The sequence below is a fragment of the Salmo trutta genome, chromosome 34, assembly GCF_901001165.1.
Source record: "Salmo trutta chromosome 34, fSalTru1.1, whole genome shotgun sequence".
Lineage (NCBI taxonomy): Eukaryota > Metazoa > Chordata > Actinopteri > Salmoniformes > Salmonidae > Salmo > Salmo trutta.
The window spans coordinates 24,102,064-24,221,818 of record NC_042990.1 but is presented as its reverse complement, the minus strand read 5'-3'; the positions used below and the strand labels follow the sequence as shown (position 1 = coordinate 24,221,818).

The 119,755-nt window shown below is 45.0% G+C and overlaps 5 protein-coding genes across 12 annotated transcripts in view; 4 read left to right on the top strand and 1 right to left on the bottom strand.

Moving 5' to 3' along the window:
- Nucleotides 1-389: 389 nt before the first annotated feature.
- On the top strand, nt 390-16,374 carry ubp1 (upstream binding protein 1). Of its 3 annotated transcripts, none has more exons than XM_029732326.1 (17): nt 390-648; nt 1,286-1,501; nt 3,645-3,802; nt 3,957-4,033; nt 6,194-6,299; nt 6,402-6,508; nt 6,601-6,753; nt 7,161-7,271; nt 7,442-7,549; nt 10,579-10,682; nt 10,758-10,812; nt 10,965-11,058; nt 12,741-12,831; nt 13,986-14,104; nt 14,678-14,820; nt 15,228-15,279; nt 15,399-16,374. In XM_029732326.1, the coding sequence occupies exons 2-17, from the start codon at nt 1,386-1,388 to the stop codon at nt 15,434-15,436; spliced, it is 1,632 nt and encodes a 543-aa protein (XP_029588186.1). In that variant the 5' UTR covers nt 390-648; nt 1,286-1,385; the 3' UTR covers nt 15,437-16,374. The 3 variants fall into 3 exon arrangements, with proteins under 3 accessions (XP_029588186.1, XP_029588185.1, XP_029588184.1); XM_029732325.1 differs by lacking the exon at nt 390-648 and adding an exon at nt 722-856 and having other exon boundaries at nt 10,968-11,058; XM_029732324.1 differs by lacking the exon at nt 390-648 and adding an exon at nt 723-856.
- Nucleotides 16,375-22,789: 6,415 nt separating this feature from the next.
- pdcd6ip (programmed cell death 6 interacting protein) lies at nt 22,790-51,871 on the top strand. 3 transcript variants are annotated; one of them, XM_029732322.1, is made up of 19 exons: nt 22,790-23,113; nt 31,881-31,935; nt 32,104-32,173; nt 41,633-41,760; nt 42,056-42,209; nt 42,309-42,409; nt 43,156-43,272; nt 45,150-45,372; nt 46,401-46,524; nt 46,914-47,013; nt 48,013-48,090; nt 48,183-48,294; nt 48,432-48,601; nt 48,684-48,932; nt 49,071-49,205; nt 49,424-49,518; nt 49,729-49,846; nt 51,125-51,312; nt 51,455-51,871. In XM_029732322.1, the coding sequence occupies exons 1-19, from the start codon at nt 22,908-22,910 to the stop codon at nt 51,678-51,680; spliced, it is 2,649 nt and encodes an 882-aa protein (XP_029588182.1). In that variant the 5' UTR covers nt 22,790-22,907; the 3' UTR covers nt 51,681-51,871. The 3 variants fall into 3 exon arrangements, with proteins under 3 accessions (XP_029588182.1, XP_029588181.1, XP_029588183.1); XM_029732321.1 differs by having other exon boundaries at nt 43,141-43,272; XM_029732323.1 differs by lacking the exon at nt 46,914-47,013 and having other exon boundaries at nt 47,913-48,090.
- Nucleotides 51,872-68,748: 16,877 nt separating this feature from the next.
- Nucleotides 68,749-79,718, top strand: arpp21 (cAMP-regulated phosphoprotein, 21). Its single transcript, XM_029732320.1, has 19 exons — nt 68,749-69,208; nt 73,619-73,765; nt 73,887-73,931; nt 74,079-74,162; nt 74,419-74,591; nt 74,798-74,857; nt 74,988-75,125; nt 75,316-75,412; nt 75,593-75,691; nt 75,856-75,878; nt 75,996-76,049; nt 76,184-76,386; nt 76,670-76,762; nt 76,994-77,127; nt 77,340-77,393; nt 77,511-77,678; nt 77,759-77,846; nt 78,246-78,379; nt 79,209-79,718. Exons 2-19 carry the CDS (start codon nt 73,631-73,633, stop codon nt 79,386-79,388), a joined length of 1,962 nt encoding a protein of 653 aa, XP_029588180.1. The 5' UTR covers nt 68,749-69,208; nt 73,619-73,630; the 3' UTR covers nt 79,389-79,718.
- A 7,189-nt stretch (nt 79,719-86,907) lies between these two features.
- zftraf1 (zinc finger TRAF-type containing 1) lies at nt 86,908-90,625 on the bottom strand. 2 transcript variants are annotated; one of them, XM_029732318.1, is made up of 6 exons: nt 89,517-90,625; nt 88,705-88,799; nt 88,414-88,557; nt 87,574-87,794; nt 87,258-87,436; nt 86,908-87,175 (listed from the first exon to the last, which is right to left on the bottom strand). In XM_029732318.1, the coding sequence occupies exons 1-6, from the start codon at nt 89,817-89,819 to the stop codon at nt 86,963-86,965; spliced, it is 1,155 nt and encodes a 384-aa protein (XP_029588178.1). In that variant the 5' UTR covers nt 89,820-90,625; the 3' UTR covers nt 86,908-86,962. The 2 variants fall into 2 exon arrangements, with proteins under 2 accessions (XP_029588178.1, XP_029588179.1); XM_029732319.1 differs by having other exon boundaries at nt 87,583-87,794; nt 89,517-90,624.
- Nucleotides 90,626-94,346: 3,721 nt separating this feature from the next.
- Nucleotides 94,347-119,755, top strand: part of arhgap4b (Rho GTPase activating protein 4b) — a 31,283-nt gene continuing 5,874 nt past the window's right edge. The window contains exons 1-14 of one of the 3 annotated variants that reach the window (XM_029732316.1): nt 94,347-94,749; nt 95,990-96,119; nt 113,698-113,869; nt 114,167-114,329; nt 114,434-114,496; nt 114,689-114,862; nt 115,335-115,463; nt 116,006-116,227; nt 116,440-116,541; nt 116,642-116,827; nt 117,043-117,127; nt 118,113-118,140; nt 118,388-118,484; nt 119,490-119,628. In XM_029732316.1, the coding sequence (XP_029588176.1) occupies nt 96,050-96,119; nt 113,698-113,869; nt 114,167-114,329; nt 114,434-114,496; nt 114,689-114,862; nt 115,335-115,463; nt 116,006-116,227; nt 116,440-116,541; nt 116,642-116,827; nt 117,043-117,127; nt 118,113-118,140; nt 118,388-118,484; nt 119,490-119,628 (1,630 nt within the window). In that variant the 5' untranslated portion in view covers nt 94,347-94,749; nt 95,990-96,049. Of the gene's footprint in view, nt 94,750-95,985; nt 96,120-113,697; nt 113,870-114,166; nt 114,330-114,433; nt 114,497-114,688; nt 114,863-115,334; nt 115,464-116,005; nt 116,228-116,439; nt 116,542-116,641; nt 116,828-117,042; nt 117,128-118,112; nt 118,141-118,387; nt 118,485-119,327; nt 119,356-119,489; nt 119,629-119,755 lie in introns of all 3 variants that reach the window. The other 2 variants (XM_029732317.1, XM_029732315.1) reach the window with 2 other exon arrangements.

Here is a 119,755-nt window from a genome sequence, read left to right as displayed (position 1 = left end):
CCTAAAGAGCCTCTCTGTCCCCATCCCAAATATCTCTCACTACAATCATTCCCACTAAATACATCTGAATTCACTTCTGTTGGCCTTGGTCCAACACCACATCTATCGATTCCTGTCTTTTCTATAATAGGAACACACTGTTCTCTGGGAGCAGGGTGTGAACATGCTAGCCTGTAGTAGCTGACTATTTTCACTGATTTATGATGTCTCGGTTGAATTATGCATTTGTGTATTATGATTATGTCAATGTATGTGATGGGTTGCCTGTGCCTGCTATGAACTGGTCACATCCGTGTTATAACGTCGATGGGTTGACGAAAGCTCCGAGGGAGCCCATTGGCTGAGCTGGGTGCGCTTGGCACCAGAGCGGCTCTCTGATTGGCCCAGAGACTCTGTGGCATCTACTGCGGCTGGAAGTTTTTTGGGGGTTTTGTGAGGGCATAGTCTGTTGAGAAGCCATGTTTATGCTGGCTGCTTTTGTGACAACTGCCACTCTTCTGATGTTTAAAGACTCTTATTTAACCGACCGGGAACTGTAGCCCTGGTCACACAAGTCCGCGATGAAAAAAGGAGAGAGGTTTCGGAGGGCACAGGAAGCGCTGGCTGCGACCTTCGCATAGGAGGATTCCAAACATCCGTGAATCAAAAGCAAGTGAAGTTTGCTAATGCTACTAGCCTGTTAATGCTAGCTAGTTAATTCAGACGGACATTGCGTGTGAATGCGGTGTGTGGACTGTCAACAACATCCCCCTGCAATTACGTAATGGTGCTAGCTAGCTAGGTGGCTAGCTATGGCTGGGCTTGGGATGTTACGGTGTGCCATGTCGCCGGCGAAATTGACTTTCGAGGACCGCAAGTGAGCTAACTAGTGGTAGCTAGGTAGCTAGCGTTAGTGGTGCAGGGTTTCGCTAGCAAACGGTTATTTAGCATGCTGCTGGTAATCAACGCAACGTAATGGTTGTGGATTCTGTTAACTAGCTAGCTAACGATTGTCTGTTAACTTTACCTAGCTAGTTAGTGTGTTTGTTGTCTTCACATCAGTCCAGATTTCTACTTTCACTTGCCAGCCATATTGTAACCAATTATGGCGATATATCACCCGGCTAGTGGAGCGCTATCAATACACTGTTATTCGATCTTCAGTTAGCTAGCTACAGTAGTTATCTAACAGCAGCTAACGAGCCATCTTCTTAGCCAACCACCAGTAGCTAGCAGTTAGTCAGTAGTAGCAAACACAACTATCTAACTAGCTACCTTGGTTAACTTTCTCTTAAATCTTCTCTAGTCCACCAGCAGCGGTTTATTCTCCCGCTAGCTGCGGTCCCTTCCCCGGAGGCAATCTGGCGGCCCTTCGGCTAGAGGCGGAGGAGAAGGAGCTGGGGGCCATGGCCTGGGTGCTGAAGATGGACGATGCCACCATCGAGTCAGGGCTGGTACACGACTTCGATGCCAGTCTGTCGGGCATCGGGCAGGAGCTGGGGGCTGGCGCATACAGTATGAGGTTAGAGAGACCTTTTGGTATACAATATAGATATATCAGTGTGTCTGGACATGGGATGGAAGCTTCAAACTGTTCCCACTCAGTCCCTAAACCCTGGGATTCACCCAATATGGAGGAATGACATTTTGTCTGTGTTGTATCCCATCCCCTCTGTGTGGTATGTGCGTGTTGGTCTTTGTTTTGGAGTGTGTTGGGATGGGAGGGGGCTGTCACAGCAGGTTGCCATGGAGGACAGAGGGCTTAAATACCCTACTAGACACAAAGAGGGAGGGGGGGTGTAGAGTGGACAGCGGCAGAATGTGGGGAACATAAACCCTAAGCACAGGGAGGGAGTGGGGATAAGCTCTCCCCCACCACCTCTCTCTGGGTGGCTGTGGCACCTCTTGGAGTGATGACAACATGGTGTAACTGGGGTTGCTATTGCAGCAATGAGCTGAGATGCTCAGGGGAGTTTAACTGTACCAGTCAAATCATCCACTATGGAACAGTCAGGAAAAGACACACACACAGTTATGAAACACCACCCTCACAGTCACCGCAACAGCCCTATGTGTGCATGTGTGTTTTCCCCACAGATGTTTTTGTGAAGTAGGTTGTTTCTGTGGGAAAGAGTTGTCTTTATCAGGATCCTCCCTGTGTGTGTGTCTCACATGTTTAGAGAGTAGCTGTGGTGCTCAGTAGGAACAGAATGTCTGTTTGTCAGTGGAGCCTGCTCCTCGTGTCAGGAAGCAGATGCAGTTTCCTTGGCAGCAATGCTGAGTGGGGAAGCGGCTCTGCAACTGGCATGCCATGCAGGAGGCATCAGGGTTGGGTTAGGGTGGGACAGGGAGAATACAGTACACTGTCTGCAGTAGTTGTTTATGAGAGGGGTCTGTTCCAGAGTGAATTATACCATGACATTCAGGGGGTCTCTATTTTTAATGTGGGACCTTGTTTGTGTGGACGTGCTTGCCTATGCAATAAACAGTAAAGACATGTCGTTTACCGGTTAAAAAAAATCCTACCCTTTTTTTAATTTGGCATGAACACAGCCATTCATGATGTTTTCATCTTATTGTCAAACAAATCTCTTCAAAAAATGGCCTACCTGCGCATGTTCATCCACTCCAAAATAATTCCAGCATCCAAACTGTGCACATGCGCCATTTGATTAATGGAACAAATCATCTGTTACAAATCACAACTGTAATGACATTTGCCGATTGTCATTGGGTCTACACCCTTGTAACCTTAATTAATTGGTGCCTTACTGACAATAGGACCTTTTTTTGTAGAAAGAAAAGTTGGGACACATGAAATTCCTACTTGTAGCTCTGTTGGTTGCGTATGGTACTTGTAACCCCAGAGTTGTGGGTTTGATTCCCGTAGGGAACCAGTATGGAATATATATGAACTCACTACTGTAAGTTGCACTGGATAAGAGTGTCTGCTAAATGACTAAATGTAACATTAAATACGGGACCTTGGCGGGAGGACAAGTGCACCCACATGGATTGTTTTGTTTAAACCATGACAGGGCGGTGGACTTGTTTCATTTGGAATCATCTTTTTATTTTAAGATTTACCAGTCTAGCAGACTCTTTCACACTATGGGCCGTTCCAGTAGTTCAAGGAGTCCTTCCTCTCCCTTCATTGCCTATTTTCTTTCACTGATCTGACATCACTGGATTGATGGAAGCTATTTAGTGAAAAATGTTCATCTATCCAATCTTGTCAGATGATTACCTTGAAGTAAAAACTAAAGGTCTTCTACAGCTTGACTTGTCCTTAGAGCATTATGTGGACTTTAAATTCAGACTGCCAACTCCCCCCACATTTTCAAAGTGAACTTAATTAACCTGAGCTGTTCCAGGGAGCATGAACACATTTCTTGGCATATAGGAGAGACTTTGGTTACCCGGGCACACACACACACACTTCTGCCTAGCGCTAGGATCCGTTAGGGTGAGCTGGGGACAGGCTGTCTGTCTGTCTGGAGCTGGTGCCAAGTGTCTGTGTGCAGATTGTCAGACTGGCTCGTGTGTTGTAAAACAGAAAAGTATTTTCCAGTGGGACACTTCCAACTGTTACTGTTTCAACAGGGCTACTTAGTCTTACTTACCCTAACTGTTCTCTCTCCCACCATCTCTCTTTGTCTCTCCAGTGATGTGCTGGCCCTGCCAATCTTTAAACAGGAGGACTCCAGTCTTCCTTCAGACTGTGAGAGCAGCAGTCTCAACCCTCCCTTCCAGTACGTTCTCTGTGCTGCCACCTCCCCTGCTGTCAAACTACACGATGAGACGCTCACCTACCTGAACCAAGGTGACTTACTCACACACTCCTGTCATGGGAAACTACTTTAACTATGCTGTACACAAACCCACACTCACACGGTAATGCTTAATAGCTCTCCACCAATAGCAAAAATGGATGTTGTCTGTTTTCAAACCTCATCTTAACCCCCTCTGTGTCTCAGGCCAGTCTTATGAGATCCGTATGCTGGACAACCGAAAGCTGGCAGAGTTACCAGAGATTAACAACAAGAGTGTCAAGGTCAGAAATGTTAAGAATGCAGCTTTCTGTGTGCGTGGTTTCTTTGTAGTTGTGTTATGATTGTTGCGGTCGTTGTGCGGGTGGTGTTTCATAACTGTGTGTGTAGAGCATCGTTAGGGTGGTGTTTCATAACTGTGTGTGTGTAGAGCATCGTTAGGGTGGTGTTTCATAACTGTGTGTGTTGAGCATCGTTAGGGTGGTGTTTCATAACTGTGTGTGTAGAGCATCGTTAGGGTGGTGTTTCATAACTGTGTGTGTAGAGCATCGTTAGGGTGGTGTTTCATAACTGTGTGTGTGTAGAGCATCGTTAGGGTGGTGTTTCATAACTGTGTGTGTGTAGAGCATCCTTAGGGTGGTGTTTCATAACTGTGTGTGTGTGTGTGTGTGTAGAGCATTCTTAGGGTGGTGTTTCATAACTGTGTGTGTGTAGAGCATCGTTAGGGTGGTGTTTCATAACTGTGTGTGTGTAGAGCATCCTTAGGGTGGTGTTTCATAACTGTGTGTGTAGAGCATCCTTAGGGTGGTGTTTCATAACTGTGTGTGTGTAGGGGATCGTTAGGGTGGTGTTTTATAACTGTGTGTGTGTAGAGCATCCTTAGGGTGGTGTTTCATAACTGTGTGTGTGTAGAGCCTCCTTAGGGTGGTGTTTCATAACTGTGTGTGTGTAGAGCATCGTTAGGGTGGTGTTTCATAACTGTGTGTGTGTAGAGCATCGTTAGGGTGGTGTTTCATAACTGTGTGTGTGTAGAGCATCCTTAGGGTGGTGTTTCATAACTGTGTGTGTAGAGCATCGTTAGGGTGGTGTTTCATAGCTGTGTGTGTGTAGAGCATCGTTAGGGTGGTGTTTCATAACTGTGTGTGTAGAGCATCATTAGGGTGGTGTTTCATAACTGTGTGTGTAGAGCATCCTTAGGGTGGTGTTTCATAACTGTGTGTGTAGAGCATCGTTAGGGTGGTGTTTCATAACTGTGTGTGTAGAGCATCATTAGGGTGGTGTTTCATAACTATGTTTGTGTAGAGCATCGTTAGGGTGGTGTTTCATAACTATGTTTGTGTAGAGCATCGTTAGGGTGGTGTTTCATAACTGTGTGTGTGTAGAGCATCGTTAGGGTGGTGTTTCATAACTGTGTGTGTGTGTGTGTAGAGCATCCTTAGGGTGGTGTTTCATAACTGTGTGTGTAGAGCATCGTTAGGGTGGTGTTTCATAACTCTGTGTGTAGAGCATCGTTAGGGTGGTGTTTCATAACTGTGTTTGTGTAGAGCATCCTTAGGGTGGTGTTTCATAACTGTGTGTGTGTAGAGCATCCTTAGGGTGGTGTTTCATAACTCTGTGTGTGTAGAGCATCGTTAGGGTGGTGTTTCATAACTGTGTGTAGAGCATTGTTAGGGTGGTGTTTCATAACTGTGTGTAGAGCATCGTTAGGGTGGTGTTTCATAACTGTGTGTGTAGAGCATCGTTAGGGTGGTGTTTCATAACTGTTTGTGTAGAGCATCGTTAGGGTGGTGTTTCATAACTGTTTGTGTAGAGCATCGTTAGGGTGGTGTTTCATAACTGTGTGTAGAGCATCCTTAGGGTGGTGTTTCATAACTGTGTGTGTGTGTAGAGCATCGTTAGGGTGGTGTTTCATAACTGTGTGTGTGTAGAGCATCCTTAGGGTGGTGTTTCATAACTGTGTGTGTGTAGAGCATCCTTAGGGTGGTGTTTCATAACTGTGTGTGTGTAGAGCATCGTTAGGGTGGTGTTTCATAACTGTGTGTGTAGAGCATCGTTAGGGTGGTGTTTCATAACTGTGTGTGTGTAGAGCATCGTTAGGGTGGTGTTTCATAACTGTGTGTGTGTAGAGCATCGTTAGGGTGGTGTTTCATAACTGTGTTTGTGTAGAGCATCGTTAGGGTGGTCTTTCATAACTGTGTGTGTGTAGAGCATCGTTAGGGTGGTGTTTCATAACTGTGTGTGTGTAGAGCATCGTTAGGGTGGTGTTTCATAACTGTGTGTGTGTAGAGCATCGTTAGGGTGGTGTTTCATAACTGTGTGTGTAGAGCATCGTTAGGGTGGTGTTTCATAACTGTGTGTGTAGAGCATCGTTAGGGTGGTGTTTCATAACTGTGTGTGTAGAGCATCGTTAGGGTGGTGTTTCATAACTGTGTGTGTGTGTGTAGAGCATCGTTAGGGTGGTGTTTCATGACAGAAGACTCCAGTACACAGAGCACCAGCAACTGGAGGGGTGGAAATGGAATCGCCCTGGAGACCGTCTCCTAGATATCGGTAAGAACACTTAAGTGTGTGTGTAGCAGTCAATATATGTGCTGCCTTAAGGGTGTTTGTTTTTCCTTCTATATGTAATACTAATTTGTAGTGTGTGTGTAGACATCCCCCTGTCAGTGGGTATTGTGGAGGCGAAGGCCAACCCCGCTCAGCTCAACGCTGCCGAATTCCTCTGGGACCTCAACAAGAGAGCCTCCGTGTTTGTGCAGGTAACACACCAATCCACACACACACACTTCCCTGTAGTCACATTGACTCAGACTCTCCTCTGTCTCTATTCTCTCCATCTTTGTGTGTGTAGGTTCACTGCATCAGTACAGAGTTCACCCCTAGGAAGCATGGAGGAGAGAAGGGAGTTCCCTTCAGGATCCAGATCGACACTTTCAGACAGGGAGACAACGGAGAGTACACTGAACACCTCCACTCTGCCTCCTGCCAAATCAAAGTCTTCAAGGTACACACACACAGGGCGGCAGGTAGCCTAGTGGTTAGAGCGTTGGGCCAGTAACCGAAAGGTTGCTAGATCGAATCCCTGAGCTGACAAGGTAAAAATCTGTCTTTCTACCCCTGAACAAGGCAATTAACCCACTTGTTTGTAGGCCGTTTGTTCTTAATTGACTTGCCAAGTTTATTAAAACACACGCACACATTCTCTGAACAGTCAATCACACTTACACACTTTTACATACTAAGTCAAATGACAAGCCTGCACCTGATTTAACATTCTGCATTTTCTCTCTCTCTCTCTCTCTCTCTCTCTCTCTCTCTCTCTCTCTCTCTCTCTCTCTCTCTCTCTCTCTCTCTCTCTCTCTCTCTCTCTCTCTCTCTCTCTCTCTCTCTCTCTCTCTCGCTCTCTCTCAGCCAAAGGGGGCAGACAGGAAACAGAAGACTGACAGAGAGAAGATGGAGAAACGAACGTCTCAGGAAAAGGAGAAGTACCAGCCTTCCTACGACACAACCATACTATCAGAGGTTTGTTTGAAGGGCATTTAATTAGGACTGGAAAACTAGAAGGCACTTAAACACAGTTTGCATGTATTTGAAGTGTCACTTACAGGTATTGGGAGGTAAGTTTTATATATATTTTGTTTGCAGTCAGATTGTGAGTGTTTGTGTGAAACTTAGTGTGTGTGTTTGTGTAGATGAGGCTGGAGCCCATCATAGAGGAGGCAGGAGACTACGAGCTGAAGAAGTCCAGCAAGCGGACACTGCCGGCTGACTGTGGGGACTCGCTGGCCAAGAGAGGCACTGTAAGTGTCCTATATATTATACAGTCAATTCGGAAAGTATTCAGACTCCCTCCATTTTCCCACATTTTGTTACGTTACAGCCTTAGTCTAAAATTGATTCAATTGTTTTTTCCCCCCCACCTTAATCTACACTCAATACCCCATAATGACAAAGCAAAAACAGTTTTTTAGAAATGTTTGCAAATGTATTTAAAAAAAATTGTAACTGCTTGTCAGAGCAAAAACCAAGCCATGAGGTCGAAGGAATTGTCCATAGACCACTGAGACAGGATTATTTCGAGGCACAGATCTGGGGAAGGGTACCAAAACATTTCTGCAGCATTGAAGATTCCTAAGAGCTCAGTGGCCTCCATCATTCTTAAATGACAGAAGTTTGGAACCACCAAGACTCTTCCTTGAGCTGGCTGCCCGGCCAAACTGTGCAATCGGGGGAGAAGGGCCTTGGTCAGGGAGGTGTCCAAGAACCCGATGGTCACTCTGACAGAGTTCCTCTGTGGAGATGGGAGAACCTTCCAGAAGGATAACCATCTCTGCAGAACTCCACCATTTTCAGGCCTTTATGGTAGTGGCTAGATGGAAGCCACTCCTCAGTAAAAGTCACACTTGGAGTTTGCCTAAAGGCACCTAAAAGACTCTGACCACGAGAAACAAGATTCTCTGGTCTGATGAAACCAAGATTGAACTCTTCGACCTGAATGCCAAGAGTTACGTCTGAAGGAAACTTGGTACCCTCCCTACGGTGAAGCATGGTGGTGGCAGCATCATGCTGTGGGGCTGTTTTTCAGCGGCAGGGACTGGGAGACTAGTCAGGATCGAGGGAAAGATGAACGGAGCAAAGTACAGAGAGATCCTTGATGAAAACCTGCTCCAGAGCCCTCAGGACCTCAGACTGGGGCGAAGGTTCACCTTTCAACTGGACAACGACACTAAGCACACAGCCAAGACAACGCAGGAGTGGCTTCGGTACAAGTCTCTGAATGTCCTTGAGTGGCCCAGCCGGAGTCCGGACTTGAGCCCGATCGAACATCTCTGGAGAGACCTGAAATGATCAGTCCCCATCCAACCTGACAGAGCTTGAGAGGATCTGCAGAAAAGAATGGGAGAAACTTCCCAAATACAGGTGTGACAAGCTTGTAGCGTCATACGCAAGAAGACTCGAGGCTGTAATTGCTGACAAAGGTGTTTTAACAAAGTACTGAGTAAAGGGTCTGATCTTATGTATATGTCATATTTCCTTCATTTTTTAACATTTTTATATTTAAACGTGCAAACATTTCTATAAACCTGTTTTTGCTTTGTCATAATGGGGTATTGTGTGTAGATTGAGGGGGAAAACTATTGAATACATTTTAGAATAAGGCTGTAACGTAACAAAATTTCAAAAGTCAAGGGGTCTGAAAACTTTCCAAATGCACTGTATATCCTATCCTGTCCTTGACTTATTCCACATTTTGTTGGTACAGCCAGAATTCAAAATCTACACACAATATCGCATAATGACAAAACAAAAACATGTTTTTTATAAAAATATATATAATTAAATTAAAAAATATCTAATTTACCAAAGTATTCACACCCCTGAGTCAATACATGTTATAATCACATTTGGCAGCGTTTACAACTGTGAGTCTCTAGGTAAGTCTCAGAGCTTTGCACACCTGGACTGTCCAATATTTTCACATTTATTCTTTAAAACATTCTTCAAGCTCTGTCAAATGTGTTGTTGATCATTACTAGACAGCCATTTTAAGTCTTGCGATGGATTTTCAAGCTGATTTAAGGTAACTGTAACTAGGGCACTCGGGAACATTCAATGTTGTCTTGGTAAGCAACTCCAGTGTATATATGGCTTTGTTTTAGGTTATTGTCCTACTGAAAGATGAATTTGTCTCCCAGTGTCTGTTGGAAAGCAGGCTGAACCAGGTTTTTCTCTAGGATTTTGCCTGCGTTTAGCTCTATTCCATTTCTTTTTATCAACAAAAAAAACTCCCTAGTCCTTGCCAAGCATACCCATAACCTGATGCAGCCACCTCCATGCTTGAAAATATGACGATTGGTACTCAGTGACGTGTTGTGATGGATTTGCCCCAAACATAACACTTTGTATTCATGACATTAAGTTAATTTCTCTGCCACATTTTTAAAAGTTTTACTTAATGCCTTATTGCAAACAGGATGCATGCTAATATTTTATTCTGTACAGACTTCCTTCTTTTCACTTTGTAGTTACTCCACAATACTATCCTAAATGTCAATGTTGTTGATCCATCCTCAGTTTTCTCCTATCACAGCCATTACACTCTGTTTTAAAGTCACCATTGGCCACATGGTGAAATCCCCAAGTGGTTTCCTTCTTCTCCGTCAACTGAGTTAGGAAGGAAGCCTGTATCTTTGTAGTGACTGGGTGTATTGATACATCATCCAAAGTGTAATTAATAACTTCACCATACTCAAAGGGATATTCAATGTCTTTATTTTTTCCCATCTACCATTAGGTGGCCTTTGCGAGGCATTGGAAAACCTCCCTGGTCTTTGTGGTTGAATCTGTGTTTGAAATTCATTGCTCGGCTGGGGGACCTTACAGATAATTGTATGTGTGGGGTACAGAGATGAGGTAGACATGTTAAACACTATTCTACACATTGACTTGTTAAACGAATGTTTACTCCTGAACTTATGTAGGCTTGCAATAACAAAGGAGTTGAATACTTATTGACTCAAGACATTTCAGCTTTAAAAAAAAATTTATTTAAAAAAAAACATCATTCCACTTTGACATTATGGGGTATTGTGTGTAGGCCAGTGATACAAAATCTGTGTGATCCATTTTAAATTGACTGTAATATAACAAAATGTGGGAAAAGTCAAGGGGTGTAAATACTTTCTGAAGGCACTATATATATTATATAAACATCCTCCTGTCAAGGAAGTGAATATAATATGTGGAGTGGTTTGATGCTTGGTAATTGGTGACGGTAATGCTCAGTAGTATTATCGCAGTGTGTTGTCTCTCTCTCCTCTCTGGTCAGTGTTCTCCGTGGCCTGATGCCTACATCAGCTCTCCCCAGACAGCTGGCCCCTCTTTCTCCTCCACACCGCTCTCCACATACACTGCCTCCTCTGTACCTGACAGGTAGGCCTGTGTGTGACTGAGAAAATTCTGTGTGGACATAGTGAGATAATGCTGACTGTGACTGTTGTATTCCAGTGGCCCCTCGTCGCCCAATCACCAGACAGACCCTGTCAGCCAAGTCGTCACAGAGGTTAGTATACACCACACACACACACGGACGTGTCTCAAATCCTGTAAAAACCTCCCATTTAACAAACGCCTTCAGTTTAGGTTGTATTTATGTTGAGATTCATTGTTATCCCCCCCCAACACACCCTCTTCTCTTTATATCCCTCTCTCCAGCAGCTCAGTCCTACGGCTACCATCAAGGAGGCTCAGAAGTGGCTTGTCAAGAACCGCTTCAACACATATGCACGACTCTTCTCCCACTTCTCAGGTACACACACACACTTCGCATTGTGTAGGTTATATTGTATGAGTTATTCAAGGGAACCTGTTGTAATGTCATCCAGAGGCGGCGCTCCTAGTGGCCGGGGACTTTAATGCAGGGAAACTTAAATCAGTTTTACCTCATTTCTATCAGCATGTTAAATGTGCAACCAGAGGGGGAAAAATTCTCGACCACCTTTACTCCACACACAGAGACACGTACAAAGCTCTCCCTCACCCTCCATTCGGCAAATCTGATCATAACTCTATCCTCCTGATTCCTGCTTACCAGCAAAAATTAAAGCAGGAAGCACCAGTGACTCGGTCTATAAAAAAGTGGTCAGATGAAGCAGGTGCTAAACTACGGGACTGTTTTGCCAGCAGAGGTGGGAATATGTTCTGGGATTCTTCCGATGGCATTGAGGAGTACACCACATCAGTCACTGGCTTTATCAATAAGTACATCGATGACGTCGTCCCCACAGTGACAGTATGTACACACCCCAACCAGGATCCATTGATTACAGGCAACATCTGTACTGAGCTAAAGGGTAGAGCTGCCGCTTTCAAGGAGCGGGACTCTAACCCGGCAGCTTATAAGAAATCCCGCTATGCCCTCCGACGAAACATCAAACAAGCAAAGCGTCAATACAGGACTAAGATCGACTCGTATTACACCGGCTCCGACGCTCGTCGGATGTGGCAGGGCTTGCAAACCATTACAGACTACAAAGGAAGGCACAGCCACGAGCTGTCCAGTGACACAAGCCTACCAGACGAGCTAAATCACTTCTATGCTCGCTTCGAGGCAAGTAACACTGAAACATGCAATGAGAACATCAGCTGTTCCGGGCGACTGTGTGATCACGCTCTCCGCAGCCGATGTGAGTAAGACTTTTAAACAGGTCAACATTCACAAGGCCACAGGGCCAGACGGATTACCAGGACGTGTACTGCGAGCATGCGCTGACCAACTGGCAAGTGTCTTCACTGACATTTACAACCTCTCCCTGTCTGTAATACCAACATGTTTCAAGCAGACCACCATAGTCCCTGTGACCAAGAACACTAAGGTAACCTGCCTAAATGACTACCGACCCGTAGCACTCACATCTGTAGCCATGAAATGCTTTGAAAGGCTGGTCATGGGTCACATCAACACCATTATCCCAGAAACCCTAGACCCACTCCAATTTGCATACCGCACCAACAGATCCACAGATGATGCAGTCTCTATTGCACTCCACACTGCCCTTTCACACCTGGACTAAAGGAACACCTATATGAGAATGCTATTCATTGACTACAGCTCAGCGTTCAACACCATAGTACCCTCAAAGCTCATCACTAAGCTAAGGACCCTGGGACTAAACACCTCCCTCCAACTGGATCCTGGACTTCCTGACGGGCCGCCCCCAGGTAGTAAGGGTAGGTAACAACCCATCCGCCATGTGGATCCTCAACACGGGGGCCCCTCAGGGGTGTGTGCTCAGTCCCCTCCTGTACTCCCTGTTCACCCATGACTGCACGACTCCAACACCATCATTATTCGTTGTTCTTATCTCTTACTTTGGGGGGGTATTTTCTTAAAACTGCACTGTCAAGGGCTTGTAAGTAAGCATTTCACAGTGAGGTCTACAAATGTTGTATTTGGCGCATGTGACAAATAAAATGTGATTTGATGTGTAGGTTGTGACTTAATGAAGTTGACCCGGGATGACCTGGTTCAGATCTGTGGAGCTGCTGATGGAATCAGGCTCTTCTACACACTCAGATCCAGGTGGGTGGGTGTGTGTGGGTGGGTGTGTGTGTGTGAGGGGGTGTGTGTGTGTGTGAGTGAGGGGGTATGTGGGTGGGAGGGGGTGTGGGTGTGTGAGGGGGGTGGGTGTGTGAGGGGGTGGGGGGGGTGGGTGTGAGTGAGGGGGTGGGTGGGTGTGTGTGAGGGGGTATGTGGGTGGGAGGGGGTGTGGGTGAGTGTGTGAGGGGGGTGGGTGTGTGAGGGGGTGGGTGGGGGTGTGTGTGTGAGGGGGTGGGTGGGGGTGAGTGTGAGTGAGGGGGTGGGTGAGTGAGGGGGTGGGTGGGTGGGTATGAGGGGGGTGGGTGGGTGTGTGTGAGGGGGTGGGTGTGTGAGAGTGAGGGGGTGGGTGGGTGTGTGTGAGTGAGGGGCTGGGTGGGTGTGTGTGTGAGTGAGGGGCTGAGGGGGTAGGTGGGGGTGAGTGTGAGTGAGGGGGTATATGGGTGGGAGGGGGTGTAGGGGGGTGGGTGGGTGGGGGTGAGTGTGAGTGAGGGGGTGGGTGGGTGGGTGTGTGTGAGGGGGGTGGGTGTGTGAGGGGGTGAGTGTGAGTGAGGGGGTGGGGGGGTGAGTGTGAGTGAGGGGGTGTGTGGGTGGGTGGGTGGGTATGAGGGGGGTGTGTGTGAGAGTGAGGGGGTGGGTGGGTGTGTGTGAGAGTGAGGGGGTGGGTATGTGTGAGAGTGAGGGAGGGGGTGGGTGGGTGTGAGGGGTGGGTGGGTGTGAGTGAGTGAGGGGCTGGGTGGGTGTGTGTGTGTGAGTGAGGGAGGGGGTGGGTGGGTGTGAGGGGTGGGTGGGTGTGAGTGAGTGAGGGGCTGGGTGGGTGTGTGTGTGTGAGTGAGGGGCTGAGGGGGTAGGTGTGAGTGAGGGGCTGAGTGGGTGGGTGGTAAGGGGGGTGTGGAGAGCGAGGGGTGGGTGAAATGTAATTTGGAACATGAATAATCATATTTGCCTTGGGAAAATGTACTTTAGAACATAAATAAGTGAAATTATCACCAAGTGCATTTTCACCCACTCTGGGCAGTGTTTGATACCTGGCAGAGTGGGTGAACACCCTACAGTGGGTTGAGACAGGTTATGTGAATGTGTGCATCTCTGATTTCTATTCCTGTTTATCTGTGTATAACGTGTAAGTATCCTTGCAGGTCAGTGCGTCCCAGGTTGACCATCTATGTGTGTCAGGAGTGTGACGTGGAGAGCCCCCTGCTGGAGAGACGCTGCGACAGCGAGAACGGAGAGCACAGTGACTCACCTAACTTATATGGTAGGTGTGTCTCAGGCAGGCGGAGGACGGGCTCATAGTAATGGCTGGAACGGAATCAATGGGATGGTATCCAACGCATCAAGCACATGGCTTCCATGTTTGATACCATTCCATTCACTCTGTTGTAGACATTGTTAGAAGCTGTCCACCCCTCAGCAGACTCCTGTGATCTCTTTGTACTTTTGATCTCGTGGATGGTCAGTCAGCTATTTACAAACTCTGGCGAGTTGACTGCTTTCTTACTGTTTGAACTACAGAGTGCCCCTTTTAAAGATACGGTATATAGTCCCTCAAAAAGGGAAATGACCAGAAATGTTGCTGGGAAAAAGAAAATAACTTAAGCTGAAAGAAATATTCTTGTTCATGTGTGCTTTCCGTTTTTCATAAAGAATTACGATAGGAGTTTGGCATTATACCACCACAATTGTTTACCAACTTTTTCTGTGAGGACTCATTTGGAATATACTGTACACACCCGTGTCCATTTGTAGAAGCATCAGTGTGCGTGTGTGTTTTAATGGGGTGTGTGTGTTTTAATGGGTTGTGTGTGTGTTTTAATGGGGGTCTGTGCAGTGTACCATGCTCTATACCTGGAGGAGCTGACGGCTGCTGAGTTGATCAGGAAGATGGCGTGTGTGTGTAGTGTTCCACTGGGACAGATCAACCAGGTCTACCGACAAGGACCCACAGGAATACACATACTGCTGAGTGACCAGGTACACACCCACACACTGCTGAGAAAACAGGTGCACACATACCTACACATCATGTGTGAATTGTATCTTTGACTAAGAAGAGCTGATGTTCTTTGTCCATCAGGCATTTGCATTATATTTACATACTGCCTCTGTTACACAATGCTGTGTCCCACCCTAACCCGTCCCCCTTCAACTCACTCAGGAAGTGTGCCATTCAAATCACTCCCAAACACACTGCCCATCACAGCTAGTGGAGTTATCTACCCGTTTTAATTCTTTATCAGTATAACCCTGTCCCCCGTCAACTCACACACGCACATGATTACATAGTCTTGTAGTTATAAGATATTTATTTTATGTTTAACAGTAACATCCCTTGTTTTTCTGAGTATTTAATGTTGAAGTTAATTCATGTTGTTCCCCAGGTGGTTTATAACTTACCTGATGAGAGCTGCTTTCTCATTGGCACACTCAAAGGTATGTTGGTAGTCTGTGTCTGGCCCGAGACATTTCTTTTCTTGTTTCTGTTTCCCATGTTTGGCCTCCATGCTAACACTACGTCTTGTCTTTCCCTCTCATGCTCTCAATCCCTCTAGATGAAACGGGGGAGGGGCTCCACCTGGTTTTGAAGTAGCGATGTGAGCGTGATGACATCACTGAAAACTCCTCCCTCCGTGACGAGCAGAGCCGTCTCCCACCTCCCTCCCTCTCTCTCCTATCGTTCAGATTGCTATGTGTAAGGCAGCAGGACAGAGGGACTGAACTGAAGCCATGTTAACGTTAGAATCTGACGTGGGTGTGACCACTGTTTCATATTGAAAACACTATTACTGAGAGGGAGAGGGGGGATGGAGGCTTGTGACGTGTTTTATTCTCTCCATTTCTTTCTAGTTTTATAAGTGGGGAGGGGTAGGCTGCCCCCCACAGAGAGGCTCATAGAGGCAGTGCTATAGGCTTCAGCCAGGGCTAGGCCACTGTAATGCATTGTGACTTGAACATACAGATTGATGGACAGACAGACGGACCCCAGCTGCTTGATCTCATTTGCTTTGACTGAGACTCGACCACTTCCACGGAAGCAGAGCTGGCAACTAATAAACTCAAACAGAACACTGTCTAGAACGTGTGTCAAACTCATTCCTCTGAGGGCCGAATGTCTGCAGGTTTTTGCTCCACCCTTGTACTTTATTGATGAATTAGGTCAGTAATTGGTAAGTAACTTCCCTCACTTGGTTGTCTAGGTCTTAATTGAAAGGAAAAACCTGACGACACTCGGCCCTCCCAGGAATGAGTTTGACCCTGATCTAGAACAACAGTCTCTGTGTGGTTGTGTATATTGTGTAGAACACAGTAGTCTAGATATGAACATTCTAGATCTGTTCCCAGACATTCTAGAACTAGTGAGGATGGGAGTCCTCTTAGCCAATCAAGTCAAGATGTTGTGGACTGTTGGGGGTGTTAGACACTGGCCAACAGAATGCAAACAGGGCCTGTTCTTCTGGTTCATTTATCATATGAACCACGTCTGATACCATAATATACAGCCTGCTTTCATAGACTAGACATAACACAGTAAATGTAAATCCGGGACACTCAAATTAGTATGATGCACTATATGACCAAAAGTATGTGGACACCTGCTCGTCAAACATCTCATTCCAAAATCATGGGCATTTAATATCGGGTTGCCCCCACCCTCCTTGCTGCTATAACAGTCTCCACTCTTCTGGCAAGGCTTTCCACTAGATGTTGGAATATTCTGCAGGGACTTGTTTCCATTCAGCCAAGAGCATTCGTGAGGTCGGGCACTGATGTTGGGTGATTAGGCCTGGCTCTGTCTGCCTTTCAATTCATCCCAAAGGTGTTTGATGTGGTTGAGGTCAGGGCTCTGTGCAGACCAGTGAAGTTCTTCCACGCCGATCTTGACAAACCATTTCTGTATGGATCTCTTTGTGCACGGGGGCATTTTCATGCTGAAACAGGAAAGGGTCTTACCCAAACTGTTGCCACAAAGTTGGAAGCACAGAATCGTCTAGAATGTCATTGTATGCTGTAGCGTTAAGATTTCTCTTCACTGGAACTAAGGGGCCTAGACCATTATACCTCCTCCACCAAACGTTACAGTTGGTACTATTCATTGGGGCAGGTAGCGTTCTCCTAGCATCCGCCAACCTCAGATTCGTCCGTCGGACTGCTAGATGGTGAAGCGTGATTCATCTCTCCAAAGAACGCGTTTCCATTGCTCCAGAGTCCAATGGCGGCGAGCTTTACACCACTCCAGCCATTGTGCATAGTGATCTTAGGCTTGTGTGCGGCAGCTCGGCCATGGAAACCCATTTCATGAAGTTCCCAATGAACATTTCTTGTGCTGACGTTGCTTCCAGAAGCAGTTTGGAACTCGGTAGTGAGTGTTGCAGCCAAGGACAGACTATTTTTATGCGCTTCAGCACTCGGTGATCCCGTTCTGTAAGTTTGTGGCCTACCACTTCGCGGCTGGGCCGTTGTTGCTCTTAGACGTTTCCATTTCACAATAACAACACTTATAGTTGACCGGGGCAGCTCTAGCAGGGCATAAATTTGACGAACAGACTTGTTGGAGAGGTGGTATCATATGACAGTGTCACGTTGAGTCACTGAGTTCTTAAGTAAGGCCATTCTACTGCCAATGTTAACCTCTGGAGATTGCATGGCTGTGTGCTCGATTTTATACACCTTTCAGCAACGGGTGTGTCTGAAATAGCCGAATCGACTAATTTGAAGGGGTGTCCATATACTTTTGTGTATATATAATGTATGTTATGTTTGGTTTGGTTACATAAGACCAAAGGTTACTTTAAGCAAAAACGAAAGAAGCTTGTTCAAATCTCATCACGGACAACTTTAGCATTTTAGGTAATTAGCAACTTGTTAGCTAACTCTTCCCTTAATAACTCTTTAACCCAACTCCTAACCTTAACCCCTAAACCTAACCCCTAGCCTAGATATCGTTAGCAAACTAGCTAATGTTAACCACCCTTAGCTAACGTCAGTGGTGGAAAAAGTACCCAATATCCATACTTGAGTAAAAGTATAGATACCTCAATAGAAAGTTACTCAATTAAAAGTGAGTCGGACTGTATAATACTACTTGACTAAAAGTCTAAAACTATTTGGTTTTAAATATACGTAAGTATCAAAAGTATAAATCATTTATAATTCCTTATATTAAGCAAAGCAGACAGCACCATTTTCTTGTTATTTAAATTTACAGATAGCCAGGGGCACACTCCAACACTCAGACATTATTTACAAAAGATGCATTTGTGTTTAGTGAGTCCGCCAGGCCAGAGGCAGTAGGGATGACCACGTGTTTTCTTGATAAGTGCTTGAATTTGACGATTTTCCTGTCCTGCTTAGCAATCAAAATGTAACGAGTACTTTTGGTTGTCAGGGAAAATATATAGTGAAAAGTACAATATTTTCTTTAGGAATGTAGTGAAGTATAAGTTGTCAAAAATATAAATAGTAAAGTACAAATACCCCAAAATACTACTTAAGTAGTACTTCAAAGTATTTTTACTTAAGTACTTTACACCATTGGCTAACGTTAACTACAACAAATTGGAATTCTTAACATATTCTACATTTTGAAAATTGTAACATATATAAGAAATGGATGATGGACATCCACAATTTAGTGCACATCATATGAAACATAACATTCTTTTTTTTATTTAACTAGGCAAGTCGGTTAAGAACAAATTCTCATTTACAATGACAGCCTACCCGGCCAAACCCGGACGATGCTGGGCCAATTGTGCACCGCCCTATGGGAATCCCAATCACGGCCGGTTGTGATACTAAATGAAGTGTCTCGGATTTACGTACAGATTAATACTGAGAACACGTTGCAATATACCCCAGCCTATTTCATAGCAGGACAGGGATTTCCACTGGAGACCCAGCCTGCATAGACATGTCTCAGCATCATGGATACTTGTTTCACCCCACTCAAGTCTTTTAAATGACATATTTCATATTTTTACTGTCTCTTTTATCGTTTTTAGTTTGTCTTTTGATGGTAGTTTCTTTGTTTGGCTGTTGTGTAAGATAATGTGTCTCTGATTCCATACTTCTCACTGTTCGCTAGGCTCAGTTTTTTCTTTTTCTCACACACATACATGTTTTTTTGGACAGTGACGCTAAAACTTTTGATTTGGCTCTCTACACCTGGATTTGAGTTCAAATGTTTTGTTGAGGCGACAGTACAGAATGTCGCCTTTTATTTGAGGGTAATTTCATACACGTTTTACCGTTTAGAAATGAATGCACTTTATGTATCTAGTCGCTCCATTTGAAGGTGTCAGAAGTATTGTAGACTTTAAAAACAAATAGTAAATAAGGATGGAAAATGTTTCTGAACACATCTATATTAATGTGGATATTACCATGGTTACAGGTAATCATGAATAAATTCTGAATTAGTGAGAAAGTTAGATTCACAAAGATCATACCCCCAAATCATGCATACCTCTCTCACCATTACCCTCACAGGAGGGTATCATTTTTTGGGGGGGGGGATATTTAAGCCTCTAACTTTCTCACTCATCATTATTCATGATTTATCCATGATTATCTTTAATAATGGTAGCATCCACATTAATATAGATGTGTTCAGAAACATTATTTACCATTAATTTCTTCCTGGGCACAAAATAATCCGAAACACAACCAAAACAAACTACAAGTGCTTCCAACAAGTTTGTAGAGTCACAAGCTTGATGTAGTCATTGTGTGATAGGAATATGGGGCCAAATACTAAACTTTTGATTAAATTGAATACACTGTCTTTCTATTTGTCCAAATACTTCTGACACCTTCAACTGGGGGGGACTAGATACATAAAGTGCTTTAATTTCTATACGGTAAAACGGATATTTATGAAAATACCCTCAAAAGGTGAAATTCTATACTGTCACCTCAAACATTTGATCTCAAGTTCAAAATGCTGGAATATAGAGCCAAATTAAAAGGTTTAGCTTCACTATCCCAATAAATATGTAGGGGAGTGGACACACTGACTATACTCAGACTATTGACATGGAGAGGGGCAAGGAGGAAGCATCTCCTAGACTATCTGGCTTAAATAAACTCACTATGAAATGGACCAAACTGATTTGGGAAGAAGTAGATGTTAGAACAGGTTGTGTTTCTGGTAGTGAAACCAGGGGCGTATCCAAGGTGTAGCCTTCCTTCACCCCTGACAGGATGGGCTGGAAACCCTGTTTGTTTTCTTAGCTCTGTCACTGGCTGTATAGTTAGTCGTTGACTGCAGGCAGTGGAAACTGGCTGTGTGAGTATGTGTGCATGTGTTTATCTCCCCCCACCCCCCAGCAATTATTGCAAAGGCTAACTTAGTTTAATTTCAGTAGTTATCACTGCTTTCCCACTTGGCATGAACCCTGCTTAGTTTGCCTTTTAGTAAAGAGCATGAGTTGGGCGGAGGAGAGTAGAAAGGCTGGAAAAAGTGTAGCCCAGTCGTCCCTATTTTCTCCCCCAGAAATAAAAGACCAGGTCTGCACTGAAAACCACAGAAGTCCAACTTGATGTAGTGTGTTGTTTGTGAACCACGCCCTTCACGGAACCTGGGAGAAATAAAGTGAATATTATTAATAATGTTGAAGTGAAACTGAACATCACCTCCATTGTGTGTCACCTACTTCAACAACACCAGAGACTGAGGAGCACAGGGCCCTGTTCAGGATGGTGCATCATTACAGAACGTTACGATAGAAATGTATGGTGTTGAACAGATATGATCGTCTGTCAGATAAAATAGGGATTCATGTAAGCTCTATTCATTCTATTTTTTTTATCTGCAACGTTCAGAACATATACACCCCAGCTCTACAGACCTGGGTTAAACACAGAATGCTGGGAGCCTTTCACACAGAAATGTGATGTGTAAAAAATGTGTAATACAGTGATACCTGTCCTAGTTCTAGCAACCTGTGTTCCCTGTCTCTGTGTGTCAGTGAGGAGGTGATCACTGTGTTTCTGTACAGCCTACAGTCAAACTGGAGACGCGCACACACACACACTTCTGTTCTGGAAATAAAACTATTTCATAAAGATGGTGTGTTTATTTATATGATTGTGATAAGGGCCACATACCATAACATGCTATGAACGATAACACAAGTATAGAAAACATGGATAAATGTAAATTCAGCAAAAAAAGAAACATCCCTTTTTCAGGACCCTGTCTTTCAAAGATATATTGTAAAAATCCAAATAACTTCCCAGAACTTCATTGTAAAGGGTTTAAACACTGTTTCCCATGCTTGTTCAATGAACCATAAACAATGAATGAACATCCACCTGTGGAACGGTCGTTAAGACACTAACAGCTTACAGACGGTAGGCAATTAAGGTCACAGTTATGAAAACTTAGGACACTAGAGGCCTTTCTACTGACTGAAAACCACCAAAAGAAAGATGCCCAGGGTCCCTGCTCATCTGTGTGAACGTGCCTTAGGCAAGAGGACTGCAGATGTGGCCAGGGCAATAAATTGCAATGTCCGTACTGTGACAGCTCTACAGGGAGACATGAGTGAAAGCTGATCGTCCTCACAGTGGCAGACCATGTGTAACAACACCTGCAACAACATCGCCTATGGGCACAAACTCACCGTCGCTGGACCAGACAGGACTGGCAAAAAGTGCTCTTCACTGACGAGTCGCGGTTTTGTCTCACCAGGGGTGATGGTCGGATTCGCGTTTATCGTCGAAGGAATGAGCATAACACAGAGGCCTGTACTCTGGAGCGGGATCGATTTGGAGGTGGAGGGTCCGTCATGGTCTGGGGCGGTGTGTCACAGCATCATCGGACTGAGCTTGTCATTGCAGGCAATCTCAACGCTGTGTGTTACAGGGAAGACATCCTCCTCCCTCATGTGGTACCCTTCCTGCAAGCTCATCCTGACATGACCTTCCAGCATGACAATGCCACCAGCCATACTGCTCATTCTGTGCGTGATTTCCTGCAATACAGGAATGTCAGTGTTCTGCCATGGCCAGCGAAGAGCCCGGATTTCAATCCCATTGAGCACGTCTGGGACCTGTTGGATCGGAGGGTGAGGGCTAGGGCCATTCCCCCCAGAAATGTCCGGGAACTTGCAGGTGCCTTGGTGGAAGAGTGGGGTAACATCTCACAGCAAGAACTGGCAAATCTGGTGCAGTCCATGAGGAGGTGATGCACTGCAGTACTTAATGCAGCTGGTGGCCACACCAGATACTGACTGTTACTTTAGATTTTGACCCCCCCCCCTTTGTTCAGGGACACATTATTCAATTTCTGTTAGTCACATGTCTGTGGAACTTGTTCAGTTAATGTCTCAGTTGTTGAATCTTATGTTCATACAAATATTTACACATATTAAGTTTGCTGAAAATAAATGCAGTTAACAGTGAGAGGACAGTTTATTAAGCTGTAATATGTATTTTTTGGGCAACCTGATCAAATTCACATAGATATGTGAGTTATAGGTCTGTCATTCTCATTGAAAGCAAGTCTCAGAAGAAGTAGATATGTCTCAGAAGCAGTAGATATGTCTCAGAAGCAGTAGATATGTTCAATGGGCGCTATTTGTATGCGTCCCTTAAGTATATTTTTGCTTCTTGTACTTTTGGTGTTGTACACCAGCTTCAAACAGCTGAAAAAACTATATTTTTGGCTATTGAAAATATATTTCACAGCAGTTAAGATCGTACAATGATTCTCTACACTACATAACTGAAATTAGACAAACTTTTAGAATTTTAGCAACCAGGAAATGGCGGAGCGATTTCTGCATATTGCACCTTTAAAATCTAAATAATCATAGACATGTCCTGTCTAAATATAGCCCTTAATGTTAGCATCCAATAAGATGAAGAAAAAAATACATCGAGATATCAGAAACCTGTCTTGCCCCGTCCAGCCCTCACTGCGTCTGCGCAGCTCGCACTATCTGTCAACGTCTTCTGACGTCTGCAGCAGAATCCAGGAAGTGAGGAGTCGCTTGTTGTTTTTGTCCGATTGATAGTCCTTTCACATTTTATTTGTTACTTTTCGCGGGCCAAAAATGGCGACTTTTATTTCTGTCCCGTTAAAGAAGTCGTCTGAAGTCGAACTAGTTAAACCGCTCTCGAAATTCGTTACGGCAACATACCCAACGGGCGAGGATCAAGCTGAGTATATCCGATCCGTGGAGGAGTTGAACAAGCTGCGCAAGAGTGCTCTGGGGAGGCCGCTCGACAAACACGAAAGCTCGCTGGAAATCCTCCTGAGGTTTGAATACTGCCGCACTGACGTAACTAGCTAACTCCAGCTAGCCACCTAACAGTTAACTAGCTATTTCACTTGTTTGGAAATGCTAGGCTGCTAGTTAACTCCATTGCCGCACCCTGAAATTCTCGGAAGCACTTTTTCCTTTTGAGTCATGTTTAACAATTTATGACATGTTAAACGCATTGACAATCAATGTCCATGTGATGCCTACTGTAATTGCTCAATAACGATTTCTACATGTGAAATGAACCTGCTGTCAATTAGTAAAGTAACTAGCTAGCTTGTTTAGCTAGCTAGTTAACTAACTTTCATGTTAGCCAATTCCAATAAATATTAGCATAAACCAGTGACAATTAATTAATGGCTATTTCCTTGTCAGAAGTTACCGACCCTACAGTTACGCTTGTTTACAGTGCACTGCACTGTGGTCAGAACGCAATCATGGTTCTATTAAGACACCATAAAGCCTGCACAGATATGGGGATGGGATATACCACTGTACTCCAAAATATACCTTTATCCAAACTGCTCCATTGAGAAGATTGAAAAATGCCCTTTAGTCCTCATGCTAACTAGCAGTAGCCATCGCAGTCATTTTGCTAACTAGCCTGGGGACAGAAAGGGCAGTTTTATGGGAAAAAAAGCAGTATTTCAATCTTGTCGATTGAGCAGTGTGGATAAAGGTAAAATGTGGATTACAGTGGCATATCCTATCCCTGCATTGATGTACTTTTTCTGACCCATATCTTGCGCCCGCTCCACAGTGTCTTAATGTAACCATAGTTGCATTCAGACTACAGTGCAGATGTGTAAACAAGTGTAATGGTAGGGTATCTATCTTCTGACAGGGGTATTTCCCAGCTGGCATCCTCATGAGTCAGTTTGACCAGCCCCAATATCAAATTTGAATGTGTCATTGTCAAATTTTCTAAGTTCATCAAAATCTCCATGTTTCTAGTGAGTGTTTATTGATATGTTATTATAACATTATACAAGTAATCTTAGTTTCAGGAGGGTTATGTGGGGGTGGTTTCAGGATGGCTAACATTACCTCCTGTGCCATAAAGACTTAGACCTCTTGGAAGGTCCCTCGCTATCGCTTCTTGATAGATACTCAACTGATCCAAGATCTAGGTGGGAGGATGCAACACTACATAACTTTCAGAGTAGAAATAGGCTATGCTATATCATGTACATATAATATAGTCTGCCTGCCTCAGAGGCATTATTCAGCTAAATCCGAGCCATCTCATCTAAAAAGAATACCCACACTGGGAGATGGTAGGAATGTTTTGCATAGAGTTCCATGGAGGAAACTGGACTGTTATTTGGTTAACAAACCTCCTCTACCCTACCAAAGAAGATGTGTCTCCAGTCCTGTGTGATATCACCACACACATCTTGGAGTGGTGACCTATTGATTTTCTATCCTCTGATTTTCTTGGAGTGGTGACCTATTGGAGTGGTGACCTATTGATTTTCTATCCTCAGTTTCTCCAGCCAGTCATCTATTCTATACACTAGGCTACTAATGATATGAGCAGGATTTAGACTTTGCTCCCCTGAATAGAATCAATTGACTAATAGTTTAGCATTGTATTGTCCACAGAGCATTATTTAATACTAGTGCATTACAATAGAGCCTTGGCATCTCTGTTTGCTCTAAGGAGTGTTTGCTGGAGGAACTTATTCATTGTTAGCATAGGCTTCCTAACTACAAGGTGGGATAGGGACATGCTATTGCTGGCCTACAGTATGTTAACATTCTGGCTATGCTTTGCAATACAGAGTGGGTAGATGCCTAGGAGGTGAATCTTAGCAATGTAGCCTCTTAGCTCTCAGCTCATGTACAGAGTGAGCCATGTGCCAGGTAGCTATGGCAACGGGCCTTGTATTCCATATCCCTTTCACAGCCCTGCAGACAGACCGCCATTGTGTCAGCAGCAGTAGTCTAGTCACCAGCAGACCTGGCTAGGACAGAACTCTAAACTGTAAATAATTTTGTTTTCCATCAAATACTTGAGGTGCGCATGTTCCACTAACTACCCCGGTGTAATGGATCCAATGGAAATGTACCCAAAAATGCAAACTCTGTATGTACTTTGGTCCCATAGCATAACCAGGTAGTCACAACCTTGCTAATCTTAGTGTAACCATGGTAATCATTGTTTGTACCTAAAACACTTCAGTGCACCCACCTAGCGACCGCTCTTCTCCTCCCTCTCCTGTCCTCCCTACTCTTCTACCCTCCCTCTCTCTCCTTCCTCCCTACTCTTCTACCCTCCCTCTCTCTCTTTCCTCCCTACTCTTCTACCCTCCCTCCCTCTCTCTCCTTCCTCCCTACTCTTCTACCCTCCCTCTCTCTCCTTCCTCCCTACTCTTCTACCCTCCCTCTCTCTCTTTCCTCCCTACTCTTCTACCCTCCCTCCCTCTCCTTCCTCCCTACTCTTCTACCCTCCCTCCCTCTCTCTCCTTCCTCCCTACTCTTCTACCCTCCCTCCCTCTCTCTCCTTCCTCCCTACTCTTCTACCCTCCCTCTCTCTCTTTCCTCCCTACTCTTCTACCCTCCCTCCCTCTCCTTCCTCCCTACTCTTCTACCCTCCCTCCCTCTCTCTCCTTCCTCCCTACTCTTCTACCCTCCCTCCCTCTCTCTCCTTCCTCCCTACTCTTCTACCCTCCCTCCCTCTCTCTCCTTCCTCCCTACTCTTCTACCCTCCCTCCCTCTCTCTCCTTCCTCCCTACTCTTCTACCCTCCCTCTCTCTCTTTCCTCCCTACTCTTCTACCTCCCTCTCTCTCTTTCCTCCCTACTCTTCTACCCTCCCTCCCTCTCCTTCCTCCCTACTCTTCTACCCTACCTCCCTCTCTCTCCTTCCTCCCTACTCTTCTACCCTCCCTCCCTCTCTCTCCTTCCTCCCTACTCTTCTACCCTCCCTCCCTCTCTCTCCTTCCTCCCTACTCTTCTACCCTCCCTCCCTCTCTCTCCTTCCTCCCTACTCTTCTACCCTCCCTCTCTCTCCTTCCTCCCTACTCTTCTACCCTCCCTCTCCCTTCCTCCCTACTCTTCTACCCTCCCTCTCTCTCCTTCCTCCCTACTCTTCTACCCTCCCTCTCTCTCCTTCCTCCCTACTCTTCTACCCTCCCTCTCTCTCCTTCCTCCCTACTTCTACCCTCCCTCTCTCTCCTTCCTCCCTACTCTTCTACCCCCTCTCTCTCCTTCCTCCCTACTCTTCTACCCTCTCTCTCCCTTCCTCCCTACTCTTCTACCCTCCCTCTCCCTTCCTCCCTACTCTTCTACCCTCCCTCTCCCTTCCTCCCTACTCTTCTACCCTCCCTCTCTCTCCTTCCTCCCTACTCTTCTACCCTCCCTCTCTCCTTCCTCCCTACTCTTCTACCCTCCCTCTCTCCTTCCTCCCTACTCTTCTACCCTCTCTCTCTCCTTCCTCCCTACTCTTCTACCCTCTCTCTCTCCTTCCTCCCTACTCTTCTACCTTCTACCCTCCCTCTCCCTTCCTCCCTACTCTTCTACCCTCCCTCTCTCTCCTTCCTCCCTACTCTTCTACCCTCCCTCTCCCTTCCTCCCTACTCTTCTATCCTCCCTCTCTCCTTCTTTTCCCATTCTCACACTGCACTTCTGCAAGTACCCCTCTCTGACCTGAGAGTCAACTATAGTACAAGGGTTGTTCCGCCAATTAGGTGCCTTTTGTCCGGGACGATACCAGTATCGCAATTAGGGATGTATGATATATTGGTGAACACATCGGAATCGGACGATATTAGCTAAAAATGCCACCATCGGTATCGGTCGATGTGCAAAACCATGTCACAGCTGACGTGCATACCTATATAACGAAGGTACATGACGTAAAATTTTGCGCTATACGTGCAACACAACATTCCTAAACTAGCCAACAATGTCTGCTGTGTGGCTCGAGCAGTCAATAAGTCAACATTTCAGCGAAACAACTCAAAGGCGAAATCCATTAAAGCCAAGATAATGGAATTCATTACCCTTGACAATCAACCGTTCTCTGTCGTGGGTGATGTTGGCTTTCGCCAACTGGTCGAGCACCGGTTAACACTACCAAGTGCGCTATTTTTCCGATGTTGCCCTACCGGAGTTACACAGTAATAGCTTCACTGCTATTAGCTTCACGACCTACATACTATGGAACACCGTTTGAGTCTTTGCGTGTCAAAAAAGATACAGTAGCACTGTCAAAGCTGTACAAAAAGTCTGCAAACAAGCAAACACCGGCCACAAACAATGTGTTTACAATACCACTTTGGTAATAAAGCATAATTTGTTCGACCGCAACTTCTGGGGTAGCTAGCTTTAGCTTTGTACCTAGCTAGCACTAATACAACCAGCCTGAAAACAATGACCAGTAGAAACTGCAGTCATTTTCATTATTCTTAGCAATGATTTAGGAATCCTTGTAAGTAAGTATTAGCTAGGTTGCCACTTGTTGTTCGCCTATTGAAATTGAACTTCGGTTCATGAAAATAAATAACTAGCCAGCTACTTAACCCTGTTGCCCAAAGCTAACGTTATAAGCAGCCAGCTAGCTTCATCTGGCTAGTGAGGCTCGACCGGACTGGGTTGTGTGTTGTGAAGCTAGCCACAATAAGGATTAGGCACAATAGTGGAATTTGCGGTTTGCCTTCAAAATAAAAGTATGTCATTGACAGTGATGCAAATAAATACACTAGTAGAATTATGCCATACTTTTATTTTGAAGGCTAACCGCAAAGTCCACTATTGTGGCTAATCCTTATTGTGGCTAGCTTCACATAGATGGGTCCAACCACCATTAATAAAAAAAGAACTGTCTTATAAATTAGGGTTATTTTAGATGATGACACCTAGCTATATAGTTAGCTAGCATAATTATACTAGCTAGCTAACTATACCTACTGAAACAGATTATGTAGTGTTATTTGACTTATATTTTTTGATACGCAAAGACTCAAACGGCGTTCCATAGAAATCCTGGTTGAAAATGAAACGACTGAACAAATTAACAACGAAACAGCACAGCAAGTAAGAGAAAGAAATTAGGTTTTGATTATGTTTTACTGGTAATGGGGACACATAAATGCCAACAAAATAACTTTTTGCTGTGTGTGTGTAACCTTTATTTAACTAGGCAAGTGCAAATTCTTATTTACAATGACGGCCCGGACGACGCTGGACCAATTGTGCACCGCCCTATGGGACTCCCAATCACGGCCGGATGTGATCCAGCCTGGATTCAAACCAGGGACTGTAGTGACGCCTCTTGCATTGAGATGCAGTGCCTTAGACCGTTGCGTCCATGTGTGTGTTAACTATTTAACTGTACTAGAATGTTCAAAAGGCCGCTCACATTTTAAATATCGGTTATCGGTATCGTTTTTTGAGGGCAAGGAAAATATTGTATATCGGCCAAAAATGTCATCGGTGCATCACTAATTGCAATACTCATTAGTGTCGCGACAAGGAAACAATACACAAAGTGGATTTATCTTCTTTAGGAAAACCGCCCTAACAACATTATGTTGTCATCCAGAGTCACATTTATTTATTTTCCATGTATATGCAATATTTTACATACAGACGTTTTTTTAAAGGACCAAAGAGTTTGGACTGGTTCGTATTTACATTTTTGCCATAGAAAAAATATTGTGACACTGGTATCGTCACAGCCCTATAATACAATTGTAAAAATATATATTTTTTAATATATATATATATATTTTTTTAAATCTAGCCTCCTATCTATGGGTAACGGGTTGACGTGTTATGCTCGACCTGCTCAGTTTTTCACCACAAAACACCAGAAAATGGCCAAAAGGAGTAGAACGAGCTCATCTGCTTTAACACTTTGATTTCGCTATTAGATGGTCAATGTTTGTTTAGAATTATTACTTTTTTTTAAGGAATAGTTTCACCATATTTAAACGAGAGTTACGTTCATGTAACAGGGTTGACCTTAAAATGAGGAACATGTTTATTTGACCTTAGAATGAATCACATTAAATAAATAATAATCTTCAGAATAACTAGGGCTTTACAATGATGGTGTAAACTTGGAGACATTTTGGGGTTAACTGGTTAAAATCTTCCTAGAAGTCACAGAGGATGCTTTATTCATATAAAAAAAATCAGATTTATTGAATTTTCCCTGTTGACTATATTGAAGGAAACTTAATTTAATATAAAAGGCTTTTCAAATATTTGTGCAAAATTTCTACTTAAAATATCAAAGGCACTAATATCGTGGCACGACCCACTGGAATACCAACAGTAGCAAAAAGGGGATTCTCTCAGTCACAAGATTCTCTCTCTGTCTTGTCATTCCAGGAGAATGGAATATTCCGTATCACAGCATATAACTGAAGCATATTACCACAAGTGATAGTCACTCCACTCTCTGACTCACTGTCATGTCTCTGAGCCAGTGCAGCGTTCCCAACACACTGTTGTTGGTAGGCTGGGGCGGTATACTGTATAGCAGGGTATTTGGAACTAGCCACGGGATGGGTTTTTAATAGTCAATACTGTTGAAACTATTTCATCTGGGTTTAAAAAAAAAATAAAAAATTTACACATTGAATATTTGTAGCTACTTTTTAAGTAAATTCCTGCAGTCAACTTGTGCAATACATTAGGAGATAAAGAAGATTACGTTCTCACAATTTTTCATTATGAAGCTTACCAGTAGTCCCCAGTCACGTGGTGTTTGTTTACAAGTACACAACGAAGAGAAACCGGAGCCTTGTGAGTCACTCACGGCATGTGCCAGGTGGTCTAGTTACAGTATAGAGTACACAACTAAATGTTTGCCAGCTAAATATCTTATCTATTAAGTTAACTGTCTAAAATGTACTAAATGCTCTGCAGTTCTGTATTTGGTTTGTTCATTTAGTAGCTATCTAGCTAAGTGGTTAGCTTCTTCCAAAATCAAGCTTCACTTGGAAACCATAGTGAATCCCCTCCTGAATCAAGAGCCTTGCTGTCTAATACAGTGCTTTCGGAAAGTATTCAGACCCCTTCACTTTTTCCACGTTTTATTACGTTACACACTTATTATAAAGTGTAATAAAAAATGTTCCTTATCAATCTACACACACTACCCCATAATGACAAAGCGAAAACAGTTTTTTAGACATTTTTGCAAATGTATAAAAATAAATCAAGTATTCAGTAATCAGACTGCCAGGTCGCAGTTGTAAATGAGAACTTGTTCTCAACTAGCCTACCTGGTTAAATAAAGGTGAAATAAAATAAATAAAAATATGACTCGAAATCGAGTTCAGGTGCATCCTGTTTCCATTGATCATCCTTCAGATGTTTCTACAACTTGATTGGAGTCCACCTGTGGTAAATTCAATTGATTGGACGTGATTTGGAAATGCACACACCTGTCTATATAAGGTCCCACAGTTCACAGTGCATGTCGGAGCAAAAACCAAGCCATGAGGTCGAAGGAATTGTCCGTAGAGCTCTGAGACAAGATGGTGTCAAGGCACAGATCTGGGGAAGGGTACCAAAACAATTCTAAAGCATTGAAGGTCCCCAAGAACACATTTGCCTCCATCATTCTTAAATGTAAGAAGTTTGGAACCACCAAGACACTTCCAAGAGCTGGCTGCCCAGCCAAACTGAGCAATCTGTTGAAAAAGGGCCTTGGTCATAGAGGTGACCAAGAACCAGATGATCACTCTGACAGAGCTCCAGAGTTCCTCTGTGGAGATGGGAGAACCTTCCAGAAGGACAACCATCTCTGCAGCGCTCCACCAATCAGGCCTTTATGGAAGAGTGCCCAGACGGAAGCCACTCCTCAGTAAAAGGCACATGACAGCCCGCTTGGAGTTTGTCAAAAGGCACCTAAAGGACTCAGACCATGAGAAACAAGATTCTCTGGTATGATGAAACCAAGATTGAACTCTTTGGCCTGAATGCCAAGTGTCACATCTGGAAGAAACCTGGCACCATCCCTACGGTGAAGCATGGTGGTGGCAGCATCATGCTGTGGGGATGTTTTTCAGCGGCAGGGACTAGGAGACTATTCAGTATCGAGGGAAAGATGAACGGCGCAAAGTACAGAGAGATCCTTGATAACCTGCTTAGGACCTTAGACTGGGGTGAAGGTTCACCTTCCAACAGGACAACGACCCTAAGCACACAGCCAAAACAACTCAGGAGTGGCTTCAGGACAAGTCTCTGAATGCCTTGAATGGCCCAGCCAGAGCCCGGACTTGAACCCGATCAAACCTCTCTGGAGAGACCTGAAAAAAGCTGTACAACGACGCTCCCCATCCAACCTGACAGAGCTTGAGACGATCTGCAGAGAAGAATGGGAGAAACTTCCCAAATACAGGTGTGCCAAGCTTGTAGCGTAATACCCAAGAAGACTCCAGGCTGCCAAAGGTGCTTACTGAGTATAAATAAAAACAACCCTGAAATATCACATTTACATAAGCATTCAGCAGGTAGCCTAGTGGTTAGAGCGTTGGGCCAGTAACCGAAAGGTTGCTAGATCGAATCCCCAAGCTGACAAGGTAAAAATCTGTCGTTCTGCCCCTGAACAAGGCAGTTAACACACTGTTCCTAGGCCATCCATTGTAAATAATAATTTGTTCTTAACTGACTTGCCTAGAGGTTCAATAAAAATACAAAATTCCAGAGTATCCTGGTATGGCACAAGGCAGATATGAGAATCTGGATTCAGCCCAAGCCTAGTTGTTATTGACTGTGTTATTGACCATCTCTCTTTTCTGTAGGTATTATGATCAGCTGTGTGCCGTGGAGCCCAAGTTTCCCTTCTCTGAAAACCAGGTACATATAATCTCTCATCCACTCAATACAAAATACACACTGTTGCTGAAAACAATAGAATACAGTATGTGTCTGCGTGGTACAGAGAATCACGTCACACATGAAATGCTAATAAAAAATGAGGTTTGTTTGATGATGTTGCTAATCTCTCTTTCTGTGTTCCTGCAGCTGTGTCTAACCTTCACATGGAAAGATGCCTTTGATAAGGGCTCACTGTTCGGGGGCTCAGTCAAACTAGGTACGCTACACACACACATACGAGGCCTGCGGGCGTGGTTGTTCCAGTAGGTGTAGGAGGCAGTTATATTATATGATGGGTGTTCGCTCCTTGTCTTTTTCAACATATCAGGGTTTCCGTTACCCGGCTTTTGGCCGATCAAATAAATTAAGTGACAATAAATTAAATCGTAGACGGCCAAACTGCCCAGGGCTGCCTATCATAAACCCAGATTTTGCGCTTCAGCACCATTCTCTCACTCATTACACTCTGCCTTATGTGCATGCACCTGCTGCTAAGGAGAGAGGAGCTTTGGCCTAGGCTACTGTTGATTGCGAAGATGGAGACCTTTTACATTTAAATCAAATGAAAGTTAGAGAGTATGCCTACAAGGGGAATGTCCTCCGTATGGACAAGTTTTAATATTGTAGGTGACAAAGATGCGAGAAACGTTGTTGTGGCTACTGTGCAACTCGCTCATTGTTATTATTTTAGGCCTATTTATTCATCTAAACCAGTTCTTTAAATATGCAAAACATGTTTTGTTTCATTCTGATGAGTCATTTTTGTTGGCTAAATTCAGTTTGATTTGTCTTTTTAATTGTATGCTCTGTGTTTAGTTATGTTATAAGTAGGCCTGTTGTAAAATTAATATCGTTCGCATATTGCTGTCATAGCCTGTTCAAAGCTTTTGTTTAAAACAGTTTTTAAAAGTGTTTTGTTTAATTCTGTTGAGCCATTTTCTTTAGCTAAATTAAGTTCCAACTGTAATGTTGTATTAGCCGCAATATAATATCCTACTCGTATTTACCCTATAAACAATGGCTGGACTTAATTACTTTTGGTCTGGCTATTATACTGCCAGCCTATGATATGAAGGCAGTGCGTACCGGCAGTCCAACTGACTTACACTCCTTGAACTTGAGGCGAGGAAGAATGTTTTAGGCCTACCAGAGTTACTCCTGTAATCTAACAATATAATGCTTATCTTTATAAAAAATATTCTGATAGAAAATGTACGAATTAGCTGTATATATCTGTATAGCAGACGCAGTAGCATATCTGACAAGGATAAAGAAATGCATGTCCTGTCATATCATGCCGCCAGCATATCTCCATCTCTCTCTCTCTGGGGCCTAAGCTTTTCTTTCTTTTATATTTATGGCACCGGATGAGATGGCAGCCGTTTTACGGGCTCCTAACCAATAGTGCTATTGTGTGTGTGTTTTTCACGTTATTTGAAACTTATTTTGTACATAATGTTTCGGCCACCGTCTCTTATGACCGAAAAGAGCTTCTGGAAATCAGGACAGCGATTATTCACCTCATACTAGACGGAGATTCTTTTCTTTAACGTGTGTACATGCGAAGGATTTACTTCAGACACCGGACAAGGCCCAAATTCCCGTCATTCGCATGAAGAAGAGACGGAGATAGCGAGGACGTAGGTCGGGGTGCCTTGTAAGGATCCGACGGCGAGTGGGTAGTCCGCCTCTACCATCAGTCCTATTAGCCAACGTGCAGTCATTGGATAATAAACTGGGTGAGCTCCGATCAAGACTATCCTACCAACGGGACATTAACTGTAATATCTTATGTTTCACTGAGTCGTGGCTGAATAAGGACATGGATAACATACAGCTGGCTGAGTTTTCCGTTTATTGGCAAGACAGAACATCTGCCTCCGGTAAGACAGGGGGTGGTGGTCGGTGTCTATTTGTAAATAACTGCTGGTATTCGGAATCTAATATTAAGGAAGTCTCAAGGTTTTGCTCGCCTGAGGTAGAGTTTCTCATGGTAAGCTGTAGATCACACTATTTACCAAGAGAGTTTTCATCTGTATTTGTCGTAGCTGTCAATTTACCACCACAAACCAATGCTGGCACTAAAACGGCATTCAACGAGCTATATAAGGCCATAAGCAAACAAGAAAATGCTCATCCAGAGGTGGTGCTTCTAGTGGCCGGGGACTTTAATGCAGGGAAACTTACATCCATTTTTACCTAATTTCTGCCAGCATGTTACATATGTAACCAGAGGAGGGAAAAAAACTCTACACCACCTTTAATCCACACACAGAGACGCGTACAAAAATCTCCCTCGCCCTCCATTTTGCAAATCTGACCATAACTCTATCCTCCTGATTCCTGCTTACCAGCAAAAACTAAAACAGGAAGTACCAGTGACTCTCTCAATACAGAAGTGGTCAGATGACACATATGCTAAGCTACAGAACTGTTTTGCTAACACAGACTGGAATATGTTCCTGGATTCTTCCGATGGTATTGAGGAGTACACAACATCAGTCACTGGCTTCATCAATAAGTGAATCGATTACATCGTCCACACAGTGACCGTACGTACAGTCCCAGTCAAAGGTTTTAGAACACCTACTCATTCAAAGGTTTTTTCCTTTTATTTTACTATTTTCTACATTGTAGAATAAAAGTGAAGACATCGAAACTATGAAATAACATACGGAATCATGTAGTAACAAAAAAACTTAAACCCAGTAGCCTGCCTTAACCTTGATGACAGCTTTGCACACGCTTGGCATTCTCTCAACCAGCTTCACCTGGAATGCTTTTCCAACAGTCTTGAAGGAGTTCCCACATGCTGAGCACTTGTTGGCTGCTTTTCCTTCACTCTGTGGTCCAACTCATCCCAAACCATCTCAATTGGGTTGAGGTCCGGTGAATTGTGGAGGCCAGGTCATCTGAGAAGAAATTTATGAAATGTATGCACTCACTACTGTAAGTCGCTCTGGATAAGAGCGTCTGCTAAAATGACCAACATGATGCAACACTCCATCACTCTCCTTCTTGGTCAAATAGCCCTTAGCCTGGAGGTGTGTTGGGTCATTGTCCTGTTGAGAAACAAATGATAATCCCACTAAGTGCAAACCAGATGGGATGGCATATCACTGCAGAATGCTGTGGTAGCCATGCTGGTTAAGTGTGCCTTGAATTATAAATAAATCACAGACCGTGTCACCAGCAAAGCACCATCACACCACCACCTCCATACTTCACAGTGGGAACCACACATGCGGAGATCATCCGTTCACCTGCTCTGCGTCTCACAAAGACACAGCAGTTGGAATCTCAAATTTGGGCTCATCAGACCAAAGGACATGTTTCCACTGGTCTAATGTCCATTGCTCGTGTTTTTTGATCCAAGCAAGTCTCTTCTTATTGGTGTCCTTTAGAAGTGGTTTCTTTGCATCAATTCGATCATGAAGGTCTGATTCACGCAGTCTCCTCTGAACAGTTGATGTTGAGATGTCTGTAACTTGAACTCTGTGAAGCATTTATTTGTGCTGCAATTTCTGAGGTGCAGTTAACTCTAATGAACTTAGTTTTGTTGTCTCCACTATTATTCTACAATATTGAAAATAAAGGAAAACCCTTGAATGAGTAGGTGTGTCCAACCTTTTGACTGGTACTGTACATACCCCCACCAGAAGCCATGGATTACAGCCAACATCCGCACTATCTAAAGGGTAGAGCTGCCACTTTCAAGGAGCGGGACTCTAACCCGGACATTTCTAAGAAAGCCCGCTATGCCCCACCATCAAACAGGCAAAGCGCCAATACAGGACTAAGATTGAATTGTACTACACTGGCTCCGACGCTTGTCCGATGTGGCAATGCATGCAAACTATTACGGACTACAAAGGGAAGCACAGCCGCGAGCTGACCAGTGACACGAGCCTACCAGACGAGCTAAATCACTTCTATGCTTGCTTCAAGGCAAGCAACACTGAAGCATGCATTAGAGCACCAGCTGTTCTGGACGACTGTGTGGTCATGCGTTCCGTAGCTGATGTGAGTAACCCCTTTAAACAGGTCAACATTCACAAGGCCGCAGTGCCAGACTGATTACCAGGATGTGTACTCCTAGCATGCGCTGACCAACTGGCAAGTGTCTTCACTATCATTTTTAACCTCTCCCTGTTCGAGTCTGTAATACCAACATGTTTCAAGCAGACCACCATAGTCCCTGTGCCCAAGAACACCCAGCTATCTTCCCTAAATGACTACCAACCCATAGCACTCACATCTGTAGCCATGAAGTGCTTTGAAAGGCTGGTCATGGCTCACATCATTATCCCAGAAACGCTAGACCCACTCCAATTTCCATGCCACCCCAACAGATCCACAGATGACGCAATCTCTATTGCACTCCACACTGCCCTTTCCCACTTGGACAAAAGGAACACCTATATGAGAATGCTATTCATTGACTACAGCTCAGTGTTCAACACCATAGTGCCCTCAAAGCTCATCACTAAGCTAAGGACCCTGGGACTAAACACCTCCCTCCAACTGGATCCTGGACTTCCTGACAGGCCGCTCCCAGGTAGTTAGGGTAGGTAACACATCTGCCATGCTGATCCTCAACACAGGGGCCCCTCAGGGGTGCATGCTCAGTCCCCTCCTGTACTCCCTGTTCACCCATGACTGCATGGCCAAGTACGACTCCAATACCATCATTAAGTTTGCCGACGACACAACAATGGTAGGCCTGATCACCGACAACGATGAGACGGCCTATAGGAAGGATGTCAGAGACCTGGCAGTGTGGTGCCAGCATAACAACCTCTCCCTCAATGTGATCAAGAAAAGGAGATGATCATGGTCTACAGGAAAAGGTCTGAGCACACCCATTCTCATCAACGGGACTATAGTGGAGCAGGTTGAGAGCTTCATGTTCCTTGATATCCACATCACCAATGAACTATCATGGTCCAAACACACCAAGACAGTTGTGAAGAGAGCATGACGATGCCTATTCTCCCTCAGGAGACTGAAAAGATTTGGCATGGGTCCTCAGATCCTCAAAAAGTTCTACAGCTACATCATTGAGAGCGTCCTGACTGGTTGCATCACCACCTGGTATGGCAACTGCTCGGTCTCCATCCGCAAGGCACTACAGAGGGTAGTGCGTACGGCCCAGTACATCACTGGGGCCAAGCTTCCTGCCATCCAGGACCTCTATACCAGGTGGTGTCAGAGGAAGGCCCTAAAAATTGTCAGACTCCAGCCACCCTAGTCATAAACTGTTCTCTCTGCTACCGCATGTCAAGCGGTGCAGGAGCGCCAAATCTAGGTCCAAAAGGCTTCTTAACAGCTTTTACCCCCAAGCCATAAAACTCCTGAACAGCTAATCAAATGGCTACCCGGACTATTTGCATTGACCCCACCCCCATTTTCTACGCTGCTGCTATTCTCTGTTTATTATCTATGTTTAGTCACTTTACCTCTACCTACATGTACATATTACCCCGACTAACCTATCACTATTCACTAACCTATCGCTATTCTACCACCTATCACTATTCTCTGTTTATTATCTATGTTTAGTCACTTTACCTCTACCTACATGTACATATTACCCCGACTAACCTATCACTATTCTCTGTTTATTATCTATGTTTAGTCACTTTACCTCTACCTACATGTACATATTACCCCGACTAACCTATCACTATTCTCTGTTTATTATCTATGTTTAGTCACTTTACCTCTACCTACATGTACATATTACCCCGACTAACCTATCACTATTCTCTGTTTTATTATCTATGTTTAGTCACTTTACCTCTACCTACATGTACATATTACCCCGACTAACCTATCACTATTCTCTGTTTTATTATCTATGTTTAGTCACTTTACCTCTACCTACATGTACATATTACCCCGACTAACCTATCACTATTCTCTGTTTATTATCTATGTTTAGTCACTTTACCTCTACCTACATGTACATATTACCCCGACTAACCTATCACTATTCTCTGTTTATTATCTATGTTTAGTCACTTTACCTCTACCTACATGTACATATTACCCCGACTAACCTATCACTATTCTCTGTTTATTATCTATGTTTAGTCACTTTACCTCTACCTACATGTACATATTACCCCGACTAACCTATCACTATTCTCTGTTTATTATCTATGTTTAGTCACTTTACCTCTACCTACATGTACATATTACCCCGACTAACCTATCACTATTCTCTGTTTATTATCTATGTTTAGTCACTTTACCTCTACCTACATGTACATATTACCCCGACTAACCTATCACTATTCTCTGTTTATTATCTATGTTTAGTCACTTTACCTCTACCTACATGTACATATTACCCCGAATAACCTATCACTATTCACTAACCTATCGCTATTCTACCACCTATCACTATTCTCTGTTTATTATCTATGTTTAGTCACTTTACCTCTACCTACATGTACATATTACCCCGACTAACCTATCACTATTCACTAACCTATCGCTATTCTACCACCTATCACTATTCTCAGTTTATTATCTATGTTTAGTCACTTTACCTCTACCTACATGTACATATTACCCCGACTAACCTATCACTATTCACTAACCTATCGCTATTCTACCACCTATCACTATTCTCTGTTTATTATCTATGTTTAGTCACTTTACCTCTACCTACATGTACATATTACCCCGACTAACCTATCACTATTCTCTGTTTATTATCTATGTTTAGTCACTTTACCTCTACCTACATGTACATATTACCCCGACTAACCTATCACTATTCTCTGTTTATTATCTATGTTTAGTCACTTTACCTCTACCTACATGTACATATTACCCCGACTAACCTATCACTATTCTCTGTTTATTATCTATGTTTAGTCACTTTACCTCTACCTACATGTACATATTACCCCGACTAACCTATCACTATTCTCTGTTTATTATCTATGTTTAGTCACTTTACCTCTACCTACATGTACATATTACCCCGACTAACCTATCACTATTCTCTGTTTATTATCTATGTTTAGTCACTTTACCTCTACCTACATGTACATATTACCCCGACTAACCTATCACTATTCTCTGTTTATTATCTATGTTTAGTCACTTTACCTCTACCTACATGTACATATTACCCCGACTAACCTATCACTATTCTCTGTTTATTATCTATGTTTAGTCACTTTACCTCTACCTACATGTACATATTACCCCGACTAACCTATCACTATTCTCTGTTTATTATCTATGTTTAGTCACTTTACCTCTACCTACATGTACATATTACCCCCGACTAACCTATCACTATTCTCTGTTTATTATCTATGTTTAGTCACTTTACCTCTACCTACATGTACATATTACCCCGACTAACCTATCACTATTCTCTGTTTATTATCTATGTTTAGTCACTTTACCTCTACCTACATGTACATATTACCCCCGACTAACCTATCACTATTCTCTGTTTATTATCTATGTTTAGTCACTTTACCTCTACCTACATGTACATATTACCCCGACTAACCTATCACTATTCTCTGTTTATTATCTATGTTTAGTCACTTTACCTCTACCTACATGTACATATTACCCCGACTAACCTATCACTATTCTCTGTTTATTATCTATGTTTAGTCACTTTACCTCTACCTACATGTACATATTACCCCGACTAACCTATCACTATTCTCTGTTTATTATCTATGTTTAGTCACTTTACCTCTACCTACATGTACATATTACCCCGACTAACCTATCACTATTCTCTGTTTATTATCTATGTTTAGTCACTTTACCTCTACCTACATGTACATATTACCCCGACTAACCTATCACTATTCTCTGTTTATTATCTATGTTTAGTCACTTTACCTCTACCTACATGTACATATTACCCCGACTAACCTATCACTATTCTCTGTTTATTATCTATGTTTAGTCACTTTACCTCTACCTACATGTACATATTACCCCCGACTAACCTATCACTATTCTCTGTTTATTATCTATGTTTAGTCACTTTACCTCTACCTACATGTACATATTACCCCGACTAACCTATCACTATTCTCTGTTTATTATCTATGTTTAGTCACTTTACCTCTACCTACATGTACATATTACCCCGACTAACCTATCACTATTCTCTGTTTATTATCTATGTTTAGTCACTTTACCTCTACCTACATGTACATATTACCCCGACTAACCTATCACTATTCTCTGTTTATTATCTATGTTTAGTCACTTTACCTCTACCTACATGTACATATTACCCCGACTAACCTATCACTATTCTCTGTTTATTATCTATGTTTAGTCACTTTACCTCTACCTACATGTACATATTACCCCGACTAACCTATCACTATTCTCTGTTTATTATCTATGTTTAGTCACTTTACCTCTACCTACATGTACATATTACCCCGACTAACCTATCACTATTCTCTGTTTATTATCTATGTTTAGTCACTTTACCTCTACCTACATGTACATATTACCCCGACTAACCTATCACTATTCTCTGTTTATTATCTATGTTTAGTCACTTTACCTCTACCTACATGTACATATTACCCCGACTAACCTATCACTATTCTCTGTTTATTATCTATGTTTAGTCACTTTACCTCTACCTACATGTACATATTACCCCGACTAACCTATCACTATTCTCTGTTTATTATCTATGTTTAGTCACTTTACCTCTACCTACATGTACATATTACCCCGACTAACCTATCACTATTCTCTGTTTATTATCTATGTTTAGTCACTTTACCTCTACCTACATGTACATATTACCCCGACTAACCTATCACTATTCACTAACCTATCGCTATTCTACCACCTATCACTATTCTCTGTTTATTATCTATGTTTAGTCACTTTACCTCTACCTACATGTACATATTACCCCGACTAACCTTGACTCTGTACCAGTACCCCTTTATATAGCCTCGCTACTGTTATTTTATTGTTGCTCTTTTAACAGTTTTGTTATTTTTTTTTTTACTTTACTTCAGTTTATTTAGTAAATAATTTAACACTTTTTTAACTAAGGGCTTGTAAGTAAGCATTTCACTGTAAGGTCTATTTAGCGCATTTGATCTTTTAAATATTAATATCTTACAGTAGACACCTATAGGCCTATGAATGCAATGCCCTGATGTATTTAGTGATCAAATCTCTGACAGCTAAACCGTAAGGTGGACAATTGATATTTGAGGAAAGTAAAAACCAATAAAACAATAGGCTATAAAGTTCTGCATATGCTAAACATCGAAACAAGGGATAGTGTTTTTGTAATTTGTTTATAGGCTGGTTTTAAGGACACGTAAGTGTGGCTTATTTGGCCAATAGCCCTTGTTTATTGATTGCGCTGGCTGCGTGGATGGATGCCCTAATTGGTTACTTTCCCAATGCATATGGATGACCGGTACATTTCTCAAATGTCAGATAAATGTCAAATCTTTCAGGTCACTTGTCCAGTGCCAAATGTTCCTAATGGAAACCCTGCAACATACTTAAATTATTACCCGTCTATGGCATGTGTAGAGCTGGGCTGGCGTGTGCTATCTCACAGCGAGAGGTGGATCTCTGTAACCCTATTTTGAGGTATGTCAGCCTGATGAACAGGTGTGTTTGTGTGTTTTAGCCCTGGCCAGTCTGGGCTATGAGAAGACATGTGTGTTGTTCAATGGAGCAGCGTTGGCAAGTCAAATCGCTTCAGAACAAAACCTGGACAGCGATGAAGGACTGAAGGCCGCAGCCAAATACTACCAGGTACTACTATAGTAATACTACCAGGTTCTATAGTAACACTACTATTTATACCACATCTAATTACTACAGTACTACTGATACTACAGCCAAATACTACCAAAATCTATAGTAATACTGATATTACTACCAGGTATTACTACAGTACTGCTAATGATATTACAGCCAATGACTACCGTTTTTATAATAATACTTAAATTCTACGTAGTAATAATATAACCAATAACCCCCCCCTGCCCTTGTCTGTCTTTCCATCTCTCTCTGTCATACACTCTCTCTCCCTCTTCCACCCCTCCAGTTGGCGAGTGGAGCATTTGGTCACATTAAGGACACAGTGCTGTCGGCTCTGAACAGAGAGCCTACAATGGACATCTCTCCTGAGACCGTAGGAACCCTCAGTCTCATCATGCTGGCTCAGGCACAGGAAGTCTTCTTTCTCAAGGCTACTTCAGGTACACAGATACGTCACACACACACACATGCTATACACACACTTTACACGTGTGTGTCTATGCATAAATCAAGTAACCATAGTATCGTTTGCCCTACAGATAAGATGAAGGACGCCATCATCGCTAAACTGGCCAATCAGGCGGCAGATTTCTACAGCGACGCCTTCAAGCAGTGCCAGTACAAAGAGAACCTGCCTAAGGTGTGTGTGTGTGAGTGAGTGTGTGTGTGAGGATAACACTCAGGGTGTGGAACTTTCCCCATTTCTCTCATTTCACTATCTCTGTTCCGATTGGTTGATTACCATAGTCTCCATTCTGATTTGTTATTCACTACCTGGGATGTTTTCTCATTGGTTGTTCTTGTTCACTACTTGGGCTGTATTCTCATTGGTGCTTTCACGGTCTCACTCCCGTTCTTATTGGTCTCTCACTACCTAATAATGAGCTTCTGAAATGATGTGTGTTTGAAATCTGACTGACCTGTCTTACTACTAAAAGACGCTCACAGACTCTCTCTCACACACACACACACACACACACACACACACACACACACACACACGTTCTGGGGTGGGAATACATGGGCTGGACTTTGCAGACACACACACACTACTTTGTAATAGTTTGGGTGAATGTTGCAGAAAGGTTAATCACTCACTCATTGCCTGTCCTGTTCTGTTCTCTCTCCCGTTATCCTCCGCTCTCTGCATCCCTCGTGGTGGTGTGTGTGTGCGCGTGTTCCTGATTTGGCTTCTGTGACGTGAAACTCGTTCGTGATTTGCTCTTGGCGGTGTTGTTCTTTGGTTTTCCCTTTGTTTGCGTGTATGTGTTTTGGTTTGCCCTGTGGATGGTTTGCCGTGTGTGTGTGTGTGTGTGTGTGTGTGTGTGTGTGTGTGTGCGCACTGCTCTGTGGTTGCTTCTCCCTGGTCAGTGTATTTATTTCCAGGAGGTGTTGCCGGTGCTGGCAGCTAAACACTGCATCATGCAGGCCAACGCTGAGCTACACCAGTCTATCCTCGCCAAGCAGAAGAAACACTTTGGGGAGGAGATCGCTCGTCTGCAGGTACACTCACTCACTCACACACACACACACACACACACACACACACACACACACACACACACACACACACACAGCGCAACTCTAACTCAGTGGTTCTTACAGTGTAGCTGACCTGAAAATGTAGTGATTTTCCTATGACCAAATACAGTGGCAAGAAAAAGTATGTGAACCCTTTGAAATGACCTGGATTTCTGCATAAATTTGACATAAAATTTGATCTGATCTTCATCTAAGTCACAACAATAGACAAACACAGTGTGCTTAAACTAAAAACACACAAATTATTGTATTTTGTCTATATTGAATACATCATTTAAACATTCACAGTGTAGGTTGGGAAAAGTATGTGAACCCCTAGGCTAATGACTCCAAAAGCTAATTGGAGTCAGGAGTCAACTAACCTGGAGTCCAATCAATGAAACGAGATTGGAGATTTTGGTTAGCGCTACCCTGCCCCATTTAATACAAAAAAACTCACAAAATTTGATTTTGCTATTCACAAGAAGCATCGCCTGATGTGAACCATGTCTCAAACAAAAGACATGTCAGAAGACCTAAGATTAAGAATTGTTGCCTTGCATAAAGCTGGAAAGGGTTACAAAAGTATCTCTAAAAGTCAGTCCATGGTAAGACCAATTGTCTATAAATGGAGAAAGTTCAGCACTGTTGCTACTCTCCCTAGGAGTGGCCATCCTGCAAAGATGACTGCAAGAGCACAGCACAGAATGCTCAATGAGGTTAAGAAGAATCCTAGCGTGTCAGCTAAAGACTTACAGAAATCTCTGGAACATGCTAACATCTCTGTTGACGAGTACGATACGTAAAACACTAAACAACAATGGTGTTCATGGGAGGACACCACGGAAGAAGCCACTGCTGTCCCAAAAAAAACATTGCTGCACGTCTGAAGTTTGCAAAAGAGCACCTGGATGTTCCACAGCGCTACTGGCTAAATATTCTGTGGACAGATGAAACTAAAGGAACATACAACACTGTGTGGAGAAAAAAAGGCACAGCACACCAACGTCAAAACCTCATCCCAACTGTAAAGTATGGTGGAGGGAGCATCATGGTTTGGGCTGCTTTGCTGCCTCAGGGCCTGGATCGCTTGCTATCATCAACGGAAAAATGAATTCCCAAGTTTATCAAGACATTTTGCATGAGAATGTAAGGCTGTCTGTCTGCCAATAGAAGCTCAACAGAAGTTGGGTGATGCAACAGGACAACAACCCTGAAAGACAGAAGTAAATCTACAACAAAATGGCTTCAACAGAAGAAAATACACCTTCCGGAGTGGCCCAGTCAGTCCTGACCTCAACCCGATTGAGATGCTGTGGCATGACCTCAAGAGAACGGTTCACACCAGACATCCCAAGAATATTGCTGAACTGAAACAGTTTTGTAAAGAGGAATGGTCCAGAATTCCTCCTGACTGTTGTACAGGTCTGATCCACAACTACAGAACACGTTTGGTTGAGGTTATTGAAGCCAAAGGAGGGTCAACCAGTTATTAAATACTTTTCCCACCCTGCACTGTGAATGTTTACACGGTGTGTTCAATAAAGACATGAAAACATGTAATTGTGTGTTTTTAGTTTAAGCAGACTGTGTTTGTCTATTGTTGTGACTTAGGTGAAGATCAGATTTTATGAACAATTTATGCAGAAATCCAGGTGATTCTAAAGGGTTCACCTACTTTTTCTTCCCACTGTAAACACAACCACTCAACCAAAGTCTTCATACTTTTTCTCTTCTCTATTCTCTCGTTCTCTGCATCCCTCAGCAAACTAATTAGTGAAGAGTCTAGCCCTGCTTTATGATTGACAGTGCGAAGGATCCGACTATCATGCACTCCTCTATTCCCTCCTTCCCTGCAGCATGCTACAGAGCTGGTGAAAACGGTAGCGTCTCGCTATGATGAGTACGTCAGTGTGAAAGACCTTAGTGATAAGATCAGCCGTGCTCTGACCGCCGCTAAGAAGGACAACGACTTCATCTACCACGACCGCGTCCCTGAGGTCAAAGACCTGGAACACATCGGCAAGGCAGCGCTGGTCAAGGCTACCGCCATCACGCCTCCGCTCAGCGCCAAGTTCACTGGTGAGAGACCGAGTACACACACGACCACTCAGCACCAAGTTCCCTGGTGAGAGACCGAGTACACACACGACCACTCAGCACCAAGTTCCCTGGTGAGAGACCGAGTACACACACGACCACTCAGCACCAAGTTCACTGGTGAGAGACCGAGTACACACACGACCACTCAGCACCAAGTTCACTGGTGAGAGACCGAGTACACACACGACCACTCAGCACCAAGTTCACTGGTGAGAGACCGAGTACACACGACCACTCAGCACCAAGTTCACTGGTGAGAGACCGAGTACACACACGACCACTCAGCACCAAGTTCACTGGTGAGAGACCGAGTACACACACGACCACTCAGCACCAAGTTCACTGGTGAGAGACCGAGTACACACACGACCACTCAGCACCAAGTTCACTGGTGAGAGACCGAGTACACACACGACCACTCAGCACCAAGTTCACTGGTGAGAGACCGAGTACACACACGACCACTCAGCACCAAGTTCACTGGTGAGAGACCGAGTACACACACGACCACTCAGCACCAAGTTCACTGGTGAGAGACCGAGTACACACACGACCACTCAGCACCAAGTTCACTGGTGAGAGACCGAGTACACACACGACCACTCAGCACCAAGTTCACTGGTGAGAGACCGAGTACACACACGACCACTCAGCACCAAGTTCACTGGTGAGAGACCGAGTACACACACGACCACTCAGCACCAAGTTCACTGGTGAGAGACCGAGTACACACACGACCACTCAGCACCAAGTTCACTGGTGAGAGACCGAGTACACACACGACCACTCAGCACCAAGTTCCCTGGTGAGAGACCGAGTACACACACGACCACTCAGCACCAAGTTCACTGGTGAGAGACCGAGTACACACACGACCACTCAGCACCAAGTTCACTGGTGCGGGGGGGGGCACAATTTTGCTTTTTGTGTGGATGTCTAAAAGAGTTTGTAAATGTGTGGGTTAGTTTGTGACGTGTGTGTGTGTGTGTGTGTGTGCGTGTGTGTAGACTTGTTTGAGAAGATGGTGCCCATGGCTGTGCAGCAGAGTATGAGTGTGTACAGCCAGAGGAAGGCTGAGACCGTCAACAGACTGGTAGGAACCATGAGGGAAGCTACTAACCTCTGCAACGGGTATGGATGTTACTTTGATCATTTAACAATTGAATCGTTTTTTTGGCTACTCTATTGATTTCAATACATTACATTTTCTCTTTTTTTTTATGTTTTTTTTTTTTTTTTACCCCTTTTTTTTCTCCCCAATTTCGTGGTATCCAATTGGTAGTAGTTAGTCTTGTCTCATCGCTGCAACTCCCGTACGGACTCGGGAGAGGTGAAGGTCGAGAGCCATGCGTCCTCCGATACACGACCCAACCCAGCCGCACTGTTTCGTGACACAACGCACATCCAACCAGGAAGCCAGCCGCACCAATGTGTCGGAGCAAACACCGTACACCTGTGTTAATAATTAAACATTGTGTTGGCATGTCTATATTGATCATGTATTGATCATATAACAACAGTGTCCTGGCGTCTCTGAACCTGCCTGCGGCCCTGGAGGACCTGTCTGGAGATTCTATCCCACAATCCATTATTGAAAAGGCCCATGCCATCGTCCAGCAGGGGGGGCTGTCAGCATGCCCAGCACAGGAGTCGCTAGTGATTTGATAAAATTTGATTTGATTTAGTGCGCGATGAGACAAGGATATCCCTGCCGGCCAAATCCTCCCCAACCCGGACGACGCTGGGCCAATTGTGCGTCGCCCCATGGACCTCCCGGTCGCGGCCGGCTGCGACAGAGCCTGGACTCGAACGCGGAGTCTCTGGTGGCACAGCCTTAGACCACTGCGCCACCCGGGAGGCTTCAATACATTACATTATCAATCAAGTCAACAGGTTACATCATCATACAGTGAGTGTACAAAACATTAGGAACACCTTCCTAATATTGAGTTGCACCCCCTTTTGCCCTCAGAACAGACTCAATTCATCAGGGCATGGATTCTACAAGGTGTCAAAAGCGTTCCACGGGGATGCTGGCCCATGTTGACTCCAATGCTTCCCACAGTTGTGTCAAGTTGGCTGGATGTCCTTTGGGTGGTGGACCATTCTTGATACACACAGGAAACTGTTGAGTGTGAAAAACCCAGCAGCGTTGCAGTTCTTGACACAAACCGGTGCGCCTGTTACCTACTACCATACCCCATTCAAAGGAACTTTAATATTTTGTCACCATCTTAATGGTACACATACACAATCCATGTCTCAATTGCCTTGAGGCTTAAAAATCCTTCTTTAACCTGTCTCCTCCCCTTCATCTACACTGATTGAAGTGGATTTTACATCAATAAGGGATCATAGCTTTCACCTGGATTCACCTGGTCAGTCTGTCATGGAAAGAGCAGGTGTTCATAATGTTTTGTACACTGTGTACGACGTATTTATTGGTGGTGAATTGTGTTAATAATTAAACAGTGTGTTGGCATGTCTATATTGATCATGTATTGATCATATAACAACAGTGTCCTGGCGTCTCTGAACCTGCCTGCGGCCCTGGAGGACCTGTCTGGAGATTCTATCCCACAATCCATTATTGAAAAGGCCCATGCCATCGTCCAGCAGGGGGGGCTGCAGAGCATAGAGCAACTGATCAGAGACCTGCCGGAACTACTGACACGCAACAGAGAGATCCTGGATGAGGTGTGTGTACACACACACACACAGACACACATGTTCGTATACCCATGATGTTTAATGTGTGTGTGTGTGTGTGTGTGTGTGTGTGTTTGTAGTCTCTGAAGATGCTGGATGATGAGGAGTCGACAGACAGCGAGCTGAGATCCAAGTTCAGCCAACGCTGGAACAGAACTCCCTCTGGAGACCTCTACAAACCACTCAGAGCGGGTACTCACACTAACACACACACACCTACTCATGCCTACACACACATCCAAAAACAAACATACTGATATGTGTGGTGTTGTGTACTACCTTGGAATCAAATGATATTTATTTCTGCTTCTCTACCTCCGGCGGTCCAGAGGGTGGTAACTTCCGTAGTGTGTTGGACAAGGCAGTGCAGGCTGACCAGGTGGTCAGGGAGCGTTATAATGCACACTGTGAGATGATCGCTCTGCTCTGTAAACCTGAGGCTGAACTCACCGCTGCCATACCATCAGCCAATCCTACTAAGACATTGCAGGGCAGCGAGGTGAGGTGTGTGTGTGTGTGTGTGTGTGTGTGTGTGTGTGTGTGTGTGTGTTCTAACTGTGTATTCTCCTCTCTCCCTCTAGGTTGTGAGTGTGTTGCGTTCCCAGCTGTCCCAGCTAGAGGAGGTGAAGAGAGAGAGAGAGGCGCTGGAGACGGAGATTAAGGGCGTGACCTTTGACATGTCCTCCAGCTTCCTGACGGCTCTGGCTCAGGACGGGGCCATCAATGAGGAGGCACTGTCAATGAGCCAGCTGGACCAATCATACGGCAGCTACAGCCAGAGGGTTCAAGCCAGCCTCCGTTCTCAGGAAGAGCTGTTGGGCAACGTGCAGGTAGGCTACACACACAGACACACACTCGCCTAAACACCCCTATACACAATTTCCACAAATACTTTTTTCAGGTGGTGAGAAATGTTACTTTATCGATTCTCTCCTTCTATCTCCAACTGTTGATTGTCTCCCCCACAGGCATCTCACCAGGAGTTCTCCAGTCTGAAGCAGTCCAACTCGGAGGCTAATGAGCGTGAGGAGGTGTTGAAGAAGCTGGCCTCGGCCCACGACAGCTATGTCGAGATCACCAGCAACCTCAAAGAGGGCACCAAGGTAACTGTCGCCTAGGGAACGGCAGGGAGGGTTGTTTCTAGGGAATGGGTGGGTTGTCCAGGGAAAAGGAGGGCTGTTTCTAAGACGGTGTCACCCAACAATACACATTTTTGTTCTAACCCCGGAAAAACTCAACCGGCTGAACTTGACAAGGGCTTGATGATTGGTTGACTTTGGTTGTCTCTCAGTCTGACCAATCACCTTCTCGCTCTCTGTAGTTCTACAATGACCTCACAGAGATCCTGCTGAAGTTCCAGAACAAGTGCAGTGACATTGTCTTCGCCCGTAAGACAGAACGGGATGAACTGCTGAAGTATGTGGTGATGTCGTCTGTCACGATGCTTCAGTTGTTATGAATATTTCTAATAATCACTGTATTATGTTATTAGTGAAATATCATTGATTATGTTTTTATGTGATTGGTGATTTATGTGAACTAGAAGTGACCATGAGGAGCAACTGATGTTGGGGTTGCCTTGGTGACCACTGACTGACATTGCTGTTGTTGTGGTTACCCACCCAGGGATTTGCAGCAGAGCATCGCCAGGGAGCCCAGTGCCCCGTCCTTCTCTGTCCCCGCCTACCAGACTAACCCCACCCCCACCGCCACTGGACCAACCCCCGCACCAAGGACTGTCTTCGTAAGTAGCCAATCACAGCTGGGTGGGCTGGAGGAAGGAGCCAATCAGAGGGCAGCTCTGTGCCAATGAGGATTCAATTAAACTTGCCTGGTTTACTGGGTGGGTGAAACTTGCATCGGGTGAAAGTGATTGCATTAGTTTTGTAACCGAGCTGTCTCCCGGGTGGGAGTCGTGTGCCCCTATCAAAGCCGATAGCGAAGTTGGCTCAACAGAGTGACGTATGTGAAGCACATGGAGTAATGACTTACGATTTGCATTTTCACACGCTAAAGTGTTTGCTCTTGATAAAATAAACGTGTGCTTTATCTTACCAAGGAAAACTAGTTTGAAAATTCAAACATATATTGTATGTTTGTGAACGATGCACCGTGCTGCCTTGTTGACAATGACTGTTTGATTTGAGCAGTTTTACCTGGTCTTGACGAGCCATGGCCCGGTGCACCCAGGTTCAGCCTGACCAACCCCCTCAATCACCACAGAGACATGACCGTAATATTGTCTCTTATTGTGACGTTGGAAAAATATCCCTTTTCAAGCAATCAAAGAAATATCTGTTAACCCCTTTATATCTGTTAACCCCTTTATATCAGTTAACCCCTTTATATCTGTTAACCCCTTTATATCTGTTAACCCCTTTATATCTGTTAACCCCTTTATATCTGTTAACCCCTTTATATCTGTTAACCCCTTTATATCTGTTAACCCCTTTATATCTGTTAACCCCTTTATATCTGTTAACCCCTTTATATCTGTTAACCCCTTTATATCTGTTAACCCCTTTATATCTGTTAACCCCTTATATCTGTTAACCCCTTTATATCTGTTAACCCCTTTATATCTGTTAACCCCTTTATATCTGTTAACCCCTTTATATCTGTTAACCCCTTTATATCTGTTAACCCCTTTATATCAGTTAACCCCTTTATATCAGTTAACCCCTTTATATCAGTTAACCCCTTTATATCTGTTAACCCCTTTATATCTGTTAACCCCTTTATATCTGTTAACCCCTTTATATCTGTTAACCCCTTTATATCTGTTAACCCCTTTATATCAGTTAACCCCTTTATATCAGTTAACCCCTTTATATCAGTTAACCCCTTTATATCAGTTAACCCCTTTATATCTGTTAACCCCTTTATATCAGTTAACCCCTTTATATCTGTTAACCCCTTTATATCTGTTAACCCCTTTATATCAGCAGTTGTCACAAGGTTTACTATTTATCTGTTTTGACAGATTGTTTTTTTAATGACCTCTGATCTTTTCCGTTTCCAGCAGCCTCAGCAGCCCCAGGTGAAGGCCCAGCCTCCCGAGCGGCCCCCTCCCCCTGCCTTCACCCCCCAGGCCGCCTCCGCACCAGGCAACCCTCCCAGTAACCAGCCTCAACCAGTAAACCCCCCACCCATGGCCCCTCCCTCACAGGCCCAGGGACCGCCTTACCCCACATACCAGGGTTACCCCGGGTGAGTCAATCAAATCAATCAATATTGTTATTGTCCCAGTTGGCAGGCTGTGTGTGCGTCTCACTTCTGTTAACTCTCTCTTCTAACTCTCCCTGTCTTCTCATTTTCATACACACTAAACTCTCTTTCGCTGTATCTCCAGGTATGCCTACCAGATGCCTATGGGTTATAACCCGTATGCAGCCTATGGCCAGTACAACATGCCCCCCACTATGCAGCCTAACATGCAGCCCTACGTCCCCTATCAGCAGGCCCCAGCACCCGGACAGGGGGTCTACCCTGGGGTCCCCCCCACACAGCAGCACCCCTACACCTACCAACAGCAGCCCCAGCAACCACCACCACAGCCATACTACCCACAACAATAACTACTCTATCAATCCTCTTTCCTCCATCCATCCCCTCTGCTATCCCTACTCCAACCGACAGCAGAAACCATGCTACTACGCCCAGCAATAACTCCTCTCTCTCCCTTCCTCTCCCTTACTTATGTTGCACTTCTAGCACTCCACCTTTGCTCCCTCCCTCCTCTACTCTTTCTCCCTCTCTCCCTCCCTCCTCTACCCTCTCTCTCTCTCTCTCCCTCCCTCCCTCCTCTACTCTTTCTCCCTCTCTCCCTCTCTCTCTCTCCCTCCCTCCTCTACCCTCTCTCTCTCTCCCTCCCTCCCTACCCTCTCTCCCTCCCTCCCTCCTCTACCCTCTCTCTCTCTCCCTCCCTCCCTCCTCTACCCTCTCTCTCTCTCCCTCCCTCCCTCCTCTACTCTCTCTCCCTCCCTCCCTCCCTCCTCTACCCTCTCTCTCTCCCTCCCTCCCTCCTCTACCCTCTCTCTCTCTCCCTCCCTCCCTCCTCTACCCTCTCTCTCTCCCTCCCTCCCTCCTCTACCCTCTCTCTCTCCCTCTCTCCCTCTTCTACCCTCTCTCTCTCTCTCTCTCTCTCCTCTACCCTCTCTCTCTCTCCCTCCCTCCCTCCTCTACTCTCTCTCTCTCCCTCCCTCCCTCCCTCCCTCCTCTACCCTCTCTCTCTCCCTCCCTCCCTCCTCTACCCTCTCTCTCTCTCCTCCCTCCCTCCTCTACCCTCTCTCTCTCCCTCCCTCCCTCCTCTACCCTCTCTCTCCCTCCTCTACCCTCTCTCTCTCTCCCTCCCTCCCTCCTCTACCCTCTCTCTCTCCCCCTCCCTCCTCTACCCTCTCTCTCTCCCTCTCTCCCTCTTCTACCCTCTCTCTCTCCTCTACCCTCTCTCTCTCCTCTACCCTCTCTCTCTCTCCCTCCTCTACTCTCTCTCTCTCTCCCTCCCTCCCTCCTCTACCCTCTCTCTCTCTCTCCCTCTCTCCCTCTTCTACCCTCTCTCTCTCCCTCCCTCCTCTACCCTCTCCCTCCCTCCCTCCCTTCCTCCCTCCCTCCCTCCCTCCCTCCCTCCCTCCCTCCTCTACCCTCTCGCTCTCCCTCTCTCCCCCTTCTACCCTCTCTCTCTCTCCCTCCCTCCTCTACCCTCTCCCTCCCTCCCTCCCTCCCTCCCTCCCTCCTCCACCCTCTCGCTCTTCTTCCCTCCCTCCTCTACCCTCTCGCTCTTCTTCCCTCCCTCCTCTACCCTCTCGCTCTTCTTCCCTCCCTCTACCCTCTCGCTCTTCTTCCCTCCCTCCTCCACCCTCTCGCTCTTCTTCCCTCCCTCCTCTACCCTCTCGCTCTTCTTCCCTCCCTCCTCCACCCTCTCGCTCTTCTTCCCTCCCTCCTCTACCCTCTCTCTCTCTCCCTCCCTCCTCTACCCTCTCTCTCCCTCCCTCCCTCCCTCCCTCCTCTACCCTCTCGCTCTTCTTCCCTCCCTCCTCCACCCTCTCGCTCTTCTTCCCTCCCTCCTCTACCCTCTCGCTCTCCCTCTCTCCCTCTTCTACCCTCTCTCTCCCTCCCTCCTCTACCCTCTCTCTCTCTCCCTCCCTCCATCTACACTTACTCTCTCTACATACTCATCCACTAACCAGCTCCTCTGTTATTTTTTTATTATTTTTTAAATATTATATTTCTAATTATTGCGTTAATTCTTTAAGTCCTAACTTCTCTTCCTGGTCTACCTGACTTCCTGGTATGGGCCTAGGTCAAAAATATACAGGTTAGGATAAGAGGATTCTAATATTCCATAAGTCTTCGCATAAATGCAGGAGAATTCTAAACAATGGGACTAGCAATGTGAGTGAAAATGACTGGAAGTGAATGTTAGCAGTACAGAAAGTTTGCCATCAAATGGAAAATGAACACAATTGTAGTGAATTTCAGCTAACTAGTCAGCAAACACATAGCATAACTGTTTTATTGTCATTCTATTCATTTAAACGTGTTTCTAGTTATCTACAGACCCTTTATTTTTCCGACCGATTGTCACATTTTCAATGCTAATCCAGTAGAATCAGCAGTGGCGCTGGAAGGCTTGATTATTGCATTGTCCTAACCTGTATATATCCGGCCTAGATATAGAGCACTAGAGGAGCTGCATGTCATTCTTGGATGAGGGGGGCGTGGTCTATATAGGCATGATTCCTTATTTGGGAGCGAGTGGGAGGGGTCACATTCAATGTCACTGAATGAAGAACCTGACGACCCAGGGTTGTATTCAGTAGGGAGAAAACGTTTAGAAACTGAATGAAATGGGGATTTACAGCTTGAACTTGTGCAATAAGAGAAGCAATTCTTCCTTGTCTGTTTTCAAACCGTTTTGCTACTGAATACAATCCAGCTCCAATCACTCAGCTTAACGCCTGGCGCTTCTATAACAACTATATCCTATTTTTGTAATGTATAATACTTATGTAATAATCCAATAAAAATGGCCTGTCGGTTTTTCTAATTTAGATAAGGACTGTTGGAGATGCACTCTCGCTGTCTCTGTTCTGTCTCCCTGTCAGTTATCACTCCTCTCTCTCCATCACTCCTCTCTCTCCATCACCCCTCTCCTCTCTCTCTGTGGGGATGTGTCTTTCTGTTTTACAATCAGAGTAAAGCTGTAAATGGCTGTAGATGTTTTTCTGGGGTAAAGGTTATTATATATAAATATATAAAGACTGTGGTTAACCCAACGACACAGTGTTTCTCTTTGGTTCTAATGAGATTAAAACACCTCTGCATACCAGTCACCTGTGTGTCTCTGAGTATTGTACTTTCTGCTAAACATATTCTTTGGTCTTCAGCACCATAGACATGTACCATTTATACATCCTTGCCCAGTCTGCTAAAATCTGCTGATGCAATATTCTACATTGTTGCTGTAGTTAAAGGTAGTAGCCAAGAGAGGGTAGGCATTTTTATTTTATTTAACTTGGCAAGTCAGCTAAGAATAAATTATTTACAACGACGGCCTACCAAAAGGCCTCCTGCGGGGACGGGGGCCTGGGATTAAACATTTTAAATAAATACAATATTTAGGAGAAAACACATCACAGCAAGAGAGACAACACTACATAAAGAGAGACCTAAGACAACAACATAGCAAGGCAGCAACACATGACAACACAGGATGGTAGCAACGCAACATAACAACAACATGGTACAAACATTATTGGGCAAAGACAACAGAGACAACAATACATCAGGCGAAGCAGCCACAACTGTCAATAAGAGTGTCCATGATTGAGTCTTTGAATGAAGAGGTTGAGATAAAACTGTCCAGTTTGAGTGTTTTTTGCAGCTCGTTCCAGTCGCTAGCTGCAGCGAACTGAGAAGACGAGCGACTAAGGGATGTGTGTGCTTTGGGGACCTTTAACAGAATGTGACTGGCAGAACAGGTGTTGTATGTGGAGGATGAGGGCTGCAGTAGATATCTCAGATAGGGGGAGTGAGGCCTATGAGGGTTTTATAAATAAATATCAACCAGTGGCTTTTGCGACGGGTATATAGAGATGACCAATTTACAGAGGAGTATAGAGTGCAGTCCTATAAGGAGCATTTGTGGCAAATCTGATGGCCAAATGATAAAGAACATCTAGCCGCTCGAGAGCACCCTTAGCTAGCATGGGTAGGATGGACATCTGAATCAGGGTTAGTTTGGCAGCTGGGGAGAAAGAGGAGCGATTACAATAGAGGAAACCAAGTCTAGATTTAACTTTAGCCTGCAGCTTTGATATGTGCTGAGAGAAGGACAGTGTACCGTCTAGCCAGACTCCCAAGTACTTGTACGAGGTGACTACCTCAAGCTCTAAACCCTCAGAGGTCGTAATCACACCTGTGGGGAGAGGAGCGTTCTTCTTACCAAACCACATGACCTCTTTTTTTTTTTTTTTCCCCCACCTTTATTTAACCAGGTAGGCTAGTTGAGAACAAGTTCTCATTTACAGCTGCAACCTGGCCAAGATAAAGCAAAGCAGTGTGACACAAACAACAACACAGAGTTACACATAAACAAACGTACAGTCAGTAACACAATAGAAAAATCTATGTACAGTGTGTGCAAATGTAGAAGAGTAGGGAGGTGAGGCAATAAATAGGCCATGGAGGTTAAATAATTACAATTTAGCATTAACACTGGAGTGATAGATGTATAGATGATGATGTGCAAGTAGAGATACTGGGGTGCAAAAGAGCAAGAGGATAAGTAACAATGTGGGGATGAGGTAGTTGGGTGTGCTATTTAAAGAAGTGGCTGTGTACAGGTAAGCTGCTCTGACAGCTGATGCTTAAAGTTAGAGAGGGAGATATAAGAATCCAGCTTCAGTGATTTTTGCAATTCGTTCCAGTCATTGGCAGCAGAGAACTGGAAGGAAAGGCGGCCAAAGGAGGTGTTGGCTTTGGGGATGACCAGTGAAATATACCTGCTGGAGCGTGTGCTACAGGTGGGTGTTGCTATGGTGACCAGTGAGCTGAGATAAGGCGGGGCTTTACCTAGCATAGACTTATAGATGACCTAGAGCCAGTGGGTTTGGCGACGAATATGTGTTGAGGTCCAACCAACGAGAGCATACAGGTCGCAGTGGTGGGTAGTATATGGGGCTTTGGTGACAAAACGGATGGCACTGCATCCAGTTTGTTGAGTAGAGTGTTGGAGGCTATTTTGTAAATGACATCGCCGAAGTCAAGGATCGGTAGGATAGTCAATTTTATGAGGCTATGTTTGGCAGCATGAGTGAAGGAGGCTTTGTTGCGAAATAGGAAGCCAATTCTAGATGTAATTTTCGATTGGAGATGCTTAATGTGAGTCTGGAATGAGAGTTTATAGTCTAACTAGACACCTAGGTATTTGTAGTTGTCCACATATTCTAAGTCAGAACCGTCCAGAGTAGTGATGCTAGTCGGGCAGGAGGGTGCGGGCAGCAATCGGTTGAAGAGCATGCACTTAGTTATACTTGCATTTAAAAGCAGTTGGAGGCCTCGGAAGGAGTGTTGTATGGTATTGAAGCTCATTTGGAGGTTTGTTAGTGTAACCGATGTGAAATGGCTAGTTAGCGGCTTTTGTGGCGCGATGGGTAACGATGCTTCGTGGGGTGTCAGTTGTTGATGTGTGCCAGGGTCCCTGGTTCGAGCCCGGGTTGGGGCGAAGAGAGGGACGGAACCTACACTGTTACATTAGCACAGTGTCCAAAGAAGGGCCAGATGTATACAGAATGGTGTCATCTGGGTAGAGGTGGATCAGAGAATCACCAGCAGCAAGAGCGATATCATTGATATATACAAAGAAAAGAGTCGGCCCGAGATTTGAACCCTGTGGCACCCCCATAGAGACTGCCAGAGGTCCGGACAACAGGCCCTCCGATTTGACACACTGAACTCTATCTGAGAAGTAGTTGGTTAACCAGGCGAGGCAGTCATTTGAGAAGCCAAGGCTATTGAGTCTGCCGATAAGAATGTGGTGATTGACAGAGTCGAAAGCCTTGGCCAGGTTGATGAATACGGCTGCACAGTACTGTCTTTTATCGATGGCGGTTATATCGTTTAGGACCTTGAGCGTGGCTGAGGTGCTGCACCCATGACCAGCTCGGAAACCAGATTGCATAGTGGAGAAGGTACGTGGGATTCGAAATGGTCGGTGATCTGTTTGTTAACTTGGCTTTCGAAGATTTTAGAAAGGCAGGGCAGGATGGATATAGGTCTATAACAGTTTGAGTCTAGAGTGTCTCCCCCTTTGAAGAGGGGGAGGACCGCAGCAGCTTTCCAATCTTTGGGGATCTCAGACGATATGAGAGGTTGAATAGGCTATAAATAGGGGTTACAACAATTTCGGCTGATAATTTTAGAAAGAGAGGGTCCAGATTGTCTAGCCCAGCTGATTTGTAGGGATCCAGATTTTGCAGCTCTTTCAGAACATCAGTTATCTGGATTTGGGTGAAGGAGAAGTGGGGGGGGGCTTAGGCAAGTTGCTGCAGGGGTGCTGAGATGTTGGCCGGGGTAGGGGTAGCCAGGTGGAAAGCATGGCCAGCCGTAGAAAGTTTCTTACTGAAATGAGGCATGCTTATTTAAGACGGTGAGGAAAGCACTTTTAAAGAGCAACCAGGCATCCTCTACTAACGAGATGAGGTCAATATCCTTCCAGGATACCCGGGCCAGGATGATTAGAAAGGCCTACTCGCTGAAGTGTTTTAGGGAGCATTTGGCAGTGATGAGGGGTGGTCGTTTGACCGTGGACCCATTACGCATGCAGGTAATGAGGCAGTGATCGCTGAGATCCTGGTTGAAGACAGCAGAGGTGTATTTAGAGGGCAAGTTGGTCAGGATGATATCTAAAATGTATATAAAAAATAAAAAAGTATGCAGGAGTCATGAGGCAAATAGCAAAATGCACAAGATTTTTTTTAAATATATATCGACTTGGGGCTATGTAAGTTCAGAGTCACTCGCCCCAACAGTGCGTGTGTGCTGGAGGCGAGCGAAAGCTCAGGAGAGAGGGGTGAGTGTGGTGGGGGTTCCTGTACCAGACAGGGGGAGACAGGCCAGGGCAGACGGTGAACAGAATGTCAGGTGGAATCCAAGCAGCAGTGCAGCAGGCAACGGGAGTAGGTGTCACATCCACTTGGGAAAAGCTTTTTTTTTTAGGCAGATTTCTTACCCAGCATGCCAGAATGACAGAATTACCCAGCATGCCAGAATGACTCACTAGTGCTCTCAGCTCCGCGCTGTCGCACCCGTTCACTGTCACAGATATGATCTACTACTGGTGGACAGAGGCACTTAGACAAACACCCACACAAACTCTCTGACTGGGGTCCCCTACCATGTCATTTCCTGCCTAAACAACCAATCAATAAATGGGCCCGAACAAAGGCGATTCAAGAATAACCTTGATGGAGACCTGAAGACTTGTGTTAGCTCCCCACGCTCATAGGCATAGCATGCATAGGCTTTAGGACTTCTGGTCGTCACAAGGATAGTAAAACCAAACACACACACACACACACACACACACACATGGTGACAGTTGCTGCATTGTTGTGTCAGGTCTATGTCTGTCTGTCTCTGTGATATGTTAAACTCTCCCTGATGACTCAGCCATAAAGGCAGAGGACAAGGATATGAGAGAGGTCTTGGAATCGTGTGTGTGTTTGTTTGGTTTTACTATCCTTGTGAGGACCAGTCCTAAAGCCTATGCACAAGTCTTCAGGTCTCCATCAAGGTTATTCTTGAATCGCCTTTGTTCGGGCCCATTTATTGGGGGGGGGTATAACTTTACTATCCTTTTGGGTTCCAAAAGTCCTCAGGACTTTTCGCCGGTCCCCAAAAGGTATTTTAGGGGTTAGGGCAGCCTTTCTTAAAGTATGAGTCGCGACGTGTTAGAGTAAATGTATAATTATTTCATTATTACTGGAATTGATTTGGCCAAGTGCAAATGGACTCTGTTCATTGCCCTCTCTGCTTAGCAGCGGTTTGGCAACTGCGCGAGTGGGAGGGAGATGCCTGTGTGCTTCGCAGTTTAGCAGATTTTTTAATTAACTTTTCTTGAAGATCACTCCGGGACGCACATGATGCAGCGCTGTAGTTCCGCAGCAGATGACCGCTGTCAGCCAATGGAGGCAAGCTAGCCACAAGTTCTGACAGCTCACTCGTCATGAAACGCAAATACAGCGATGAGTTTCTCTCTCTTGGTTTCATACAAACTTTGAGAAATAACGAGGGGCGCCCACAATGTGTTTTGTGCGGGGAATTTCTCTTTCAAACAATTCCCTTGTACACAGCTATTAACGTTAGTTAGATTGCTAATATTAGCCAAAGCAAGCAAGCTAGCTATACTAATAGTGCAACCCTAAGTTACAGTACATATGAAGATAAAATGATCAGGCCTACTGTACATCTCACTGTAGAAAGGATTGTTGAAAACAAGTCTAGGTTGGAACTGTTGCTGTTAAAATACAATAATAATTGTTATTCTGAACTGGAATAAACTGATTGAAGCAAGATGCTTTTTGAGGCAAACTCACACATAGTTCTGGGTTGCTCATCTACATACAGCAGGAAGCAGTCTCCTGCCTGGCTGAGAACACACTCACACAGTTCTGGGTTGCTCATCTACAGCAGGAAGCAGTCTCCTGCCTGGCTGAGAAAGCAGTAGATGTTCTGATCCAGTTTGGCACCACATACCTTTGTCAGTCAGGGTTCTCAACTCTGACGTACTTAAAAAACAAGTACAGAAACAGACTCCATGCCGAGCATGACCTCAGGGTTGCACTGTTAAAAACTGAGCCCAGAATAGACCTGCTTGTTGAAAGCTTCAACCAGCCACACACCTCTCATTAGGACTGTGTGTTTTTTCTGGTCTACGTCTGTGTGATGTGATCAATCAGTTTATTCCAGTTCAGAATAAAAATGATTTATTATATTTTAACAGCAGCAGTTCCAACCTAGACAGATGAGTACAGTGCATCAGGAAAGTATTATATGTTAACAGCAGCAGTTCCAACCTAGACAGATGAGTACAGTGCATCAGAATAAAAATGATTTATTATATTTTAACAGCAGCAGTTCCAACCTAGACAGATGAGTACAGTGCATCAGGAAAATATTATATGTTAACAGCAGCAGTTCCAACCTAGACAGATGAGTACAGTGCATCAGGAAAGTATTATATGTTAACAGCAGCAGTTCCAACCTAGACAGATGAGTACAGTGCATCAGGAAAGTATTATATTTTAACAGCAGCAGTTCCAACCTAGACAGATGAGTACAGTGCATCAGGAAAGTATTATATGTTAACAGCAGCAGTTCCAACCTAGACAGATGAGTACAGTGCATCAGGAAAGTATTATATGTTAACAGCAGCAGTTCCAACCTAGACAGATGAGTACAGTGCATCAGGAAAGTATTATATGTTAACAGCAGCAGTTCCAACCTAGACAGATGAGTACAGTGCATCAGGAAAGTATTATATGTTAACAGCAGCAGTTCCAACCTAGACAGATGAGTACAGTGCATCAGGAAAGTATTATATGTTAACAGCAGCAGTTCCAACCTAGACAGATGAGTACAGTGCATCAGGAAAGTATTATATGTTAACAGCAGCCGTTCCAACCTAGACAGGTGAGTACAGTGCATCAGGAAAGTATTATATGTTAACAGCAGCAGTTCCAACCTAGACAGATGAGTACAGTGCAGCAGTTCCAACCTAGACAGATGAGTACAGTGCATCAGTTCCAACCTAGACAGATGAGTACAGTGCATCAGTTCCAACCTAGACAGATGAGTACAGTGCATCAGTTCCAACCTAGACAGATGAGTACAGTGCATCAGTTCCAACCTAGACAGATGAGTACAGTGCATCAGTTCCAACCTAGACAGATGAGTACAGTGCATCAGTTCCAACCTAGACAGATGAGTACAGTGCAGCAGTTCCAACCTAGACAGATGAGTACAGTGCATCAGTTCCAACCTAGACAGATGAGTACAGTGCATCAGTTCCAACCTAGACAGATGAGTACAGTGCAGCAGTTCCAACCTAGACAGATGAGTACAGTGCAGCAGTTCCAACCTAGACAGATGAGTACAGTGCATCAGTTCCAACCTAGACAGATGAGTACAGTGCATCAGTTCCAACCTAGACAGATGAGTACAGTGCAGCAGTTCCAACCTAGACAGATGAGTACAGTGCATCAGTTCCAACCTAGACAGATGAGTACAGTGCAGCAGTTCCAACCTAGACAGATGAGTACAGTGCATCAGTTCCAACCTAGACAGATGAGTACAGTGCAGCAGTTCCAACCTAGACAGATGAGTACAGTGCATCAGTTCCAACCTAGACAGATGAGTACAGTGCATCAGTTCCAACCTAGACAGATGAGTACAGTGCATCAGGAAAGTATTATATGTTAACAGCAGCAGTTCCAACCTAGACAGGTGAGTACAGTGCATCAGGAAAGTATTATATGTTAACAGCAGCAGTTCCAACCTAGACAGATGAGTACAGTGCAGCAGTTCCAACCTAGACAGATGAGTACAGTGCATCAGTTCCAACCTAGACAGATGAGTACAGTGCATCAGTTCCAACCTAGACAGATGAGTACAGTGCATCAGTTCCAACCTAGACAGATGAGTACAGTGCATCAGTTCCAACCTAGACAGATGAGTACAGTGCAGCAGTTCCAACCTAGACAGATGAGTACAGTGCATCAGTTCCAACCTAGACAGATGAGTACAGTGCATCAGTTCCAACCTAGACAGATGAGTACAGTGCAGCAGTTCCAACCTAGACAGATGAGTACAGTGCAGCAGTTCCAACCTAGACAGATGAGTACAGTGCATCAGTTCCAACCTAGACAGATGAGTACAGTGCATCAGTTCCAACCTAGACAGATGAGTACAGTGCAGCAGTTCCAACCTAGACAGATGAGTACAGTGCATCAGTTCCAACCTAGACAGATGAGTACAGTGCAGCAGTTCCAACCTAGACAGATGAGTACAGTGCATCAGTTCCAACCTAGACAGATGAGTACAGTGCAGCAGTTCCAACCTAGACAGATGAGTACAGTGCATCAGTTCCAACCTAGACAGATGAGTACAGTGCATCAGTTCCAACCTAGACAGATGAGTACAGTGCATCAGGAAAGTATTATATGTTAACAGCAGCAGTTCCAACCTAGACAGGTGAGTACAGTGCATCAGGAAAGTATTATATGTTAACAGCAGCAGTTCCAACCTAGACAGATGAGTACAGTGCAGCAGTTCCAACCTAGACAGATGAGTACAGTGCATCAGTTCCAACCTAGACAGATGAGTACAGTGCATCAGTTCCAACCTAGACAGATGAGTACAGTGCATCAGTTCCAACCTAGACAGATGAGTACAGTGCATCAGGAAAGTATTCAGACCCTTTACCTTTTCCCACATTTTGTTACGTTAGTCTTTAAAAATAATTTTTTTTATTTAACCTTTTTTTAACTAAGCAAGTCAGTTAAGAACAAATTTGTTCTTGCTGTGGGGATGTTTTTCAGCGGCAGGCACTGGGAGACTAGTCAGGATCGAGGCAAAGATGAACAGAGCAAAGTACAGAGAAATCCTTGATGAAAACCTGCTCCAGAGGTCAAGGGGTATGAATACTTTCCGAATGCACTGTAAGTGTTTTTAATGGGGAAAAATATACGTGAATAGCTACAGTTGAAGTCTGAAGTTTACATTCACTTCGGTTGGAGTCATAAAAACTCATTTTTCAACCACTCCACAAATTTCTTGTTAAAAACTATAGTTTTGGCAAATCGGTTAGGACATCTACTTTGTGCATGACACAAGTAATTTTTACAACAATTGTTTACAGGCAGATTATTTCACTTATAATTCACTGTATCACAATTCCAGTGGGTCAGAAGTTTACATACACTAAGTTGACTGTGCCTTTAAATAGCTAGGAAAATTGGCTTTAGAAGCTGCTGATAGGCTAATTGACATAATTTGAGTTAATTGGAGGTGTACCTGTGGATGTATTTCAAGGCCTACCTTCAAACTCAGTGCCTCTTTGCTTGACATCACGGGAACATCAAAATAAATCAGCCAAGACCTCATAAAAAAAATTGTAGACCTCCACAAGTCTGGTTCATCCTTGGGAGCAATTTGAAGGTACCACGTTCATCTGTACAAAAAATAGTACGCAAGTATAAACACCATGGGACCACGCAGCCATCATACCGCTCAGGAAGGAGACACGTTCTGTCTCCTAGAGATAAACGTACTTTGGTGTGAAAAGTGCAAATCAATCCCAGAACAACAGCAAAGGACCTTGTGAAGATGCTGTAGGAAACAGGTACCAAAGTATCTATATCCACAGTAAAACAAATCCTATATCGACATAACCTGAAAGGCTGCTCAGCAAGGAAGAAGCCACTGCTCCAAAATTGCCATAAAAAAGCCAGACTACGGTTTGCAACTGCACATGGGGACAAAGATTGTACTTTTTGAAGAAATGTCCTCTGGTCTGATGAAACAAAAATAGAACTGTTTGGCCATAATGACCATCGTTATATTTGGAGGAAAAAGGGGGATGCTTGCAAGCCGAAGAACACCATCCCAACTGTGAAGCACGGGGGTGGCAGCATCATGTTGTGGGGGTGCTTTGCTGCAGGAGGGACTGGTGCGCTTCACAAAATAGATGGCATCCTGAGGAAGGAAAATTATGTGGACATATTGAAGCAACATCTCAAGACATCAGTCAGGATGTTAATAAAGCTTGGTCGTAAATGGGTCTTCCAAATGGACAATGACCCCAAGCATACTTCCAAAGTTGTGGCAAAATGTCTTAAGGACAACAAAGTCAAGGTATTGGAGTGGCCATCACAAAGCCCTGACCTCAATCCCATAGAAAATTTGTGGGCAGAACTGAAAAAGCGTGTGTGAGCAAGGAGGCCTACAAACCTGACTCAGTTACATCAGCTCTGTCAGGAGGAATGGGCCAAAATTGACCCAACTTATTGTGGGAAGCTTGTGGAAGGCTACCCAAAACGTTTGACCCAAGTTAAACAATTTAAAGGCAATGCTACTAAATACTAATTGAGTATATGTAAACTTCTGACCACTGGGAATGTGATGAAAGAAATAAAAGCTGAAATAAATCATTCTCTCTACTATTATTCTGACATTTCACATTCTTAAAATAAAGTGGTGATCTTAACTGACCTTTGACAGGGATTTTTTACTGGGATTAAATGTCAGGAATTGTGAAAAACTGAGTTCAAATGTATTTGGCTAAGGTGTATGTAAACTTCCGACTTCAACTGTATTTATATTATTATATTTCATTGTTATTTACTATTTGTCTATATTGCATTTGTTTCAGGCATAAGAGCAATATGAAAAGTACCGATATTTACGTATAGTTGCATGTTTTCATAAGCTTGGGTCTCAGGAAAACACAGCATTTCTCATTTGGGTCCCAGGCTGAAAAAGCCTAGGGGTTAGGTTTAGTTTTAGGGGTTTGGTGTTAGGGTAAGTTAAGGGTAAGTGAAAATAGGATTTTGAATGGGAATACATTTTTTGGTGCCCACTTGGATAGTAAAACCCGCTAACTGTTCCTCTGGCCTTCCTCCCTCTGGAGCAGGTGGCACTGCTGACGTACTGTCTCCCCAATGCACATACACACACTCTGCTGTCTGTTCTCCAGTGTCAGTCTCTGTGGATTCTGCCGTGCCTGAAACTCACTTATCATATCTGAGGGCTTAACTGTCCCTCTCACTGACACACAGCTGAGTGACCCGTCTTTAGCAGCAGAAACACTGACATACACACAGCTGACTGACCCGTCTTTAGTAGCAGAAACACTGACATACACACCGCTGACTGACCCGGCTTTAGTAGCATAAACACTGACATACAGCTGAGTGACCCGTCTTTAGTAGCAGAAACACTGACACACATAGCTGACTGACCCGTCTTTAGCTGCAGAAACACTGACGTACACAGCTGAGTGACCCGTCTTTAGTAGCAGAAACACTGACATACACACCGCTGACTGACCCGTCTTTAGCAGCAGAAACACTGACATACACACAGCTGACTGACCCGTCTTTAGTAGCAGAAACACTGACATACACACCGCTGACTGACCCGTCTTTAGTAGTAGAAACACTGACATACACACCGCTGACTGACCCGTCTTTAGTAGCAGAAACACTGACATACACAGCTGACTGACCCGTCTTTAGTAGCAGAAACACTGACATACACACAGCTGAGTGACCCGTCTTTAGTAGCATAAACACTGACATACAGCTGTGTGACCCGTCTTTGGTTGCAGAAACACTGACATACACACAGCTGAGTGACCCGTCTTTAGTAGCAGAAACACAGACGTACACAGTTGAGTGACCCGTCTTTAGTAGCATAAACACTGACATACACAGCTGACTGACCCGTCTTTAATAGCAGAAACACTGACATACACACAGCTGACTGACCCGTCTTTAATAGCAGAAACACTGACATACACACAGCTGACTGACCCGTCTTTAGTAGCATAAACACTGACACACACAGCTGACTGACCCGTCTTTAGTAGCAGAAACACTGACATACACACAGCTGACTGACCCGTCTTTAATAGCAGAAACACTGACATACACAGCTGACTGACCCGTCTTTAATAGCAGAAACACTGACATACACACAGCTGACTGACCGTCTTTAGAAGCAGAAACACTGACATACACACAGCTGACTGACCGTCTTTAGTAGCAGAAACACTGACATACACACAGCTGACTGACCCGTCTTTAGTAGCATAAACACTGACATACACACAGCTGACTGACCGTCTTTAGAAGCAGAAACACTAACATACACACAGCTGACTGACCCGTCTTTAATAGCAGAAACACTGACATACACAGCTGACTGACCCGTCTTTAGTAGCAGAAACACTGACATACACACAGCTGACTGACCCGTCTTTAGTAGCAGAAACACTGACATACACACAGCTGACTGACCCGTCTTTAGTAGCATAAACATAAACCTAGAAAAGACTCATACATTAGCCTAAATTACATACAGGATCTTACTCTAACTTAGGTTAGCTACACTATAGTCAGCTCCATCTTTCTCTCTCTCTTTCTCTCTCTCCCTCGCTCACGCACATGTACACTCTAACACACACACAATATTGCTTTCTCCTTTCTCTTTTAACTTGTTTCCTCCTACAGATTGAAGAGATAGATACAGTATAGAGGAAGGTAGAGAGAGAGAGATGAAGAGAGAAAGATACAGAAACAGTGATAGAGAAATAGGGAAACAGAGAGAAAGATAAACTGCCTACTCTATGTTAATTAACCTGCGTGTGTCTGTGATGACCTGTCACTCATAGTCAGGTCTACACACACACACACACACACACACACACACACTGAGTCTTGTGGAACTAACCTTGTAGGACACACAATTCAGTCCCATTCAAAATCCTATTTTCCCTAACCTAACCGTAACCCAAAAAACGAACCTTAACCCAAAAACGTAACCTCCCCAGTGGCGCAGCGGTCTAAGGCACTGTGTCTCAGTGCTAGAGGTGTTACTTCAGACACCCTGGTTCAAATCCAGGCTGTATCACAACCGGCCATGATTGGGAGTCTCATACGGCAGCGCTCAATTGGCCCAGCATCATCTGGGTTCGGCCTGTGTAGGCCGTCATTGTAAATAAGAACTGACTTGCCTTGTTAAATAAAGATAAATACCTAAACAAACTCTAGTTCCTGAAGCTAATTTGAAACCCCCTAGAAATGGTATTGGACTGTATGGGGATAAAATACAAATGTAACTTTTTTCAGGGGTTAGATCAGCTTTAATATTGCAGATAGATTGTAGCTTTCCAATCCCCCATATATTTTTTGGGTTAATACATATTTTTATATATATATACACACACACACACACACACACACACACACACACACACACACACACACACACACACACACACACACACACACACACACACACACACACACACACACACACACACACACACACACACACTACCACTTAGAAATGTCCTTGTTTTTTTATGGAATATCTACATAGCTCGTATTTCTTTCGGGATAAACAAAATGTCCTCTGTTGGTCCAATTTTTGTTTGATTACTATTCTTGTGGGGACTTCTGGTTAAACACGTACACGCACACACACACAGGTCAGGCTCTGGGAACCGCAGCCCATAATAAGAGACTTCAGAAGACTAAATAGGTTGATCTGCTCTGGTATCTAACTGCTGAGTATCCATAGAGACTGTTGCTATGTCGGCGAAAAATCTCAATTCATTAGGAACAAATATAAATAGCCATCATCAAGTTGTCGTATCATCGTCATCATCATATCACCACCATCATCTTCATGATACCCACATCTGAGAGTGTTGAGACCTGTTGGCCTAAAATGTGTAAGCTTGAGAGCTCTCTCTATTCCTCACCCCCTTCACTGTCTCTCTAGTGTCTAAAGTGGTTTTCACACACTTGAGAAGGACTTTTTTACAGCTTCTTTCTGCAAGAAGCTAATTAGTCCAGGACAGTTAACAATAATTATACCTTTCTCTCTCTCTCTCTTTCTTTCCCTCTGTCTAGTTAAATAGCCAAGAGGGAGAGTGGGGGAGTGAAGCAGAGAAGGAAATGAGAGATTAAAAGGGAGTAAGAAAACCTCTAGCTGTTCTATGCAAACGTTCGTTACACACCACTAAGCCACAATGAGACAGGTGTGTTATAACAGGTGCACACACACACACACACACACACACACACACACACACACACACACACACACACACACACACACACACACACACACACACACACAAGTGCAGAGTATTCAAAGGATGTCCTAACAAACCAAGTTAAGTAGAGTACATTAATATGTAGCATACAGTAAATTGTATTAGGCTGCTCTGCTCTCTTCCCCAAAAGCTCCAGCAATTTTACACTTACAGTAAACACCTCACAGCACAGACGCACTAGAGAACTATAGCTAATGTACCAGCTGAGTGTCTCTCTCACACACACACACACACACACACACACACACACTAGAGAGATATTGCGGATGTACCAGCGGAGTGTCTCACACACACACACACACACACACACACACACACACACACACACACACACACACACACACACACACACAGCACAGACACACTAGAGAGCTATAGCTGATGTACCAGCTGAGTGTCTCACACACACACACACACACACACACACACACACACACACACACACACACACACAGCACAGACGCACTAGAGAGCTATAGCTGATGTACCAGCTGAGTGTCACACACACACACACACACACACACACACACACACACACACACACACACACACACACACACACACACACACACACACAGCACAGACGCACTAGAGAGCTATAGCTGATGTACCAGCTGAGTGTCTCTCTCACACACACACACACACACACACACACACACACACACACACACACACACACACACACACACACACACACACACACACACACACACACACACACACACACACACATACACACACACACAGCTGTCCTCTTTCTAATAGGCTTTATATAATAGGTGGGTCTATTTCTGACAGTGTACCATGGGGAGATGAGGCCGACACCCAGTCTCCATCTCTGCACGCCGTGCCAACTATACCGCCTAAACCTAGACTAGCAGGTGACAACTAGGCTACTGTGTGTGCGAGAGATAGATGGATAGATAGATGGGAAAGGGAGAGAGAGAATTTTATGCGCGTGCCTTTCAGTGTCAGGCAGCAGAGCTGGTGTGTGTGTTGGAGATACAGCGTGTGGGTGGAGAGAGAGGCAGCTCTGTGCCGGTGTCTGACAGATAGAAAAGCGAAAGGCGCGTAGTGGAAACCAACCGTGACTCACTCAAAAATACACATCTAAGAAGAGCCGACCAGAGCATCTGAGGAGAGATTTGACACGGACACAGCGCTCGAGGAGCTCCTGGTTTACCAATCATCTCCCACGAGGTAAAAATAAACACACACTCACACTGTTTACTGAAGTGGCTATTGATGTTGTTGTGGTTGATGATGATGTTGTTATTGTTGTTTATGTCGCTGTGCTATCGAGTTGTGCTGTGTCTTCGCCTTCGGGTTGTTGCCGTTTTTATAGATAAGCTTATATCCATGGGTTAGTCATCCCCCGGCCAAATGGCTTTACCTATTTTCATACTGAGGGCTGACAGACCACATGGTCAGTCAGATGTTGTTACTAAATGTGTGCTAAATGTCCACAAACACCAGATACTGGTTTTGTCCTTGACAATTCATTTATTTGGACAAGTTTTGCTGAATGGGCCCTGTACGCAGGCTACCTTCTCGGTTTACCAGAGGAATGATTAGGTCAAACAGCAACTGAAATACGTGGTGAACTGGCAGTGAGGTTGTGTGCTCCTGTCCTCCCAGAGAGCAAAAAATAAAGAAAAAGAGCGTGAGAGGGGGAAGTAGAGAGACAGAGAGGGAGAGAGAGGAAGACAGAGGGAGAGAGTTAGAGGGGGGGGAGTAGAGAGACAGAGAGGGAGAGAGAGGAAAACAGAGAGGGAGAGAGTTAGAGGGGGGGGAGTAGAGAGACAGAAAGGGAGAGAGAGGAAAACAGAGGGAGAGAGTTAGAGGGGGGGAGTAGAGAGACAGAGAGGGAGAGAGAGGAAGACAGAGGGAGAGAGTTAGAGGGGGGGGAGTAGAGAGACAGAGAGGGAGAGAGAGGAAAACAGAGGGAGAGAGTTAGAGGGGGGGGTAAGGAGAGAGAGGTTTAGTTGACAGCCCAATGAAGGTTGTGAGCAGGAGGTCTATAGGGGTAAAAATATCATGTGTCTTAGCTCAGCCAGGGCACAGGAATGCCACACACACACACACACCCTGAATAGTAGCTTGACTGGCCACTATGGTTATATCAGCTCTGTCTCAGTGGGTCAAGTGGATTCTACAGAGAAATATGATATACACATACAGTGCATTCATAAAGTATTCAGACCCCTTGACTTTTTCCACATTTTGTTACGTTACAGCCTTATTCTAAAATGGATTCAATAAATGTTTTCCCTCATCAATCTACACTCAATACCTCATAATGACAAAGCGAAAACAAGTTTTTTTAAATGTTTGCAAATGTATTACAAATAAAAAACAAATACCTTATTTACATAAGTATTCAGACCCTTTGCTATGACACTAGAAATTGAGCTCAGGTGCATCCTGATTCCAATGATCATCCTTGAGATGTTTTTACAACTTGAGTGGAGTCCACCTGTGGTAAATTCAATTGATTGGACATGATTTGGAAAGGCACACACCTGTCGATATAAGTTCCCACAATCAGAGCAAAAACCAAGCAATGAGGTCGAAGGAATTGTCTGTAGAGCGCCGAGACAGCATTGTGTCAAGGCACAGATCTGGGGAAGGGAACCAAAACATTTCTGCAGCATTGAAGGTCCCCAAGAACGCAGTGGCCTCCATCATTCTTAAATGGGAGAAGTTTGAAACTACCAAGATTCTTCCTAGAGCTGGCTCTAGGAAGGTCTGATGAAACCAAGATTGAAGTCTTAGGCCTGGATGCCAAGTGTCACGTCTGGAGGAAACCTGACACCATCCCTACGGTGAAGCATGGTGGTGGCAGCATCATGCTGTGGGGCTGTTTTTCAGCGGCAGGGACTGGGAGACTAGTCAGGATCGAGGGAAAGATGAACGGAGCAAAGTACAGAGAGGTCCTTGATGAAAACCTGCTCCAGAGCGCTTAGGACCTCAGGTTGGGGTGAAGGTTCACCTTCCTACAGGACAACAACCCTAAGCACACAGCCAAGACAACACAGGAGTGGCTTCGGGACAAGTCTGAAAGTCCTTGAGTGGTCCAGCCAGAGCCCGGACTTGAACCCGATCAAACATCTCTGGAGAGACCTGAAAATAGCTGTGCAGCGACGCTCCCCATCCAACCTGACAGAGCTTGAGAGGATCTGCAGAGAGGGATGGGAGAAACTCCCCAAACACAGGTGTCCCAGGCTTGTAGCGTCATACCCAAGAAGAATCAAGGTTGTAACTGCTGCCAAAGGTGTTTCACCAAAGTACTGAGTAAAGGGTCTGAATACTTATGTAAATGTCGTTTTTTTACATTTGCAAAAAATTCTAAAAACCTGTTTGTGCTTTGTCATTATGGAGTATTGTGTGTGTGTACACTAATGAAGAAAAAAACAATTTTAGAATAAGGCTGTAATGTAATAAAAATGTGGAAAAAGTCAAGGGGCCTGAATACTTTGAGTGCACTGTATGTACACGTGTGGCCCCCAGTCAACCATGACTCTGGTTGACCAGAGGTTAGCCCACTGCAGGTACCAAGTGTTGTTGTTGGCGGTACAGGGTCGGACACAACATTATACAGATTTTTTTACTTTTCCCCCCCAGAACTACACTGAACAAAAATATTAATGCAACATGTAGTGTTGGTCCCATGTTTCATGAGCTGAAATAAAAGATCCCCGAAATGTTCCATACAAACAAAAAGCTTATTTCTCTCAAATGTTGTGCATAAATTTGTTTACGTCCCTGTTAGTGAGCATTTCTCCTTTGCCACGATAATCCATCCCCCTTACAGGTGTGGCATATCAAGAAGCTGATTAAACAGCATGATTATTACACAGGTCCACCTTGTGCTGGGGACAATAAAAGGCCACTCTAAAATGTTCCGTTTTGCCACACAACAATGCCACAATTGTCTCAAGTTTTGCGGGAGCGTGCAAATGGCATGCTGACTGCAGGAATGTCCACCAGAGCTGTTGCCAGAGAATTGAATGTTCATTTCTCTACCATAAGCCGCCTCCAACATAATTTTAGAGAATTTGGCAGTATGTCCAACCAGCCTCACAACCGCCAACCACGTGTAACCACGCCAGCCCAGGACCTCCACATCCGGCTTAGTCTGAGACCAGCCACCCGGACAGCTGATGAAACTGAGGAATATTTCTGTCTGTAATAAAGCCCTTTTGTGGGGAAAAAACTCAGATTGGCTGGTCCTGGCTCCCAGGCTCACCCATGGCTGTGCCCCTGCCCAGTCATGTGAAATCCATAGATTAGGGCCTAATTTATTTCAATTGACTGATTTCCTTATATGAACTGTAAGTCAGTAATAAAATTGAAATTGTTGCGTTTATATTTTTGTTCAGTATAGTTTAGTAGGCTACTCGATATGGGTGCAAAACCACTTTTTTTGCAGGTGAAGAACTGGTAAGTAACCTTTTCTCTCCTCGGGCACAGGGGCAGTTGGATCAGCAGATGAATGATGGTGCACAGGCCTAAACACACACACACAGGTCCCTGTGTCCCTCCTCCATCTGTCACACTCCAACAAGCGTGTCACAGTTTCTGCAGTGTTCAGCTAAAACTCTCCTCTCTCCTCCTTAAAGCCTCCCATAAAGCTCTGTTACCACGGTGATCAGTTCAACCCAGCAGCCATATGCTCCACTCTCCTCTTCCTGCAGATTCTACACTTTCCCTACCCTCTTTTCCATCCCTCTTTTTGAGCTTTCTCTCTGATCTCTCTTTTCATCACTGTTTCTCCCCATCTTTTTCTGTATCTTTCTCTCTCCCATCTCTCTCTGTCCATATCCCTAAATCTCTTTACCCCTCTTTCTGGATCTATATAATACACTTTCTTTGTAGCCATGGCTGTGTCCCAAATGGCACCTCTATTTCCTATGCAGTGCACTACTTTGGACCAGACACTACATAAGGAAATGGGTGCCATTTGAAACACAGATCACGTCTGCCCAAACTATTTATTAGACAAACTGCTTTAGACTCAACATTAGTAATCATAACTCTAATAGCGCGGTATTCCATAAATAAATTACCCCTATGACCCTGTGGTGTTACAGGAATAAGTGTCCTCTATGACCCTGTGGTGTTACAGGAATAAGTGTTCCCTATGACACTGTGGTGTTACAGGAATAAGTGTTCCCTATGACCCTGTGGTGTTACAGGAATAAGTGTTCCCTATGACACTGTGGTGTTACAGGAATAAGTGTTCCTGTCCAAGGGGTTGGAGCGTTGGCCGGAATGTGGTTTTTCCCACCAGTGGGATCAGGAGCTCAGCTCGGAATTCTGGGAATATTGCTGCCGGCAGATCAGATGATGTCTCCCACAGCTGCTGTTACTAAGAAAAGCCTAAGAATACACACGTTACGCATACACTCACTGAGCACACACATTTACTATGTACACACACGCTCATGCACACACCCTTAGACCCAACCAGGCAGCCATGGAGTGTGTTGAACAGGGGGTAGGAGGTTAGAGAGAGGCAGCATATGTAAAAGCCGTTCTATGGGATCTGCAAGTGACATTAAGTAGGTGTGTATGTTTATATCAGTAACTGATGTGTGTGTTTTGAAGTTTTCAGAGAGGATGTCTGAAGCGATCGTCCCAGAATCCTCAGGGCTGAGGTCATGTAACGAGTTATGCCCCTCCGCTCTGCCATCCTCACCCCCCCTTGCCACAGAGGATGAGTGTCACCATGACAACAGAAAGGTGGAGCAGCAGGTAAGACTTGCGACTGAATGAGGTGTTGTTATTATAGATCTGATAGGTGACATGACTGGTGGTCCCTGAGGAATGCCATGTGATGTCACTGTGTGATGATTTGTCACATTTTGTCCCACAGAAACCCGTCAGTAACCAGGGGCAACCAGCCAGGAAGAGAACCAAGGTAGAGTCTGTTTCTGTCACACACCTATGTAGAGCCATATATATCACTGTTGTGTATGTACACTGTGTCAGACTTGATTTAGCCCCGGGTGGGCAGGGTTTGCACTTCTGAGGCTATTTCATTGGTTAATGTTGTTGCTTGTTTCAGGCCAAAGGCAGGTTGGTGAGGAGCATGGCTGTGTGTGAGGAGTCACTCCCACCATCCTCTCCTGACACCACCCAAGACAGCCAGGTAACACACACTCACACACACACACAAAACACGCACGCACAACACACACTCTCTCATAACGCATACACACAGACACAAAACACGCGCACAACACACACACATAAAACACGCACGCACGACACACACTCTCATAACGCGCACACACAGACCCAAAACACGCGCACGCAAAACACACACACATACAACACACACACACATACAAAACACATGCACACACGCACAACACACACACATCATGTGATGTTTGATGTTTTAGAGCTCTGTTGAAGTCACCATGCTGCCAGGTTGCCATGACAACGAGGAGGAAGAGCAGAGCAAAGAGCCAAACGTGCCCACGCTAATTATCTCAGACACCAGTCAGGAATACACAGACTCTACAGGGATTGACCTGCACCAGTTTATCATCACCACCCTGAACAGCAACCCCAGGTACAAACAACTCTGTGTGTGTGTGTGTGTGTGTGTGTGTGTGTGTGTGTGTGTGTGTGGTGTGTGTGTGTGTGTGTGTGTGTGTGTGTGTGTGTGTGTGTGTGTGTGTGTGTGTGTGTGTGTGTGTGTGTGTGTGTGTGTGTGACTGCTTAGCTGGCAATGATGTCATGGTAATAATATGACGTCATGGTGTTGTCATCTTTCAGGGACAGGATGATGCTGTTGAAGCTGGAGCAGGACATGATCGACTTCATCACAGACAACGGGTATGTGTGTGTGTGTGTGTGTGTGTGGCCATCATTTTTTTTTAATGCAAATATGATTTACTGTATTTACTTCAATGTGTTGTCTAAGCAGGACTGTCATCCCCTCCCATCTTCTCTCTCCCTCTCTCAGTCCCTATAAGAAATTCCCTCACATGTCTTCCTACCATCGTATGTTGGTCCACCGGGTAGCAGCCTACTTTGGCATGGAACACAATGTGGACCAGACTGGCAAATCTGTCATCATCAATAGCACCAGTAACACACGCATGTAGGTAACTCTCTCTTCTCTGTGGTATATCAGTACGCTTGCAACAACAGGATCGTCGGTTTGATTCCCACTGGGGACACCCATACAATAACGTGTGTCCTCACTACTATAAGTCGCTTTGGACATAAACGTGTCTGCTAAAGGACATATTATTGTTGTTGTATTATTCTATATTTCTGTATGTGTGTAGACCAGAGCAGAGGTTTATGGACTATGTCCAGGAGGAGAGAGGAGAGGAGACTCAGTGGAGAACCATACTGAAGAGAGACAACGCAGAAGACAACCAGGTAGGTAGCTCTCTCCCTCTTTCCTGTCTGTCTTGTCTGGTCTGGTCTGGTCTGTCTGTCTGTCTGTCTGTCTGGCTGGCATGTAAGCATTATATAAGCTTGCATATTTGGGCAGCTTTTAGAGGTCCTTGTCAGAGTTCCAGATTTTCAGATGTTGTGTTCTTATCCTGCCCCCACCAGGCGAGGCTCCACCCACTACGCGAGGAGAGGCGGAGCAAATCAATGGAAGAGAGAGAGGAGGAGTACCAGAGAGCTAGAGAAAGGATATTCAACCAGGAGGTGTATACACACACACACACACACACACACACACACACACACACACACACACACACACACACACACACACACACACACACACACACACACACACACACACACACACACACACACACACACTCTCTCTCGCTCTCATATCTTATTCTTTCTTCTGTCTTCCACAGCCTGCCTGTCCCCAGGAGACCAGGTAATATTGTTTTTATGTTAGACGTAAATAAAGTTGGGTTGACGGTTTTTTTATGTTCCACAATGGACGGTTGTAATAACATTGTGATGAATAACTGATTGTGTGTTGTTATTGCAGGTCTATAGAGGATGGTAGCCCCCATGCTGCGACCCAGAGAAGGCAGCTCTTTAGGTGAGTGTGCTCTCGACTGGTGGCTGAGTGGTACTGAATCTTGACCGTACCAGTAGCGTTTAGCTGAACACACTACCGGGCCTTTAATGACCAGTTTACATTCTAAATCAGTTGCTGGTCTGTGTGTCCTTCAGGGGTACCAGGGGTAACTCGGGCTCAAGCCGACAGAGCAGCACAGAGACTGACTATAGTCGCTATAGTAACTGGAGCAGCACTGACTCCGGTCGCTATAGCAACGACCCCCGACCCTGGAGCAGCACAGACTCAGACTCTGCCTATCAGAGGCCAAACCCCACCCCCAAGGCCCGACCAGCCAATCACAGCTGGGACGCACGAGGTAGAGAAGACAATCTAATTTAATTGAACTACGATCCTGATCCTTTTCCATGTACTTTAATGTCTACCTTCTCTCTATTTCTCCCTTCTCTCCCTTTACCTCCTTCTCTCCTCCTCTCTCCCTTTACCTCCTCATCTGTACTTTAATGTCTACCTTCTCTCTATTTCTCCCTTCTCTCCCTTTCCCACCTTCTCTCCTCCTCTCTCCCTTTCCCACCTTCTCTCCTCCTCTCTCCCTTTACCTCCTCATCTGTCATCTGTCTCTCCGTATCTCTCTCTCCTAGATGACCATGCCCCCACCACAGGCTCCAACTACCTCACGGTGCCCATGGAGAACGGGATTCCACCAGGAAGTATATTACTGAACCCACATACAGGTACACACACACACACACACACACACACACACACACACACACACACACACACACACACACACACACACACACACACACACACACACACACACACACACACACACACACACACACACACACACACATACATACATACATACATACATACATACATGCACACATACATACATACACACATACATGTATATGTGAAAAGGGAATTGTGAGTTTAACCTTGACCTCTAACCCCAGGCCAGCCCTTCTTGAACCCAGACGGAACTCCTGCCATCTACAACCCCCCCGACCCCCAGCAGCCAACAAGAAGCCAGCCTCAGCAGCAGGCCCCTCTGCCGCAGCAGCCAATGGCTGGCCACACAGTCCCTCAGGTACAACACTGATTGCACAGTAACCAAATAGAATTTGTATACAAATACAATAATCTACCTATTCATTAGTTATACTAAATGTATAAACAGTTCTGGCCACACAACCCGATTGGCCAAATTGTGTTCCAGCCGTGTCAATAATAGCAATAAACGGAGCCCGTTTTTGTAATAGAAGACTGGCAATAACAACGCTTTCTCTCTCTTTCTCTCAGGTGGTTCAATATTCGTCCGTCTCTTACCCTCCCCAGCAGTTGCAATACTCTCCGGTACTAAGTTTGTTCATGCATGTTTGTTTTTGTGGATATAACAGTGTATGCATGAACAGTATAAATGTATTGTGTCTGTCTGCGTGTCTTTGTTAACGTGCTCTCTGTGGTCCTCAGAGCGAGGACCCGTCGTCCCAGTTTGGTCACATGACTGTGAGCTGTCAGCCATTGGGGGAAGCTCCGTCTCTATACCCTCCCTTAGCCTCTCCCACACAGAGTTATGTCTATACGGCCCCTCCCCCTCCTCACAACCCCCCCAGCTACTGCCAACCCCCTCCAACTCAGGTAGGAATAACACAACACAGTCACAATAGAATGGTAGAATAGTACCATGTGTTGACATGATGTTGAACTCTGTACTGTAGGTGCCTGTGTATTACTACTCTACTACTCAGTATCCTACCTCAGCACCCCAAAGACCTGCCACACCTACCCAGGCCATACAGCCTACAGGTACGTACGTGTGTGTGTGTGTGTGTGTGTGTGTGTGTGTGTGTGTGTGTGTGTGTGTGTGTGTGTGTGTGTGTGTGTGTGTGTGTGTGTGTGTGTGTGTGTGTGTGTGTGTGTGTGTGTGTGTGTGTGTGTGTGTGTGTGTGTGTGTGTGTGGGGGGCGGGCAGTAGGGAGGGGGGCCGTTACACTGTAAGAGATGTAGTCTGTGGTCTCACAGTGAACCGGTCTCTTTTCCTGCTGCTTCTACTCTACAGAGAGATCCTGATTTGCTGCTAGTCCTCCATTTGTCAGATATTACAGCAAATGATACAGCTTTGAATTAGCTTTAAACAAACAAGCAATTGATTGATGTTTTATGAATAATCTGCTGGGCGTTTATCTGTCTCTGTGTGTATTTGTAGGTTACTCTCCTGTCGTAGCCAATCAGCAGCAGAGCTACCAGGGGATAATGGGTTTGCAGTTGCCTCAGAGCCAAGCCCAAAGATTGCTGGGTTCTTATCCACCTGGCTCCTCCCACCCATGTGGTGTAACACAGGTAACTATGACAACCAGTGTCATATACTTAGTGGCCATTTTATTAGGTACACCACCCTGTTCAACGAGAAATGGTGAGTCACGTAGATGTGGCTTGCCATATAAAGCAGGCAGACAGGCATCGAAGCATTCAGTTACTGTTTGATTGAATGTTAGAATGGGCAAAACGAGTGACCCAAGTGATTTTGAGCGTGGAATGATTGTCGGTGCCAGGCATCCGGTCAGCGGCAGTCCTGTGGGCGAAAACAGCTCCTTGATGAGAGTACAACAGTGGTGTGTAAAACGGCACCTCGAAACGCACAACTTGTCGGACCTTGTCACGGATTGGCTATTGCAGCAGACGACCACACCAGGTTCTACTCCTATCAGATAACAACAAGAAGAGGCTCCAGTGGGCACGCCATCACCAACTGGACAATTGAGGAGTGGAAAAACATTGCCTGGTTCAACGAATCCCGGTTTCTGTTGCGTCATGCCGATGGCAGAGGCAGGATTTGGCGTAAGCAGCATGAGTCCATGGACCCATCCTGCCTGGTGACGGTGATGTAATGTTGTGGGGAATGTAAAATGTATGTACACATGACTGTAAGTCGCTTTGGATAAAAGTGTCTGCTAAATGGAATATATTATACCAAATGAGCAACATTTCCATGCCTTGAAGAATTCCGGCTGTTCTGGAGGCAAAGGGGGGTCCGACCTGGTACTAGATGGGTGTACCTAATAAACTGGCCACTGTAATTCCTCAGTGTTGAATTAAAGTTGCAGTGTTGTCAGGCTACTAATCAAATCTGTGCCTAAATTGAATCTCTCCCTCTTTCTTTCTCCCGCAGGCTGGTGTGGGGGTATCGTACCCCCAGACTGGTCTCATGTCGCGGGGTGAGGGGGGTTACTGCTGCATGGTATCTCCAACCTGTCCCCCTGGTCCGATACCCCCTCCCCCTCTACACACCGGCTGCCATGCCTCCAGCTGTAGCAACATCAGCAGCCAAGGTTGGGCGGGCAAATACTGACACACGCGCCCCCACCCAACCTAAACTTACATAACCCCCACACATATATACACTTGACCTCCCTTCCCCCCCACCTCTACTTGCACAACCCCACTGGACTGTGTTCAGATTGAGATGCAACCAGTGTTCAAACTGTTACACACACACACACACAGTATACCACAGGCAATCTATTGTGCCAAAGCTGTATCAGAGGTACTGTACTGATTTAAAAGCATAATTGATATACTCCAGTTGAGTTTTGTATGGATATGAAATGATTCTATATATGTATTGTAGTGTTTGAGCAGAATAAACTGATGTGGCTGATTTGACAGGTCACCTTTCTAACGGCTGTGGTCTCTTTCACATTGAGTATTTGATCTGATTTTCTAATCTACACTCTGCTGACATTGTTACCATTGATTGTATCACAATTATTAAATTGTTGAACGGATGTTTTTTTAGATTTTCTTTAACATTTGATAGATCCAGAATGTAATTCACAGAGAGCAATTTATAACAATAGGTCCTACACTTATCAAAAATATAAAATGCAACATGTAAAATATCTCAGATATTTTCCATATATCTCTCAAATTTTGTGCACACATTTATTCACAATTGCATTTTATTGATGCCAATTTGAGATCCTGAGGCCCATTTTCATGCCATTCATCCGCAGCATCACCTCATGTTTCAGCATGATAATGCACAGCCCCATGTCACAAGGATTTAGAAACAATTCCTGGAAGCTGAAAATGTCCCAGTTCTTCCATGGCCTACATACTCACCAGACATGTCACCCGTTGAGCATGTTTGGGATGCTCAGGATCGACTTGTACGACAGCATATTTCAGTTCCTGCCAATATGAAGCAACTTCACAGCTGTTGAAGAGGAGTGGGACAACATTCCACAGGCCACAGCCTGATCAACTCTATGCGAAGATGTGTCGCGCTGCATGAGGCAAATCATGGTCTCACCAGATATGGACTGGTTTTCTGATATACACCCCTACCTTTTAATGTATCTGTGACCAACAGATGCATATCTGTATTTCCAGTCATGAAATCCCTAGATTAGGGCCTAATGAATTTATTTCAATTGACAGATTTCCTTATGAATTAACTTAGTGAAATTGATGCATGTTGGGTTTATATATATATATATATATATATATATATATATTTCAGTATATTTACACCTTTTCTCGTGGTCCTGTCTCCAAAGTCTTGTCTTCACTCTTAAGGGTCAGTCGAGGAGTTAGTGGTTAGGGGACAGTAGGCTCTGTACATCTGTAGTAGATGAGGACACCCACTACCATAACCACTGCTGTCCCTTTTGCAGAAAGGAAAAGAGTGATGTAAGCTTTTAAAAAAGACAAAACCACTCTAAGACATTTCGTATGTGGCAATTTTTTTGTTCACCCTTTCTGATCAGTATCTAGCTGTCTTTCTCTCCCTCACTCACTTTCATGGTCTCCATCACTAACTCTCTCTCACACACACACACACACACACACACACACACACACACACACACACACACACACACACACACACACACACACCACACACACACACACACACACACACACACACACACACACACACACACACACACACACACACACACACACACACAAACCTTTACTGATACAACATGGTCAATGATGAGACAAACACAAATGGATAAAACACACACACGTTCTGCCTGGCTTCTGTCAGTGCGGGGGAGACACCTCACAACTCCCCTCCCCCCCGTCTTTCAAAATGCAAAGGGATGTGAGCTGTCTGCTTGGCAATTTTGCTTCATGGCACCCTACAGGTGGCCAGTCGGCATTGGTGAGTATAGGCCAGGAAGTGACCCAGGAACACAAACACTGCCATCTATTTCCATAAAAGGACATAATACACATCACAGTATTGAAGTAAGCAAAGCAAAACTTAGTATACGTGACCGACCAAAGGGGTTATCATCCTCACTCGAATCCCACCGCACCTTCTCCACTATGCAATCTGGTTTCAGAGCTGGTCATGGGTGCACCTCAGCCACGCTCAAGGTCCTAAACGATATCGTAACCGCCATCGATAAGAAACAATACCGTGCTGCCGTATTCATTGACCTGGCCAAGGCTTTCGACTCTGTCAATCACCACATCCTCATCGGCAGACTCGATAGCCTTGGTTTCTCAACTGGTTGCCTCGCCTGGTTCACCAACTACTTCTCAGACAGAGTTCAGTGTGTCAAATGGGAGGGCCTGTTGTCCGGGCCTCTGGTAGTCTCTATGGGGGTGCCACAGGGTTCAATTCTTGGGCCAACTCTTTTCTCTGTATACATCAATGATATTGCTCTTGCTGCTGGTGATTCTCTGATCCACCTCTACGCAGACGACACCATTCTGTATACTTCTGGCCCTTCTTTGGACATTGTGTTAACAACCCTCCAGACGAGCTTCAATGCCATACAACTCTCCTTCCGTGGTCTCCAACTGCTCTTAAATACAAGTAAAACTAAATGCATGCTCTTCAACCGATCGCTGCCCGCACCTGCCCACCCGTCCAGCATCACTACTCTGGACGGTTCTGACTTAGAATATGTGGACAACTACAAATACCTAGGTGTCTGGTTAGACTGTAAACTCTCCTTCCAGACTCACATCAAACATCTCCAATCCAAAATTAAATCTAGAATCGGCTTCCTATTTCGCAACAAAGCATCCTTCACTCATGCTGCCAAACATACCCTCGTAAAACTGACCATACTACCGATCCTTGACTTCGGCGATGTCATTTACAAAATAGCCTCCAACACTCTACTCAATAAACTGGATGCAGTCCATCACAGTGCCATCCGTTTTGTCACCAAAGCCCCATATACTACCCACCACTGCGACCTGTACGCTCTCGTCGCCAAACCCACTGGCTCCAGGTCATCTACAAGATCCTGCTAGGTAAAGTCCCCCCTTATCTCCGCTCACTGGTCACCATAGCAGCACCCACCCGTAGCACGCGCTCCAGCAGGTATATCTCTCTGGTCACCCCCAAAGCCAATTCCTCATTTGGCAATCTCTCCTTCCAGTTCTCTGCTGCCAATGACTTGAACGAACTACAAAAATCTCTGAAACTGGAAACACTTATCTCCCTCACTAGCTTTAAGCACCAGCTGTCAGAGCAGCTCACATATCACTGCACCTGTAAATAGCCCATCTATAATTTAGCCCAAACAACTACCTCTTCCCCTACTGTATTTATTTATTTTATTTATTTTGCTCCTTTGCACCATATTATTTCTATTTAACTTTGAACTTTCTTCAAACTACAAATCTACCATTCCAGTGTTTTACTTGCTATACTTTATTTACCTCGCCACCATGGCCTTTTTTTGCCTTTACCTCCCTTATCTCACCTCATTTGCTCACATTGTATATAGACTTATTTTTCTACTGTATTATTGACTGTATGTTTGTTTTACTCCATGTGTAACTCTGTGTTGTTGTATGTGTTGCACTGCTTTGCTTTATCTTGGCCAGGTTGCAATTGTAAATGAGAACTTGTTCTCAACTAGCCTACCTGGTTAAATAAAGGTGAAATAAATAAAATAAAATTGTGACTAATTTCATCAGTTAACAATTTGGATAACTCTCACACACGCGCAAGCACACACACACACACACACACTCACACACTCACAGGAGGAATGTATTTTTCAGTTTCCATGATCTTTAATAAAAAGGCAGCCATAGTGAGATGAGTCAGTGAGTCTATTGGTATAGAGACAAAAAGCATTAAAACACAGAATACAAGACCTAGATAGGCCTGGAGGTGAGACAGATCTATAGAAATACTCAACCTAGATAGATCTGTCTCTACTCCTGACCTATCACAGTAGATTCTACTTTTAGTAACGTCAATCGTCATCATAGCGTCATTCCAGTAAGTCTAACGCTCTAAACACGTCGCCATAGTAATGCACACACTCACTCACACACACCCACACACTGCCCCAAAGGGTTCTCCCCCTTTAGAACCGGAGTCATGGTCTAGTCCTCAAGGTTGAGCTGGTTATATTTTCCCTCTCTCTGAGATGAACCACCCTCCCATCGCCAATAACCTTATCTGAGACTTGAAGACTTGGGGTACCTTCCCAAGCTAATGCCTACACTTCAGCTCAGAGGACCAACACAGTCTCGTGGCACACAGACAAACTGGGTTCAAACCCAGTCTGTCACACTAGCTGGGCTTCCCCTCTCTCAGAGCAAGCTGGGGTTCTCCAATTCTAGCAGGTCTCTAGTACAGACCAACCAGAGCAGAGGGAGGAGTCCACATGTGTGCAAGTGTGTTTATAGGGATGTGTTCACTTGGGCCCAAAATGTATCTGTCTCCACACACACACACACACACACACAAAAACCTAACTAAAAAGGAAAAATTCACAGGTATTTAAATATTCAGGGTTAAAAGGAAATATGAATTGGTATAAGTTAGCTTATAACGTTAATATATAAATCACAACTAATGTTTAAAGGGCTAACTAAAAAGGAGCATGCAGAACAACTCTCCATCTTGGCTCTGGTCTTGGCTGCTCTCAGATACAAAAAGAACACCTGTCCTAAACACACAGACTAGGAGCAGGTCAGGGAGCAAGTGAGTGTGTGTGCGTGCATACAGGTGGCTCAAAGACACACATACACCCTTTACCTCTCCATTGTACAGACTAACTGAGTGGTCAACAGAATTCAAAACTCACATTCACATCTTTGGAACACGTGCACACACACAAACAAACACACTCGCGTACACGTACACGTACACACACACACACACACACACACACTTAGGCGGGCGGACAGGGACACACACACACACAATCCTGCTTTAGTTGGTACAATGCATTCGGAAAGTATTCAGACCCCTTGATTTTTTAAAACATTTTGTTATGTCCTTATTCTAAAATGGATTAATTGAAAAAATGTCCTCATCAATCTACAAACAATACCCCAAAATGACAAAACTGAAAACAGTTTTTTTAAATGTTAGCATTTTTTTTTTTTTATAATATCTTATTACATAAATATTTCAGACCCTTTGCTATGAGACTCAAAATTGAGCTCAGGTGCATCCTGTTTCCATTGATCATCCTTGAGATGTTTCTACAACTTGATTGGAGTCCACTTATGGTAAATTCAATTCATTGGACATGGTTTGGAAGGTACACACCTGTCTATATTAAGGTCCCACAGTTGACATTGCATGTCAGAGCAAAAACCAAGCCATGAGGTCGAAGGAATTGTCCGTAGAGCTCCGAGACAGGGTTGTGCCGAGGCACAGATCTGGGGAAGGGAACCAAAACATTTCTGCAACATTGAAGGTCTCCAAGAACACAGTGGCCTCCATCATTCTTAAATGGAAGAAGTTTGGAACCACAAAGACTGTTCCTAGAGCTGGCCGCCTGGCCAAACTGAGCAATCTGGGGAAGGGCCTTGGTCAGGGAGGTAACTAAGAACCCGATAGTCACACTGACAGAGCTCCAGAGTTCCTCTGTGGAGATGGGAGAACCTTCCAGAAGGACAACCATCTCTGCAGCACTCCACCGATCAGGCATTTATGGTAGAATGGCCAGACAGAAACCACTCCTCATGAAAAGGCACATAACAGCCCATTTGCCTAAAGGACTCAGACCTTGAGAAACAAGATTCTCTGGTCCGATGAAACCAAAATTGAACTCTTTGGCCTGAATGCCAAGAGTCACGTCTGGAGGAAACTTGGCACCATCAGTGGCAGGGATTGGGAGATTAGTCAGGATCGAGGGAAAGATGAACAGAGCAAAGTACAGAGAGAGATCCTTGATGAAAACCTGCTCCAGAGCTTCAGATGATCTGCAGAGAACGGGGAGAAACTCCCCAAATACAGAAGTATGTGCCATACTTGTAGCATCATACCTAAGAAGTCTCAAGGGTGTAATCGCTGCCAAAGGTGCTTCAACAAAGTACTGAGTGAAGGGTCTGAATACTTATGTAAATGTGCTATTTCAGTTTTTATTTATAATACATTTTCTAAAATTTCTAAACATGTTTTTGCTTTGTCATTATGGGGTATTGTGTGTAGAATAATTATTTTACAATAAGGCTGTAAAGTAACAACATGTAGAAATGAGTCTGAATACTTTCTGAATGCACAGTATGTGCTACCTTAGGCTCAGGTGTCACCACCGAGTCCATAGCAACAACACCCTCTCTCCCCTAGCAACATCCCTGTCTCCATAGGAACAACCATGTCAGTCTCTATAGACGAATTCCCCTGGCAACACCACCTTGTCTTCATAGCAACAATGAAAGCACCCCAAGTTAGGGTTATCCAACTCCCAGAAGTAGTTCAGCCAGTGGTGTGTCTGTGTAAAGAGGTATCAGTGATGTGTGTGTGTGTTTCTCTGTGTAAAGAGGTATCAGTGGTGTGTGTGTGTGTGTATAAAGTGGTATCAGTGGTGTGTGTGTATAAAGTGGTATCAGTGGTGTGTGTGTGTGTGTGTGTGTGTGTGTAAAGAGGTATCAGTGGTGTGTGTGTAAAGAGGTATCAGTGGTGTGTGTGTGTGTGTGTATAAAGTGGTATCAGTGGTGTGTGTGTGTGTGTATAAAGTGGTATCAGTGGTGTGTGTGTGTGTGTGTATAAAGAGGTATCAGTGGTGTGTGTGTAAAGAGGTATCAGTGGTGTGTGTGTGTGTGTGTATAAAGTGGTATCAGTGGTGTGTGTGTGTGTGTGTAAAGAGGTATCAGTGGTGTGTGTGTGTGTAAAGAGGTATCAGTGGTGTGTGTGTGTGTATAAAGTGGTATCAGTGGTGTGTGTGTGTGTGTGTGTGTAAAGAGGTATCAGTGGTGTGTGTGTGTGTGTGTGTGTGTGTGTGTGTGTGTGTGGTGTGTGTGTGTATAAAGTGGTATCAGTGGTGTGTGTGTGTGTGTGTGTGTGTATAAAGTGGTATCAGTGGTGTGTGTGTGTGTGTAAAGAGGTATCAGTGGTGTGTGTGTGTGTGTAAAGAGGTATCAGTGGTGTGTGTGTAAAGTGGTATCAGTGGTGTGTGTGTGTGTGTGTGTGTGTGTGTGTGTGTGTGTGTGTGTGTGTGTGTGTGTGTGTATAAAGTGGTATCAGTGGTGTGTGTGTGTGTAAAGAGGTATCAGTGGTGTGTGTGTGTGTTTATAAAGTGGTATCAGTGGTGTGTGTGTGTGTGTGTGTGTAAAGAGGTATCAGTGGTGTGTGTGTGTGTGTGTGTGTGTGTATAAAGTGGTATCAGTGGTGTGTGTGTGTGTGTGTGTGTGTGTGTGTGTGTGTGTGTGTGTAAAGAGGTATCAGTGGTTCAGTGGTGTATCACTTTAATCTCAAACTTCAGGGGGTGAACAAGCTCTCTCTCTCTCTCTCTCCTTTCGTTCTCCTCCCCCCTTCCTCTACCCCTCTCTCGGTCTTCTCTCCCCCCTTCCTCTACCCCTCTCTCAGTCTTCTCTCCCCCCTTCCTCTACCCCTCTCTCGGTCTTCTCTCCCCCCTTCCTCTACCCCTCTCTCGGTCCTCTCTTCTCCTCTCTCAGTCCTCCCCCCCCTCGCCCCGTCTATTTCTGGATCTGGAAGATGAAGAGTCGAAGGTTGATGTTCTTGGCTGCCAGTAGTTTGTTACACTCCACAGAGTCGGTGATGGGCAGAGGGACGTAGTCTGTCTCGTTGGTGTCGTTGCTGAACGCGTGGTGGTGGATCACAGGCTTGATCCTCACGTCATCGTACGGACCTTTCAACAGCAGGAAGGAACACTCTATAGCCGAGTTCACCTACAGAAAGGAGGAGGGTTAGCGAGAGAGTGCGTGTGAGTATGTCACTGAGTGTGTGCGCATAAGTTCAGTGATTGTGTACCTTGCTCTTGAGGATGAGCTGGAAGGAAAGGGTGCGTTTGCAGGAGAGGTTAGGGTTGCGTTCAGAGTCGTTGACCCTGGCCTTCAGAACCCAGGTTTGGTTCAACACGGTGAAACGAGGAGTCTCATAGTACAGACGGGTTATAAAGTCATCTGTGCGGTACGGCCTGAACTGGACCTCTGCGCAGGGGAGAGGGAGGGGAGGAATGAATTAGAGAGGTCCATGTTTTCTATGTGTGTGACTGGTCCTTCAAGACGGATAGGAACGATTGTCCTGGTAGTCAGGTACTGTGTGTAAGACAGTGCGTACTGTGTACCTAGCCTACCTGTGAAGCCAATCTTCTCGTAACAGAGCAGGGAGAATATAGAGTTGTAAAGGGTTAGTTCTCTGCTGTGGCTCTGGTCCATCTCCCCCAGGATGCCCATCAGCTCTGTGCCAGTCTTGGTGGGGTGGCAGCACTCCTCCTCGTGGGCCGGCAGCTCGTGGAACGGCCCCTTCCACGGGCAGCCAATCCGCTTGTACTTACACTGTGTCACCCTGGCAACATATCAGGTGGGAGTTTAGGGCCAATCATAAGCAGGAATAAGACCATAAGCAAATTCATTTTGTGTCTCTCTATCAGCCAGTCCCAAATTGGTTCCTACCCTTGCCCCTTGGTCCAACCCCCTAGTTTCTGCAGATCTGTAAGGTGGAAGGAATATGGTACAATCTCCACCACTGCACTGCTTATACCCATCACCCTATAGATCTACAAACATGGAGGGGTTAGGGTCGAGGGGGAGGGGTAAGAAGTGATTTGGGACCGGCTGTATAATTTCTGCTGGTTCTGTCAGTAACACCTGCATCAGGGTGGTCTGATCGTCATAACAACAACAACAGAACAGGCACCCACACACACACCCTGTAATCAGTTTGGTCAGAAAGTAGATCAGCTGTTTTCTTTTCAGAAGAGCAGCAAGTCATATTTTCCCAGTCCCCCCCTCCCTCCCCCCCAAGGCAAATCACGTTTCTGTGTGTGTGTTTGTGGGAGGAGGGGAGGGTGGGATTGGGTAAGGGTTAGGTTTAGGTAAAATAGGATTTTGAATGGAAATACATTTTAGGTCCCCACGAGGATAGAAAAACAAAGTGTGTGTGTGTATACCAATGAGTTGTGTACCTGTCTTGGCACTCCTCTCTCTGGTGCCTCTCTAGGCTAGAGCGAGGGAACTGTTTGAGACAGAAGGGGCAGTCTGTGGGCAGCTCACTCACTGCCTTCTCTACAGCCAGGTTCCTACAACACAGGGACTTACTGATCTCACACCTAAAGGGAGAGGGGGGGTAATCAATCCACCAGTCAATCTAATTACATTTGTATAGAGACACGGTTCCTGATCTCACACTTAAAACAGTCACGTAAATCAGTCAATCACTCAATTCAACTGGATTTATAAACTGTGTGTGTACAGACCTGCAGTTAGGACATGTGGCCTGTTCTTCTTTCAGACGAGAGTCGGCCAGCAGGTGGATAAAACAGCCAGCACACATCAGGTGACCGTTGGTGCACTATAGAACAGAGAGGAAAGGGTTAATGTAGGTGTGTCCATACTGTGGATAGTCGTCTTTATAAATCAGTGTTCATACGCTGTACAGAAATGCATAATATAGAGAAACACACAGGTGTGTGTATGTTTGTTAATGGCCATCTTTTCAAACCAGTGTTTGGGGGTGGGGAGAGCAGGTGTTATTTGAGGGCATACTACTCAGTACCAAACCACAGTAATGACACGGGTGTAAACTGGGTGTGGCAGGCAGTTCATTCAGTGCTACATGCTGATGTGTTGGGGTTTGCCTATTCCTAACTCCTAGGGGTCAGCCTGGGATACACACATCTTATCTGTTCATGTCTTGTTGTTGGCTAATCTGAATAGAATCGGCAGCCATTTCAGACACCTAGCCATCTACATCCAGATGATTTATAGATCAGATAATCTCTCTGCACTGCGCTGAGCTCTGGCTAACCCTCCTTACCGAGTTAACGTAGCTGCTAGGCTGCGGCCCTGGGCCCTACAACTCTTCGCCTATCGTTACAGTCCATGACAGGTGGTGCTCAGTAGGCCTACAAACTGTCTTCAACCCCCACTTCTTGCCCGACTGCCTAGTTAGCTAGCTAACAGACATGTTAGTTAGGCTTACTTCATACGAAGTTAGCTAGCTGGCTAGCATTGACAAGAGGGCCAAAGTCAGTAGGCCAGTGACAGGCGTGTTTGTGACAGTATTTACCTGATAAACGGAGGCTTTGGGCAGGTCTAGGCATACAGTGCAGCACAGGACTGAATACAGCCTCTCTTCCAGCTTTCCCGACTCTCCCTCCGGCAGTCTCATCCGCTTCTTGGGCGGCGGCTCGTCCGGATCCGACTCGGGACCGAGCCCCTCTCCTCTCCGGATGCTCACCTCCTCCTGCATAGACGGCCCCCCGACGACTGCCTCCAGGGCTGTCCCCACCGCCACAACCCCCAGGCCGCCTGAGGAGGAGCCTGGAGCGGCCGCGACGCCCACCTCCCCCCGCTCTTCCACCGAGGACATGTTGGGTGGTGGTGATTGCCAGGCGTTAGCTAACTACCCGTCACCAGAATGTTACCTAGCTGGCAGGTTTAACTTCACAGACTAGCCAAGGGAAAACCAGGCCACCCAGCTAAGGGTCCGTTGTCTAGATAGCTTGCCTGTTTGTAGCCAATGTTACGCAATAACGCGCTTGGAATTTAGATACCCGAACCCTCGCGTAACGTTCTGGAATATCCTAAATGATTTGATGGTCGTTTTATGTAGATGGATATTTAGCGATGTTGGCAGATAAGCGAAATTCAGCTAGCTACTAGGCTATAGGTATCAAGCTCACAAAACCCTCCAGTTCTCTCCGCTGTCTAGCTATAACAAAACACCCCGTCAGATGTTTTTGTGGTGTTCATTCTCTTTTATTTGCCGTGCCAGCGCGTGAGCGGACGTTCAGCGAATGCCCGGTTCGTCAGATCGGTTAATGTCTTTTCCCCTGTGCCAACTCACTATCCACCGGTCCCCGGAAAGTGTCAGTTTTGGAAAAAGCAGAGCTATGTTCAGACAGTTCGCTGGGACTACTCTCTAACTACACAGCCATCTTTGTTTTTCTCCTGTCCGGACGGTCGCCTCCTCCTCTCCCCGACTTCACTACCCCCTAGCTCGGCGCTAAGTATTTCCGATCCTTACTGGTGTTACTCAGCCAAGGTCACACAAAAAACTAAGCCCGAGTTTCGGAGAAACTGTCAATATTTTGCCAGTAGCAGTTATGGCCTTTCTTGCCAGTCGCGGATTGGCTATCAGCGGAATGTTTTGTTGTATCAGATGACTTGGGGGGGGGTGAAAGAGTGTGGATGCGCATGCGTAGTGGCTGTCTGCAGGGTCAGCGTGGTAGGACCAATGACTGAATATACTGGTAGGATGGATTTAATGGAGCACGTCACCTCACCAGCAGGGCGTCACCTTCCTGGACACAGCCAGAAATGACCAGACACATCATGCTACCAGAAAACCCCTGGTTGACCCTGCCTCTGCACAATATACACTGTACAAATCATGAAGAACACCTTGTAATATTGACTTGTACTTGTACCCCTCCTTTTGCCCTCAGAACAGCCTCAATTTGTTGGGGCATGGACTCTACAAGGTGTCGAAAGCGTTCCATGGGGATGCTGGCCTATATTGACTTCAATGCGTCACAGAGTTGTGCCAAGTTGGCTGGATGTCCTTTGGGTGGTGGACCATTCTTGATACACACGGGAAACTGTTGAGCGTGAAAAACCCAGCAGTGTTGCAGTTCTTGACACATTCAAACCGGAGCGCCTGGCACCTACTACCATACCCCATTCAAAGGCACTTAAATATTCTGTCTTGTCCATTCACCCTCTGAATAGCACACATACACAATCCATGTCTCAATTGTCTCAAGGCTTAAAAATCCTTATTTAACCTGTCTCATCCCCTTCATCTGCACTGATTTAACAAGTGACCTCAATAAGGGATCATAGCTTTCACCTGGATTCACCTGGTAAGTCTATGTCATGGAAAGAGCAGGTGTTCTTAATGTTTTGTACACACAGTGTAGGCTAGCCTACAAACAGTACCAACAATCGGCCTATCCTTCATTTGTCAAATGATGTAGGCTAATAGACTGATAAATTCGGTGATAGGCCACCACCAGAGGACCCAGGTGTTGCGATCTTGTTAAGGATCATTACACTGTTATTACACTGTTTGGTTACTCAAAATAAAAGACTCTCAAAGGAAAACTTTTCCATAAATGTTTGTCTTGTATCTGAAACACCCATATTAACTAGTGAGCCAGAGAAGAAAGTGAGCAGGTGGGGCTAGAGTTTGAGCAAGCCTTGTCTGTCTGTTGTGTAATTCTGAGTGTCGATGGTAGTTATTGCGACCATTCTTTTTAGGTTTGTGTGTGTGAGAATTGAGTTATGCAAGCGGACGGTGTGTGTGTGTGTGTGAAATCTATAGCTTCCTTTAGTTTCTTTTGTTTTTGTTATTGTTTTTTTTTTTTTTTACTGTATTAGACAGTATTCATTTTTTTACTGTATTTGACTGTATTCATTTTTTTACTGTATTTGACTGTATTCATTTTTTTACTATATTTGACTGTATACATTTTCTTTACTATATTTGACTGTATACATTTTTTTTATGTACTTGACTGTATACATTTTCTTTACTATATTTGACTGTATACATTTTTTTTTATGTACTTGACTGTATACATTTTTTTTTATGTACTTGACTGTATACATTTTTTTTATGTACTTGACTGTATACATTTTCTTTATTGTATTTGACTGCTTTATGTTGTTTTACTGTATTTGACTATATTCATTCACAAGAGTGAAACCTTCAGTCCCTTCTCCCAGTTGTGCCAATCCGGTTGCTGTGAGGTGTTTATGGGGGGTGACAGCTGTCAATCAAAACGGCTGAGCAACCCAGGATATCCTCAGGGCAGGAAGGGGGAGCTAGTCTGAATAGTGTGTGAAGGGGTTTGACTTGAGGTTGCAGTTTTGTGTGTGTATGTCGGCGTGGGGGGGGGGGGGGGTTGTTAGGTGTGTGTGCGTGTGTGTGTGTGTGTGTGTGCAGGGGCAGGATGCCATGGTGTCAGCTGTCTGATCAGGCAGCGTAGGGTTGTAGCATGTTATTGGCCAAAGGGACATGCCTTAAATGAGCTAAATGTCAGAGACCAATATCTGCTATGCGCGCGTGCGAACACACACACACACACACACACAGGTTACTCAGCTGTCACTACCCTACCACCAATCGTCAAACAAGATTAATATGTAGCATATGTACACAAAACAGTTCCCTTTCCCCTTTACACCCAGGAGGAGACAGGAAGTGAACCAGCGCCACAAAAGTCACACTGCCATTGGTGACACCCATCATCATCACCTCCCTCTCCCACTGAACCACTCTAAATACAACTCAACTCTTACTTAACAATTTAACTTACTTAACAACTTAACTTAAAGACATGCTCCGGAACTTTGGCGACTAGTAAGTATTTTTTAAACCTCCCGCTTTGAGCTGGATCAGTCAATGTGTAGTTCATACATGCATAATCTATGAGCAGAATTACTGTTTTACCTCAATTAGCCACAACATCCCTAGTTTGAAAGCGACTGTTTTTCTAGAAGCTGTGCTGCGCCATTTTCTCTACATTTTCCCCCACATGGGCCAGCACCCTAGCAATTCGAGTTCAGCCAATGAGCTTCAGCCCCTCGCCATATGAGTGACAGCTGGGAGAGATAGAGAGAGAGCGATGACATGTCGTAGTAAGCAATTTTCAGGGACCATTTTTGGCTTGTGAGTGTTGCTTTCAGAACAACTGGCTAAAAAGTATACAAAAGTACCAGAGAATCTCTTTAACTTACCCTGGCTATAGTAAAATCCCCAAGACTACATATCACAAACCAGAGGAGGCTGGTGGGAGAAGCTATAGGAGGACGAACTCATTGTAATGGCTGGAATTTAATAAACTGAATGGTATCAAACTTAAGGAAACCACGTTTGACTCTGTTCCATTCATTCTCTTCCAGTCATTATAATGAGCCCCTCCTCCAATAACACCCCCCACCAGCCTCCTCTGCCAAAAACTGTCTCGGGGATTCGGTTGTGGTTTTATTGAGGGTTTTTTCATCAACATCACATAACTACATTCTCCACATTGCAATAGTGATTTGTAGTTTCCTCAGATACCACTATAGCTAGCGTTTCCCTCCGTATACACCCGGTGGTGCCAAAACGCCAAAAAATGCTATTGTTCTGGAATTGAATCAAAAGCATATCACATCTATACAGTGTTCGCCTATGTCGTGACCTGTTTTTTGATACTGCTGCCCCTGTTCTTTGCACTAATGAACCTTATAATTGAAAATGTCATATTTATTTTCTCTATAAGTATAACGTTTTTGGGGGGTATAGCAACCTATGTATCTTTTTTCTCTGAATATAAATGCCTGCTGTTTTTATTATGCTGAAACCAAATTGCCCTGCAATGGGCCAATAGAGAATCTGAATCAGCCAATTAACCATTGTTGGCTACTTATGTTGAAAATGACTCTGTATCAAACATGTGTTATAACAAGCGTTCTCTCTCCTCACCACATCCGCTGTGACTGAGCAGAGATGAAGGATGCAGAGTAGACAGTGAGCAACACTGTGTGTATCTGTGTGTTTAAATGCATGTGAGTGAATGTGTGTGTGTGTGCGCGTGCATGCATGTGTGTTGAGAGACAGGGGGCTGTTCGGTGGTGATTGTATTAAGCTAAACAATACAAGGTCGTCAGAAAAACATTTAATGGCTGAGAATGAGAAAGGGAGATGGAGGGAGAGTTCGAGAGAATGGGAGGGAGAGATGGAGGGTGAGGGAGGGCGATATAGACAGGAAGGGAGGGTGTGAGGGAAAGGGAGATGGAGAGGGAGAGAGAGAGGCTGAGAGGGGAAGACACTATCTGGTATTTCTAGTAGGCCTCGAGGAGGAAAGAGGAGAGGATGGGGGTGTGGCTTAGGTTATGACATTCACTGAGAGAGAGAGTTCTCTGTGTGTGTGTGTGTGAAAGTGGGGGGGCTGTGTGTGTGAGAGAGAGAGGGAGAGATAGGGAGACAGGGAGGAGGGCTAAGTATGTATGTGACAGAGAGGATGAAAATGAGACGGGGACAGAGAAGAGGGCTGTGTGTGTAAAAGAGAGGGAGAAAAAGAGGGAAATATAAGAGAGCTGTGTTTGATAGAGGGAGGGAGAAAAAAGAGATTGAGGGAGGGCTGTTTTGAGGATGTGCTTGAAAACGGAGGAGGGAGGAGGAAAAGGAGAGAACTGAGCTGAGACAAATCTGTCTGATCCGCACACTGGTCTCTGCGATAGAGGAGAGAGGGAGGAGGAGAAGAGAGGACAGGAAGAAGAAGCGAGAGAACAACGGACTGCACAGTGAGGTACGGCTGTCATGGGTTGCGTTATTTATAGCTGTGACAGAGGCGTGTGTATGAGTTTGTGTGTGCGTATGTATGTACAATTAATGTATTATGCTGTTTGTGTGCATGCGTGTGCATGCGTGTGTGTGTGTGTGTGTGTGTGTGTGTGTGTGTGTGTGTGTGACTGCATTGACCCTGCGTTTGCTGGTGTATGATGGATGGAATATGACGGTTAGATTATTAATGATGTAATGTTAGTGCAGAATTTTCAGTGTGTCCTTGTGTCTGTGTGTGTGTGTTTGTCTATATATTTTAATGGTGTGTATGTGGATATAAATCGTGCCGATGAATGTGTTATGGTGTGTGTGTGTGTTCATTCGTTTCATATATTGTGTGTGCACATGCACAGTTGGGCAATTTGACATGATCAAATGTTTCTGCGCATGAGCTCAGCTAGCCAACACCGCCATGACACTGCTTCATAATATGTGTGTGTGTCACACTACTTAATAGCGTGATCAGGGATTTCTATTGGAGCAGACGTATCTGAGACTCTTCATATCATATATAGTATCTATAGCCTATCCACTAATGTTCCAGCTAACCATGGAAGAGGTTCTAAAAGGCAAGGTGAAGCTGTCTGTTAGCAGCACAGGATGTGGCAGGGTGTGTGTGTGCGTGTGTTTGTGTTTGTGTGTGAACCCTAACCCTACAGCACTTCATAACCTTCATTATTCAGATTACTCATCGTCTCCCGATGCGGATGCGCAGGACTATGGTAGATGAAGGAACCAATCTACCTTTTCAGACTGCCAGAGTATTTATCTGGTCAATATGGCAGTGTGTTATGTCTGTTGTTTGTAACAGTGTGTTATATGTGAAAATGTGATTGTATTATAAATTGTATTTGAATGTTTCTGGGCAAGAGTAGTAACCAGTTTAAATCGGGTACGTTTTTTCATCCGGCCGTGAAAATACTGCCCCCTATCCATATCAGGTTAAGGACTCTTGGACGATTAGTCCAAATGAGGACTAAAGGAGATCCTAATCAAATAAAATAAAGTCTCCTTATCTCTCTCTCGCTTCCTCTCTCTGTCTTTCTCTCTTTTTCTTTCTTTCTTTCTCTCTGTATCGCTCTTTCTCTTCTTCCACTCTATTCATCTCTCTCTCTGTCTCTCTCTCTGTCTCTCTCTCTGTCTCTCTCTCTCTCTCTCTCTCTTTCTCTCTCTCTCTCCTCTCTCATGTTCATCTGCTTAGACAGATTCATATTGGAGACCTGGAGGATCTATTGACAGGGTTAGAGGTCAGGGGCTAGGCAGACATGATGACATCACATGGAAAGCTGAGGATGCAGAGAGGGAGTCTATACGAGTATGACTCCCAGATCAAAGGTGAGAACACATACTTTTCTGTGTGTGTGTGTATTCATACATACAGTATACTGCATGTACTGTCTAACTTGTGTTGTCGTGTGAATGTTCATGTGAGTTCATACATGTGTACATGTGTGTTCGTGTGTGTGTTCATGCATGTACTGTGTGAACTTCTTTTGTGATCAAATGTTTTTTATTTAGTAATAACTGTCAGCAAACATGAATACATACATACACAATTAGGTTCCAACTCCACTCCCCCATCCCCATCCCAGCCCACCCGAGGACTTTAGGGATCAAATTAAATCAACACACATTGACCAGAAAAAGAAAAAAGAAAAACTCAAAGCAGCACATTCAAAGTATCTTCTTTAGCTCCATGAACGCACCAAGAAACCGACTGTACAAAATATTAGGAACCCCTTCCTAATATTGCATTGCACCCCCTTTTGCCCTCAGAACAGCCTCAATTTGTTGGGGCATGGACTCTACAAGGTGTCAAAAGCATTCCACAGTGATGCTGGCCCATGTTGACTCCAATGCTTCCCACAGATGTGTCGAGTTGGCTGGTAGTGGATCTCTACTCCGAAAATAGCTTGTTCCATCTCATCCCTCAGATGCTCAATTGGATTGAGATCTGGTGACTGGGCAGGCCACTGCACTAAGCTGAATTCACTGTCATGTTTGTGGAACCTTTCCTGGACAATCCTAGCCTTGTGGCATGGGGCTTTATCCTGCTGAAAAAATCTATTTGCAGATGGATACACTGCTGCGATGAAGGGATGAATCTGATCGGCAATGATGTTCAGCTATCCTGTGGCATTCAAACGCTGCTCCACTTTTATCAAGGGGCCCAATGTGTGCCATGAAAACACACCCCACACCATCACACCACCATCACCAGCCTGCAATGTTGACACATGGCATGATGGATGCATGTACTCATGTGGTTTTCTCCATATCGTGGTCCTCACCATCAGTGTGAAACAGCAGGAACCAGGATTCATCAGACCAGGCAACTGCAGTTTCTGCAGTTTCTTGTTTTCTGCTGAAATAAGTGGAACTCTGTAAGGTCGGCGGCTGCCATACCCCATTCGTCTCAAGATACAACAAGTTGTGCATTCTTTTACGGGTCTTTGGGCAACAATGTTGTAATGGACTGTCAGTTGACTAAACGTAGCCCGTCTGTTGCTCTGCACAATTCGTGTCTGCCTCCTTTGTCCTTTTTCATCAATTACCATTTTTTTACCCTTGGCCTGCCGTTGGCTGGGTGTCCTTTAGGTAGTGGACCATTCTTTATAGAAAGACCCAAGAGAGTTGCAGTTCTTGACACATTCAAACCGGTGTGCCTGACACCTACTACCATACCCCGTTCAAAGGCACTTCAATCTTTTGTCTTGCACATTCACCCTAAATGGTACACATACACAATGCATGTCTCGATTGTCGCAAGGCTTAAAAATCCTTCTTTAACCTGTCACCTCTCCTTTATCTTCCTAATGTTTTGTACACCAAAAAAGTGAGTATACATTGATGGATAAAGAGTGAGTGTTGAGGCTTCCATCGTACTACAATCATTTTCTTGGCAGCCGTTAGGCCAGCAAGAAATCAAATCAAAGTTTATTCGTCATGTACACAGATTAGCAGATGTTTTCACAGGTTCAGCGAACAGTGCCGTAATACCTAGCAATAAAAAAGAATTACACACATAATCCAGAAAAATACAAAAAAATAAGTTATATATGCTGAGCCATGACTAGAATACAGTATATACATATAAAGTGGGTGAAACAATATGTAAACATTATTAAAGTGACCAGTGTTCAATGACTCTATGTACATAGGGCAGCAGTCTCTTAGGTGCAGCAGGGTAGAGTACCAGATGGAAGCCGGCTAGAACAGTGACTAAGGTTCAGGGCAGGGTACTGGGTGGAGGTCAGCTAGAACAGTGACTAAGGTTCAGGGCAGGGTACTGGGTGGAGGTCAGCTAGAACAGTGACTAAGGTTCAGGGCAGGGTACTGGGTGGAGGTCAGCTAGAACAGTGACTAAGGTTCAGGGCAGGGTACTGGGTGGAGGTCAGCTAGAACAGTGACTAAGGTTCAGGGCAGGGTACTGGGTGGAGGTCAGCTAGAACAGTGACTAAGGTTCAGGGCAGGGTACTGGGTGGAGGTCAGCTAGAACAGTGACTAAGGTTCAGGACAGGGTACTGGGTGGAGGTCAACTAGAACAGTGACTAAGGTTCAGGGCAGGGTACTGGGTGGTAGCCAGCTAGAACAGTGACTAAGGTTCAGGGCAGGGTACTGGGTGGAGGCCAGCTAGAACAGTGACTAAGGTTCAGGACAGGGTACTGGGTGGAGGTCAACTAGAACAGTGACTAAGGTTCAGGGCAGGATACTGGGTGGAGGCCAGCTAGAACAGTGACTAAGGTTCAGGGCAGGGTACTGGGTGGAGGTCAGCTAGAACAGTGACTAAGGTTCAGGGCAGGGTACTGGGTGGAGGCCAGCTAGAACAGTGACTAAGGTTCAGGGCAGGGGACTGGGTGGAGGTCAGCTAGAACAGTGACTAAGGTTCAGGGCAGGGTACTGGGTGGAGGTCAGCTAGAACAGTGACTGAGGTTCAGGACAGGGTACTGGGTGGTAGCCAGCTAGAACAGTGACTAAGGTTCAGGACAGGGTACTGGGTGGAGGTCAGCTAGAACAGTGACTAAGGTTCAGGACAGGGTACTGGGTGGAGGTCAACTAGAACAGTCACTAAGGTTCAGGGCAGGGTACTGGGTGGAGGTCAGCTAGAACAGTGACTAAGGTTCAGGGCAGGGTACTGGGTGGAGGCCAGCTAGAACAGTGACTAAGGTTCAGGGCAGGGTACTGGGTGGTAGCCAGCTAGAACAGTGACTAAGGTTCAGGGTACTGGGTGGAGGTCAGCTAGAACAGTGACTAAGGTTCAGGACGGTACTGGGTGGAGGTCAGCTAGAACAGTGACTAAGGTTCAGGGCAAGGTACTGGGTGGTAGCCAGCTAGAACAGTGACTAAGGTTCAGTGCAGGGTACTGGGTGGAGGTCAGCTAGAACAGTGACTAAGGTTCAGGGCAGGGTACTGGGTGGTAGCCAGCTCGAACAGTGACTATTGTTCAGGGCAGGGTACTGGGTGGTAGCCAGCTAGAACAGTGACTAAGGTTCAGGACGGTACTGGGTGGAGGTCAGCTAGAACAGTGGCTAAGGTTCAGGGCAGGGTACTGGGTGGAGGTCAGCTAGAACAGTGACTAAGGTTCAGGACAGGGTACTGGGTGGAGGTCAGCTAGAACAGTGACTAAGGTTCAGGGCAGGGTACTGGGTGGAGGTCAGCTAGAACAGTGACTAAGGTTCAGGACAGGGTACTGGGTGGAGGTCAGCTAGAACAGTGACTAAGGTTCAGGGCAGGGTACTGGGTGGAGGCTGTCTAGTGGTGACTATTTAACAGTCTGATGGCTTGGAGATAGAAGCTGTTTTTCAGTCTCTCTGTCCCAGCTTTGATGCACCTGTACTGTCTCCGCCTTCTAGATGGTAGCGGCGTGAACAAGCTATGGCTCGGGTGGTTGAGGTCGTTGATCATCTTCTTGGCCTTCCTGTGACACTGGGTGCTATAGATGTCCTGGAGGGCAGGCAGTGTGCCCCCGGTGACACGTTGGGTTGACCGCACACTCTGGAGAGCTCTACAGTTGCAGGCAGTGCAATTGCGGTACCAAGCGTTCATACAGCCGACATGATTCTCTCAATGGTGCATCTATAGATGTTCGTGAGGGTCTTAGGGACCAAGGCACATTTCTTCAGCCTGCTGCATGCCAAGGAACTTGAATCTTTTTACCCTCTCCACTGCGGCCCGTCAATATGGATGGGGGTGTGCTCTTTCTGCTGTCTCCTGTAGTCCACGATCAGCTCCTTTGTTTTGTTCATGTTGAGGGAGAAGTTATTTTCTTGGCACTTCTCCTGCAGAGCTCTCACTTCCTCCCTGTAGACTATCTCATCGTTTTTGGTAATCAGGCCTACCACTGTTGTGTCATCAGCAAACTTGATGATTGAGTTGGAGATGTGCGTGGCCACGCAGTCATGGGTGAACAGGGAGTACAGGAGGGGGCTGAGCATGCACCCCTGTGGGTCACCCTTGTTGAGGATCAGCGTGGTGGAGGTGTTGTTGCCTACCTTCACCACTTGGGGTCAGCCCAAGACCCAGTTGCACAGGGAGGGGTTCAGGCCCAGGGAGCTGAGCTTAGTGATGAGCTTGGAGGGCACTATGGTGTTGAAGGCTGAGCTGTAGTCGATGAACAGCATTCTTATAGGCATTTCTCTTGTCCAGGTGGGATAGGGAAGTGTGCAGTGCAATGGCGATTGAGTCATCCGTGGATCTGTTGGGGCGATAAGTGAATTGCAGTTGGTCTAGGGTGTCAAGTAAGGTGGAGTTGATACGGTCACTAACTAGCCTCTCAAAGCACTTCAAGATTACAGAAGAGAGTGCTACAGGGTGATAGTCATTTAGTTCAGATACCTCCGCCTTCTTGGGTACAGGAACAATAGTGGACATCTTGAAGCATGTGGGGACAATTGCCTGGAATATGGAGTGATTCAATATGTCCGTAAACACTCCAGACATCTGCACATGCTCTGAGTACGCAGCTTGGGATGCCATCTGAGCCGGCAGCCTTGCGAGGGTTAATACGCTTAAATGACTTACTCACGTCGATCATGGAGAAAGAGAGCATACAGTCCTCATGACCGCCTGAGGCCCGTGTCGGTGGCTCGATGTTGTTTTCCTCGAAGCGGGCGAAGAAGGTGTTTAGCTCGTCCAGGAGCGAGGCGTTGGTGTCCGCGATGTGGCTGGCTTTCCCTTTATAATCCGTGTTTGTCTGGAGTCCCTGCCACATACGTCTCATGTCTGAACCGTTGAATTGCAACTCCACTTTGTCCCTGTACTGTCGTTTTGCCTCTTTGATTGCCTTACAGAGGTCGTAGCTGGTCTGCTTGTGCAAGTCCATTTTTCCCAGTCACCTTGTGTTAAACGTGGTGTTCTATGCACTTCCTGATTGACCCAGTCACAGTCAGTGTATACACTGAGTATACAAAACATTAGGAACATCTTCCTAATATTGAGTTGCACCCCCCCTTCCCTTTTGCCCTCAATTCTTCGGGGCGTGGACTCTACAAGGTGTCAAAAGCGTTACAAAGGGATGCTGGCCCATGTTGACTCCAATGCTTCCCACAGTTGTGTCAAGTTGACTGGATGTCCTTTGGGTGGTGGACCATTCTTGATACACACAGGAAACTGTTGTGTGAAAAACCCAGCAGCCTTGCAGTTCTTGACACCTAGCACCTGCTACCATACCATGTCTTGCCCATTCACCCTCAATGGCACACGTACACAATCCATGTCTTAATTGTCTCAAGGCTTTAAACTCCTTCTTTAACCCGTCTCTTCATCTACACTGATTGAAATGGATTTAACATGTGACATCAATAAGGGATCATAGCTTTCACCTGGATTCACCTGGTCAGTCTATGTCATGGAAAGAGCAGGTGCTCTTAATGGTTTGTTTACTCAGTGTACATTGATACTATTCTCAGAGGCAACCCGGAACATTTCCATGTCCGCGTGATCAAAACAATCTTGAAGCATAGATTCCAATTGGTCAGAATGGAAGAATGTGCATCTGACAAAGATAAATGAAGTACAGAAAAACATTTAAAAATTAAAATAAAAGGAGATGCAGGAATATTTAACACAGTGGACAAGTTTGATGCTACTTCATCCCAGAATATAGACACCTAAGGGCATTCCCAAACCATGTGTATAAAGGTACCAGGGCCGGTTTCCCAATAGTGATGGGTGTTTTAACAAGTGTTTTAACAATCCATCTTTCCTACAACAGCAGAAGATGTAACATGCGTTTCCCAAAACACCACACAGAGAACTAAAGGATGGAAAGAAAAGGAGCACTGCTCTCAGATCAGCTTTCTCTATTCAAATCTTTCCATAACATTAGAATTATTCCACAACTCCTAGATAGATATTACCACCTACGGCTGCAAATATTGAGGCAGCTTATTGTAATGCTTACCCAATGAAAATACACTAAATCAGATTTGGCACGTTAGGCTATCAAATGTATTTATGAAACCCTTTTTAAATCAGCAGATGTCAAAGTGTAATGATGACGCCGTGAGTCAAGAAGCAGGTAAAACGTTTAATGAAGACAACAAACATGAAACAAGACAGCGTAACAGAAGCGCGGTAACATGAACACAGGTGCAAGACCAACTGAGCAACGAACAAAAGGAAGGGACCTATAAAGGGGAGGTAATGAGGTCCAGGTGTGCATCATAATGGTGAGTGCCAGAGGCACGTAATGATGATTCCCAGGACCGGTGGTTAGTATTCCAGTGACGTCGGAGGGGAGGAGGGGAGGAGCAGATGTGACAGTACCCCCCCCACCCTGACGTGCGGCTCTTGCTGCAGAACGACGCCAACCAGGAGGCTGACCATGACCCGAGCTTCTCCATGAAGGCCCTCCATACTCGTGACGTGAATTGGGGGCCACGGTCGGAGACGATGTCCTCCGGAAGGCCATAACGCTCCTGGTTCATCCTCTCCACCTGCCAGTTGGACTGAATTGTACTTTTGAACTCCGTAAAGTCAGTGTGGAAGAGGTGAAAAAATTGTTGTCTATCAACATCTGACAATTTACTGAGAATAATAGCAGACGATATTGCCACTCCTATTTGCCACATCTTCAATTTAAGCCTACTAGAGAGCGTGTGTCCTCAGGCCTGGAGGGAAGCAAAAGGCATTCCGCTTCCTAAGAATAGTAAAGTCCCGTTTACTGGCTCAAATAGCCGACTAATCAGCCTGTTACCAACCCTTAGTGAACTTCTGGAAAAAATTGTGTTTGACCAGATACAATGCTATTTCACAGTAAACAAATTGACAGATTTTCAGCATGCTTATAGGAAAGGACACTCAACAAGCACAGCACTTACGCAAATGACTGATGATTGGCTGAGAGAAATTGATGATAAAATTATTGTGGGGGCTGTCTCGTTAGACTTCAGTGCAGCTTTTGACATTATTGATCATAGTCTGCTGCTGGAAAAACTTTTGTTATGGCTTTACACCCCCTGCTATAATGTGGATAAAGAGTTACTTGTCTAACATAACACAGAGGGTGTTCTTTAATGGAAGCCTATCAAATATAATCCAGTTAGAATCAGGAATTCCCCAGAGTAGCTGTTTAGGCCCCTTGCTTTTTTCAATTTTTACTAATGACAATGACTGAGTAAAGCCAGAGATTCTATGTATGGGGATGACTCAACACTATACACGTCAGCTACTACAGTGACTGAAATGACTGCAACACTCAACAAAGAGCTGCAGTTAGTTTCAGAGTGGGTGGCAAGGAATAAGTTAGAAATATTTAGGGCTAAAACTAAAAGCATTGTATTTGGAACAAAACACTCACTAAACCCGAAACCTCAACTAAATAATGTGGAAATTGATCAAGTTAAGATGACTAAACTACTTGGAGTAACACTAGATTGTAAACTGTCATGGTCAAAACATATGGATGCAGTAGTAGCTGAGATGGGGAGAAGTCTGTCTATAATAAAGCGATGCTTCTTAACAACACTATCAACAAGGCAGTTCCTACAGGCCCTAGTTTTGTCGCACCTTGAATACTGTTCAGTTGTGTGGTCAGGTGCCACAAAAAAGGACAATTGCAATTGGCTCAGAACAGGGCAGCATGGCTGGCCCTTGCATGTACACAGAAAGCTAATGATAATATGCATGTCAATCTCTCCAGGCTGAAAGTGGAGGAGAGATTGACTTCATCACTACTTTTATTTATGAGAGGTATTGACATGTTGAATGCACCGAGCTGTCTGTCTAAACTACTGGCACACAGCTCGGACACCCATGCATACCCAGAGACAAGAGGTCTGGGTAGCAACACAAACATTGGCACACACACAGAGTACTGTAGATATGTGGTAGTGGTGGAGTAGGGGCCTGAGGGCACACAGTGTGTTGTGAAATGTATTGTAATGTTTTAAAATTGTATAAACTGCCTTAATTTTGCTGGAGCCCAGGAAGAGAAGCTGCTGCTTTGGCAGCAGCTAATGGGGGATCCACAATAAATACAAATGCGAGAAGATCTGCTGGAAGAGTGCCTCCATGACCTGGAGAGCAGTGGGGAGACCAGGAAGAGGAATTTAAACGACATGACTTCGAAAATCTATCCAGAGGAGGAGAGATCGGTAGGAGCTTCCCTGCTGGAGCATTCAGGGGAGACTTGGTTTGGGCACATACGGAACAGGAGTTTACATAACGAGTGACATCCTGAGCAAAGGTGGGCCACCAGTACTTCTCAGCAATGGAGTGGATGGTGCGAGAAATACCTGGATGTCCAGCAACGACAGCTATGTGTGCCCAGGTCAGCAGCCAATCCCTTATCCCTGTGGGAACGTAGGTGCGCTCGGGAGGACAGTTCAGGGGTGCGGGCTCCCTCTCCAGAGCCTGGTAGATTTCCACATCTATGTTCCAGACCACAGGAGCTATGACTCGGGAGGATGGGATTATAGGCTCACTCAGGACAGGGCCCTCTTCCAAATCATAGAGGCGGGACAAGGCATCAGCCTTGGTGTTCTTTGAGCCTGGGCTATAGGTTAGCGTGAAGTTAAACCTTCTGAAGAAAAGGGCCCACCTTCATTGGTGCGGATTCAGCCTCCTCGCTGTCCATATGTACTCCAGGTTCCTGTGGTCAGTGAGGAGGACGAATGGTTCCTTGGCGCCCTCCAACCAGTGTCTCCACTCCTCTAATGCCAACTTCACCACCAGTAGCTCCCGATCGCCAACGTCGTAGTTCCTCTCTGCAAGGGACAGTTTCTTAGAATAAAATGCACATGGGTACAGCTTCTGTGGGTTCCCCTGTCATTGAGACAAAACTGCCCCGCACCTACCTCGAAACCGTCCACCTCCACCACAAAGGATATCGTGGGATCTGGATGTTTCAGCACTGGGGCTGAGGTGAAACATCCCTTGAGAAGATGGAAGGCCTTGTCGGCTGCTGGACCCCACACCAACCTATGGGAGCCTCGAAAGAGAGGTGAGATGAGCGGCAACAGAGCTGAAATTCCTGATGAAACGACGGTAGAAGTTGGCAAACCCCCAAAAACATTGTAACCCTTTAATGGTTGGGACTGGCCCTGACCTGACTGCATCTACCTTCTTGTCATCCATCTTCACTCCCTGCGAGCTGATTTGGTAACCCAAGAAGGAGACCACCCTCTGATGGAATTGACACTTCTCAACCTTGATGAACAAGTGATGGGCCAGGAGGCGTTCCAAGACTGCTCGAATGTGTGTGATGTGATCCTCCAGATTAACTGAGCAGATCAAGATGTCCTCAATGTATACAATCACTTGGTGTCTGAGCATGTCCCTGAACACCTCATTGACGAATGCCTGGAACACTGACAGAGCCTTGGCTAAGCCAAAGGGCATCACCAAGCACTCGTAGTGACCAGACATTGTGTTGAACGCCGTCTTCCACTCATCCCCTTCCTGGATGCGGATGAGATTGTAGGCACTCCGCAGGTCCGGTTTGGTTAAGAACCAGGCCCCACGGAGCTGCTCGTTGGCACCAATGGGAGTGGGGTACCGATACTTCTTGGTAACTTCATTGAGTCCTCTGTAATCAATGTAAGGGCATAATACTCCATTCTTCTTGGCCACGAAGAAGAAACCAGCCGATGCAGGAGAAGTGGACGTGCAGATGAACCCCTGTTGGAGCGCCTCCTGAATGTAATCCTCCATGGCCTGGGTCTCAGCCACAGACAGAGGGTCAGCAAGCAGGTCGATGGCACAGTCCCAGGGGCGATGAGGAGGAAGACAGGTGGCCCTGGTCTTGGAGAATACCTCCCTCAGATCTTGGTATACCTCCGGGATGTTGGGCTGAAGGCAACCAAAGGACTCAACCGACGTGGAACCACAGGGTACAGGGAAGCAGGTACTGCGGCATTCAGGTGACCAGTCTGAGATTCACATCCTCAACCATGAAATGGGGTTATGGCATTGAAGCCAAGGGAGGCCGAGGATGATCTTGTGAACTGGTGCTGAATGGGATATTCTCCTGATGATTGGACTCCACAGTCAGGGTGAGAATGAGTGCCGGTTCATTCCATCCACTGGATGCTGCTACTGTCAGGAAGGTGAGCGCATACTCCACAGCCATCTGATCCCCCTGCCGTAATTGAAGTAGACGCTCATCTCCCTCTCTGCCCTCCAGGGATGATCAAAGATACATTTAAAGCTGCTTCCATTGTTGAGTTGGTATTCTGTAATGATGATGCCGTGAGTCAAGAAGCAGGTAAAACGTTTAATGAAATCAACAAACATGGACAACGTAACAGAAGTGCAGTAACATGAACACAGGTGCAATACCAACTGAGGAATGAACAAAAGGAAGGGACATATGAAGGGGCGGTAATGAGGTCCAGGTGTGAATCATAACGATGAGTGCCAGGTGTACGCAATGATGATTCCCAGGACCGGAGGTTATTATTCCGGTGACATCGCATGCCAGAGGGGAGGAGCAGGAGTAGACGTGACACAAAGTGCTTATACAGAAACCCAGCCTAAAACCCCAAACAGCAAACAATGCAGATGTAGAAGCATGGTGACTAGGAAAAACTCCCTAGAAAGGCAGTTTCCTAGGAAGAAACCTAGAGAGGAACCAGGCTATGAGGCATGGCCAGTCCTCCTCTGGCTGTGCCAGGTGGAGATTATAAGACTACATGGCAATATAGGCTAGATCATTCTTCAAGATGTTCAAACATTCATAGATGACCAGCAGAGTGAAATAATAATCACAGTGGCTGTAGAGGGTGAAACAGGTCAGCACCTCAGGAGTAAATGTCAGTTGGCTTTTCATAGCCGAGCATTCAGAGGTCAAGAGAGCAGGTGAGGTACAGAGAGAGAGAGAGAGAGAGAGAGAGAAAGATGGAGAACAAGAGAGAGAGGGTTGAAAACAGCAGGTCCTGGACAAGGTAGCACATCTGGTGAACAGGTCAGGCTTCCATAGCCACAAGCAAAACAGCAGAAACTGGATCAGCAGCACAACCAGGTGGACTGGGGACAACCAGGAGTCATTAGGCCAGGTAGTCCTAAGGCATGGTCCAAGGCCTTAGGTCCTCCTCCGAGAGAGAGAGATGGGACAATTAGAGGGAGCATACTTAAGTTAACACAGAACACCAGATAAGACAGGAGAATTTCACTGGATTGGACAGATTGACCCTAGCCCCCCGACACATAGACTATTGCAGGATAGAAATTGGAGGCTGAGACAGGGGGTGTCGGGGGACACTGTGGCCCTGTCCGACCTATACCCCCGGACAGGGCCAAGCAGGCAGGATATAACCCCACCTACTTTCCAAAGCACAGCCCCCGCACCACTAGAGGGATATCAACAGACCACCAGCTTACTACCCTGAGACAAGGCTGAGTATAGCCCACAAAGATCTCCTCCACTGCACAAGCTCGAGTGGGCGCAAAATTGGACTGGGAAAATCACGTCAGTGACTGAACCCACTCAAGTCGTGTATAGTAAAAAATGCCTGGCACGACATGACGCACCCTTCCTAGGGACAGCATGGAAGAGCACTAGTAAGCCAGTTACTCAACCCCCGTAATGGGGTCAGAGGCAGAGAATCCCAGTGGAGAGAGGGGAGCCGGCCAGGCAGAGACAGCAAGGGCGGTTCGTCACTCCAGTGCCTTGCCGTTCACCTTCGCACCCCTGGGCCAGACTACACTCAATCATAGGACCTACTGAAGAGATGAGTATTCAATAAAGACAAAGTTCGAGACCAAGTCTGTGTCTCTCACATGGATAGGCAGACCATTCCATAAAAATGGAGCTCTATAGGAGAAAGCCCTGCTAGGAATAATAAGGAGGCCTGCGTCTTGTGAACGTAGCGTAGGTGTAGGTATGTACGTCAGGACCAAATCTGAGAGATATAGTGAGGGAAAAAAGTATTTGATCCCCTGCTGATTTTGTACGTTTGCCCACTGACAAAGAAATGATCGGTCTATAATTTTAATGGTAGGTTTATTTGAACAGTGAGAGACAGAATAAAAACAAAAAAATCCTGAAAAACGCATGTCAAAAATGTTATAAATTGATTTGCATTTTGATGAGGGAAATAAGTATTTGACCCCCTCTCAATCAGAAAGATTTCTAGGTCCCAGGTGTCTTTTATACAGGTAACGAGCTGAGATTAGGAGCACACTCTTAAAGGGAGTGCTCCTAACCGCAGCTTGTTACCTGTAAAAAAGACACCTGTCCACAGAAGCAATCAATCAATCAGATTACAAACTCTCCACCATGGCCAAGACCCAAGAGCTCTCCAAGGATGTCAGGGATAAGATTGTAGACCTACACAAGGCTGGAATGGGCTACAAGACCATCGCCAAGCAGCTTGGTGTGAAGGTGACAACAGTTGGTGCGATTATTCGCAAATGGAAGAAACACAAAAGATCTGTCAATCTCCCTCGGCCTGGGGCTCCATGCAAGATCTCACCTCGTGGAGTTGCAATGATCATGAGAACAGTGAGGAATCAGCCAGAACTACACGGGAGGATCTTGTCAATGATCTCAAGGCAGCTGGGACCATAGTCACCAAGAAAACAATTGGTAACACACTACGCCGTGAAGGACTGAAATCCTGCAACGCCCGCAAGGTCCCCCTGCTGAAAGCATATATACCTGCCCGTCTGAAGTTTGCCAATGAACATCTGAATGATTCAGAGGACAACTGGGTGAAAGTGTTGTGGTCAGATGAGACCAAAATGGAGCTCTTTGGCATCAACTCAACTCGCCGTGTTTGGAGGAGGAGGAATGCTGCCTATGACCCCAAGAACACCATCCCCACCGTCAAACATGGAGGTTGAAACATTATGCTTTGGGGGTGTTTTTCTGCTAAGGGGACAGGACAACTTCACCGCATCAAAGGGAGGATGGACGGGGCCATGTACCGTCAAATCTAGGGTGAGAACCTCCTTCCTTCAGCCAGGGCATTGAAAATGGGTCGTGGATGGGTATTCCAGCATGACAATGACCCAAAACACATGGCCAAGGCAACAAAGGAGTGGCTCAAGAAGAAGCACATTAAGGTCCTGGAGTGGCCTAGCCAGTCTCCAGACCTTAATCGCATAGAAAATCTGTGGAGGGAGCTGAAGGTTCGAGTTGCCAAACGTCAGCCTCGAAACCGTAATGACTTGGAGAAGATCTGCAAAGAGGAGTGGGACAAAATCCCTCCTGAGATGTGTGCAAACCTGGTGGCCAACAACAAGAAACGTCTGACCTCTGTGATTGCCAACAAGGGTTTTGCCACCAAGTACTAAGTCATGTTTTGCAGAGGGGTCAAATACTTATTTCCCTCATTAAAATGCAAATCAATTTATAAAATCTTTGACATGCGTTTTTCAGGATTTTCTTGTTGTTATTCTGTCTCTCACTGTTCAAATAAACCTACCATTAAAATTATAGACTGATCATTTCTTTGTCAGTGGGCAAACGTACAAAATCAGCAGGGGATCAAATACTTTTTTCCCTCACTGTAGGTAGGAGAATGTCCATGTAATACTTTGTAGTTTAGCAGTAAAACCTTGAAATCAGCTCTAGCCTTAACAGGAATATGATAATTTGGGGTTCTAGTCAGGATTCTAGCAGCCGTATTTAGCACTAACTGAAGTTTATTTAGTGCTTTATCCGGGTAGCCAGAGAGTAGAGCATTGTAGTAGTCTAACCTAGAAGTGGCAAAAGCATGGATTAGCTTTTCTGCATTATTTTTGTACAAAAAGTTGAAGATTTTTGCAATGTTACGAAGATGGAAAAAATATTCTTGATACGTTCGTCAAAAGAGAGATCAGGGTCCAGAGTAACACCGAGGTCCTTCACAGTTTTATTTGAGACGACTGTACAACCATTAAGATACATTTTCAGATCCAACAGCAGATCTCTTTGTTTCTTGGGAGTCAGAACTAGCATCTCTGCTTGGTCCAAATTTAAAAGTAAAACATTTGCCGCCATCTTCTTCCTTATGTCTGAAACACAGTCTTCCAGGGCAGGCAATTTTGGGGCTTCCCCATGTTTCATCGAAATGTACAGCTGTGTGTCATCCGCATAGCAGTGAAAGTTGACATTGTGTTTCCGAATGGCCAAGAGAGAGAATATATAGTGAACAATTGATTTGTCAGAGGACAAACCATCCACAGAGACGAACTGATATCTTTCTGACTGATAAGATCTAAACCAGCCAAGAACTTGTCCGTGTAGACCAATTATGGTTCCCAATCTCTCCAAAAAATGTGGTGATCGATGGTGTTAAAGGCGGCACTAAGGTCTAGGAGCATGAGGACAGATGCAGAGCCTTTGTCTGACGCCATTAAAAGGTAATTTACCACCTTCAGGAGTGCAATCTCAGGACTATGATGGGGTCTAAAACCAGACTGAAGTTTTTTGTATGCATTATTTGTCTTCAGGAAGGCAGTGAGTTGCTGCACAACAGCTTTTTCTAACATTTTTGAAGGAATGGGAGATTCGATATAGGCCGATAATTTTTCACATTTTCCAGGTCAAGGTTTGGCTTTTTCAGGAGAGGCTTTATTACTGGCTCTTTTAGTGAGTTTGGTACACATCCGGAGGATAGGGAGCCATTTATTATGTTCAACATAGGAGGGCCAAGCACAGGAAGTAGCCCTTTCAGTAGTTTAGTTGGAATGGGTTCCAGTAGGCAGTGGAAAGTTTTAGAGGCCATGAATATTTTTGTGAATGTGTCAAGATATACAGGATTAAAAAACTTGAGTGTCTCCATTGAATTTAGGTCCTGGCACTCCTGTGCAGACTCAGGCCAACTGAGTTTTGGAGAAATACGCAGATTCAAAGAGGAGCCCGTAATTTGCTTTCTAATGATCATGATCTTTTCGTCTAAGAAGTTAATGAATTCATCACTGCTGAAGTGAAAGCTATCCTCTCTTGGGGAATGCTACTTTTTAGTTAGCTTTGAGACAGTATCAAAAAGTTTGAGATTGTTTTCGATCTACTCAATTAGGTTGGAAAAGTAGGCTGATCGATCAGCAGTGAGGGCTCTTCGATATTGCACAGTACTGTCTTTCCAAGCTAGTTGGAAGACATCCAGTTTGCTGGAGCGTCATATCAGTTCCAATTTTATGGAAGCTACACTTCATGAAATATATTGAGACAAATTACAGATTAAGCCTAACCAACAATTAGAAAAATATAACTTTATTGATTGAACATGAAACGTACGTGGCTTGTAAAAGTATTCAACCCACTTGGCCTTTTTCTTATTTTGTTGCCTTAAAACCTGTAATTAAAATTGATTTTTTTGGGGGTTTGAATAATTTAATTTAGACAACATGTCTACCACTTTGAATATTTTTTTATTTTTTTATTGTGAAACAAACAAGAAATAAGACAAAAAAAAGGAAAACTGGAGCGTGCATAACAATTCACCCCACCAAAGTCAATCCTTTGTAGAGCCACCTTTTGCAGCGAATACAGCTGCAAGTCTCTTGGCACATCTAGCCATTCTTCAAGGCAAAACTGCTCCAGCTCCTTCAAGTTGGATGGGTTCCGCTGGTGTACAGCAATCTTTAAGTCATACCACAGATTCTCAATTGGATTGAGGTCTGGGCTTTGTCTAGGCCATTCCAAGACATTTAAATGTTTCCCTTTAAACCACTCGAGTGTTGCTTTAGCAGTATGCTTAGGGTCATTGTCCTGCTGGAAGGTGAACCTCCATCCCAGTCTCAAATCTCTGGAAGACTGAAACAGTTTTCCCTCAAGAATTTCCCTGTATTTAGCGCCATCCATCATTCCTTCAATTCTGACCAGTTTCCCAGTCCCTGCCGATGAAAAACATCCCCACAGCATGATGCTGCCACCACCATGCTTCACTGTGGGGATGGTGTTCTCGGGGAAATGAGAGGTGTTGGGTTTGCGCCAGACATAGCTTTTTGGCCATCAAGGAAAATGCTAAATGTCAGTCTCATCTGACCAGAGTACCTTCTTCCATGTGTTTGGGGAGTCTCCCACATGCCTTTTGGCGAACACCAAACGTTTCTGCTTATTTTTTTCTTTAAGCAATGGCTTTTTTTCTGGCCAATCTTCCGTAAAGCCCAGCTCTGTGGAGTGTACGGCTTAAAGTGGTCCTATGGACAGATACTCCAGGTACTCCGCAGTGGAGCTTTGTAGCTCCTTCAGGGTTATATTTGGTCTCTTTGTTGCCTCTCTGATTAATGTCCTCTTTGCCTGGTCCGTGAGTTTTGGTGGGTGGCCCTCTCTTGGTAGGTTTGTTGTGATGCCATATCCTTTACATTTTTTAATAATATATTTAATGGTGCTCTGTGGGATGTTCAAAGTTTCTGATATTTTTTTATAACCCAACCCTGATCTGTACTTCTCCACAACTTTGTCCCTGACCTGTTTGGAGAGCTCCTTGGTCTTCATGTTGTCGCTTGCTTGGTGGTGCCCCTTGCTTAGTGGTGTTGCAGACTCTGGGTCCATTCAGAACAGGTGTACATATACTGAGATCATGTGACAGATCATGTGACACTTAGATTGCACAAAGGTGGACTTTATTTAACTAATTATGTGACTGCTGAAGGTAATTGGTTGCACCAGATCTTATTTAGGGGCTTCATAGCAAAGGGGGTGAATACATATGAACACACCACTTTTCCGTTTGTAATTTTTTTAGTATGTTTTGAGACAAGTTATTTTTTTCATTTCACCAATTTGGACTATTTTGTGAATGTCCATTACATGAAATCCAAATAAAAATCAATTTAAATTACTGGTTGTAATGCAACAAAATAGGAAAAACGCCAAGGGGGTGAATACTTTTGCAAGGCACTGTATTTCAATATGATTGAAATAGGCCTATAGCCTACTGTTTATATTTTAATGCAGTCATCTCAGTTTTCATTTGAAGCTTATTTTTATATGAAGCTTGTTTGTATCAATTGAATAGACATTGGTACCTTTGCAGTTGTAGTCACCTCTGTTCTGAAGTTATCAGAGGTCAAAGCGATGGATAAACCATGTGATTCTATGTTTAGCTGAGCTCTTCTGTGTATATAATGACTCGGGATGGCAAAAAAGCATCTAACAATGCACTTAGCTGTGGTCTGAGTGGTTTGAGGCAGACGTTAGATTGCGAGTGTTTTCGAGTGCAACGTACATTTACATTTTTTTATGTAAGTCAGTTAAGAACAAATTCTTATTTACAATGACGGCGCATTAATAATGATGTTTTTTGATCAGATCTGTTCGTGATCGCCTCTGTCGTGAACTTCATACGTGTGTCTATGTGTGTATCTGTGTGTGTGTGTGTGTGTGTGTGTGTGTGTGTGTGTGTGTGTGTGTGTGTGTGTGTGTGTGTGTGTGTGTGTGTGTGTGTGTGTGTGTGTGTGTGTGTGTGTGTGTGTGTGTGTGTGTGTGTGTGTGTGCGCGCGCGCGCGCGTGTGTGTGTCTGTATGTGTGTGTGTGTAGACCTGCGGGCCCAGCTGTGTGACCAGATGAAGGTTCTGGATGGTCAGGTGGAGGTCAAAGGTCAACAGCTGTCTGACCTGTCCGAGTTCTTCCGTCGTCGTGGTGACATTGAGGCGGAGTACGCCCGTGCCCTCGACAAACTTACAGAGAGGTTCACCCTAAAGACCAAGAGGTGTGTGTGTGTGTGTGTGTGTGTGTGTGTGTGTGTGTGTGTGTGTGTGTGTGTGTGTGTGTGTGTGTGTGTGTGTGTGTGTGTAAATTGCTTTTATTGCTTGATCTGTTTATACTGACTGGCAGACATTATTATTGGTGCAATGTTAGTATAGGGAACTCAACGATAATATTACGTAAATTGGTTTAAGTCTTGCCCTCTGTCCTCGCCCTGTCTCTCCCCCTCTGTCTCTCCCTATCTGTCTCTCCCCCTCTGTCTTTCTCTCCTCTCCCCCCTCCTCCCCCTCCCTCCCTGTAGGAAGGAGCAGAGCGGTCAGTCGGTGTCTCAGTGTTGGTCAGTTCTGTTGACTCAGACACGTGCAGAGAGCAGAGAACACGCAGCGCTGAGTGACTCCTGCTCACACACACTCACACAGCGACTCACACACTGCTCAGAGGACACACACCGCCTGGCAAAACGGGTAAAATTCTATGTATTTTTCACTGATCTACACAACTCCAAAATCTTAAAGTGAAAATGTGATAGTGTGTTACACTGTCTGATGACTGATATGTCTCTGATCAGAGTAAGGAGGTGGGAGTTCAGATGCAAGATGAGCTACTGAAAGTCACCACTGAACTGCAGACGGTACGAACATACCTCAGTCACTTACGATGTGGATAATAGTAAAAAGATGAAGATGGTATTACTAGTGTGTGTGTGTGTGTGTGTGTGTGTGTGTGTGTGTGTGTGTGTGTGTGTGTGTGTGTGTGTGTGTGTGTGTGTGTGTGTGTGTGTGTGTGTGTGTGTGTGTGTGTGTGTCTATGTGTCTATGTGTAGGCTCTGAGGACATACCACCAGTACCATACAGACAGTCTGACAGCGGAGGGGAAACTAAAGGAAGCCACACGATTGGAGGAGAGACAGACGGGCAAGTCAGCTGAACTGGGGATAACCCAATCAGGAGGCCAGAGACGGAGCTCTGTGAAGAAGATGGAGAAAATGATGGAAAAGGTAAGGGTCGAGTCTGGCTACACTGCCAGATCTCACAATGTCTGGATAGGTCTTTACTATAACAGCTAACCACATCGTATGATATAACAATCTGATGCCCGACTGCACAGTCCATGATATGGCACATAACCATTTGTTAATGCAATGCAACGTCTGCAATGAAGTCGGCCTGGAGGGGGCCAAGGTTGTCGTTGAGATGTGTGTGGTTTCCATGTGGCACAGGATACAGACAGTTTTGTAGAGTTTTGAGTCAGACATCCTGTGCCACATGAAAACCACACACAACGGAACAATAACGTGAGCTACTTCTGTAGTGCCAAATCAAACCAACTACAGCTAGTGTCAAACCCCTTGACCCTAAACCCTAACCTCTAACCCCTGACCTGAGCCTGTACCAAAGGCAGTATGAATCAAGGGACCTTTGTTGTCATTAGCTATTCTTTTAACCAAATTGTGTGTGTGCTCTCCACAGAGACATGGCAGAGTGCAGGAGACCCAGCTGAAGTGCACTAAGGCTCGCAATGACTATCTGCTGAATCTGGCAGCTGCCAACGCAACTATGAACAAGTACTATCTACAGGATCTCAGCACACTCATAGACGTGAGTCACTGTGTGTGTGTGTGTGTGTGTGTGTGTGTGTGTGTGTGTGTGTGTGTGTGTGTGTGTGTCTGTGTGTGTGTGTGTCTGTGTGTCTGTGTTTGTACGTATGTGTGTGTGTGTGTATGTGTGTGTGTGTGTGTGTGTCTGTCTCTGTCTGTGTCTGTGTGTGTGTGTGTGTGTGTGTGTGTGTCTGTCTCTGTCTGTGTGTGTGTGTGTGTGTGTGTGTGTGTGTGTGTCTGTGTGTCTGTGTTTGTACGTATGTGTGTGTGTGTGTGTGAGTGTGTGTGTGTGTGTGTGTGTGTGTGTCTGTGTGTCTGTGTTTGTACGTATGTGTGTGTATGTGTATGTGTGTGTGTGTGTGTGTGTGTGTGTGTGTGTGTGTGTGTGTGTGTGTGTGTACGTATGTGTATGCGTTTTTTCGTGCACGCTGGTGCCTTTGTGTGTGTCTGTTACGCAATCTTATATTATAAAATGTTTAACTGACACACTAAGTATTAATCTCTCTCTCTCTCTCTCTCTCTCTCTCTCTCTCTCCCTCTCAGTGTACTGACCTGGGGTTCCATCTGTCCTTGGAGCGAGTGATGAGGTCATACCTGGCCAGCAGGGGGCGTGTCCTGAAGGCTGAGGAGGCCGGGCTAAAGCAGCTGGAACAGGAAGTGACATCACTGGATCAGGGCGGAGACAGAGACGCTCTCCTACAGAACCACGACACAGCATTCTGTCTGCCCTTCCGCTTCAGTTACCATCCCCATGAGGGAGACCAGGTACACACACACATTCATGTTCATCAGTGGATGATGATCGTGACACATTTTATCAGAACAATGGAGTGCAAAGGTGGCTGGTGACGAGGCCAATATGTGTCCTGTATATTCTGTGACACACTGAACATGATATGTTGAGCTCCCACAGGAAGAGCTGTTGGTTCACACACCAGTACACCTGTTATACTATACACATCCCTAATGTTTTCCAGGTGGGCGAGGTGAGTGCGGAGAGCCAGGTGAGGTATGAGTTAGAGACCAGGTTCCAACAGCTCCAATCCCGCCTCTCCACCGAAACCTTGGAAACAGAGGAGGTGAGGTCTTCACTCTATTCTTAATCTATCCATTGATTTATCGATCCATCGATCAATCGATTGATCCATTTTCTATCTATTGTATGTATCTACTTTCCAGGTCAGTAAGACACTCAAAGCCACCCTCTCCGCGCTATTGGACAGTATGTGTGACAGTGACAGTAACCCCCCCCCTGACCTGCCCATCAGCCTATCACACGACCCCATGGGAACTGCCTCTGCCTCCAAACTAGCCCTTGCCAAGCGGAGAGCCAATCAGCAGGAAACAGAGACGTTCTACTTTACGGTGAGGACATCCCATTGGTCAGGGGAAGGTGTGAGGGGAGTCTAATGATAGTATTATGGATTGTGTCTCCTTATAGTGCTTCTGTGACCAACTAGGTTTGAAACCCGGGACATCTGAAAAACACAAGACTGTGTTAGCCAACTGAGCTAAAGCTGTGGAAACAAGCTAAAGCTGCAAAGGTTAAAGTGTGTATCTCTGTTTCTGTCGTTTGTCAGAAAGTTAAGGAGTATCTGATTGGAAGCTCCCTGATCTCCAAACTACAGGCTAAACATGACCTGCTGCAGGAGGCCATACAGAAAGGTACTTCTACTATACTAATACTATACTACTACTGCACTATTACTATACTACTACCAAACTAATACTATATACTACGACTGTACTAATACTATACTACTACTGCACTACTACTGTACTAATACTATACCACTACTACTACTACTACTACTACACTACTACTGTACTACTACGATACCACCACTACACTACTACTATACTACAATACCACGACTATACTAATACTATGCTACTACTATACTACTGCTGCAATACTACTGTATTAATACTATACTGCTACTATACTACTACTACTATACTACTACTATACTGCTGCTGCACTACTACTATACTACTACTGTACTACTACTATACTATTACTATTCTACTACAATCCTTCTGCTGCACTACTACACTACTACTGTATTAATACTATACTGCTAATATACTACTACTATACTACTACTATACCGCTACTGCACTACTACTGCACTGCTACTGTACTACTATTATTCTACTACTTTACTACTACTATATTGCTACTACACTACTACTATACTACTACTATACTACTACTATACTACTACTATACTACTACTATGCTACTACTATATTACTACTATACTACCACTGCACTACTACTATTCTACTACTATACTATGCCTATTCTGCTACAGCACTACTACTGTACTACTACTACACTACTCTACTACTACCACTGCACTACTACTATACTACTACTGCACTACTACTATGCTACTACTGTACTAATACTATACTACTACTATACTGCTACCGCACTACTACTGTACTACTGTACTACTACTACTTTACTAGAACTGTATAATACCACACAACTACTACACAACTAATCTTATGCTATTCCTAACTCTCTCCCTCTCGCTCTCCTTCTTCCTTCTCCCTCTCCCATTCTTCCTCTCTCGCCCCCCACCCCCATCGCCCCCCTCCCTCACCCCCCTCTACCTTCAAATATCTGTTTGTTTTCCAGCTAAGGCCGTTGATAGCGACCCCTCCAGGTAAACATTCCTGTTATTTCTCTGAGAGAGAGAAAGGGAGAGAGACATGGAGAGAGAGAGAAATGAGAGAGAAAAAGAAAGACAAGAGAGAAAGAAAAAGAGATGAAAGAGAAAGAGAGAGTATAATATTCAACACAGCAACAAATCCAAGACTGTAGCAAAAACAACACTACACTTTTACTGTTGAAAAGCATGATGTGTGTGTGTATCAGTGTATGACTGGTGAGTGATGCTGTATATCTCCCAGAATGCAGTGTGCTAGGTCAGTACGTGTGCGGAGGTCCAGACCCTGTTCCATGTTCAGCCACACTCTCTTCACCTCTGATATGCTGGGTTTCATACAGGTAACACACACACAAACAAACATACACACTAATATGTCATAACACTAACATGTGTAGGAGAGATATGCAGTGTGTGGACAGAAGCTTCAGGAAATCAATCTCCACGCTCCAACACTAATACTGACAATGTGTCATAAAGCTCTTCGGCACTTTTGTTCTCTCTCATCGACTTTCTTTCTCTCTCTAAATTCTCCTCTTCTGAGTGCTTAAACAGTAGTCTCTCTCCTACTCCTGTGAGTGATCTTAAACAGTAGTCTCTCTCCTACTCCTGTGAGTGATCTTAAACAGTAGTCTCTCTCCTACTCCTGTGAGTGATCTTAAACAGTAGTCTCTCTCCTACTCCTGTGAGTGATCTTAAACAGTAGTCTCTCTCCTACTCCTGTGAGTGATCTTAAACAGTAGTGTCTCTTCTACTCCTGTGAGTGATCTTAAACAGTAGTGTCTCTTCTACTCCTGTGAGTGTGTCTCTTCTACTCTGTAGGATCTAACAGTAGTGTCTCTTCTACTCCTGTGAGTGATCTTAAACAGTAGTGTCTCTTCTACTCCTGTGAGTGATCTTAAACAGTAGTGTCTCTTCTACTCCTGTGAGTGATCTTAAACAGTAGTCTCTCTCCTACTCCTGTGAGTGATCTTAAACAGTAGTGTCTCTTCTACTCCTGTGAGTGATCTTAAACAGTAGTCTCTCTCCTACTCCTGTGAGTGATCTTAAACAGTAGTCTCTCTCCTACTCCTGTGAGTGTGCCTTGTACCCCTCTTGTGCTTTCTTTCACTTTTATAATCTTTTCTTCAATCTCTCTCTTTCTCTTTCCCTCTCTCTCTCTCTTTCTGCTTGGCTGAGTGTAGAAGAAGGAGGAGAATGTCTAGGACACAGGTATTATTTACTCTACTTGTCGTGTGTGTGTGTGTGTGTGTGTGTGTATGTGGTGTATGTTGCTCTGACTTCCGTTTGACTCTCTCTCTCTCTCTCTCTCTCTCTCTCTCTCTCTCTCTCTCTCTCTCTCTCAGAGTTCAGGGCAGCAGATTCCTGTGGTGGTTGAAAGCTGCATTCGCTTCATAAATCTTCACGGTCTGCACCATGAGGGGATATTCCGTGTTCCAGGGTCCCAGAGAGAGGTCAACCACATCAGGGACGCTTTTGAGCGAGGTAGCCTACACACACATAGGTGTTGTCTGAGAGAGGTACTGGGGAGTGTTGCATCAGATGCCCATGCAAAGATTATATTTGGGGTATGCAGTGTGTATGTGTGCATGGAAGCTGAGTTGTCAACAAC

Excerpts from the sequence above, each read along its gene's own strand:
- ubp1 (XM_029732324.1), top strand. The coding sequence starts at position 792 with ATGGCTGGGCTTGGGATGTTACGGTGTGCCATGTCGCCGGCGAAATTG. Across the intron at positions 857-1,285 it reads TTGACTTTCGAGGACCGCAA|TCCACCAGCAGCGGTTTATT; the intron begins GTGAGCTAACTA and ends AATCTTCTCTAG. Across the intron at positions 14,821-15,227 it reads ACATACTGCTGAGTGACCAG|GTGGTTTATAACTTACCTGA; the intron begins GTACACACCCAC and ends GTTGTTCCCCAG.
- pdcd6ip (XM_029732321.1), top strand. The coding sequence starts at position 22,908 with ATGGCGACTTTTATTTCTGTCCCGTTAAAGAAGTCGTCTGAAGTCGAA. Across the intron at positions 48,295-48,431 it reads CTACAAACCACTCAGAGCGG|AGGGTGGTAACTTCCGTAGT; the intron begins GTACTCACACTA and ends CCGGCGGTCCAG. Across the intron at positions 48,933-49,070 it reads AGCTGTTGGGCAACGTGCAG|GCATCTCACCAGGAGTTCTC; the intron begins GTAGGCTACACA and ends TCTCCCCCACAG.
- arpp21 (XM_029732320.1), top strand. The coding sequence starts at position 73,631 with ATGTCTGAAGCGATCGTCCCAGAATCCTCAGGGCTGAGGTCATGTAAC. Across the intron at positions 74,592-74,797 it reads ACCCTGAACAGCAACCCCAG|GGACAGGATGATGCTGTTGA; the intron begins GTACAAACAACT and ends GTCATCTTTCAG. Across the intron at positions 76,763-76,993 it reads ATTACTGAACCCACATACAG|GCCAGCCCTTCTTGAACCCA; the intron begins GTACACACACAC and ends CTCTAACCCCAG.
- zftraf1 (XM_029732318.1), bottom strand. The coding sequence starts at position 89,819 with ATGTCCTCGGTGGAAGAGCGGGGGGAGGTGGGCGTCGCGGCCGCTCCA. Across the intron at positions 88,800-89,516 it reads CCAAAGCCTCCGTTTATCAG|TGCACCAACGGTCACCTGAT; the intron begins GTAAATACTGTC and ends TCTGTTCTATAG. Across the intron at positions 87,176-87,257 it reads AGCTCATCCTCAAGAGCAAG|GTGAACTCGGCTATAGAGTG; the intron begins GTACACAATCAC and ends TCCTTTCTGTAG.